The sequence below is a fragment of the Papio anubis genome, chromosome 20 (genome assembly GCF_008728515.1).
Source record: "Papio anubis isolate 15944 chromosome 20, Panubis1.0, whole genome shotgun sequence".
Classification (NCBI taxonomy): Eukaryota; Metazoa; Chordata; class Mammalia; order Primates; family Cercopithecidae; genus Papio; species Papio anubis.
The window spans coordinates 7,279,378-7,422,236 of record NC_044995.1 but is presented as its reverse complement, the minus strand read 5'-3'; the positions used below and the strand labels follow the sequence as shown (position 1 = coordinate 7,422,236).

The 142,859-nt window shown below is 45.5% G+C and overlaps 3 protein-coding genes, 1 long non-coding RNA gene and 3 pseudogenes across 15 annotated transcripts; 5 read left to right on the top strand and 2 right to left on the bottom strand.

Annotated features, from left to right (window-relative positions):
* The first annotated feature begins 5,348 nt into the window (after positions 1–5,348).
* LOC101008018 (zinc finger protein 611) lies at positions 5,349–19,849 on the top strand. Of its 2 annotated transcripts, none has more exons than XM_031660194.1 (3): positions 5,349–5,396; positions 9,852–9,978; positions 17,566–19,849. In XM_031660194.1, the coding sequence occupies exons 1-3, from the start codon at positions 5,382–5,384 to the stop codon at positions 19,494–19,496; spliced, it is 2,073 nt and encodes a 690-aa protein (XP_031516054.1). In that variant the 5' UTR covers positions 5,349–5,381; the 3' UTR covers positions 19,497–19,849. The 2 variants fall into 2 exon arrangements, with proteins under 2 accessions (XP_031516054.1, XP_021786087.2); XM_021930395.2 differs by lacking the exon at positions 5,349–5,396 and adding an exon at positions 7,217–7,252.
* Positions 19,850–47,278: 27,429 nt separating this feature from the next.
* LOC101007300 lies at positions 47,279–48,073 on the bottom strand (annotated as a pseudogene).
* A 17,142-nt stretch (positions 48,074–65,215) lies between these two features.
* Positions 65,216–67,027, bottom strand: LOC103880172. Of its 3 annotated transcripts, XR_004180442.1 has the most exons (4): positions 66,941–67,027; positions 66,536–66,663; positions 66,179–66,254; positions 65,216–65,478 (listed from the first exon to the last, which is right to left on the bottom strand). It is a non-coding gene; the product is annotated as an uncharacterized LOC103880172 (long non-coding RNA). The 3 variants fall into 3 exon arrangements; XR_004180441.1 differs by lacking the exon at positions 65,216–65,478 and having other exon boundaries at positions 66,169–66,254; XR_004180443.1 differs by lacking the exon at positions 65,216–65,478 and having other exon boundaries at positions 66,169–66,254; positions 66,536–66,610; positions 66,941–67,025.
* A 2,286-nt stretch (positions 67,028–69,313) lies between these two features.
* Positions 69,314–77,191, top strand: LOC101006961 (zinc finger protein 813-like). The gene is made up of 3 exons (XM_031660196.1): positions 69,314–70,293; positions 73,847–73,973; positions 75,147–77,191. The coding sequence occupies exons 1-3, from the start codon at positions 70,213–70,215 to the stop codon at positions 76,889–76,891; spliced, it is 1,953 nt and encodes a 650-aa protein (XP_031516056.1). The 5' UTR covers positions 69,314–70,212; the 3' UTR covers positions 76,892–77,191.
* On the top strand, positions 73,862–131,475 carry ZNF83 (zinc finger protein 83). 8 transcript variants are annotated; one of them, XR_004180429.1, is made up of 6 exons: positions 73,862–73,973; positions 81,295–81,421; positions 111,128–111,215; positions 122,764–122,890; positions 128,818–130,719; positions 131,043–131,475. XR_004180429.1 is itself a non-coding variant. In XM_031660198.1 (5 exons), exons 3-5 carry the CDS (start codon positions 111,201–111,203, stop codon positions 130,515–130,517), a joined length of 1,842 nt encoding a protein of 613 aa, XP_031516058.1. In that variant the 5' UTR covers positions 77,731–79,058; positions 81,295–81,421; positions 111,128–111,200; the 3' UTR covers positions 130,518–130,563. The 8 variants fall into 8 exon arrangements, 7 of the variants coding, with proteins under 7 accessions (XP_031516058.1, XP_009193433.3, XP_031516059.1 ...); XM_031660198.1 differs by lacking the exons at positions 73,862–73,973; positions 131,043–131,475 and adding an exon at positions 77,731–79,058 and having other exon boundaries at positions 128,818–130,563; XM_009195169.4 differs by lacking the exons at positions 73,862–73,973; positions 81,295–81,421; positions 131,043–131,475 and adding an exon at positions 107,909–107,985 and having other exon boundaries at positions 128,818–130,563.
* On the top strand, positions 93,778–94,915 carry LOC103880173 (annotated as a pseudogene).
* On the top strand, positions 112,022–114,007 carry LOC101006630 (annotated as a pseudogene). Its single transcript, XR_641074.4, has one exon. The product of XR_641074.4 is annotated as a Golgi apparatus membrane protein TVP23 homolog B pseudogene (transcript).
* Positions 131,476–142,859: the final 11,384 nt, after the last annotated feature.

Here is a 142,859-nt window from a genome sequence, read left to right as displayed (position 1 = left end):
GCTCTCTCTTCCAAATGCTTAGTGAAAAAGGTGGGAGGATCACTTGAGCCAGGGCGTTGAAGGCTGCAATGAGCCCTGTTTTTGTCACCACACTCCAGCCTGGGTGAGTGAGCTAGACCCTGTCTCAAACAAACAAGCAAATAAATGAGAGGTACAATTCCTCCTTTGAAAATAAAGAAAGAGATTTTCTTTCCTTTCGTCTCTTTTCTTAGGACATTTATTTAGAAAATTTGCAAATGCATTTTCTGTCTTCTGAGGTAGTTTCCTTTCCTTTCCTTTCCTTTCCTTTCCCTTTCCCTTTGTCTTTCCCTTTCCCTTTCCGTTTCGCTCTTGTTTCCCAGGCCGTAGTAAAATGGTGTGATCTCGGCTCACCACAGTTTCCATCTCCAGGGTACCTGCGATTCTCCTGCCTCAGCCTCCAGAGTAGCTGGGACTACGGGCACCCGTCATCATGCCTGGCTGATTTTTATAGTTTTGTAGAGACGGGGTTTCACCATGTTGGCCAGGCTGGTCTTGAACTTCTCATTTTAGATTATCCTCTAGGCTCGGCCTTCCAAAGTACTGGGATTACAGGTGTGAGCCACCGCTCTCGGCCCAGGGATGTATTTCTGAAGAATTTGGGAGCTCGTTTTGAAAGGCAAACAACGGCTGGGCACGGTGGCTCACGCCTGTAATCCCAGCACTTTGGGAGGCCAAGGTGGGCTGATAAAGAGGTCAGGAGTTTGAGATCGCCTGACCAACATGGTGAAACCCTGTCTCTACTAAAAACACAAAAAAATTAGCCAGGCGTGGTGGCACATGCCTGTAGTCCCAGCTTCTCAGGAGGATGAGACAGGAGAATTGCTTGAACCTGGGAGGCAGAGGTTGCAGTGAGCCGAGATTGCACCACTGCACTGCAGCCTGGGTGACAAAGCGAGACTCCATCTCAAAAAAAAAAAAAAAAAAAGAAACTAAATAATTCATCAAATGATTCCAATTTAAAGCTTTGGACCTTTAAATAATTCTGAGCTTTGAAAGGAATGTGGTCCTACAACCTGAGTCTAGTAAAATGCAGGTGCAACTTCTAAGAGTTTTCCTGACTGACCATCGTGGCTCAAGCCTGTAATCCCAACACTTTGGGACGCCGAGGTGGGCGGATCACTTGAGATCAGGAGTTCAAAACCAGCCTGGCCAGCTTGGTGAAACCCTGTCTCTACTAAAAATACAGAAAAATTACAGGCATCTGCCATGACGCCCTGCTAATATTGTGTTAGGGTTAGTGTCAGGGTTTCTCTCCCTCCCTCAGGATGAAGCTACTTAGCTGACAAAGATGGTCACCTCCATTACCAAGCAGAGCCAGGATGAACTATGTGTGACCAAGGGTGTTGTCAAGTCCTCTTCCCTGAGGACTGATTAGTGTTTATCTTGAAAACATGTACTTAATGGGTTGTACAGAACAGTGAAGTTTCTTTCTCTCTTTTCAACCTCTTGGCTATTTGCCTCTATTTCCCACCATTTCTCATCTAAAGCTTATTTATTAATAAAATAGTTTTAATTTCTTTCTCTATTATCGTCGTGGAGATGATTTCTCATTTGGGAGGAGATTCTTTGATTTTCAATTATATTTTCTCACATTTAAAAAGTGAAGGAAAGAATATTTCCTGGGCCAGGCACGGTGACTCACTAGTGTAATCCCAGCACTTTGGGAGGCTGAGGCAGGCAGATCACTTGAAGTCAGGAGTTCCAGACCAGCCTGGCCAACATGGTGAAACCCCGTCTCTACCAAAAATATGAAAATTAGCTGGGCATAGCCGTGTGCACTTGTAATAGCAGCTACTCCAAAGGCTGAGGCAGAATAGCTTCCACCCAGGAGGCAGAGGCTGCAGTGAACCATGATCTCGCAACTGCTCCCCAGCACGGGCCACAGAGAAATACTTTGTCTCATAAATAAAAGGAAAGAAAAAAGTAAAAAAAGAGAAAGTAATAGATTTCTTTCACAAATGTGCTGGGACAACTAACTGGATATCCACATGGAAAAGAGTAATGTTGGATCCCTATGTAACACCATCAAAAATTTTATTTAAAAAGGGTTTAAAAAAAAAAAAAAGGGCAGACACGGTGGCTCACACCTGCAATCCCAGCACTTTGGGAGGCTGAGGCGGTCGGATCACGAGGTCAGGAGTTCCAGACTATTCTGGCAAACACGGTGAAACCCCGTCTCTACTAAAAATACAAAAACTTAGCGAGGAGTCGTGACTGGCACCTGTAGTCCCAGTTACTCAAAAGGCTGAGGCAGGAGAATGGCGTGAACCCGGGAGGCGGAGCTTGCAGTGAACCAAAATCGTGCCACTGCACTCCAGCCTGGGCGACAGAGCGAGACTCAGTCTCAAAAAAAAAAAAAAAAAAAAAGAAAGAGAAAGAAAGAAAAAAGAAAGAAAAGTAAAAGAGTGTGAGAGAGAGATGAGGAAGGGAACCCTGAGAGAGGGGATGTTACTTTGTCGCCCAGGCTGGCCTGGACCCCCAGGTCCAGCGATGCTCCGCCGTTGCTTCCTGAGTAGCTGGGACCTCAGGCTTCCTCCCCCGCGCCCGCATCCCTGCTGTGTTTAAGCATCAGATGGTGACCTCAGTTCTCCTTGGCCTGAGCACTCCATCCCTCATCCCAGGCGGAGGCCCTAGGGAAGTCTCTGAAGCTGAGCACAGGGTGGACCCCTTCTCCTGAGTAAATGGAGAATAGAAAGGGAGAGGATTTCTTCTCTTTTCTTTTTTTTAGATGCAGTCTCGCTCTGTCCTCCAGGCTGGAGTGTAGTTACACGATTTTGGCTCACTGCAAGCTCCACCTCCCAGGTTCACGCCATTCTCTTTCCTCAGCCTCCCGAGTAGCTGGGACTACAGGCGTCCACCACCACGCCCGGCTAATTTTTTGTATTTTTAGTAGAGACAGGGTTTCACCGTGTTAGCCAGGATGGTCTTGATCTCCTGACCTCGTGATCCGCCCGCCTCCGCCTCCCAAAGTGCTGGGATTACAAGTGTGAGCCACCTCGTCCGGCATTGAGAGGATTTCTATTCTCTTCTGTGGGTCATCAGCATGAAATCGTATGTTCCTTCCAGGCAGGGCTTTGCATTTCATATTCTAGTTTGCATTCCCGTTCCACACAATTCCAGGGCTTTTGAATCGTGCCTCAGCCTTCCTGGCCGCTCTCGCCTCCAAAACCCCGAAAAACAGAGGCTCTGGGTGCGAGGCTGAGAGACGCACAGGTCCCGTCCCGGCCCCGCCCTCTGCCGGTTCTAAAGGGCAAGGTCTCTGGGTCCTGCTCCCCGCCCCGATCCCAGGCCCCGTTAACCAGCTTGCGGGTGGAGTCCAGGCCTGGCTTCTGTCCTGCGTGCGCAAACCCGGAAGCGGATGGCGTGACGTGAAGGTCCTACCGCGGTGCCTGAGTTTCGCTCTGTCTTATATTAAGTCTGCCCTTCCCAGGTCCCCGGCGCTTCTGTCCCTTGGACGTGGGGACCCCACAGACCTGGAAATTCTCGCCTGTCTTCTTTCACCCAGAGCAAATTGAGACGTCCCCGTAAGAGTCCGGAAGTTGCTTTTTGGGTTTGAAGTCGCCAGGAGGCTGGTCCCGTACCCGCTCTTTCTGCTATAGGGCAATGTATACACTTCCTATCGCATAGTTTTCCTGCTGAAAACTTTTTTTTGACTGTGTTGGGCTGGGGGACGGTCAGGTCTTTCCCTTCCCACGAAGCCGTATCTCAGGCTGTTTCAATGGGGAGAAACTTTGGACAATACCCAGGCTTTCTTGGGCAGAGGTCCCTGTGGCCTTCAGCAGTACATTCTGTCCCTGGGTACTTGAGATTAGAGAATGGCGGTGACTTTTACCAAACATACTGTTTGCAAACACTTTTTAACAAAGCACATCCTGCACAGCCTTAAATTCATTATCCCTTGTCAACACAGCACATGTTTCTGCAAGCACAGGGTTGGGGACAGGGTTACAGATTAACAGCATTTCAAGGCAGAAGAATTTCTCTTAGTAGAGAAAATGGGGTTTCTTTTTTTTTTTTTTTTTTTTGAGATAGAGTCTCGCTCTGTCGCCCAGGCTAGAGTGCAGTGGCTGGATCTCAGCTCACTGCAAGCTCTGCCTCCCGGGTTTAGGCCATTCTCCTGCCTCAGCCTCCCAAGTAGCTGGGACTACAGGCGCCCGCCACCACACCCGGCTAGTTTTTTGTGGTTTTTTTAATAGAGACCCGGTTTCACCGTGTTAGCCAGGATGGTCTTGATCTCCTGACCTCGTGATCCGACCGTCTCGGCCTCCCACAGTGCTGGGATTACAGGCTTGAGCCACCGCGCCCGGCAGAGATGGGGTTTCACCATGTTGGCTGGACTGGTGTCGGCCTCTTGACCCCAAGTTATCTGCCTGCCTCCGCCTCCCACAGTGCTGGGATGACGGGCCTGAGCCACTGTGCTGGGTCTTTCTTTTGAGTTTCTGATTAGCCTTTCCAAAGGAGACACTCATATAGGCATCTGTGTCAGGGAGCAGAGGGGTGACTTTGAATGGAAGGGGAGTCTGGCTCCCTAAGCAGCTCCCAGCTTGACTTTCCATTTTGCTTAGTGATTTGGGGCCCCAAGATTTATTTTCCTTACACACAGCCCAACCTTCTTCCCACCTCTGGTCCATATTGACTGTTCTGTGTGATTACTTTTGTGCCTTTGCCATCCACTGTCTGGATCCTGGTGAGAACAAGGCCCCAAGGGAAGAGCAGAGCCAGAACGTGGGGCTGTGCTGGGCTCGCCCCTCTGAGTGGAGCTCAACCCTGGCTTCACATTAGACTGCAGAGCATTTTGCAAATAGAGCTTTTGTGCTGCTTTAGCAGGGATTCTTATTCTGAAGGGCTGGAGCCCACCCTCAGTAATAGCTGCAGTAGCCCAGGTGCTTGTCATCTGTGTGCAGCATTGCGCATCGAAGCTCTGTGTCCCCCGTTTCTGAGGGCTGAGCTCAGCCTGTGATCCACAGAGAGATGAGGGACTGTCCTCTGGATGGGGTTTGGTCAGGGATGGGTCTGTATCCTGAAGGGGAGATCAGTCCAGCCCAGCTTCCCTCTGCTGCCTCATGTGTGGGGGCTTCTCCAGGAGGGGAGTGAGATCTGAAGACCGGGGTCAAACGTACACTTACAGGTCTTCCTGTGGGGCTTTCTTATCTCTGCATGGTCTCTGGTGCAGTGGGCAGTGGGGGACCATCTTTCTACAGGGTGAGGTCTCCCCTGTTCATGTGTTTTTGTCACGGGAAGGGAGTGAGTCATTTCTAACATGAAGTCTCATTTTCTTTTTTTTCACATACAGGATTGATTTCTAAAGACTCAGGTTATGTGAGGAAGCAGCTGAGAAGAGGAAAGGAAAGGAGGCAGGCATGGCCTTTCCTCAGGTGAAGTGATGTTCCTCTGGGGATTAATCTGTCTCTTTCCTTTCTGAAATGCCAGGTATTGTAGTAGCCAGTCTTTTCTGAGTCTGAAGCATTTCCTGTCACCTTCTCTGAGATTCCATCTCCTGTGACCCAGTGACATGAACTTGGGAAGAGGCTCCACTGGGCATGGTCCTGGGAAGGGCTCACACCCAGACATGGATAAACATGGGGTGTGGGACCATTGAGGTCAGTGCTGCTGGGCAGCCTGGATGGTTCAGGGGCCACATCTGGATGTCAGCTCTTTGTGGACCAGATCAGAGAAACTACATATGAAATATATATGTTAATGTGCACAGATATCTGGTAAATTCTGGACAAGGAGACGAATAAGGGGAGATATTGTGTATCTGATTTGGTAACGCATTTGAAGCTACACTGGTAGATCAAGATGTCTCTGACTCCAAACTTTTTTTTTTTTTTTTTTTTTTTTTTTTGATACGGAGTCTCGCTCTGCTGCCCAGGCTGGAGTGCAGTGGCCGGATCTCAGCTCACTGCAAGCTCCGCCTCCCGGGTTCACGCCATTCTCCTGTCTCAGCCTCCCGAGTAGTTGGGACTACAGGCGCCCGCCACCGCGCCCGGCTAGTTTTTTGTATTTTTAGTAGAGACGGGGTTTCACCGTGTTAGCCAGGATGGTCTCGATCTCCTGACCTCGTGATCCGCCCGTCTCGGCCTCCCAAAGTGCTGGGATTACAGGCTTGAGCCACCGCGCCCGGCCTTTTTTTTTTTTTTAAAGAGACAGGATGTTGGTCCAGGTGCGGTGGCTTACACCTGTAATCTCAGCACTTTGGGAAGCCAAGGCAGGTAGATCCCTTGAGGTCAGGAGTTCAAGACCAGCCTAGCCAATATGGTGAAACTGTATCTCTACTAGAAATACAAAAATTAGCTGTGTGTGGTGGTGCATACCTGTAATCTCAGCTTCTCAGGAGGCTGAGGCAGGAGAATCACTTGAACCCTGGAGGTGGAAGTTACCATATGCCGAAATTGTGCCACTGCACTCCAGCCTGGGGGACAGAGTGAGACTCTGTCTCAAAAGAAAAAAGAGAGAGAGAGAAGGTGTCATTCTGTGGCTTAGTTCTGGAGTACAATGGCACAATTCAGAGTTTACAGCAGCCTCAAATTCCTGGGCTCAAGTAATCCCTACTTTAGCCTCCCATAGAGCCTGAAGGATAGGCATGGGTCACCATATATATCTATGTATGTATGTATGTATGAATGTATGTATGTATTTATTTATTTATTTTAAGATGGAGTCACTCAGTCAACAAAGCTGGAGTGTGATGGCACAATCTCAGCTCACTGCAACCTCCGCCTCCCAGTTTCAAGCAATTCTTCTGCCTCAGCTTCCCGAGTTACTGGGACTACAGGCACGCACCTCCACACCCAGCTAATTTTTGTATTTTTAGTTGAGACGGGGTTTCATCATGTTGGTTAGGGTGGTCTTGAATTCCTGACCTTGTGATCTGCCTGTCTGGGACTCATAAAGCACTGGGATTAAAGGTGTGGGCCACTGAGTCCGGCCCTATTTTTTATATTGTATTTTTATTTCGTTGTCCAGGCTGGAGTGCAGTGGTGCAATCGTAGCTCACTATCGCCTTGATATCCTGGCCTCAACTGTTCCTCCCATCTTGGCCTCCCAAATTGCTGGCATTCCAGATGGGAGACAGCCAGCCCGGCTGGACTCTGCACTTTTTTGAGATGGAGTCTCGCTCTGTTGCCCAGGTTGGATTGCAGTGGCGGGATCTCAGATCACTGCAACCTCTGCCTTCTGGCTTCAAGCAATTCTTCTGCCTCAGCCTTCCATGCATCTGGGATTACAGGTATTCACTGCCATGGCTGGCTAATTTTTTTGTATTTTTAGTAGAGATGGGGTTTCACCATATTGGTCAGGCTGGTTGAACTGCTGACCTTGTGATTCCTCCAGCTCGGCCTCCCAAAGTGCTAGGATTACAGGCCTGAGCCACTGTGCTTGGCCAAACTGCACTTTTAATGCCTCAGAGTGGAATGGGAAGTGGAGATAGGCATCAGTGGTACAGGATGCTTTATTATATCACTGATTTTATTTTATTTTTTATTTTTATTTTTTGAATTGACCCTCACTCTGTCGCCCAGGCAGGAGTGCAGTGGTGTGATTTCGTTTCACGGTAGCCTCTGACTCCCGGATTACAGTGATTCCGTTGCCTCAGCTGCTTGAGTAGCTGGAATTAGAGGTGCATGCCACCACATGTGTAATGGCATGATGAGATGTGTGTGCATGAACACATGGATGGATAAGCCCATGGTTTATGTAGAAAACACATTTGCAATAAGTTTTATTTTTTATAATAATTGTAATGATTTTAAGTATTTTTCATTGTTGTCAACTATCACAATAATGAATTAATAGTAAGAAGGGGCAGGGAGCCATGGCTCATGTCTGTAATCCCAGCACTTTGGAAGACTGAGGCGGGTAGATCACTACGTCAGGAGTTCAAGACCAGCCTGGCTAAGATGGTGAAACCCCTTCTCTACTAAATATATAAAAATTAGATGGATGCTGTGGCAGGTGCCTCAAATCCCAGCTACTAGGGAGGCTGAGGCAAGAGACTTGCTTGAACCTGGGTGGCACAGGTTGCAGTGAGCTGAGATTGTGCCACTGCACTCCAGCCTGTGCAATAAAGTAAGATTCCATCTTAAAAAAAAAAAAAAAAAAAGTATTGTGGAGGATTATATGCACGCCTGTGTGTGTCCATTCAGTGACCTTGTAGGATGCTCCATGTTCTTACCCTTGACCTTTATCACATTCTCTCCACTAGATAAACCTGTGTCAGTTTAGTTTAAAGCTGTGTCTGTTACTTAGGTGTTTATATTCACATGTGAACCACAGACATCTGGATTCAGGTGCTTATGTTGATATTTTTAGCTGTTTGATTTGTGGCAAGTTTCCTAGAGTGTGTGTGATGTAACTGTCTCCAAGTACAGATCTTTCTTCATGTGATAGTATGTTATTTTACGGCTTAAGACATGGGAAGCACTTAGAAGAGTGTATAGCACATGAGAAGCATTCAAAAGTGTTAGTCATGGCTATTGCTGTGATCATGACAGTTTTTTGTTTTTTTGTTTTTTGGAGATGGAGTATTGCTCTGTCACGCAGGCTGAAGTGCATAGCATGATATCTTCTCGTTGCAAACTCCTCCTCCTGGTTTCAAGCAGTTCTCCGGCCTCAGCTTCCCGAGTATCGGGGATTACAGGCACCCACAACCACACCCAGCTGATTTTTGTATTTTTAGTAGAGAGGGGGTTTCAGCATGTTCTCAGGCTGGTCTCAAACTCCTGACCTCATGATCTGCCCGCCTCGGCCTCCCAAAGTGCTGGGATTACAGGCATGAGCCACTGTGCCTGACCAATCATGATAGTTTTTAGATTCGGACTTTTCTTTCAAAGCCATTGGACTTTGTCCTCTCTGAAACACCACTTGTATCTTAGCTCATCCAGAAACTTAATATCACCTGGTATGTTGAACATTATATCTGACATGTCTCTAGAGAAAAGCCTGTGTTTGCTTTTTTTTTTTTTTTTTGTGAGATGGAGTCTTGCTCTGTTACCAGGCTAAAGTGCAGTGGAGTGATCTTGGCTCACTGCAACCTCCGTCTCCCAGATTCAAGCAATCCTCCTGCCTCAGCCTCTTCAGTAGCTGGGAGTACTGGCCCGCTCCATGACACCCAGCTAGTTTTTGTATTTTTAGTAGAGATATGGTTTTGCCACATTGGCCAGGATGGTCTTGATCTCTTGACCACATTATCTGCCCGCCTTGGTCTCCCAAAGTGTTGAGATAACAGGTGAAAGCTATCACCTAGCAGTGTTTTTTTGTTTTGTTTTGTTTTGTTTTTGTTTTTTGAGATGGAGTGTCAGTCTGTTGCCCAGGATGGAGTGCAGTGGTGCGATCTGGACTCACTGCAGCCTCCGTCTCCTGGGTTCTAGTGATTCTCCTGCTTCAGCCTCCTGTGTAGCTGGGATTACAGGTTCCTGCCACCATGCCTGGCTAATTTTTATGTTTTTAGGAGATACAGGTTTTCACCATGTTGGCCAGGCTGGTCTCAAACGCTTGACCTCAAATAATCTGCCCGCCTTGGCCTCCCGATGTGTTGGGATTACAGGCGTGAATCACCATGCCTGGCTCTGTGTTTCCTTTTTATTTATATAGTTTTTGTTTTGTCCATAAAATCGAGCCTTCCATAATGACTTATGGGATCTTAAAATCTTTCAAGGAAAAGTATAATAAAATGCAACAATAGGGAAAAAATATTCAAAAATACATTAACGTGGTTTTGTCAGAGCACAGTCTTTGATCAAATAAATACTTCTTTTCTCTTTTTCTCATTTCCTGTGAAGGTGATAACTCCTCCATAATGTTTTGTGGAAATGTGTGTTTCATTTTAGGGACGCGTGACTTTCAGGGATGTGGCTATAGAATTCTCATTGGCGGAGTGGAAATGCCTGAACCCTGCGCAGAGGGCTTTATACAGGGAAGTGATGTTGGAGAACTACAGGAACCTGGAGTCAGTGGGTGAGGAAAATGTCCCTGTAGGCCTGAGGAGTCTGCTCTTGTCTGTCTTGGTTCTTCCTGGTTTTGTATTCTCTTTTGTGATTTTTGCCCCATACATTTTTTTTTTTTTTTTTTTTTTTTTGAGATGGAGTTTCGCGCTTATTGCCTAGGCTGGAGTGCAATGGTATGATCTCAGCTCACCATAACCTCCGCCCGTCAGGATGAAGTGATTCTCCTGCCTCAGCCTCCCGAGTAGCTGGAATTACAGGCATGCGCCACCATGCCCAGCTAATTTTGTATTTTTAGTAGAGACGGGGTTTCTCCATGTTGGTCAGGCTTGTCTCTAATTCCCGACCTCAGGCGGTCTGCCCACCTCGGCCTCCCAAAGTGCTGGGATTACAGGTGTGAGCCACCGTGCTCAGCTCATTCTGGTTTTTGAGGAACATCACAGAAGCGTCTCTCACTGGCACTGTGACAATGTTCATCCCGTAAACTAATGATCATCTTCTCTAAGCAGCAGTCAGTGGTGTTGAAATTCCTGCCAGCGAGGAGGTCATTTGGGCTCACAGCCTCATATGTATGAGGCTCTTGACCGAACTCTTGTTCATTTCACATTTTTCACACCAATATGTGTCATTGTTGATTTTTAACAAGAAAACCTATGTTCAGTTTGTTGTAGGATCAACCCTGTAACAGATATGGTTTTCATTAATCTTAGTGAGGGAGCTTGTGAGGTTGAATGAGGTTTACATATTTTAGTTCTACTGTCATTTCCTTAAGACACAGTGGCTTTCAACTTGTCTGTTTCTATGTTTTTTGTCTGTTTGTTTGTTTGTTTTGACTCAGTCTCACTCTGTTGCCCAGGCTTGAGTGCAGTGACGTGATCTTGGCTCACTGCAATCTCCACCTTTTGGGTTCAAGTGATTCTCCTGCCTCAGCCTCTTGAGTGGCTGGGATTACAGGCATGTGTCACCACACCTGACTAATTTTTGGTAGTTCTATTCCAGATGGCGGTTTCGCCATGTTGACCAGGCTGGTTTTGATAGCCTGACCTGACGTGATTCAGTTGCCTTGGATTCTCAAAGTGCTGGGATTACACACATGAGCCACCGCCCCTGGCCCCATCTGAGTTTGTTTTTAAGGCTGAATAATATTCCATTTTATATGTATACCACATTTGGTTCATATATTTATCTGTTGTGAACATCTGGGTTGGTTTCTTCTCTTTATTCTTTTTTTTTTTTTTTTTTTTTTTTTGAGACGGAGTCTCGCTGTGTCGCCCAGGCTGGAGTGCGGTGGCGCAATTCGGCTCACTGCAAGCTCCGCCTCCCGGGTTCACGCCATTCTCCCGCCTCAGCCTCCGAGTAGCTGGGACTACAGGCGCCCACCACCTCGCCCGGCTAGTTTTTTGTATTTTTTAGTAGAGACGGGGTTTCACCATGTTAGCCAGGATGGTCTCGATCTCCTGACCTCGTGATCCACCCGCCTCGGCCTCCCAAAGTGCTGGGATTACAGGCTTGAGCCACCGCGCCCGGCCTCTTCTCTTTATTCTTATAAATCATACTGCCAGGCTGGGTGCGGTGGCACACACCTGTAATCCCAGCACTTTGGAAGGCTGAGGTGGGTGAATCACCAGAGGTCAGAAGTTCGAGACCAGCCTGTCCAATGTGGTGAAACCACATCTCTATTAAAGGTACAGTTCCTTTTCCTTTTTTTTTCTTTTTTAAGATGGAGTATTGTTCTGTCACCCAGGCTGGAGTGCAGTGGTGCAATCTCAGCTCACTGCAAACTCCGCCTCCCGGGTTCAAGCAATCTCCTACCACAGCCTTCTCAGTAGCTGGGATTACAGACGTGCACCACCATGCCTGACTAATGTTTTGTAATTTTTTAGTAGAGACAGTGTTTCACCATGCTGGCCTGGCTGGTCTTGAACTCCTGACCTTGTGATCCACCTGCCCATCCTCCCAATGTGCTGGGATTACAGACGTGAGCCAGTGCACTCAGCCTGGTCTGTTTTCACAAGCACATCTCTACCCACTCAGCCAGGGGATCCTTGTTCTCCCCCATGGTCTCCTACGTTGCTGCACTATACTCTTCATAGCGTTTACTTGTTTTTTTGTGTGTATGCATTTCTGGAATCCACACAGAGAATTTTGTTGAGTACATGCTTGAAACTAGAAATCAGAGGTATTGAATTTAAGAGATGTAAAACTGCTTTCACCTCAGGCCACCATACTGCTGCTTTCTTGGATCTCTTTCATTCTTGTCCCTTGCCCGTGTTGTAATTTGCATAGTTAACCTTGGGTCAATATTTTACCACTTGCTAAATTAGTTCCACTTTCCTCCAAGCTGAAGATTTGGTCTATCCTAGTGGAATTCTATTCCCACAGACGTGCATGTACAAAGTTCACTCCTACAGGCCCATTACTTCCTGCCCTCCACACTTACCCTTCCTTTCCTGACGTTGTCTCACATGGTACATTGATCTGGATGCAAATACAGTTTCTTTCCAGTCTATTGATTTTGTAATGCTGAACACTCCAATTTCCCCGTGAACCCCTCGCCTCCAACACTACTCTCACTGAGTAAGTCAAGACCTTATTCATCCACTGGACAAAATTATAGGAGGCTGCCTGAATCAATGTGTGCAGGGCATGATGACTCAGCACATGGTCCATGAGAGATGACTTAGCACCACCGTCAGCAGCACAGCTCAGCCCTTGTGTCCCAGCTCAGCCCTTGTATCCCCCTCAATGTGGGGCTTTCTGTTCTCTTTGTATTTTCTGTGTGTGGTCATTTTCTGTACTGCCTGGGCTGACTATTGTACCTAAGAACATGTCATGGGATCCTTCAGACCTAGAATCAGGTCTTGTCCCTCACTTACCGTACATGCAAATTGGGGTCATGTACATGAACACTGTCAGCTTGCTGTCTTTAATTGAGAAATAATGTTAATTTAACTCCAGGGTTGGTTTTTGGTTTTTGTTTTTGTTTTTTTTTTGTTTTTTTTTTTTAAATGAAGATTTGCTCCTGTTGCCCAGGCTGAAGTACAATGGCACTATCTCAGTTCACCATAACCTCCACCTCCCAGTTTCAGGCAATTCTTCTGTCTCAGCCTACTTAGCAGCTGGGATTACAGGCATGCACACCACGTGCTAATTTTGTGTTTTTAGTAGAGACGAGGTTTCACCATGTTGGCCAGGCTGGTCTCCAACTCCTGACCTCAAGTGATCTACCTTCCTCAGCCTCCCAAAATGCTGGGATTACAGGCATGATCCAGTGTACCTGGCGGGTTTTTTTGTTTGGTTGGTTGGTTGTTTTCAGGTGGAATTTCCCTCTTGTTGGCCAGGCTGGAGCGCAGTGGTGCAATCTCAGCTCACAGCAACCTCCACTTCCTGGGTTTAAGCAATTGTCCTGTCTCAGGTTCCCAAGTAGCTGGGATTATGCCTGGCACAAGCATGGCTAATTTTTGTATTTGTAGTAGAGACGGGATTTCTCCATATTGGTCAGGCTGGTCTTGAACTCCCAACTTCAGGTGTTTCATCCACCTGCTTTTTAAAACAAGTGAATACTATCAGATGGCTTCATATATTTTTATAGTGCAGACTCTAAACTTCCTTTGTTTAATAAGATTTGTCAGCCTTCGGTGATTTTAATGATGTGATGCCCCTTTTCCTGTCTCACTCATTTTACTGTTCTGTCAGAAATAGCTTAGACTGGCCAGCCACAGTGGCTTTCGCCTCTATTTCCAGCACTTTCAAACGCTGAGGTGGGTAGATGGCTCACGGTCAGGAGTTTGAGCCCAGTCGGGCAAGCATAATGAAACCGTGAATCTATGATTGCGCCACTGCACTCCAGCCTGGGTGACAGAATTAGATTCTGTTCCCCCCCCCCCAAAAAAAATTAGCCAGGCACGGTGGCATGTGTCTGTAGTCCCTGCTACTCAAGAGGCTGAGGTGCGAGAATCTCTTTAGGTAGGAGAATCGTGCCACTACACTCCAGCCTGGGTGATCAAAACAGACAAAAAAAAAAAAAAAGAAAAAAAGAAAGAAATAGCTTAAACTGGAAAGCTTAAGACATAGAAATTTATTTCTCCTGGATCTGGAAAGTGGGAAATCTAAGAGCAAGATGTCAGCTAGATTGGTTCCTGGTGACAGCCTTCTAAGTGGTTTAGCCCAGCCATCTTCCTGCCCTGTCCTGACATGGTGTAAAGAGGAACAGGCAATCAGCTCTTTACTTTCTCATATTATAACAGCCCTAGGCCAGGCGCGGTGGCTCACACCAGTAATCCCAGCACTTTGGAGGCCGGGGCGGGTGGATCACGAGGTCAGGAGATGGACACCATCCTGGCTAACACGGTGAAACCCCGTCTCTACTAAAAATACAAAAAAAATTAGCCAAGCGTGGTGGCGGATGCCTGTAGTCCCAGCTAGTCAGAAGGCTGAGGCAGGAGAATGGCGTGAACCCAGGAGGCAGAGCTTGCAGTGAGCCGAGATTGCACCAGTGCACTCCAGCCTGGAATCCGTCTCAAAAAAAAAAAAAAAAAAAAAAGCCCTAGTCCTGGCCGGGCGTGGTAGCTCACGCCTGTAATCCCAGCACTTTGGGAGGCGGAGATGGCCAAATCACAAGAGACCAGGAGTTTGTGACCAGCCTGAGCAACATGGAGAAACCACGTCTCTACTAAAAATACAAAATTAGCCAATCTAAAAATACAAAATTAGCCAATAGTGGTGTCACTCACCGGGAGTGGTGCCTGTAATCCCAGCTACTTGGGTGGATGAAGCAGGAGACAGGAGACTCGCTAGAACCTGAGAGGCAGAGGTTGTGGTGATCCTAGATCACGCTATTGCACTCCAGCCTGGGCAACAAGAGCGAAACTCTGTCTCAAAAACAAATAAAGAGGCCGGGCGAGGTGGCTCACGCTTGTAATCCCAGCACTTTGGGAGGCTGAGGAGGGCGGATCACGAGGTAAAAGATCGAGACCATCTGGGCCAACATGATGAAACCCTGTCTTTACTAAAAATATCAAAATTATCTGGGCGTGGTCGTGGGCGCCTGTAGTCCCAGCTACTCAGGAGGCTGAGGCAGGAGAATCGCTTGAACCCGGGAGGCAAAGATTGCAGTGTGCCGCGATTGCGCCACTGAACTCCAGACTTGGCGACGGAGCAAGACTCCGTCTCAAAAAAATAAAAAATAAAAGAAAGAAGAAAGAAAAAATACAATTAAAAGCCCTAGTCCTATTCACAATTAGTCAACACCTGTGACCAAATTCTCTAAAAGGCCCCATCTGTAGTAACATCCTATTGGAGAATAAGAAATCTGATAATGGCTTTTAGTCAATACGAACATGCGGGCCAGAGAGCATATATCACATTTGTTTTGTTTTTATTGTGCAATTTGTTTTATACAACGTTTTCTCTGATCTCAGTGTATAAAATTTCCCAGTACTCGTTGTATATTTTATATTTTATGCGTAGTGAACTAGGTAACTATGGGGAATGTGTATATATAAAATTGCTGTATTGCCTGGCTGTTACAAAAGTGTAGTTGAGACATCATAATTGCGCTTTACTACGCTATTAGTCAATTCTTTATTTATTTATGTACTTATTTTGGAGACAGAGTCTTGCCCTGTCACCCAGGCTGGAGTGCAATGGCATGATCTCAGCTCACTGCAACCTCCGCCTCCTGGGTTCAAAGAATTCTTTTGCCTCAGCCTCCAGAGTAGCTGAAATTACAGGTGCCCGCCACCATGCCCAGCTGATTTTTTTGTATTCTTAGTAGAAATGGGGTTTACCCAGATGGCCAGACTGTTCTCGAACTCCTGACCTCGTGATCCACTTGCCTTGGCCTCCCAAAGTGCTTGGATTACAGGCGTGAGCCACTGTGCCTGCCGTTAGTCAATTGTTATTTCTTAAAATGCTGTGTATTTTGTTTTATTTTGTTTTGTTTTTTTGAGATGGAATCTTGCTCTGTCGCCCAGGCTGGAGAGCAGTGGTGCGATCTCAGCTCACTGCAAGCTCCACCTTCTGGGTTCAGGCCATTCTCCTGCCTCAGTCTCCAGAGTTGTTGGGACTACAGGTGCCCGCCACCACGCCCAGCTAATTTTTTTGTATTTTTTTAGTAGAGACGGGCTTTCAGCATGTTAGCCAGGATGGTCTCAATCTCTTGACCTCGTGATTCGCTACCTCGGCCTCCAAAAGTGCCAGGATTACAGGTGTGAGCCACCGCGCCCAGCCAAATGTTGTGTATTTCCTTGACCTCATACATCAGAAGGTAGTGATCTTAACATGTATTTCAGTTCTGATGTTGCGTGCTGGTGGTTAAGTAGAAGTTGTGGATTTTTTCTTAAGAGGAATTGTTTAGAATTCTGCAGCCTGTATAAATGTACTCATTTACTTGCTGGTTTTATCATGGGTTCCAATATTTTATTAATTAATTTTTATAATTTTATATATGGCTTTTTGGTATGTGGTATGCAATATAACTGACACACTCCACTCGTTAAAGTCACAAAGTACCACCGGGTGCGGTGACTCACACTGGTAATCCCAGAACTTTGGGAAGCTGAGGCGGGTGGATTACTTGAGGTCAGGAGTTTGAGACCAGCCTGGCCAACATGGTGGCCAACATGGTGAAACCCCATCTTTATTAAAAACACAAAAATTTGCCAGGCATAGTGGTGCATGCCTGTAATCCCAGGTACTCAGGAGTCTGAGGCAGGAGAATCACCTCCACCCAGGAGGCAGAGGTTGCAGTGAGCTGAGATCGCACCATGGCACTCCAAGCTGGAGTGAAAGACCCTGTCTCAAAAAAATAAATATACAAAAAATTTAAAAGCGCCTGTTTTGTGTGGATATAGGTAATTTTATGACATTTATTCAGAAAAATATTGTATTAACTATTTTTTCTTTTTTTTTTTTTTTTTTTGAGGCGGAGTCTCACTTTGTCACCCAGGCTGGAGTGCAGTGGTGTGATCTCGGCTCACTGCAACCTCTGCCTCCTGATTCAAGTGATTCTTGTGCCTCAGCCTCCCAAGTAGCTGTGACTGCAGGCGCGGACCACCATACTTGGCTAATTTTTGTAATCTTTTCTTATCTTCTCAGTGCTATAATTGTTTGATAGTACAGAATTTCCATTGCTTTTGGTTATCCTTATATGAGCTTGTTGTGGATTATTTACCAATATTGTATATTGTGTGGGGTTTTTTTTTTTTTTGTAGCATTTATTTGTATACAGTGAATATGCTTTAAATGTGAAGAATACATATTTTTCTCTTCGTTGATGTGACAGTGATATGTTTCTTGCAAATTGTGATACACTTTAGGGTCACAGTGGAAAAATACTCCTCACTTTAGGCTTACACATGTTTGTGCCCTGTCAGTGTTTTGTCATGATACAGAAAATAGACTTCCATAGAATTGATTTGAAGGACATATAATTGCCCTTTATTTATTAAAGAATCTTACTCCTTTTGTGTTCCTATACTTTGAAGATCATGTTTGGGAAGTTCAAAATAAGTCTTGTTTTTTGTGTCATATTTACACACTTCAGTATGATTTGCCATCTAGACTTAATTGGAAACCTGTTGGTGTTTATATTTTGTAGATATCTCTTCCAAATGCATGATGAAGGAGATCTTGTCAACAGGGCAAGGCAATACGGAAGTGTTCTACCCAGGGACATTGCAAAGACCTGAAAGTCATCACATTGGAGATTTTTGCTTCCAGGACATTGAAAAAGAAATTCATGACATTGAGTTTCAGTGTCAAGAAGATGAAAGAAGTGGCCATGAAGCACCCATGACAAAAATTAAAATCTTGACTGGTAGTACAGACCAATATGATCAAAGGCATGCTGGAAATAAGCCTATTAACGATCAGCTTGGATCAAGTTTTCATTCACATCTGCCTGAATTGCACATATTTCAGATCAAAGGCAAAATTGCTAGTCAACTTGAGAAGTCTACCAGTGGTGCTCCCTCGGTTTCAGCGTCCCAAAGAATTTCTTGTAGGCCCCAAACCCAGATTTCTAATAACTATAGGAATAATTTCTTGAATTCTTCATTACTCACACAAGAACAGGAAGTACACATGACAGAAACATCTTTCCAATGTAATGAGAGTGGCAAAGCCTTTAATTGTAGCTCACTCTTAAGGAAACACCAGACAATCCATTTAGGAGACAAACCATATAAATGTGATGTATGTGGCAAGCTCTTTAATCATAAGCAGTACCTTGCATGCCATCAGAGATGCCACACAGGTGAGAAACCTTACAAGTGTAATGAATGTGGCAAGTCCTTCAGTCAGGTGTCATCCCTTACATGCCATCGTAGACTTCATACTGGAGTAAAACCTTACAAGTGTAATGAGTGTGGCAAGATCTTTGGTCAAAATTCAGCCCTTGTAATTCATAAGGCAATTCATACTGGAGAGAAACCTTACAAGTGTAATGAATGTGATAAGGCTTTTAATCAACAATCAAACTTTGCACGTCATCATAGAATTCATACTGGAGAGAAACCTTACAAATGTGAAGAATGTGACAAAGTTTTCAGTCACAAATCAACCCTTGAGACACATAAGAGAATTCACACTGGAGAGAAACCATACAAATGTAAGGTTTGTGACACAGCTTTCACGTGGCATTCACAGCTGGCTCGACATACCAGAATTCACACTGGAGAGAAAACTTACAAGTGTAATGAGTGTGGCAAGACTTTCAGTCACAAGTCCTCCCTTGTATGCCATCGTAGACTTCATGCCAGAGAGAAATCTTATAAATGTAAGGTTTGTGACAAGGCTTTCATGCGGAATTCACAACTGGCAAGACATACTAGAATTCACCCTGGAGAAAAACCTTACAAGTGTCATGAATGTGGCAAGACCTTTGGTCAAAATTCAGATCTTTTAATTCATAAATCAATTCACACTGGAGCGCACCCTTACAAATGTGAAGAATGTGAAAAAGTTTTCAGTCGCCAGTCAAGCCTTGAGACACATAAGGTAGTTCATACTGGAGAGAAACCATACAAATGTAAGGTTTGTGACAAGGCTTTCGCGTGTCATTCCTATCTGGCAAAACATACTAGAATTCATAGTGGAGAGAAACCTTACAAGTGTAATGAGTGCGGCAAGACCTTCAGTCACAGGTCATACCTTGTATGCCATCGTAGAGTTCATAGTGGTGAGAAACCTTATAAGTGTAATGAGTGCGACAAGACCTTCAGTCGCAGGTCATCCCTTCATTGCCATCGTAGACTTCATAGTGGTGAGAAGCCTTACAAGTGTAATGAGTGTGGCAATACCTTCCGTCACTGGCCATCCCTTATATACCATCGTAGACTTCATACTGGAGAGAAGTCTTACAAATGTACTGTTTGTGACAAGGCTTTCGTGCGTAATTCACTCCTGGCAAGACATACTAGAATTCACACTGCAGAGAAACCTTACAAGTGTAATGAATGTGGGAAGGTTTTTAATCAACAATCACACCTTTCACGTCATCATAGAATTCATACTGGAGAGAAACCTTAGAAATGTGAAGCGTGTGACAAAGTTTTCAGTTGGAAATCACACCTTAAAAGACAGAATTCATACTGGAGAGAAGCCATACAAATGTAAGGTTTGTCACAAGACTTTTGCGAGTGATTCACTCTGGCACAACATACTGGAATTCACACTGGAGAGAAACAAGTGTAATGAGTGTGGCAAAGCCTTTAGTGGACAGTCAACACTTATTCCCCATCAGGCAGTTCATGGTATGGGGAAATTTGACTAATGTAATGATTCTCACAGTCTTCAGTAACGCTAAAACCATTGCAAATCATTTGAGAACCCATAATGAAGGGATATCTTACAAGTGTAATAAATGGGGTAAAGTTTTCAGACATCGTTTGTACATTGCAGTTCATTGGCAAACTCATACTGGAGAGAAACCTTACAAAGGTCATGACTGTGGCAAGGTCTTCAGTCAAGCTTCATCCTATGCAAAACATAGGAGAATTCATACAGGAGAGAAAGCTCACAAGTGTGGTGATTGTGGCAGAGCCTTTACTTCATGTTCACACCTCATTAGACATCAGATAATCCATACTGGACAGAAATCTTACAAACGTCATAAGTGTGGCAAGGTCTTTAGTCCAAGGTCACTCCTTACAGAACATGAGAAAATTCATTTTTGAGCTGTTCCCAATGAAATGAGTATAGCAAACCATCAGGCATTAATTGACATTAGAGTCAATTCAGCATTGACTCGAGTTTCTGTTGACTTAACATTGAGTTCAAGCCTTAATTGACATTAAAGTGTTTCTGTTAAGAGGATTGGGCCAGGTGTGGTGGCTCAGGCCTGTTGTGCCAGCACATTGGGAGGCCAAGGCAGGTAGATTACTTGAGGTCGGGAGTTTGAAACCAGCATGGCCCACACATGTTAGCCACTTGTCTCAGCCTGTTTTTTGTTTCTGATTGTCTATTATTATTATTATTATTGGAGATAGTACTTTTTAAAGAGATAGTAATTCTTTGAGATAGTACTTTTTAAAAGGAGTATCAGCTGGGTGTGGTGGCTCGCGCCTGTAATCCCAGCACTTTGGGAAGGCGGGCGGATCACGAGGTCAGTAGATCGAGACCATCCTGGCTAACACGGTGAAACCCCGTCTCTACTTAAAAAAATACAAAAGAACCAGCCGGGCGAGGAGGCGAGCACCTGCAGTCCCAGCTACTTGGGAGGCTGAGGCAAGAGAATGGCGTGAACCTGGGAGGTGGAGCTTGCAGTGAGCTGAGATCCGACCACTGCACTCCAGCCTGGGCGACAGAGCGAGACTCCGTCTCGAAAAAAAATACAAAAAATTAGCCTGGTGTGGTGGTGCACACCTGTAGTCCTAGCTACTGGGGAGTCTGAGGCAGGAGAATGGCGTGAACCCGGGAAGCGGAGCTTGTAGTGAGCTAAGATCACGCCATTGCACTGCAGCCTGGGAGACAGAGCCAGACTCCGTCTCAAAAAAAAAAAAAAGAAGAAGCAAGGGTAATACATAGGGGAGCAGCAAGCAAGTTCTTATTACTAGCAATATATCTACAATGACGGTTTTAAATCCTGCTGTAGCTGGAAACTATTTTCTAAATAAAGACCTAGGATCAAACTCGTGCTCAGGCTGTACAGACACATGTGAAAACTTTGTCATGTCCTTGACTATGTTTTTAACTACGTGTCCTTGATCATTTATTTGTAGGCAGCAATTGGTTAAGTTAAATTTTTTACAGACTCCTCCTTCAGCTGCCAGCAAGTAGTCTAAGGTCAGTCTATTCTTTTTTTTTTTTTTTTTTTTTTTTTTTTTGAGACGGAGTCTCGCGCTGTGTCACCCAGGCTGGAGTGCAGTGGCGCGATCTCGGCTCACTGCAAGCTCCGCCTCCCAGGTTCAGGCCATTCTCCTGCCTCAGCCTCGGAGTAGCTGGGACTACAGGCGCCCGCCACCACGCCCGGCTAGTTTTTTGTATTTTTAGTAGAGACGGGGTTTCACCATGTTAGCCAGGATGGTCTCGATCTCCTGAAGGTCAGTCTATTCTGATAGATAGCATTCTTCATTTGGGCTTCCTGCCAAGCTAAAACAGTCAAAGCTCTGCCAGTTTCATTAGTAATTATTTTTAAGATGGCAGGCAACTGTATGATCCGATTGAGCAAGTAGATGGGGGTTCAGTATCTTCATAAGCCGTCTTGTGCCCATGTGGCAGGCTTATAATACTGTGTGATCCTTTCAGAGGGCCACTCATTATCTTTCCAGTTTCCTATAACTATGCTTCTCTTTTCTTGGGAGGCATAGACAAGGAAGCCTAGGAGCTCACTTGTTTTTGCGGGTAATAAAAAAGGACAGCTACCGGGTGCTGTGGCTCAAGCCTGTAATCCCAGCATCTCTTTGGGAGGCCGAGATCGGCGGATCAGGTCAGGAGATTGAGACCATCCTGGCTGCTAACACGGTGAAACCCCGCCTCTACTAAAATAAAAAAAAAATTAGCCGGGCGCAGGTGGCGGCTCTGTAGTCCCAGCTACCGGGAGGCTGAGGCAGGAGAATGGCGGAACTCCGGGAGGGCGGAGCTTGCAGTGAGCTGGAGATCCCGCCACTGCACTCCAGCCCGGCGACAGAGCCGAGACCCGCCTCAAAAAAAAAAAAAAAGGGACAGCTTAAGAGTGCCACAACACAACTGCCTGCCTATTTATTAGGTGGTAACCAAATGTGGGCTCTGTGCCTACATATCCAGTAGTATAGTCCAGCAGGGCCGCTCCAGTCCTGATGAGATTCTGATGTCTGTGCAAAGCTTTTAACTTAGAAAAATTTTACTAAATGGGTTCTTTTCAGTGGTTTAGGCCCCACAAAATAATTATTGTCCTTGTTGTTGTTGTACAACTTCTGGTCCTATAATTAAGATTTCATACTGGATGATAAAAGTCTTTTTCCTCCTCTAGCTATACAGTATTGTTCAATAATTGAGGCTTTAGGACCTATAAGTTGCTAGCTTAGGCCTTCTGAACTGGAATTACATCAGGAGCTGGATCAGTGGGCACTAACCTTGGGCTCCGGCGCCATTGGTCTCTGATAGTGGTTCCTCCCACATACATAAGAAGTAACATTGGCTGGGCTGCACCAAGCCTGTAATCCCAGCACTTTGGGAGGCCGACGGCTGGATCACGGGAGGTAAGGAGATCGAGACTATCCTGGCTAACACGGTGAAACCCCGGCCTCTACTAAAAATATACAAAAACTAGCCGGGTGAGGTGGCGGGCCCCTGCAGTCCCAGCTACTGGGAGGCTGAGGCAGGAGAATGGCGGAACCCAGGAGGCTGAGCTTGCAGTGAGCTGAGATCCCGCCACTGCACCTGTAGCTCAAGGGTTGTGATGGTGACTCCGCCTCAAAAAAAAAAAAAAAAAAAAAAAAAAGAAAGTAACATTGAGGGAATGAGCTGGCTACTTTCTGCTAATTGGAGCAACAATTTTTTTGTCTTTTTCAGACGTTCTGGTTCTGGTAGATTCAGCTCATCATAACAGGTTTGAAACACTGGTTCGGGAGAGCTCTTGTGAACCTCCCTTTGGAATAAAATGACAACTTAGGGGGTTTAACCTTGTCCCATCAATTCAGGGTTACAAGTTCTCCTTTTTTCTAATGGGGACCTAGGGGATGGGTGATTATGAGTTCCAGTGGGTTACAGTGACCGGCAGCACAGGAGGGGTTGGCGGGGATCTAGGGGATGGGTGATTATTAGTTCCAGTGGGTTACAGTGACTGGCACAGGAGGGGTTGGCGGGGATCTAGGGGATGGGTGATTATGAGTTCCGGTGGGTTACAGTGACCGGCGGCACAGGAGGGGTTGGCGGGGATCTAGGGGATGAGTGATTATGAGTTCCAGTGGGTTACAGTGACTGGCAGCACAGGAGGGGTTGGCTTCCTCCTCCTGAAGGTGAAGCGGGTCCTTTTTGTTCTTTTTCTAAGTAGCCTAAATAACACATGGGTAACAGGCACAATTTTCACAAACTTCTGACTCATGACAAACATATTTATTTTCTATTCTGTAGCTTCTTTCCTAATTAAGAGAACCACATCCTGTTCCTAGCTTGTTACTATTAATGGCTGCACAAGCATCAAACCTTAAAGTTTCTTGTTTGGGGATTCCTTTTTCTTCTGTTCTAGTTATTGTTTTACTTGTATCACCGAGGAAAAGGCCAGTTCTTAATCTTATTTCAAAAACGGTGGCTGCAGGGGGCTCAGATGGATTATAACACACATCAGGTTGGTCATTCCTCAGGCTACATATCTTGTACTGAGTGGCATTATACAAACAAGTTTCTTTTAAGGTTCCTACACATTTATAATAACCATAGAACAGAAAGATTGCTTTAATTTGCTGTCCTACTTCAGTGACCTGATGAATACACTGGGAACAGTCTCCAGTTTGAGTAAGGTCAGTTGAATCCTTTACTGTATAATCTAAAATTTAAGGCCGGGCGTGGTAGCTCAAGCCTGTAATCCCAGCACTTTGGGAGGCCCAGGCGGGTGGATCACGAGGTCAGGAGATCGAGACCATCCTGGCTAACATGGTGAAACCCCATCTCTACTAAAAAATATTAAAAAACTAGCCGGGCGAGGTGGCAGCTGCCTGTAGTCCCAGCTACTCGGGAGGCTGAGGCAGGAAAATGGCATAAACCCGGGAGGCAGAGCTTATAGTGAGCCTAGATCCGGCTACTGCACTCCAGCCTGGGCGACAGAGCAAGACTCTGTCTCAAAAAAAAAAAAAAAAAATTTAAAGTGTAGAGTGTTAGATTAAGTTGCATCAGAGGAGTGGTACACTCCTTACAGTCTCCCTCTTCTTTTTGTTTAATCAATAGAGTTTTGAGTGTTCTATTAGTTCTTTCAACTATGGCCTGTCCTTGGGAATTATAGGGAATTCCTGTCGTATGTGTAATTTTCCACTGATTTAAGAATTTTTGGAATGCTTTACTTCAGTATCCTCATCCACTGTCAATTTTAATTTTTTTTTTTTTTTTTTTTTTGGAACTCCCATGACAGCAAAACAAGATGATAAATGTTTTTTAGCATGGGAAGTGCTTTCTCCTGTCTGGCAAGTTGCCCATATGAAATGTGAATAAGTATCAACTGTTACATGGACACATGATAATCTTCCAAATGAAGGCACATGCATGACATCCATTTGCCATAACGCATTATGACATACACCTCTGTGATTGACTCCTGCCTTTTGAGTGGACAGCTGTAGGACCTGACACTGGGTTCAATGTTGTACAATATTTTTTGCCTGTTTCCATGTGACATTAAATTTGTTTTTTTTTGTTTTGTTTTGTTTTGTTTGTTTTTTTGAGACGGAGTCTCGCGCTGTCACCCAGGCTGGAGTGCAGTGGCCGGATCTCAGCTCACTGCAAGCTCCGCCTCCCGGGTTCAGGCCATTCTCCTGCCTCCGCCTCCCGAGTAGCTGGGACTACAGGCGTCCGCCACCCCGGCCGGCTAGTTTTTTGTATTTTTTAGTAGAGACGGGGTTTCACCATGTTAACCAGGATGGTCTCAATCTCCTGACCTCGTGATCCGCCCGTCTCGGCCTCCCAAAGTGCTGGGATTACAGGCTTGAGCCACCGCGCCCGGCCTAAATTTGTTTTTTATTTTTATTTTTAAATTTTTTTTTTGAGACAGAGTTTCACTCTTTTTGCCCAGGCTGGAGTACAATGGCACAATCTCGGCTCACCGCAACCTCTGCCTCCCAGGTTCAAGCAATTCTCCTGCCTCAGCCTCCTGAGTAGCTGGGATTACAGGCATGCATCACCATGCTCAGCTAATTTTATATTTTTAGTAGAGACAGGGTTTCTCCATGTTGAGGCTGGTCTTGAACTCCTGACCTCAGGTGATCCACCCGCCTTGGCCTCCCAAAGTGCTGAGATTACAGGCATGAGCCACTGGGCCTGGAAAATTTGTTTTTTAATCCTGCTGCATTTACATGAGTCAAAGCATGAGGTTCTTGTGCTTTTGTGAATGCAGATGATACCAGTAAGTCAGCTTGTTCATTTGCTTTAGTTGAAGGCCCTGGTAAATTAGTGTGTGCTCCAATATGAGTAACATAAAACAGGAAATTTCTTTTTCTTACAGTTTGCTGTAATAAATTGAACAGCTGGTTTCACTGATCATCCATGCTATATTTAATTAGAGCTGTCTCAACATCCCTTGTAGTCTGTACTACATATGCAGAATCTGATACAATATTAATAGGTTGATTGAAATCTTGTAACACTGCAATGACTGCAACCAACTCTGCTTTTTGAGCCGATTGATACTGAGTTTTGATGGCTCGCTCTTTTAGGCCTCTGTAAGCCACTTTTCCATTACTGGAACCATCAGCAAACACTGTCAGAGCATTTTCTAAAAGTTTATGTCTGGTAATTTTAGGTAAAATCCAAGTAGTCAATTTTAAAAACTGGAAGATTTTTGTTTTTGGGTAATGATTATCAATAATTCCCACAAAATCAGCAAGATCAATCTGCCATACACCAGAATTGATAAAGGCTTGTCTAACCTGTTCCTTGTTTAAAGGAACAACGATCTTGTCTGGGTCATTTCCACGCAATTTTATTATTCGTAATCTTGCCTGACCAATTAATGTAGCTCTTTGATCCAAGTGCAATGTAAAAGTCTTAATTGTACTGTGAGGAAAATTTTTCAAAATCCTGCTCCGCCAGAGGAATGGTAAAAAAGCAATCTTTCCGATCAATTATATTTAAAGGCCAGTCCTTTGAGATCATGGCCGGAGAGGGCAACCCGTTTGGAGAGGCCCCATGGGTTGAATTATGGCATTTACGGCTCCTAAGTCAGTTAACATTCGCCATCTGCCGGATTTTTTCTGAATTACAAACACAGGAGAATTCCAAGGTGAGAATGAAGGCTCAATACAGAGTAGTATTGCCTCCAGCATATCACACCTCCAGCCACAGGGTGGTTTTCTCCTATCTGAGAATAGAACCAATGGGAATGGTCGGCTTTACACCAAGACATTCCATTCCCAGGACTTGCAGGAGACAGAAGCCTTCCTCTTATCTCAACTGCAAAGAGGCCTCCCTCTTTCACTCCTCCTCCTCAGCACAGACCCTTCAAGGGTGTCGGGCTGGGGGATGTAAGGTCTTTCCTTTCCCAGGAGGCCATATCTCAGGCTGTCTCAGTGGGGGGAAACCTTGGACAATACCCAGGCTTTCTTTGGCAGAGTTCCCTGTGGCTTTCCACAGTGTATTGTGTCCCTGGTTAATCGAGAATGGAGAATGCCGATGACTTTTACCAAGCACACTGCCTGCAAACATACTGTTAACAAGGCACATCCTGGCCAGGCATGGTGGCTCACGCCTGTAATCCAAGCACTTTGGGAGGCTGAGGCGTTTGGATCACAACATCAGGAGTGCCAGACCAGCCTGACCAAGATGGTGAAACCCCATCTCTACCAAAAGTGCAGAAATTAACCAGGTGTGGTGGCGAGCACCTGTAATCCCAGATACTCAGGAGACTGAGGCAGGAGAATCTCTTGAACCCTGGTGGCAGAGGTTGCAGTGAGCCGAGATCACACCACTGCACTCCAGTCTGGGCCACAAAATGAGACTCCACCTCGAAAAACCAAAACCAAAAAAAAAAAAAAAAAAAACCCGAAAAACAAGAAACAAAAAAGGGCACATCCTGCACAGCCCTAAATCCATTAAATTTTGATTCATTATAGCACATGTTTCTGTGAGCACAGGGTTGGGGCTAAAGTTACAGGTTAACAGTATCTCAAAGCAGAAATAATTTTTCTTAGTACAGATCAAAATGGAGTTTCTTATATCTTCCTTTTCTACATAGACACAGTAACAATCTGATCTGTCTTTCTTTTCCCCACAATCCAGGCACAGTACCTTTCCTTAAACTCATTCATGATACAGAATCCTTTGCTCACACGTTGTTTCCCTGCTGACCTTCTCCCCACCATCACCCTGTTACCCTGCTGCACTGCCCTCGCCAAGATAGTAAAAGTAGTGATCAACAAATACTGAGGGAACTCAGAGACCAGCGCCGGTGGGGGTCCTCGCATGCTGAGTGTGCCCGTCCCCTGGGCCCACTGTTCTTTCTCTATATTTTGTCTCTGTGTCTTATTTCTTTTCTCAGTCTCTCATCTCCACCTGATGAGAAATATCCACAGGTGTGGAGGGGCTGGCCCCCTTTATTTTTCACATATAGGATTGATTTCTAAAGACTAATGTTACATGAGGAAACAGCTCAGAAGAGGAAAGAAAAAGAGCCAGGCCTGGCTCTTCCTCCAGTGAAGTCATCTTCCTCGGTGGATTAATCTGTCTCTTTCCTTTCTGAAATGCCAGATATTGTAGTAGTCAGTCTTTTCTGAGTCTGAGGCAGTCTGCCTGACACGCTCACTCCCACTCACCCATGCCTGCCCTCAGTTCCTCTCACCGGCTCTGAGATTCCATCCCCTGTGACCCGGTGACAAGAACTTCTTAAGAGGCTGCACTGGGCACGGTCCTGGGAAGGGCTCACACCCAGACATGGATGGACACCGGGTGTGGGCCCCCTAGTGTCAGTGCTATTGAGGAGCCTGGATTGTTCAGGGGCCACATCTGGATGTCAGCAATTTGTGGACCAGATCAGAGAAACAATATGTGAAGTGCATACGTTATTGTGCACAGATATCTGGTCAATTCTGAAAAAGGAGACGAATAAGGGGAGATATTTTGTATCTGATTTGGTAATGCATTTCAAGCCACACTTTGGGGGCGGGGTCTGGTTAGACGGCGTGGGGCGGGTGGGGAGTGGGGTGGGGCAAAATGTAGGAGGCTGCCTGGAGGCTGGGCTGGACAGCGGGACGGGGTGTGGCCAGAGGCTTATTTTTGTCTTGGGGCCTGGGCTTGAAATGAGGTGTTGTTCTTCAGGGCGGGGCCTGGCGGCGATGGGTCGGGGCTCTCTCCTCAGCTAGGTCCATGATGTGAGCTGCTGTCATCCTCTTCACCTCCAGGACTGGATCCCCCGGGTTCTGATTGGTGGATTGTTGCTGGTGTGCCCTGATATTACCCCTAATATCACAGGGATACTTCCTGCCCATTTTAAGTTAGCATTTCCAACAATCAAAGGTAAAACATTTTGTAGTGGGCCACCCGTACTGAACGCTGAATCTTTTTTTCTCTGAAGTTGAAAATGGTTTTAAGGCAAAGCGCCTTTTTCGAGCAGGTAGAGTCGCGCATCCTGTAGGCGGGGCGAGTTCCCCTCAGGCTGGGGCAGGACTGGGGACAGGGGCAGGTACCTCAGTAAAGGGGTGGAGTGGGGCGCTGCTTACAACCGGGACTGACAATTACAATGACTTAGTAAACTAAGCAAAGTCCTGGGTTGTTTGAGTGGATAATGGACACTGAAAGGTGACGTGGAAAACTGCCTATTACACTATACCCACCGTTTATTTAGTCTTAGGAAGACTAAGCATCCCCAGCAGTAAGACCTCCTGGGATCCTTGTCCCTTCTTACGGAGTGATAAAGTAACCTTCTTTGAAGTGTATCAATCTGTCACCAATCAAGTTGCTGCAGCCTGTGCACTGGTCTTGAATGGAAAATGTGGTGATTCTGCTAAAGCTTCTCTGTCTTTCCCTGTTTGTGAAAACCTTAACGTCTCTACTTGGGAACGCTGATCCCATTTATTTGGAGTTGATGTTGCCATCTGGCTTTCTTCAAGTGTTGTGTTCACATTAACTCTATAATTAATCATATATTTTAAATTTTATTATTTACTGCTGACTTCAGTTTCTGTCAGATTGTAGGAGCCTCACCAGAGAGGGCACCTCTCACCATGTTGTAAAACTCACACTTGTCAAAAAGACATGGGTTAGGGTTTCTCCCTAACCCATGTCTCCCTAACCCAGCTGACACAGATGGTCACCTCCATTACCAAGTAGAGCCAGGATGAACTATGTGTGAGCAAGGGTGTTGTCAAGTCCTCTTCCCTGAGGACTGATTAGTGTTTATCTTGAAAACATGTACTTAATGGGTTGTACAGAACAGTGAAGTTTCTTTCTCTCTTTTCAACCTCTTAGCTGTTTGCCTCTATTTCCCATCACATTCTGGTCTAAAGCTTATTTATTAATAAAACTGTTTTCATTTCTTTCTCTGTTATTGTCATGGAGATGATTTCTCACTTGGGAGAAGATTTTTTGGTTTTCAATTATACTTTGTCAACATTTAAAAAGCGAAGTAAAGAATATTTCTTGGGCCAGGCATGGTGGCTCATGCCTGTAATTCCAGCACTTTGGGAGGCTGAGGCAGGCAAATAACTTGAAGTGAGGAGTTCGATACCGGCCTGGTCACCATGGTGAAACCCCGTCTCTACCAACAATACAAACGTTAGCCGGGCATAGTGGCGCGCGCCTGTAACGCCAGCTGCTCCCGAGGCTGAGGCAGAAGAATCGCTTGAACCCAGGAGGCAGAGGCTGCACTGAGTCGAGATCTCGCCACTGCACTCCAGCCTGGGTGACAGAGAAATACTCTGTCTCAAAAGAAAGAAAAAAAGGGAAAGCAAAAAGTAAATAATAATAATAAAAGAAAGTAATAGATCTCTTCCACAAATGTGCTGGGACAACTAACTGGATATCCACATGGAAAAGAATAATGATGGATCTGTACGTCACACCAACAAAAATTTTATTTAACAAAAAAAAGAAAATTTTTTTTTTTAAAGAGAAAGAGAGACGAGCAAGGGAGACATGCGGCAGTGGGTGTTACTTGTAGCTCAGGCTGGCTTGGAACCCCAGGCTCAGCGATTCTCCCTCTGCTGCTTCCTGAGTAGCTGGGACCTCAGGCTCCCTCCCCAGCGCCTCTCCTGTCTTTAAGCAGCAGGTGGTGACCTCACTCCTCCCTGGCCTGAGCACTCCGTCCGGCACCCCAGGCGGTGGCCCTAGGGAAGTCTCTGAAGCTGAGTACAGGGTGGACTCTCCCTCCAAGTGAATGGACAATAGAAAGGGAGAGGATATCTGTTCTGTTCTGTGGGCCGTCACCATGACATCGTACGTGCTGCCCAGGCAGGGCTTTGCATTTCACATTCTAGTTTGCATCCCGGTTCCAGACAATTCCAGGGCTTTTGAATCATGCTTCAGACTTTCTGGCGCTCTCGCCTCCAAAACCTGAAAACAGAGAGGCTGGGAGGGAGACTGAGAGATGCGCAGGTACCGCCCCGCCCCGCCCTCTGTCTGTTCTAAAGAACAAGGTCTCTCCGCCTCCCGCCCCGCCCCTATCTCGCCCAGGCCCCGCCCACCTCCTCCCACCTCCCACCCAAGCCTGGCTTCCGTCCTGCTTGGGGGAAGATGAACGCAAACCCGGAAGCGGATCGGGTGGAGTGAAGGTCACATCGCCGCAGTGAGTTTTGCTCTGTGTTGTGTTAAGTCTGCGCTTCCCAGGTCCCCGTCGCTTCTTTCCCCTGGACTTGGGGTCCCCACAGACCTGGAAATTCTCACCCATCTTCCTTCGCCCAGAGAAAATTGAGACATCCCCGTGAGAGCCCGGGGGTCTTTAAACTCTTTTGGGTTTAAAGTCGCCCTGAGGCTGGTCCTGTCCCCAGTCTTTCTGCTATAGGGCAATGTATACACTTTCTATTGCGTAGTTTTCCTGCTCAAAAGTTTGTTCTGACTCCTCCCTCCCCGGGCTTATTAAAGTCCTCACCCGCGAAGTGGATTCTTGCCGGAGGCGCTCCTCCCAGCCTCCCCCTCGTGGGCTCCTGGAGCGCCGCACTGCTGCTCCAGTCCCGGGGAGGCCCAGTCCTCTGCCGGGTCCTGGGATCCTGCAGACCCCATCCTGGTCCTAAGGCGCCGTCCTCCCTGACTTCCCTTCTCATGCCAGGTCCTGTTGCTTCCCAGGTCTCCCCTCCGCAGTCACGGCTTCCATTGAGTGCCGAGACCAGCTCGGTCAGGGAGACCCTAACCCAGTGGCTCTAGAGGAATTAAAGACAGACAGACAGACAGACAGACACACACACACACACACACACACACACACACACACACACAGAAATATAGAGGTGTGAAGCGGGAAATCAGGAGTCTCACAGCCTTCAGAGCTGAGAACTTGGAACAGAGATTTACGCACGTATTTATTAGCAACAAGCCAGTCATTAGTGTTGTTTCTATAGATTTTAGATTAAAAGTATCTCTTATGGGAAAGGAAGGGATGACCTGAAATAGAGGGATGGGTCTGGCTAATTATCTACAGCAGGAGCATGGCCTTAAGGCACAGAATGCTCATGCTATTGTTAGTGGCTTAAGAATGCCTTTAAGCAGTTTTCCACCCTGGGTGGGTCAGGTGTTCCTTGCCCTCATTCCGGTAAACCCACAACCTTCCAGCGTGGGTGTTATAGCCATCAAGAACATGCCACAGTGCTGCAGAGATTTTGTTTATGGCCAGTTTTCGGGCCAAATTATGGCCAGATTTTGGGGAGCCTGTTCCCAACCATTGAACCTGCACTTGGGAAGTCCCAGGGCCTGTCCTGTGACACGGGGTCTTCTCACCTGCTGAGCTCCAGCCCCTGGAAAATGCTGTCCTCTGGGATGCAGGCGTCTTACTCCAAACCCTCCTATGATTGTGTGGGCTAAAGGGAGCAGGAGACAGAGAGCAGTAGAAAACCTGAGACAGAGAAAAGAAGAATAAGAAAGGCCCATAGCAGATGGAAAAATGGAGGATTGGTGAGGGATATGCTAAGAGATGGCAAAAGTGAAAACAACAACAGCAACAACAAAAATATAAGAAAACAGGAGGAGAAAAGCAACTGGAGAAATGTAAAGAAAAGCTAGATGTACAGAGAGATGAAGGACGTCAAGGTGGGGAAGTGGCAGCAAAGAGGGAGGCTCATCAGAGTGAGGGAGGGAGGGATTTGGAGCCAGGGTAGACAGCAGAGTGGTACTTGTGTCAAGGAGAACAGAGGGAGAACCACAGCAGGGAGGACACCTGGGGATCTGGGGTGCCACAGAGTAGGGACGGGGGAGTATGTCAGGGAAGAGAAAATTTAACAGGGAGATCAGAGGAGGTGCAGAGATGAGAGAAGAGACAGAAATAGATGGAGATTGAGGATGACTGAAAGATTGGGGAGAAGGAGCAATAAGAGGTTAAATAAGTTGTGAGGATGGAGCAGAAGAGGTGGAAGAGAAGGAATAGAGGGAAGAAGGGGATAAACAGCAGAAGAGGAGAGGGGTACAAAATGAAGAGCAGAATCCCAGGGAGAAAGAAAAGAAAACAAGAGCTAGAGAGAGAAGGGGAGAATGAGAGATAGGTACAGAATTAGGGAGGGAAGCACAGTAATGAAGAAAGAGGGGCTGGGCACAGTGGCTCACACCTGTAATCTCTTCACTTTAGGAGACTGAGGCAAGGGGACTGCTTGAGGAGTTCAAGACCAGCTTGGGCAACATAGTGAGACCCCCATCTCTGCCAAAAAAAATAAGTAAATAACCGGACCTAATGGTGTGCACCTGTACTCCCAGCTGCTCTGGAGGCAGAGCTGGGAGGATGACTTGAGCCCAGGACGTCCAGGCTGCGGTGAGTTGAGATCAGGCCACTACACTGCAGCCTCATCAACACAGCAAGACCTTGTCTTTTGAGACGGAGTCTCGCTGTGTCTCCCAGGCTGGAGTGCAGGTGGCGGATCTCGCTCACTGCAAGCTCCTCCGGTTCACGCTTATTCTCCGCCTCAGCCTCCCAAGTAGCTGAGACTACAGGTGCCCCACCACGCCTCGCTAGTTTTTGTATTTTTAGTAGAGACGGGTTTCACCATGTTGGCCAGGGATAGTCTCTCATCTCCTGACCTCGGATCCACCCACTGCCTCCCAAAGTGCTGGGATTACAGGCTTGAGCCACCACACTGCCAAGACCTGTCTTAAAAGAAAATGGGCGAGACCTCGGTTTAGATGAGTGGGTGAGTTCTTTGGATATGATTAGTTGTGACATGTTGACTTCTGTGTATATAATCTAATAACCAAAAACTTGTTTAAATTATACAGATGAGATTGAGAATTTTAAAATTGGCATCTATAAGACATGAACATTCTATAAATCTTGGCATGAGAGGTTATGTTCCACTTGGAATCCCTATTCAGCCAGAGGGAAGTGACTTATTCAGTTGTGAATCACTGCCTTCCCTTTTCCTAGGATGGGGTAGGACGTGGGTTAGTGAAGGGGGAAAAAGTCACTTTCTGTTATTACATAATACTTTAAATTTAACTAATTAATTAAATCATATTTTGAGACAGGGTCTGGCTGTATCACCCAGGCTATTGTGCAGTGGTGTGATCTCCTCTAACTGCAGCCTCAACCTCTGGGGCTCAAGCGATCCTCCCACCTCAGCCTTCTGAGCAGCTGGGACCAGAGGCATGAGTCACCTAGCCCGGATAGTTTTTGTAACTTTTTTTGCAGAAACAAGTTTTTACTGTTTCCCAGGCTGGTCTCAAAATCCTGAGCTCAAAGGATCCTTCTGTTTTGGCCTCCCAAAGTACTGGGATTGCAGGGATGAGCCATTGCGCCTGTAATCCCAGCACTCGGTAGACCGAGGTGATCAGAACACCTAAAGTCAGGAGTTCAAGAGCACCCTGGCCAACATGGTGAAACCCTATCTCTCCTAAAAATACAAAAGTTAGCTGGCTGTGGTAGCATGCACCTGTAGTTCCAGCTACTTGGGAGGCTGAGGCATGAGAATCTCTTGAACCTGGGAGGTAGAGGTTGCAGTGAGCCAAAATCCTGTCACTGCACTGCAGCCTTGGTGACAGAGCGAGTCTCCATCTCAAAAAAACAAAAAATAAAATAAAATAACCAAAGTGACATCAAAAGTGCTTTTGTTGTTGTTGTGCAATAGATTTTCTTTTTTTTTTTTCTTTCCGGTTCCTCTTCTCTCTTTATTCTTTCCTTGTTTTTGCAGTTTTTGAGTTTGAGATAAATCTTAGCTTTAAAAATTTATTTCTTAATACATAATCACTTTTTTTTTTTTTTTTTTTTTTTTTTTTTGAGATGGAGTCTTTCTACTTCACCCAGGCTGGAGTGCAGTGGTGTGATCTCGGCTTACTGCAATCTCCGTCTCCCTGGTTCAAGTGATTCTCCTGCCTCAGCCTCCTGAATAGCTGGGATTACAAGCACCCTCCAACATGCCTGGCTAATTTTGTATTTAGTAGACACGGGATTTCACTGTAGGGTCCAGCCCTACGGGGCTTAGCAGGTGTTCTCCCCATGTGCAGAGGCGAGAGATTGTAAGAAATAAAGACACAAGACAAAGAGAAAAAGAGATAACATCTGGGACTGGGAAACCACTACCACCAAGACGTGGAGACCAGTAGTGGCCCCGAACAGCTGGGCGTGCTGATATTTACTGATACGAGACAAGGGGGCAGGATAAGGAGGGTGAGTTGTCCAGGTGATTGATAAGATGAAGCAAGTTACGTGATCATAGGACAGGAGGCCCTTCCCTTATCGGTAGCCAAAGCAGAGAAAGCAGACAGCATACGTCAGCATTTTCTTCTATGAACTTATAAGAAAGATCAAAGACTTTAAGACTTTCACTATTTCTTCTACCGCTGTCTACTACGAACTTCAAAGAGGAACCAGGAGTACCAGAGGAACATGAAAGTGGACAAGGAGTGTGACTATTGAAGCACAGCACCACAGGGAGGCTGCCCGATCATCAAGTGGCAGGCCTGGATAATATCCAGCCTTCCATTGCTAGCTGGTGGGAGCAGAGACTGCCTCCTGACTCCTCCACATGAAAGCACTCTCACGGTTCATAAGTAACAGGTGCCTTCCCAGACACCCGCTAAGTACTCTCACTTGGACCAAGGAACCCCAAGTGGCCTCCTTCTTTTGAGACGGAGTCTCTGCATGGCCGCTTAGGCTGGGAGGCAGGGCCGGATCTCTGGCTCACTGGTAAGCTCAGCCCCGTCTTCACCGCCATTCTCCGGCTCAGCCTCCCAGGCTGTGGGACCACAGGCTGCCACCTTGCCCGGGCTATTTTTGTATTTCTTTTTTTTTTTGAGACGGAGTCTCCGCTTCTGTCACCCAGGCTGGAGCATGCGGCCGGATCTCAGCTCACTGCAAGCTCTGCTCCACCACGCCATTCTCCTGCCTCACAGCCTGAGAGCAGCTGACCACAGGCTAGCCACCTCACCGCTAGTTTTTTTTTGTATTTTTAGTAGAGACGCCTCCTGTTAGCCAGATGGTCTCGATCTCCCGACCTCGCGGATCCGCCTCCGCCTCGGCCTCCTGCTGATTACAGGCTTGAGCCACCGCGCCCGGCCACTATTTTTTGTATTTCTTAGTAGAGACGGGGTTTCACCGTGTTAGCCAGGATGGTCTCGATCTCCTGACCTCGTGATCCGCCCATCTCGGCCTCCCAAAGTGCTGGGATTACAGGCTTGAGCCACCGCGCCCGGCCTCAAGTGGCCCTTATGCGGGCGTGACAGAGGGCTCACCTCTTGCCTTCTTGGTCACTTCTCACAATGTCCCTTCAGCACCTGACCCTATCCCCACTGGTTATTCTTTGGTAATATGAGTAATACAACAAAGAGTAATATTAAAAGCTAATGATTGATAATATTTATAATGATGATTGATAATTATCCATGATCATCTCTGTATCTCAATTGTACTGTGAATATTCTTATTGTAACTATTTCCTTTATTATACTGACACAGTTTGTGCCTTCAGTCTCTTGCTTTGGCACCTAGGTAGTCTTTCACCCACATCTCCCCCCTTTGTATTGATTAGGATTGTCGTTGCCATCATTCCTTGTCGCTGACTTTGAGCTTTTCATCAGACTTCGTGGAGACACCTGCAGACTAAAAGCAAACGACATAAACACACCAGTATTAGTAATGTCAATAATAAAAGTGAAACTCCAGTGGGTTTGACCTACTTGAAAGGGTTTAGATCAGATAGTCCCTTTGTAATTGTTTCAAATATGTCAGAACAAGGAACGGTAGTTAAGCGAGCCTGGGAAACCTCAAAAATCTGCTCCTTCTGTCTTGAAATGTCTAAGGTTAAAGTATCATCCCAGGCTTTTAGATGCCTTTGGACTTTTTCCCAACTATGTTGATCTTCTTTGTAAGCATAAGGTGTTATGCAAAAATTAGAAGTATTCCAATCGCATTGTAGTTGCATTCTAAATTCATTATTCTATCTCCCAACCAGATGACACTCTGGCGGAGATCATTAATTTGATTGGCTAGTTTTTGATCATTCTGAGCCTGAGAATTCCAAAGCCTGGTGAAATTCTTTTGCCATGTTTCCACGTAATGAGTGGTCTGACAGAGTTATGAATGGCTACTCCAGCAGTAGCCGCTGTTGTAGTAATAGCAGTTAAACCTGCAATCACGGCAATGAGAGTAAAAATGAATCTCCTAGTTCTTTTAAGGATCTCTTTAAGGACTTCATTGACTATATGAATAGAAGGAGAAGATTCCCAGGGGCGGTATAAAGAAACTGGTATCCATACCCCTGTCCTGGCCCTGACCAGGAGAACATTTGTTTTTTTATCAAATGTAGCATCAATGCACATAAACAATTTGCAACTATCACGTTCAATAGTTTGACAATCAGGGTGATAATTATGTTTCCAGCTAATAACATATAGAGTGGTTTAACACAGCTCCTAATGGGTATCACCCTTTCAGACATTAAAATGATCTTATACCTGTTTGTTTTGGTATTTGTAAGAACTTTTTGATAAGCTACATTCCATAATCTGATTCCGGACATGGCTGCAGTCAACCTCCACAATTGAGGATGCTCCGAGGTAACTATAGCATGAATCATTTTTGGTCTAGGAGGAACGATGCCCTTGTCCAAGCATTTGAATGGGTAAGGGGACACCCATTCCTTCTTTTTGGAGGACTGCCAGTCTTCTTCGTAATCTATTGAATAGTTAAACTCTGAACATTGGGTATTTTGGCCGGAGCAATCTCGCCAATATACCCTTTTGGGATCCAGTCAATGACAGTCCCTGTGACGGGACTCCATGACACTGCTGGTGTTGGGGCGTTGCAGTCACTCCATAGGATGTTTCCAATTATTAATGGTACCTTTATAGTGTCTTTCAAAGAGTCTGGCAATCCTTGTGTTTTATTATGTTTTACTGTGACAGGAATTCTCCGTTCCTCAAATGAATTTATTTTAACGGTCAGAACCTGAAAATAATTACTACTGAAAACATTGTGCACCTGATAAGAATCATTACTGGAGGCCAGTACGGTTCACATGTATTGTGACACAAAGGTCAGACATAGCTTATTTGGAGATGCCCAAAGAAGGGTGAATCCAATTAATATCTCCAAGTAATTTTTGAAAGTCATTTAAAGTTTTTAAGAAGTCTCTCGTAAGCTGAACTTTTTGTGGTTTAATCACCTTGTCTTCCAACTGCATGCCCAAATATTGAAAAGGAGAGGAAGGCTGAATTTTTTTCTGGTGTAATAGAGACTGCCAGTTGAATTTTTTTCTGGGCTTCCGAAGTGGCCTGTTGAATCACGGAAAAGCAGGAAGTCAAAACGGCATGCTTGGGGGCTGTGCAGAGGATATCATCCATAGAGTGAATGATGAGGAAACTGAAACATTGAGGAAGCTGATCCCTAACTGGTTGAAGCATGCGCACCACAAAATACTGACAAATAGTGGGACTATTAAGCATGCCCCGTGTTAGAACTTTCCCATGGAGTATGCAGCTGGAGTGACATTGTTGAGGGAAGGGACAGTAAAAGCAAATTTTTCAAAGTCCTGAGAGGCCAATGGAATGTTAAAAAAGCAATCTTTAAGATCTTTAAGACCTATGATAATTAGGGACCAATACTCAGGGAGCAGAGAAGGGGAAGGGAAGCCAGGTTGTAATGTCCCCATGGGTTGAAGTACAGCATTAACTTCCCTGAGATCAGTGACCTTTCTCCAATTTCCAGATTTCTTTTGGATAACAGACAGGTGAATTCCATGGAGAAAAAGATTCTTCAATGTGTCACAATTCTAATTGTTCCAAGACTAAATTATGGAGAGCCTCCAGCTTACTTTTTGGGAGTAGCCACTGATCCACCCAAACCAGTTTCTGAGTTTTTCAAGTTAAAGTGATGGGATCTGGAGGCTTGACAGTTGACAGTGACTGCTTCTAAAAAGACTAACCAAGCCCTTTAGAGTCAAATTTATAGGAAGGTTGAATAGACTCAGTAATACCTTAACCAATTTTCCCAGACCAGTGCCTTGAACAAATCCCATTTTTGTCATAATGTTTTTACTTTGCTCACTGTAAGTAGCATGCAGGAATGAAATTTGTGCACCCCATTGTTGTAAAGGATCTCTTCCCCAGAGATTAACTGGAATGGGTGTAATTAGAGGGAGAATAGTACCAGTCTGTCGCTCTGGGCCAGTACAATGTAAAAATAGTGAAACCCTTTTGAGAGACTGAGTCTCTCATCACCCGCTTGGAGGTAGTGGCCGGATTTCTCTGCTCACTGCAAGCTCCGGCCCGGTTTACGCCATTCCTCCTGGCTCAGCCTCCCAAGTAGCTGGGATTCAGGCGCCACCGCCTCGGGCTAGTTTTTCTTAAAATTTTTAGTAGGTACTGCCTCACCCTGAGTTGGCCAGGATGGTCTCGATCTCTGACCTTTGTGGGTCCCTGCCTCGGCCTCCCAAAGTGCTAGGATTACAGGCTTGAGCCTCGGCCAAATAGTGAAACTCATAAACCTAGGAGGCCTGACCAACTCCCCACCAACCCTGCATTTTGGGGCTATTGCTGAGGACATTGATGCTAAATAATGGAGCCACTAGCACTGGCTTAAGAATGGCTGAATTGTTTCTACATGCATGTGGGACAAACAGGTCAGGTGTCAGGAAATTCCTTCGGTAGCCCAGTAAGATGCTGCAATTTCCATTTACATTTGTACTTCCAAACCTCCAGTTCTTTTGGCGAGAAACGACCTGAGAAAGGTAGGTAGTGGCAGTTTAGCGAGGAATTTACCTGGCCGTTTCGCTGGCTGAACGCACAGAACTAACAATACTGTGTATTTCCAGAGTAATCAGAATCAATCACACGGCACCGAGCACCTTTTAAATTTGGGTTTGAGCCGCACTACAATAAACCAACAGAACCAGGTGGTAAGGGCCCAAAGACAATTTATGCGGGAACAGCGGATGGTGGCTCTCGGGTAAAAGGGTGGGGGACTGTCCCTAATAATACAGCAGAGATCTACTGCTGCAGATCCTGTGGTGGCGTGGGGACAAACATTGAACTGAGATCCTTGTTGAGGCTGTGAGATCTAGCTGTAGTAAGAATGGCTGAAGTGGAAACTGATGATTGGTCGATTGGTTGGGCCAGAAATGCACCCATCTGGCTGGCCAAGGCTGGGAGCAAGGAATGCCCCACAGGTTTGACAAGGCCTGGTGCTGGCTCCTTCCAGCTCTTCTTGGTTTTAAAGTGGTGGTAAAGGATTGCCGCCATCGTCAATTTGAGGTAGGATGGCCGTAGATGCTTAAAATTTCATGTATCTTGGGCATGGTATGGAAGGTGGGGCTCACTGTTGTATGGCCTTTTAGGTTTGGTGTTGTACAGGGCAGTGGTCTGAACACCGAGAACATTTTTTCCTGGCAAGTCCAGATTGGCTGCAGTGAAAACTATTACCAGGAAATTGTCCAGGCATTCTAAAACTAGCCATAGCCTGAGCCATGACCATAGCAATATGTAAAGTTCCACCAACACCCTCACATGCCTTAATATAGGATGTGACTAAATCACCTCCTGGTGGGATTTTACCTTTTACAGGGTGAATAGCAGCCTGACAGTCTGGGTTTACTTGTTCATAAGCCATAAGTTCCACAACCAAATGCTGGCCATTTCGATCAGGAATAGCTTTTTCTGCCATGTCCTGAAGATGGGCAATGAAGTCAGGGTATAGTTCATTTTGCAGTTCTCTAACGGCTGTAAAGGATGGACATCTGGAGCCATCATCCTGAATCTTATCCCAAGCATCCAGGCAGCATTTTCATAGTTTGCTCAATGACTTCATCATTCAATATAATTTGGTTTCTAATTGCAGCTCACTGCCCCATTCCCAGTAACTGGTCAGCTGTGACATTGACAGGAAGATTAGAGCCCTGATTAAGGCGGACTCGATCCTGGACAGCAAATGAACCCACCATGTCCTAAATTGTAAATATTGAGATTTAGATAAGACAGATTTTGCTAGAATTTCCCAGTCATAGGGCACCAAGCGTTTATCTTCTGCTAAGGACTTTAAGGTGGAACGGATGAAAGGGAAATTGGTACCATATTGTTTAGCCAACTCTTTGAAATCTTTAAGGAATTAGAAAGAAAAACTTTCCCAAGTAGCTGGTCGTAAGTGGACCTAACCAGGGTGTAAGGGATCAGGTTGCACCACAGCCTGAATGGCAGGTATGCCAGGAATTGGCTGTGCTGTGGCAGCGGGCCCTTGTTGCACCAACTGAGGAGCCTGATCATTGAGCTGCGGGTCTGGAGAAGCAGTGGGATCAGCCACCCGCTGAGCTTGGTCAGCGGGCTGTGACTGGTCTGGCACAGCCGGAGCAGGGGCAGCAGGAACTGGAGTGGCAGGTATAGGAGATTCTAGAATAACAGGAAACGGCCATGCCTCAGGATCCCCATATTCCCTTGCCTGAGAAATGGCCCTCATAAAAGATGTGTCATTCTCAGGAATGTACACAACCTGTTGCTTATGTGTAGCAACAGCACTTGTGACCGGACCAGAAGCAGAAAAGAAATTGGAGATTTGAATAGAGGAGAAGTTGAGAGCCTTCAAGCCAGGCTGAAGCGCAGTCACCTGCTCTGCAGATCTTTCAGGGGCCTGAACTCCAGGCTGGTGCATGGACTGCAGGTCAGGCTTCTGTGGATCCTGATGTATAGGAGGAAAGGCAGAATTGAGTGAAGAGATAGCATTGAGGGCCTCTTTACTGGGCTGAACAGGGATAGAGTTGAGAGCCTCATGACCGGGCTGAACAGGTGGATGGTTGAGAACCCTACAGCAGGCCTGAGAGAGTACAGGAGGTTCCAGCCACAATGGCTGCTGATAGTACATTTCAGAGGGATTTTTTTGATCTGAAAGGGGGAAGGAGATTCTTCATAAGGTCCTCATAAAGCGATGTTGGGGGTGCAGTAGGCACGGTAGGCCGTGGTGTATTTGGTGGAGCCAAAAGAATATCAGAGTGGAGGTCCATTTCTGAAATGATGGCCTCAAGTTGTGTGGTATCCTCTGGATAGAGAGTAGTGAGGATCTCCTCAACCTCTTCAGAGGAGAGGAAAGGTAGCGTACCCTCCATTCCCTCCTCCTGTGGCTGCAAGGATTCTTTTTTTTTTTTTTTTTTTTTTTTTTTGAGACGGAGTCTTGCTCTGTCACCCAGGCTGGAGTGCTGTGGCCGGATCTCAGCTCACTGCAAGCTCCGCCTCCCGGGTTCCCGCCATTCTCCTGCCTCAGCCTCCGGAGTAGCCGGGCGAGGTGGCGGGCGCCTGTAGTCCCAGCTAGTTTTTTTGTATTTTTTAGTAGAGACGGGGTTTCACCGTGTTCGCCAGGATGGTCTCGATCTCCTGACCTCGTGATCCGCCCGTCTCGGCCTCCCAAAGTGCTGGGATTACAGGCTTGAGCCACCGCGCCCGGCCTGGCTGCAAGGATTCTAAGATGGAGTGAACCTAGGACCAAACCCTCCAAATGACCAGCGGGATAACATGTCCCCCTCTGTGACAGATTTTAAGCTGTCAGCCCACCTCATCCCAATCTTTAAGTTCTAGAGTTCCCTAGGTTGGAAACCAAGGGCAAGTGAGATCGACAACCTCAAAAAGTTCAATTAGCTTGTCAGAGGAAACTGAATTTCCTCCTTCTTTAAGAAGGGTTTTTATGAAGTTTAAATAGGCCAAGTCCTTAGTACTGGCTTGTCCCATGGTGTCCCCGAGATGCTCTGAGTACCCAAGCTTACCACCAAGCTTAATGACCACAATCCTCAGGAATCTGTTGTCAAAGTCCTCCGCTGAGTCCCGTGCTCAAAGTGCAACTTTACACAGCAAGGGAGAAACCCACGTTGGAGTGCCAAATGCAGGGTCCAGCCCTACGGGGCATAGCGGGTGCTCTCCCCATGTGCGGAGATGAGAGATCGTAAGAAATAAAGACACAAGACAAAGAGATAAAGAGAAAACAGCTGGGCCCTGGAGACCACTACTATCAAGATGCGGAGACTAGTAGTGGCCTCGAATGGTTGGGTGTGCTGATACTTATTGCATAGAAGACAAGGGGGGCAGGGTAAGGAGGGTGAGTCGTCCAAGTGATTGATAAGGTCAAGCAAGTCACATGATCATGGGACAGGTGGCCCTTCCTGTCTCATGTTCACTGCAACCTCTACCTCTCAGGTTCAAGCAATTCTCCTGCCTCAGCCTCCTGAGTAGCTGGGATTACAGATACCCACCAAGCCCAGCTACTTTTTGTATTTGTAGTAAAGTTGGGGTTTCACCATGTTGGCTAGGTTGGTCTCAAACTCATGACCTCAGGTGATCTCCCTGCTGTGGCCTCCCAATGTGCTGAGATTACAGGCGTGAGCCACGGTGCGCTGCCAGAAATGCCCTTCTGCACGGATTATTTTGATTGTTTTGTGTCCCTTTGTTGAAGGATGGACAGTTCCCATCTTGGCCACAGGATGATTGCAGCACCTACTCTGGGGTTGTGGTTTAGATGCAGAGGCATCCTCAGGGAAGACCAAGGGGCTGGGGAAGTGTGAGGATGGTCCCATGTTTCTACTGGAAATTTCAACTCTAATTGATCTAAACTTGCTGTGACTATTTGTTTCAGTCAAAATAAGAAGAGAAGGGCTCACAAAGGTCAGAAAAGCCTTACAGACGAGACCTTGTGTCCTCAGGCACTGCCAAGGCATTCCCATTTCTGCCATCTGTTCCACTGCCTCACTCCAGCTCCTGGGGCTTCCCACACTCTGCACATCACCAGGGCCCAGTTTGGCAACTATGGGCAGGGACTTTGCCACCAGCAGGTGATGTGCTCAGAGTCAGGTGTCCTGGATTCCCTTCAGGAAGGGTGGGGAGATGCAGGGGGATGGACGACACACCCCTACACAACTAGTTCTGTTTGGGAGAAGGTAGAAGACACTATGACTTCAGGAAATATTTTTCCAACAATCAGAGTGCAAACAGCACAGTGAACTGCAGCCCAAGGGCCACCTCCTCCTCCAGGCCAGTGACAATGACTCTGTACTGTCTTTTCCTTGCCTGTCAAAGCATGTGAGCATACACACACACACACACACACACACACACACACACAGTCACAAGGCTGCTGGGAAGCCAAGAGTCAGGATGTTATAATGTAAATGTGTGGCTTGGTGTGGTAGCCCATGCCTGTAATCCTAGCACTTTGGTCAAGGTCAAGATGGATGGATCATGAAGTCAGAAGTTTGAGACCAGCCTGGTCAATATAGGGAAACATAGTTTCTACTAAAAATACAAAAATAAATAAATAAATAAATAAATAAATAAATAAATAAATGAAATAGATAAATAAGCCAAGCGGTGTCCACCTGTAATCCCAGCTACTTGGAAGGCTGAGGCAGGAGAATTGCATACAGCCAGAAGGAGGAGGTTTCAGTGAGCAGAGATGGCACCATTACACTCCAGCCTGGATGACAGTGCAGGACTCCATTTCAAAAAAATAAAAATAAAAAAAAAAAATGAAAAAAGATGGCTGGGCACGGTGGCTCACACCTGTGATTCCAGCACTTTGGTAGGCTGAGTGGGGCGGATCGTGAGGTCAGGAGATCAAGACCATCCTGGCTGACATGGTGAAACCCTGTCTTTATTGAAAAAATGCAAAAATTAGCTGGGCAGAGTGGCACGTGCCTGTAGGCCCAGCTGTTCAAGAGGCTGAGGCAGGAAAATTGTTTGAGCTCTGAAGCCAGAGGTTGCAATGAGCTGAGATCGTGCCACTGCACTCCCCCCTGGTGACAGAGTGAGACTGCTTCTCAACATAAATGAATGAATTAATTAATTAATTAATAAGATGTTGGAGGCCAGAGGAATAAGGGTCATAACCAACTCAGTATGCCACTGGAGGCTATGTGAGCAAACTGCAAACTGTTCTTATGAAAGCAGGATATTGGCATGCTGACACCTGTATCTGCCACCAGAAGGAATGCTGAGGGCAGTCACGTCCCAGGCACCATGTTCCTTGAAATTATCTACAGGAACATCTGGAGCCTGTTGAACAAAGAAAGCAATTATATATGCCTGTGTTAAATCAAATAGTTGACCGACAGTTACCCCATCCTTCCTGCTTCATCTACCCAGTAAATACAAAGGGCTGTAGAAGCTCAGGGCTCTTATTCTCTATAAGCGAGAAGTCCTCGACCCCTTCTTGGAAAGAGATCCTTTTGTCTTTGTCTTCATTCTCGCATTTGTCCTTCTCGGTTCAGTCTTGAAGTAACACCTATGAGTGATGCCCAAACAGGGACTTGAACAAAGAAGGTCTGCTGGAGCAGAGGAAGTGAAACTGATCAGACAAACAGGGAACCCCAGGACAAGTCTGCCAGTGCAGGATACAATGTCAGTACCCTAAGACAGTACTAGGAATGGGGAGTTTCTGAAGCAGGGTAACATGGGACAGAATTTGTCTATTGAGGAGCAACATTATGTATGTTTGCTTAGTTTTACTTAAACAATCTGGTGCTCAGGTTAGTTCTCAAACACTAAGTCTCTGCAAGAGGTTATTATGCATAACCCTTGGTTTCCATAGGCAGGCACCCTCAATGTGGAAAATTGGGACCTGGTAGGAGAAGAGTTGAAATGGGCTCCTCAAAAAGGCCTTAAAGTAGACCCTTTTGTTTTCTCTGCTTGGGGTTTAGTCTGTACTGTCCTCCTGCCATTGTCCTCTTCTTATTCTGCTGGACAGCAGGAGTGATGTTCTGAATCTCAATAATTGAAAGGATATTTTATTTCACCAAGAGTGACTATTGAAAATGATAAACAGGAGAGAGGGGATAACTGGGCTTTACTGCCTCCTACAGTAACAGAAATAGAGACCCCAGTACAAATACAAAACATTTTGAATGCTGCTGCCATAGCTGAGGAATCTTTAGGCTCTTACAGTTTTTCTATTACTGTAACGCCTGATCCAAATAATCCACAGAGGCTTATTCATATACACATGCCAATAGAATTTAAGCTAGTGAAAGAATTAAAAGCGAGTGTGGTTAACAATGGAATACAGAGCCCATTTACTTTAGGATTGCTAGAATTGGTATTTAGTGCTATGCACCTCCCACCCTTTGATGTGAAGCACATGGCTCACACTTGCTTGTCGACTAGTGCATATTTGACATGGAATTTAAATGGGCAAGAAATGCGTGCAGACCAGGCTAGGCATAATCATGCCGTTGGACATGGGAACATTGCAGAGGACATGTTATTTTGTAGTGGCCCTTATTTGAAACTTGTGCAGCAATTGACACTCACAGACATTGCTTACCAGCAGTGTCCTTGGCTGCTAAGTGTGCCTGGGCCACAATTCCTGAGGGGATGCAATCTTTTCGGCATGTCATGCAAGGATTGCAAGAATCCTATGCATAATTTATTGCACAGTTACAAGAGGCAGTGCAACATCAGATCCCTCATGCTGCTGCTGTAGAAATGCCTACTTTGACTCTAGCTTTTGAAAATGCAAGTGCAGATTGTAAATGTGCACTGGCTCCTGTGAGATCTACAAAGAGCTTGGGAAATTTTCTTAAACCCCGTCAAGATGTGGGAACTTAACTCCATCGTTCTACAATGTTGGCTCAAGTAGTGAACAAATCTAGAAAGAGCCAAGGGTTGAACCATAAAGTGGGAAAATGTTATAATTGTGGAAACATTGGACATTTCAAAAAAGAATGCTGTCAGACCTCAGGGCAGAAGGGACTTTATAATGCAGTACCCACGCCCCCCCCACAGAAAAAAACTCCAGGGCTCTGCTCTCTTTGTAATAAAGGAAATCACTGGGCTAATCAATGCCGCTCAAAATTTCATCAAAATGGCACTCCCCTGTCAGGAAACGAGAAGGGGGCCTGGACCCAGGCCCCTCAAACAATGAGGGCATTCCCTGTCCCAACCATAACCCCACTTCAGGAGTGGGTTTCCAGAGGAACATTGATTCCATCTCCCCAGGAACAGCTGGGAGTGCAGGACTAGATCTCCCAGCCAGAGAATGGGTTACATTAGTTGGAGGAGATAAACCCACCAAGGTTCTCACTGACATTTGGGGACTTTGCCAACAGGATATATGGGATTAATTTTGGGCAAAAGCCATCTTAACTTACAGGGCATTATCGTGGTCCCTGGGGTTGTCGACTCTGATTATGAGGGAGAAATCGAGGTTTTTTTGTGTTTTTTTTTAATCTTTTTTTTTTTTTTTTTTGAGAGTATTTCACTTTTGTCACCAAGGATGGAGTGCAATGGTGCAATCTTGGCTCACTGCAACCTCCACCTCCCAGGTTCAAGCAATTCTTCTGCCTCAGCCTCCCGAGTGGCTGGAATTACAGATGTCCACCACCACGCCAGCTAATCTTTTTTGTATTTTTAGTAGAGATGGGGTTTCACTGTGTTGGCCAGGCTGGTCTCAAACTCCTAACCTCAGGTAATCCGCTCACCTCGGCCTCCCAAAGTGCTGGGATTATTACAGGTGTGAGCCACTGTGCCCAGCCCAAAAAGGCATTTTAAACAAAAATTCTGACATTTAAAAGCTGAAAATATATCACGCCACTGCACTCCTGCCTAGGTGACAGAGCAAAACTCTGTCTCAAAAAAACAAAATGAAAAACAAAAAACCCTGAAAATATGAGCCCAGGAGTTCAAGGCTGCAATGAGCCAACACTGCACCCTTGTACTCCCACCTGTGTGACAGAGTGAGACCTTGTTGGTAAGAAAAAAAAAACCAAAAACCTCAAAATAGAAGAGGGCTTTTACAATGTTGATGAACTCATCTTAGAGTACATGATTGATAAATACATAAATATCCATGCATACTTTTACAGTGATAACTACTGGAAAAAATGAGAATGTTAAAAAAGCCAATCTAGACAGAGTCCTTCTCATTCCACCTGCCTCTTTATGTTAGTAATACCAGGAGTCTTAAGAGAGCTGCTGTGGTCGACGTCACATTCATCCCAGCCTCCTTTCTAATCCTGTAGCTGATGATGAAAATGTGATAAATCTTCTGGCTTAGCTTTGATGCTTTTTCATTAATTCACTTCTGGTAGTAAATTGTGGCAGGTCTTCCACTTCAATCCCATTGGCCATTTCCATCACCTTGTCTAAAAGGTCTTTATTGTAACTGCAGCCTAGGAAGAGATGGTTGACCCAGACCATGGAGAGGGACAGCAGCTGGTCCAGGCGGCCACCGCCGTCGGGCTGGTCACAGTAGTCGGGCAGGTGGTGCAAGATGAATTCCATGCGGCCTTCCATTGCTTCTCGCTCTCTGAGTAGGAGCGGAACTGCTCCGTGAAGTCGGCCGCCTGCTGCACCCACAAGACCAGCTCCTCCACTGCAGCTGCCGCTTCGCCACCGACCATGGTACCCGCCGCAGCCGAGCAGTAGTTTTAATGTCACAAGATCTTTGGGTTTTTGAACTGGGGGAACATATTACTCAACTATTGTTTATTCCCTGCAAATTACACCCTTCTCCATGAAAGGAAAAATGAGGAAATCAAGGATTTGGGAGTATAACTACACAGGAAATGTATTTATCACAACCCATAGCATCTAATTGACTCACTTGTGCAGTGCAAATTAAATGAAAGAAATTCTATGGGCTTATGGATACAGGAGCTGATGTGTCAGTAATATCCAAAAACTAGTGGCCCCCATCCTGGCCCCTGCAATGAACCTCTACATCCCTAGTGGGAGTGGGAACTGCTCAAAGTGTTCAACAGAGCCCTGAGATTTTACCCTGTCTTGGTCTGGATGGACAGCTGTGTACTTTGTAACCTTATGTCGCAAATATAGCTGTTAATTTATGGGGCCGAGATTTACTTACAGCATGGGATCTGAGACTTACAAATGATAAACTTGATAACCCAGGATATAAAATGTTGAAGGACAAGCGATATCAAAGTGGGAAAGGCTTGGGAAAGTTCCTGCAGGGAAACCCTAATCCAATATCAATAACCGGGCAAACAGAGAGAAAAGGACTAGGACATCAGGATTTCTTTTTTTTTTTTTTTTTTTTGAGACGGAGTCTCGCTCTGTCACCCAGGCTGGAGTGCAGTGGCCGGATCTCTGCTCACTGCAAGCTCCGCCTCCCGGGTTTACGCCATTCTCCTGGCTCAGCCTCCCGAGTAGCTGGGACTACAGGCGCTCGCCACCTCGCCCGGCTAGTTTTTTGTACTTTTTAGTAGAGACGGGGTTTCACCATGTTAGCCAGGATGGTCTCGATCTCCTGACCTTGTGATCCGCCCGTCTCGGCCTCCCAAAGTGCTAGGATTACAGACTTGAGCCACCGCGCCCGGCCAGGACATCAGGATTTCTAAGAGGGGTCATTGATACTTCTCCTCCATCCACAGCTTTGCCGCTAAAGTGGATAACTGATAAACCTGTGTAGGTGGATCAATGGCCCCAATCACAGGAGAAACTGACTCAACTCCATCAGCTGGAAAAAGAGCAATTGGATGCAGGACACATAGAGGAGTCAGCCCCTGGAATTCACCAGGATTTGTGGTCCTGGAAAAGGAAAATGGCAACTGCTGCATGATTAGAGAGCTATTAATGCACAGATTAAACCAATGAGTGCATTACAGCAAGGTCTACCCTCCCCAACAACCATTCCTAGAGATTGACCTCTTGTAATAATCAATCTTAAATATTGCTTTTATACTATACTCTTACATGAGAAGGATAAGCCTAAATTTGCCTTCTCTGTGTCCTCTATTAATCAGAGAGAGCCTGTCTCTCATTATCGATGGAAAGTTTTACCCCAAGGCATGCTCAACAGTCTCAACGTTATGTCAGCATTTTGTAGGAAGGGCATTAAAGGAGCCTTGGAATATGTTTCCCGCTGCCTACATCATTCATTATATGGATGGTATTCTTTTGGCCACTCCTACAATTCAAATATTACACCAATTATACAGAGAAATAAAGCAGGCCTTAACTGAATGGAATCTCAAAATAGTTCCTGAAAAGGTACAAGCAACCCCCCATACCAACAGTTGGGTACTACTGTTACTGAAAGAAGTGTTCAACCTGAGGAAATAACTCTCCATCGGGACAGGTTACCAACTCTGAACGATTTCCAACAATTATTAGGGGATATTAATTGGCTGTGCCTGATGCTAGGTATTGTCGCTTATCAACTCACACACTTTTATCAAACCCTCCAAAAAGAGTCGTCGTTAGATTCCCCTCAGCAACTTACTAAAGAGGCAGAAGCTGAGTTATAGCTTGTAGAGCAGATGCTTCAACAATGACATGCCTTCTGGCTACAACTGTGAAAGAATTTGCTTTTGTTTATTCTTCCTACCCCCCATTCTCCAGAAGGACTTTCGGGCCAATTCATAGACAAATCCATAATGGTAATAGAATGGCTCTTTTTATCCAATCAGACAGTGAAAACTTGGCAAGTTTTTCTTTAATTACACAACTTATGACAATAGGCAGGTGTAGATCAAGAATGCTTACAGAATATGATCCTGATAAAATGGTTGTTCCTTTGGAGCCCTGACAGCAGGCCGTAGCTTGGGAAATGTCAACTGCTTGGCAAATCACTCTCACAGATTTTGTGGGAATAACAGGTGACCATTATCCATCAGACAAAATCTTGCAATTTTATAAAGTTCACCCTTTCATCCTCCCTGTGATTACTCACTACAAGCCTATTCCAGGTGGACAGACCTATTTTACTGATGGTTTTTCCAAAGGTCATGCAGGTATGTATGGACCTAAACGTACTCAAACAATAAAGACTTCTGGAGTTTCAGCTCAACATTCAGAATTAATCACAGTTATTCTGGTTCTAGAGCTCACAACTTTATCTCCTATTAATATTGTTTGTGATTCAGCCTATGTGGTAAATGTAGCCAGTTGCTTTGAGACTGCCACTATTAAATGTACCCTAGAACCGGAACTGTTTACCTTGTGTCTAAGACTCCAACAAGCTATTCACTCTTGTACTGCCTCTTTTCATCTTTCTCATATCTGCTCTCACTCTCAACTCCCTGTGCCACTATCTCTAGGTAATAATAGAGCAGATAAACTGATCAGTTCTGTATTTTGACAAACCAAGCTTCTCTTGCATTACTGCATCAAAACACCTCTGCGCTTACAGCCAAGCTCAAGCTACTGTGCAAGCCTGCCCCACTTGCCAACATGTCCCTGGTGTTGCACCTGTAGAAGAATGTAACCCATGAGGTTTGCATCCAAAAGAAATCTTGCAGATGGATGTTACCCATATAGCTGCCTTTGCCAACCTCAGCTATGTTTATATGACTATAGACACTTACTCCCATATAATACGTGCCACATGCCAAACAGGGAAAACAGCTGGTCATGTCCAGTGATGTTGTCCATCATGACTAGGGGCCCCGTGGTCAATTAGATGGGTGAGATGAGAGTCAGACATCATGGCACAAACTTCGCTGGTACTGGTGGCAGACCTTCAACCTCTCTTTGCTACACTGCACAGGGATTGAATCTGCCATTCGTCAAAGGGATTGCAGCTTCCTTGGCACAGGACAGGCTTTAACCCACCTTTACCTCAGTGGTGGCATCAAGGAAAGGGGGACCCAATTCAGGGGTCGGTATGGAAAGCAGCACTCCCATTGACGAATGGCAGCTTCTGGGTTGGGACACTCTCCAGTACCGGTAATGTTGTTCAACACAGTGTTGATGTTACCTTTGTAAGGAATATCACCACTCAATTTACAGTTTGTGTTTTTCTAAGAACGATTAACTCCAGGTAAATGTCATTCCTGGATTGTGTATCCCTGTCAATCTGTCTGAACCTTGGACTATCACCCTCGCTTTACACTTTGTGAAACTCCTTCTCACTCAGCTCACTCATCGTGCTCATAGAGTCTTCGGCATGGTAATTTTTGCTATCGTTTCCTTAGTCACACTAATAACCTCTGTGGTGGTGTCCTCAGTAGCACTGCACAGCTCTATTCAAAAAGCCCGATATATGGAAAATTGGATGCACACAGCTTACCAGGCATGGATGCTTCAAAATCAAATTAATACTGAATTACAAACCAAGGTGACAGTGTTAAAGACTACTGTTTTGTGGTGAGGGTAACAAATACAGAGTTTACAGTTGCAGCAGAAATTACACTGTCATTTTAAGCATACTCGCATTTGTGTAGACAATTTGGAATATAACCAAAGTGAATATCCATAAGACCTTGTAGGCCGGGCGCGGTGGCTCACGCCTGTAATCCCAGCACTTTGGGAGGCCGAGGCGGGCGGATCACAAGGTCAGGAGATCGAGACCACAGTGAAACCCCGTCTCTACTAAAAATACAAAAAATTAGCCGGGCGCGGTGGTGGGCGCCTGTAGTCCCAGCTACTCAGGAGGCTGAGGCAGGAGAATGGCGTGAACCCGGGAGGCGGAGCTTGTAGTGAGCCGAGATCGCGCCACTGCACTCCAGCCTGGGCCACAGCGCGAGACTCCGTCTCAAAAAAAAAAAAAAAAAAAAAAAAAAAGACCTTGTAAAGGCTCATTTTCGAGGGCTTTTACATCCAATGTCACTTTTGACATCAATGAATTGCAAAGTAAAATTCTTGACTTGAGTAAGCAGACTCGAGTTTCAGCCCTCTTTAGAAGCTTGGACAGAATTCCTGCAGGATTTAGAAAGTATCAATCCTTGAACCTATGTTAAACATCAGCTTAATGTCCTTTTTATACTTATAGGAATAATGTTATGTCTCTGTTTTCTGTTTATAGTCTGTAAGATCGGGTGGGCCACCAACCGGCAATTGAAAACTGCACAGCCTGGAATTACCTTTATTCAATTAATGCAAAAACATACATGGGGAGATGTTGGAGGCTGAAGGAATGAGGGTTGAGACCAACTCAGTATACCACTGGGGGCTATATGGGGAAACAGGAAACTGTTCTCATGAAAGCAGGATGCTGGCAATTTGACAACTGCATCTGCCACCAGAAGGAATGCTGAAGGCAGTCACATCCCAGGCACTGTGTTCCTTGAAGTTATCTACAGGAACATCTGAAGCCTGTTGAACCAAGAAAGCAATTATGTAGGCCTGTGTTAAATCAAATAGTTGACCAACAGTTACCCCTTCCTCCCTGTTTACCCAATAAATTCAAAAGGCTATAGAAGCTCAGAGCCCTTGTTCTCTATAAGCAAGGAGTCCCCTGACCCTTTCTTGCAAACAGATCCTTCTGTCTTTGTCTTCGTTCCTGCATTCGTCCTCCTCCTTTCAGTCCCCATGTAACAGCAACAGTTCGAGACCAGCCTGACCAACACGGTGAAACACCATCTCAACTAAAATACAGAAATTATTTGGGTGTGGTGGCGGGCGCCTATAATCCCAGCTACTGAGGATGCTGAGGCAGGAGAATTGCTTGAACCGGGAGGCGGAGGTTGCAGTAAGCTGAGATCGTGCCACTGCACTCCAGTCTGGGGAACAGAGTGAGACTCCATCTCAACAAAGTAAAATAAATAACTACTTCTCAAATAAGCTTTGATAGAATCTTATGAGCTCGCATCATTGTTTTCCAACTATGATATTTGTTCAAAATTATTTTCTTTGACCCCACCTTTCATTAGATGTATATATATATATATATATATATATATATTTTTTTTTTTTTTTTTTTTTTTTATAGGGGTTTTCCCTTTTTCGCCCGGCCTGGAGTGCAGTGGCCGGATCTCAGCTCACTGCAAGCTCCGCCTCCCAGGTTCACGCCATTCTCCTGCCTCAGCCTCCAGAGTAGCTGGGACTACAGGCGCCCGCCACCTCGCCCGGCTAGTTTTTTGTATTTTTTTAGTAGAGACGGGGTTTCACCGGGTTAGCCAGGATGGTCTCGATCTCCTGACCTTGTGATCCGCCCGTCTTGGCCTCCCAAAGTGCTGGGATTACAGGCTTGAGCCACCGTGCCCGGCCTAGATGTATATATTTTTAACCATTTTAAAATTGTTTCTCTATGAAATTTATTGTGTTCAGTTTACATTGAGGACTGCAAGCTTTCTAGTCTGTATAATATATATTGGAAACATTTTCTAGTACCTGATAAATTATTTCAGGTTTTTTTTTTTTTTTAGATGGAGTCTCACTCTGTCACTCAGGCTGGAGTGCAGCGGTGTGATCTCAGCTGACTGCAAGCTCTGCCTCCTGGGTTCACACCATTCTCCTGCCTCAGTCTCCCAAGTAGCTGGGACTACAGGCACCTACCACCACGCCTGGCTAATTTTTTGTAATTTTTTTTAGTAGAGACGGGGTTTCACCATGTTAGCCAGGATGGTCTCGATCTCCAGACCTCGAGATCCACCCCCCTCAGCCTCCCAAAGTGCTGGGATTACAGGTGTGAGTCACCGTGCCCGATTTTAGGCTGTTTCAATGTGTACTTGATACAGATATTAAAGGCCTATTTCTTTTTTTTTTTTTTAACTCTTGTTGCCTGGGCTGGAGTGCAATGGTGCGATCAAAGCTCACTGCAACTTCCGCCTCCTTGGTTCAAGTGGCTTTCCTGCCTCAGCCTCCCCAGTAGTTGGGATTACAGGCATGCACCACCATGCCCAGCTAATTTTGTATTTTTAGTAGAGTCAGGGTTTCTCCATGTTGGTCAGGCTGGTCTCAAACTCCTGACCTCAGGTGATCCACCCACCTCGGCCTCCCAAAGTGCTGAGATTTCAGGTGTGACTTACTATGACTGGCCCTAGGACCTTTTTCCTTTATGCTAACATCAATATTTAGTTCAAGTAGCCTGTTATTCCGTTTTCTTTCCACCCACCTCGACCTCCCAAAGTGCTGGGATTACAGGCATGAGTCACTGTGCCTGGCCTCTAGTTGGAGATTCTTAAAGTGTTGAATTTGTTTCTTTTGCCTTCTGAAATTAGAAATTTTTGGCCATTATTTCTTCCAACAGGATTTTCTGCTCCTTTCTTCCTCTCACTGTCTTCTGGGACTTCTGGTAGTTTTTCTTGAGATGGAGTCTTGCTCTGTTGCCCAGGCTGGAGTTCAGTGGTGCAGTCGTGGCTCATTACAGCCTCTGCCTCCTGGGTTCAAGCAGTTCTTTCACCTCAGCCTCCCAAGTAGCTGAGATTACAGGTTCCCACCAGCACACCAGGCTAACTGTTATATTTTTAGTAGAGATGGAATTTCACCATGTTAGCGAGGCCAGACTTGAACTCCTGACCTCTGGTGATCCCCCAACCTTGGCCTCCCAAAATGCTGAGATTACAGGTGTGAGTCACCATGCCCAGCCTGGGATGTTTATAACATGTAGGATGCTGTCCTTTTAAATTAAATTTAATTTATTATTATTATTTTAATTATTATTATTATTTTTTCCAGATGAAGTCTCGCTGTTGCTCCCCAGGCTGGAGTGCAATGGTGCGATCTCAGCTCACTGCAACTTCCGCCTCTCAGGTTCAAGCGATTCTCTGGCCTCAATCTCCAGAGTAGCTAGGACTGCAAGTGCGCGCCACCATGCTATGCTAAGTTTTGTATTTTTAATAGAGATGGGGTTTCACTATGTTGTTCAGGCTGGTCTTGAACTCCTGACCTTGTGATCCGTCTGCCTCGGCCTTTCAAAGTGCTGGGATTACTGGCGTGAGACACCATGCCCAACCAGGATGTTGTCCTTGATGTTGTTCAGTCAGTTTGTTTAGACTCCCTTCATTTTTCTTTCTTTATTTATTTTTGTTGTTGTTGTTGTTGTTGTTTCTTTTCCTCTTCACTAATTTTTTTTTTTTTTTTTGAGGTGGAGTTTCACTCTTAATGCTCATGCTGGAGTGCAATGGCATGATCTCGGCTCAGTGCAACCTCAGCTTGCTGGAGTGCAATGGCGTGATCTCGGCTCACTGCAACCTCAGCCTCTGGGGTTTAAGTGATTCTCCTGCTTCAGCCTCTGGAGTAGCTAGGATTACAGGCATGCACCACCATGCCCGGCTAATTTTGTAGTTTTAGTAGAGATGGGGTTTCACCATGTTGGTCAGGCTGGTCTCAAACCCCCAACCTCAGGTAATCTGCCTGCTTAGGCTTCCCAAAGTGCTGGGATTACAGGCATGAGCCACCATGCCTAGCCTATTTTATTATTATTATTTTTTTTTTGAGACAGTCTTGCTTTGTCGCTCAGGCTGGAGTGCAGTGGAGTGATCTTGACTCACTGCAACCTCTGCCTCCCATGTTCAAGTGCTTCTCCTGTCTCGGCCTCTAGAGTAGCTGGGACTACAGGAGGCCACCTCCACACCTGGTTAATCTTTGCATTTTTAGTAGAAACAAGGTTTCACCACATTGGCCAGGCTGGTCTCCGAACTCCTGACCTCAAGTGGTCCACCCACCTTGGCCTCCCAAAGTCCTGGTGTGAGCCACCTCAGCCATCGCCTCTTCACTAATTTTTAATTTACATAATGAATTCTGATTTGGATCCCATGTATTGAATTTTTCCATTTAGTTACTGTATTTTTAGCCTGAGAGTCTCTATGTAGTTCTTCATAATTTCTCTCTGTTGGTTGACCTTCTCATTTTCTTCATGCATTGCTTTTATAGTTTCTTGAAGCTGTCTCTTATTTCAATGCATTTCCAACTTTTTGGTGGGTGGGGGTGATGGGGTCTGACTGTGTGCCCCAGACTGGAGTGCAATGGTGCAATCTTGGGTCACTTCAACCTCTGCTCTCCAGGCTCAAGCAATCCTCCCACCTCAGCCTGTGGATGTGTCCTCTCTAAGTTTTTGCTTATAATCTCCGAACTGAAGTTAATTTAAGTGTGTGTGGATGTGATTTGAAGTATGCAGGAGAGCATTAATGGAGAAGCCCAACATGGTGAAACCCTGTCTCTACTAAAAATAGAAAACAATTAGCCAGGTGTGATCATGCTGGCCTGTAATCCCAGCTACCTGTCTGACTGAGGCAGGAGAACTGCTTGAACCCAGGAGGTGGAGGTTGCAGCGAGCCGACATAGCGCCAGTACACTCCAGCCTGGGTGATAGAGCTAGACGCTGTCTGAAAAAACAACAGCAACAGCAAACAAACAATAAAAAAAGGGGGGAGTTCTTCTGTAAATAATCAGGAAGACTAAGCAGCCCCAGGGATAAGATCTTTTGGCATCATTGTCCCTTCTTATGGAGTGATAAAGTAACCTTCCTTGAAGTGTATCAATCCGGAACCAAGTTGCTGCAACCTATGCACCATTCTGCTAAAGCTTCTCTGTCTTTCCCTGTGTGTGAAATCTTAACATCTCTGCTTGGGAACGCTGATCCCATTCATTTGAAGTTGATGTTTCCAGGTGGCTATTTCCAAGCTTTGTGTTCAAATAACCTTTGCACTTAATAATGTATTCTAAATTTTATTATTTACCTCCGACATCAGTTTCTGTCGGACTGTAGGAGCCTCACCAGAGAGGGCACCTGTCACCATGTTGTAAAACTCACACTTGCCAAAAAGACATGGATTAGGGTTTTCCCCCTCCCTCAGGATGAAGCTATTTAGCTGACACGGATGGTCACCTCCATTACCAAGTAAAGCCAGAATCTGAAGACTGATTACTGTTCATCTTGAAAACGTGTACTTAATGGGTTGTATAGAACAGTGAAGTTTCTCTCTTTTCAACCTTATAGCTGTTTGCCTCTATTTCCCCCATCACATTTGAGTCTAAGGTTTCTTTATTAATAAAATGGTTTTTATTTCTTTCTCTGTTGTCGTGGAGATAATTACTCATTTGGGGGAAGATTTTTGTTGTTGTTGTTTTCTATTGTATTTTCTCAACGTTTAAATAGTAGAGTATTCCTTAGGCCAGGCAAAGTAGCCCATGCCTGTAATCCCAGCACTTTGGGAGGCCAAAGCAGGTGGATTACTTGAAGTTCGGAGTTTGAGACCAGCCTGACCAACATGGTGAAAGCCCTCCTCTATCAAAAATACAAAAATTAGATGGGCATGGTCGCGCGCACCTCTAATACCAGTAATACTGTAATACTCTGAAGACTGAGGCAGGAGAATCGCTTCAACCTGGGAGGCAGAGGTTGCAGTGAGCAGAGATCACGCCACTTCACTCCAGCCTGGGCGACAGAACGAGACGCCCTCTCAAAGAAAAAGAAAAGAAAAACGTGAGAAAGAAAAGTAATAGATTTCTTCCACAAATGTGCTGGGACAAATAACGATATCCACACGGAATAGAATAATGTTGGATCCTTATGTCACACCATCAAAAATTTTATTTAAAAAAGTTTAGAGAGAGAGAGAGAGAGACAGGGAGAGAGAGGGAGACAAGGAAGGGGGCCCTGAGGGAGGTGGTGTTACTTTGTCGCCCAGGCTGGCCTGGACCCCAGAGCTCAGCGATCCTCCTGCCGCTACTTCCTGAGTAGCTGGGACCTCAGGCTCCTGCCTTCGCGCCCGCACTCATGCTGTGTTTAACCAGCAGGTGGTGATCTCACTCCTCCCTGGCCTGAGCACTCCGTGCCGCACCCCAGACGGTGGCTCTAGGGAAGACTCTGAAGCTGAGCACAGGACCGACCCTCCCTACCGTATGAATGGAGAATAGAAAGGAAGAGGATGTCTATTCTGTTTTGTGGGCCATCAGCATGAAATCGTGCATTCCGCCCAGGCAGGGCTTTGCATTTCACATTCTAGTTTGCATCCCCGTTCCAGACAATTCCAGGGCTTTTGAATCATGCCTCAGACTTCCTGGCCGCTCTCGCCTCCAAAACCCCAAACACAGAGGCGCTGGGAGCCAGGATGTGAGACACACAGGTCCGGTCACGGCTCTGCCGTCTGCAGGTTCTAAACTGCAAAGTCTCTCTGCTTCGCGCCCCGCCCCTACCTCGCCCAGGCCCCGCCCACCACCTCGCGGGTCCCGCCCAGGCCTGGTTTCTGTCCTGCGCGCGCAGATTCTCGCAAACCTGGAAGCGGATCGCGTGGAGTGACGGTCACACCGCGGCGGTGAGTTTCGCTGTTTTGTATTAAGTCTGCGTTTCCCAGGTCCTCAGCGCTTCTGTCTCTGGGACCTAGGGTCCCCATAGATCTGGAAATTCTCGCCCATCTTCACCCAGAGCAAACTGAGACATCCCCGTGAGAGTCCGGAAGTCGCTTCCTTTTGGGTCTAAAGTCGCCCTGAGGCTGGTCCCATCCACAGTCTTTCTGCTGTAGGGCAATGTATACATTTTCTATCGGGTAGTTTTTTTTTTGTTTTGTTTTGTGTGTGTTTGTTTGTTTGTTTTGCTCAAAACCATTTTCAGACTCCTCCCGCCCCGCGCTTTTTAAAGTCCTCACCCGCGACGTGGATTCCCGCCTTGGACGCCTCCCAACCTTGCCCTTGTCGGCCCCTGAAGCACAGCGCTGCGGCCCCCGTCCGGGGAGGCTGCGTCCTCTGTCTTGTCCTGGGATCCTGCAGATCCCACCCTTGTCAGGCACCGTCGCCCCCAACCTCCCTCCTCGTGCCGGGCCCTGCTGTTCCCCAGGTCTCTCCTCCGCAGTCACCACTTCTCCTGAACCCGCGTTGGGGAGCTGCCCGGGGCCTGTCCTGTGACACGGGCTGTTCTTGCCTGCTCAGTTCCAGCTCCTGGAAAATGCGCTCCTCCAGGATGCAGGTGTCTTACTCCAAACCCTCCTGTGATTGTGTGGGCCAAAGGAATCAGGAGACAGAGAGAGGGACTGAGAGAGCAGTAGAAAACCTGAGACAGAAAAGCAGAATGAGAAAGACCCATAACAGATGGCAAAGTAGAGGATGGTGAGGGATTTGCGAAGAGACAGCAAAAGTGAAAATAAAAAAGATAAGAAAGCAGGAGGAGAAAAGCAACTGGAGAAATGTAGAGAAAAGCTAGATGTACAGAGAGATGAAGGACAGCAAGGTAGGGAGGAGGGCATCAGAGTGAGGGAGAAGAGGAGGCATTTGGAGCCAGGGCAGACAGAGCAGAGTGGTGCTGGTGGCAAAAAGAACAGGGAGAACCACAGCAGGGATCTGGGGATCTGGAGTTCTAGACAGTGGGGATGAGGGTATAACAGGGAAGAGGGAATGTAACAGGGAGAGCAGAGGAGGAGCAGAGATGGGAAAAGAGGTGGAAATATATGTGTTGCGGTAAAGTGAAGAATGGAGAGACCAACATGAGAGAAACAGAATTGTTTATTTTAGGTACACACCGGCTCAGTGGATTCATATCCAAAAAGCTAAGTATTGAACAAAGACAGAGTGGAGTTTTTACAAGTGGCCTTACAAAAGCAATGAATTATACAGTGACAGGCCATGTAATTGATAGCATAACATATCTTGTGATCTTGCATAGCCAGTGACCTTGCAGCTGCATCAAAAGAAAAACAAGAACTGGCTAAATACGTTTGCAAAACATCATAATGCTGAAGAAGCCTGGAAAAAGAGTAACAGTAAAATAATTTTTCACTCTTTTTCTTTCTTCAACCTTGCTCTGGAGTGTGGGGGTGTCTGGAGCCCATTCGTTTAGACTTGGTTATTCGGACAGTGTTATCCTGTAACCGTCCTTAACCTGAGCTTGCAGAGGAAAACTTGTTCTTTTCTTTTTCTTTTTAACCCTTGCCTTGCCATATTATGGGCCTTCGCTTTTACTTTTATTGGAGTGAATAAATGCAGTACTTATTATATTTAAATTTCTATCTCATATGGAGATACAAGATGATCAAAAGATTGGGGAAAAGAGCAACAAGACGTTAAGTTGCAAGGATGGAGCAGAAGAGGTGGAAGAGAAGGCATAGAGGGAAGAAGGCGATAAACTGCAGGAGAGGAGAGGGGTACAAAATGAAGAGCAGAATCCTGGGGAAAAATAAAACAGGAGCTAGAGAGAGAAGGGGAGAATGAGAGATATGTACAGAATTAGGGAAGAAAGCAAAGTAATGAAGAAAGAGAGGCTGGGTGCGGTGGTTCATGCCTGTAATCCCAGAACTTTAGAAGACTGAGGCAGGGGGATTGCTTGAGTCCAGGAGTTCTAGACCAGCCTGGACAACATAGTGAGACCCTTATCACTGCCAAAAAAAAAACTTAATTGGGCATGATGGTGCACACCTGTAATCCCAACTACTCTGGAGACTGAGGGAGGAGAATCACGAGCTCAGGAGGTCCAGGCTGCAGTGAGCCAAAATCATGCCACTGCACTGCAGCCTGATCAACAGAGTGAGACCCTGTCTCAAAAGAAAAGAAGTGGTGGGGGGACTTTGGGATCAGATGAGTAGGTGAGTTTATTGTATATGATTAGTTGTGACATGCTGACTTCTGTGTATATAATCTAAGAACTTAAAACTTGTTTAAATTATAAAAATGAGATTGAGAATTTTAAAACTTCTATCTGTAAGACATGTACATTCTGTAAATCTTGGCATCAGAGCTGAGCTTCCACTTGGAATCCCTATTCAGCCAGAGGGCAGCGACTTACTGAGTTGTGAGTCACTCTCTTCCCTCTTCCCAGGGTGGGGTAGGACGTGGGGCAGTGAAGTAGGACAAAAATCACTTTCTATTATTACAAAATACTTTTAATTAATTAATATTTTGAGACAGGGTCTGGCTCTATCACCCAGGCTGGAGTGCAGTGGCATGATCTCCTCTAACTACAGCCTTGGCCTCCTGGGGTCAAGCAATCCTCCTACCTCAGCCTCCTGAGTAGTTGGGACCACAGGCATTAGCCACCAAGCCCGGCTAGTTTTGTATTTAAACAAACAAACAAACAAACAAAAAATGGAATTTCACTATGTTTCCCAGGCTGGTCTCAAAATCCTGGGCTCAAAGGATCCTCCTGCTTTGGCCTCCCAAAGTACTGGGATTACAGGGTTGAGGCACCGTGCCTGGCCTACATAGTATTTTTTTTTTTTTTTTTTTTTTTTTGAGTTGGAGTTTTACTCCTGTTGCTCAGGCTGGAGGGCAATGTTGCAATCTCAGCTTACTGCAACCTCTGCTTCCTGGGTTCAAGTGATACTCCTGCCTTAGCCTCCTGAGTAACTGGGATTACAGGCATGCGCCATCACCCCGGGCCAATTTTGTATTTTTAGTAGAGACAGAGTTTCTCTATGTTAGACAGGCTGGTCTCAAACTCCTGACCTCAGGTGATCTGATCACCTCTGCCTCCCAAAGTGCTGGGATTACAGGTGTGAGCCACTGCACCCAACCCATAGTACATTCTAAAATGGACATCAAAGCCAGGTGCGGTATCTCATGCCTGTAATCCCAGCACTTTGGGAGACTGAAGTGAGGGAATCACCTAAGGTCAGGAGTTCAAGAGCAGCCTGGCCAACATGGTGAAATCCCGTGTCTATGAAAAATACAAAACTTAGCTCAGCATGGTAGCATGCACCTATAGTTCCAGCTGCTCGGGAGGATGAGGTACAGAATCGCTTGAACCTGGGAGGTAGAGGTTGTAGTGAGCTGAAATCATGCCACTGCACTGCAGCCTGGGTGGCAGAGTGAGTCTCCATCTCAGAAAAACAGACAAAAAAATAAAATAAAAAACAAAAGGGACATCAAAAGTGCTTTTGTTCTCATGGTGTAATAGATTTCCTTTTTTTTTTCTTTCTAGTTCCTCATTTTTTAAATATATATATATTTTTGCTGTTGGAGTGTGAGAAAAATCTTAGTTTTAAGAATATCTTTTTAATCCATAATCACTTCTGAAAGATGCCTTTGTGGCATCCTATAACCAACTCACATCATTCCTTTCTGTACGTGTGTATATTTCAGTTACGTTCCCATTGACCTCAGAGTTTGTTAGCTTTTTTTTAAAAAAAACAATTTAAAAATAGTTTCGGTTTGAAATTAGTTGCATCTGGTTCAGATCGAGGTCTGCATACTTTCTAGATTTTATTATTTATTGGAAACCTTTGGTACCTTATACAGAAGTTTTGATTGTTTCAGTGTGTACCCGGTAAAGACGTCGGGGACCTCTTACCTTAACATGAAAATGTAGTTTAACCAGTTAGTCTATTTTTCAGTTTTCTTTCCTTATGTCATTGTTAAAATCTTGAGTTGTAAGCTATTAAGTGCATGTTTCCCTCGAGGCCATCTAGTGCATTTGGACAAATGTTGACAGATGGGTCAGATTGGCATGGAATGCTGTTCCAGAAGCACTCCTGTATTTTTTTTTTTTTTTTGGACAGTTTCACTCTTGTTCCCCAGGCTGGAAGTGCGATGCTGCCATCTCAGCTTGCTGCAACTTTTGCCTCCGGGGTTCAAGCGATTCTCCTGCTTCAGCCTCCCGAGTAGCTGGGATTACAGTTGGCTGCCACCATGCCTGGCTCATTTTTTGTATTTTTAGTAGAAACGAGGTTTCACCATGTTTACCAGGCTGGTGTCGAAATCCTGACCTCAGGCGATCCACCCACCTCGACCTCCCAAAATGCTGGGATTACAGGCGTGAGCCACCGTGCCTGATCACCCACATATTCTTGATTAAAACAATTTGCTTATGTCTTAGTTCTACAGCTGACCTTCTTTCACTGTTTTCAAGGTCAATAGCTATATGTTCACACTTCTGCATTTTATGGATGTTACTGTGATTTTTTTAAAGGAAGAATTAAATGTCAGGAATTAATGGCATCAGAACCTTGTAAAAGAAGTTTCTTTAGCCCAGGTATGTGAAAGATGCTTCTCTAATTTTCAAGGATGGGGTGATAAAGACCAACCCTTCCCGTTAGCCCTTCCAGGCCCCATGTAAGAATTCAGGCACACCTTCTCACTCATCTCAGACCTTCTCAGGATAACTTGGTGAATATGTCCCTGCTCTGAGCCCAGTGAGCCTCCCTGCAACTTGGCGATGAGGGGCTAGACCAGAAAAGCTCAACCCGAGTGACGCTGACCCCTGAAATGATTGGCAAAATAGAGTGTGTGTCTGGGCGTGGCTTTTCATCTGGGAGAGGGGAGTGCCCAGTTGTAACTAGAATTTTAAATGGGATGCAGTACCCTAAAAATGAAGAAAAGCAGAAGAATGGAAGAAACTGGTGTAGACTCAGACACAGAGACCGTCTTCGGGGCCTTTCTCTGTATGAGGATATCACAGTGAAATCTAAAGCAGCTGATGTCTGTCCCTGGCAGGGAACCCTCCACCGGCTTCCCGTGTTCCCCAGGACAAAAGCCCAACGCCTCACTGTGGCTCCACAGCCCTGTGTTCAGGGCCCCTGCCAGTGTCCAGCCTCCTCCTGGGAGCTTGCCCTCCTCTCCCGACTCTGTCTGCCCCAGTCACATTTTTTTAATTTCCTCAAACACCAAAACCTTTTCTGTCTCAGGTCATTGTCCCTGCTCTTACCCTATGTCCCTAAATGATCACCACATTGTCCCTTTCTCCTCCTTCAGGTCTAGGCTCAGAGCTGTCTCCCATGCCCTCCCACCACCTTCTGAAGTTCCCTCTGCCCATCAGTCTCTATCACGTTACCCAGGTTTTATTATCTCTGCATGAATCATATCAGAAGTGTTTTTTTTTTTTTTTTTTAAGACAGACTCTCACTTTATTGTCCAAACTGTGAGTGCAGTCTCGTGATCTTGGCTCACTACAACCTCTGTCTCCCAGCTTCAAGCGATCCTTGTGCCTCAGCCTCCCAAGTAACTGGGATTACAGGTGTGTGCCACCACACCCGGTTAATTTTTGTATTTGTATTTGTATTTTATTATATTTTATTTTTGAGTCTTACTCTGTCACCCAGGCTGTAGTGTAGTGGTGCGATCTTGGCTCGCTACAACCTCCACCACCCGAGTTCAAGCAATTCTCCTGCCTCAGACTCCCGAGTAGCTAGGATTTCAGATGCCCACCAAGCCAGGCTACTTTTTATGTTTTTAGTAGAGACGTGGTTTCACGATGTTGGCCAGGCTGGTCTCAAACTCCTGACCTCAAGTGATCCACCAGCCTCAGCCTCCCAGAGTGCTAGGATTACAGGCATGAGCCCCTGCACCCAGCGCAATTTTTGTATTTTTAGTAGAGATGGGGTTTCGGCCGGGTGCGGTGGCTCAAGCCTGTAATCCCAGCACTTTGGGAGGCCGAGATGGGTGGATCACGAGGTCAGGAGATCAAGACCATCCTGGCTAACACGGTGAAACCCCGTCTCTACTAAAAAATACAAAAATCTAGCCAGTCCCAGCTACTCGGGAGGCTGAGGCAGGAGAATGGCGTAAACCCAGGAGGTGGAGCTTGGAGTGAGCCCAGATCGCGCCACTGCACTCCAGCCTAGGCGACAGAGCGAGACTCCATCTCAAAAAAAAAAAAAAAAAAAAAAAAAAGAGAGATGGGGTTTCACCATATTTGCCTGGATAATCTCAAACTCACGACCTCAGGTGATCCACCTGCCTTGGTCTCCCAGTGTGCTGAGATTACAGACGGGAGTCACTGTGCCCGCCCAGAAACACCCTTCTGCGTGGATTACTTTGTGTGTTGGGTCTCCCTTACTTGAAGGATACACATTTCCCATCTTGGCCACAGGACAACTGCAGCATCTACTCTAGGGTTGTGGTTTAGAGGCTGAGGCATCCTCAGGGAAGACTGAGGGGCTGGGGCAAATGTGAGGATGGTCCCACATTTCATCTGGAAATTTCCACTCTAATTGATCTGAACTTCCTGTGGCTATTTATTTCAGTCAAAATAAGAGGAGAAGGCCTCACTGAGGTCAGAAAAGCCCAACAGACCAGACCTTGTGTCCTCAGCCAATCCCGAGGCATTCCCATTTTTGCCTTCTGTGTCACCGCCTCACTCCAGCTCCCGAGTCTTCCGAGTCTTCCGTGCTCTGCGCATCACCAGGGCCCAGTTTGGCCATTATGAGCAGGGGCTTTGCCACCAGCAGGTGATGTGCTCAGAGTCAGGGTCCTGGGTTCCCTTCAGGAAGAGTGGGGAGAAGATCAGGGTCCTGAAGGGCATGAAGGACACACCCCTACACAACTTGTTCTATTCTGGAGGAGCTGGAGGCTCCATGACTTCAGGAAGGATTCTTCCAAGGATCAGAGTGCAAACAGCACAGTGAACCGCAACCTGAGGGCCACCTCCTCCTGCCAGGCCAGTGGCGATGACTCTCTACTGGTTTTTCCTTGCCTGTCACAGCACGTGAGCACACACACACACACACACACACACACACAGAGTCACACACACACACAGAGTCACACACACAGTCTCACACACACACACACACACAGTCACAAGGCAGCTGAGGAGCCGAGGGTCAAGTCAAGATGCTATAATGTAAATGTTGGACTGGGCGTGGTGGCTCACCCCTGTAATCCCAGTTACTTGGGAGGCCAAAGATTCACCCCAGTCAGCCTCCCAAATAGCTGGGACCACAGATGCACACCACCATACCTGGCTATTTTTTGTACTTTTCTTAGAGACAGGGTTTCACTGTGTTGCCCAGGTTGGTCTCAAACTCCTGGGCTCATATGATCTACCCATGTCAGCCTGCCAAAGTGCTGGGATTACAGGGGTGAGTCACCACACCCAGCCCATCCTGCAAATTCCTAGAGAAAAAAACCAATGCCAGTCTGTTAACCCTTCCAGGCCATCACGTGGGAATGAGCCACACCTCCTTCCCACTCAACTCAGAGCTTCTCAGGATAACTTGGTGAAATGTCTCCTGCTCTGAACCTCAGTGACTGCACCTGTAATATACGGGTGACAAATAAGACCAGAAAAGCTCAGTCAGAGTGACACTGGCCCCTGAAATGATTGACCAAATAGTTTGTGGCTTTTTCTATAGGACAGGGTAATGCTCAGGTGTAATATGAATTTTAAATAAATTACTGTTCTCCAAAAATGTAAAAAACACAAGTACCAGAATGGAAAAAACAGGGAATTAGACTCAAATCATCTTGAACCTCTCCTTGTCTCTGTCCACACCCACTGCCCTTCTATACCATGTCATTTCACAACTGTAACCCACCTACACAACTCCATGTCCCCTGCAGGCCTCTCCCCTGAGCTCTATAATCCTGTGTCCCGTTGTCTCCTCAGCTCTCTGCTGGGACATCAAACAGGCATCTCCACATTCACATTTCCGTAGGTGATTTCCTAAACCCCCAAACACATTCCCCTGCAGTCCTGTACGTCTCAGATGAGGGTGACTGTATACTTCCAGGGACTTAGCCAAACTTGACAGCATGTATTTTAAATATGGGAAATGAATTCCGTTATTTGTAAATGTTGTAATTTATAAAGTAAAGAGAAAGTTGCATGTATACATGAAAGGAGTGAGAAAATACATCATTTCCAAAATTATTTTGAAGTGTGGGAGAAAAATATTTCAAGACCTCATCCCTATGGATCTGTGCTCCCAGGACCCTCTGACCTCATCTTCTGCCTGCGTCCTCCTGGCTCCCTCTGCTCCAGCCACGCAGGCCTCTTTCCTTTTTCTGGGGCTGAGGTTGCTCCTGTCTCAGGGCCTTCACCTGTGCTGTCCCTCTGCCTAGGATTCTCTGTCCCATCAGCTGCAAGTGACAAGCAGCCTTTCTTCCCCAAGTCTTTGTTCTGACATCACTTTCTCTATGGAAACCTTTGTGATCTCCCACAGCCCCCCATTTGACATGGCAGCCCCACCTTCACCCCCACCTCTGGTCCATGTTGCCTGTTCTGTGTGATTCTTTTTGCTCCTTTACTGTTCACTGGATCCTGGTGGGAACAAGTCACCAAGGGGAGAGCAGAGCCAGAAGGTGGGGCTGTGCTGGGCTGGCGCCCTCTGAGTGGAGCTCAACCCTGACTTTACATTGGGGTTCTCAGGCATTCTGCAAATACATCTTTTATGCTGTTCTGTCAGATTGCTATTATCATAGGATGGGACCCATGCTCACTAATACTTACAATGGCACTGGTGATTCTCATCTGTGTCTATTGTATTGAACGTATTGAACGTCAGGGCACTGTCCTCTATGTTGAGATCTGAGATCGGCCTGTGATCCACAGGGAGGTGAGGGGGGTGCGGTGGTTCACCCCTGTAATCCCAGCTCTTCGGGAGGCTGGGGTGGGCAGATATCGAGGTCAGGAGATCGAGACTATCCTGGCCAACACAAAATTAGCTGTGTGTGGTGGCACATGGCTGGAATCCCAGCTAGTCGGGACACTGAGGCAGGAGAATCTCTTGAACTGGGGAGGCAGAGATTGCAGTGAGATGAGATCATGTCACTGAACCCCATCATGGTGACAGAGCTGGACTCCATCTCAAAAAAAAAAATTAAATATCATATTTTTTTTCTCACACAGGATTAATTTCCAAAGACTCATGTTACATGAGGAAGCCACCAAGAAGAGCAAAGAAAAGGATCCAGGATGGCTGTTCCTCAGGTGAGTGATATTCCTCGGTGGATTCTGCTGTCTCTTTCCTTTCTGAAATGCCAGGTATTGTAGTAGCCAGTCTTCTCGGAGTCTGAAGCGTCCTGCCTCACACGTTTGCTCGCACTCACCCATGCCTTTTCTCATTCCCTCTCATCTTAAATTCCATCTCCCTTTATTGCCCAGGCTGGAGTTCACTGGAGCACTCTGGGCTCACTGTAACCTCCACCTCCCAGGTTCAAGAGATTCTCAGGCCTCAGCCTCCCAAGTAGCTGGGATTACAGGCGTCCACCATCACATTGGGCTAATTTTGTATTTTTAATAGAGACAGGATTTCACCATGCTGTCCAGGCTGGCCTCAAACTCCTGACTTCACATAATCTCCTTGACAGTTTTTCACTGTTACCAAGAATAACACACTGGCTGCCTGTGGGCATGGTGACTTCATTGCAGATATCTGGAGGTTTCCTACAAGTTGGGGTATTGAAAAGCTGATTGCAGGCCAGGCGCGGTGGCTCATGCCTGTAATCCCAGCACTTTGGGAGGCTAAGGTGGGTGGATCACGAGGTCAGGAGATCGAGACCACCCTGGCTAACATGCTGAAACCCCATCTCTACTAAAAATACAAAAAAATTAGCCGGGCGGGGTGGCGGGCGCCTGTCGTCCCAGCTTCTTGGGAGGCTGAGGAAGGAGAATGGTGTGAACCTGGGAACCAGAGCTTGTAGTGAGCGGAGATTGCACCACAGCACTCCAGCCTGGGTGACAGAGCAAGACTCCGTCTCAAAAAGAAAAAAAGAAAAGAAAAACCCAGGCCGGGCGTGGTGGCTCACGCCTGTAATCCCTGCACTTTGGGAGGCCGAGGCGGGCGAATCACGAGGTCAGGAGATCAAGACCATCCTGGCCAGCACGGTGAAACCCTGTCTCTACTAAAAATACAAAAAATTAACCGCGCGTGGTGGCGGGCGCCTGTAGTCCCAGCTACTCGGGAGGCTGAGGCAGGAGAATGGTGTGAACCCGGGAGGCGGAGCTTGCAGTGAGCCGAGATCGCGCCACTGCACTCCAGCCTGGGCGACAGAGCGAGACTCTGCCTCAAAAAAAAAAAAAAGAAAAGAAAAGCCGATTGCTTCTTCTTGGAGTTGTCATTTCCTCTTTTAGATGTGGGAAGATTCCATCCCTGCCCCCAGCTGCAGAGGTGCCCTCTCTGACTAAGAACATGGGAAATTTCCCACGCATTAAGCAAAGCTTACTACTGTGGTCTTATCACTATGATTCTTACCGCCATGGTCTTACCACCGCAATTCTCCTGCCTCAGCCTCCTGAGTAGCTGGGATTACAGTCGCACACCACCACACCTGGCTAATTTTTTGTATTTTTAGTAGAGATGGGTTTCACTATGTTGGCCAGACTGATCTCAAACTCCTGACCTCATAATCTGCCCGCCTCAGCCTCCGAAAGTTGTGGGATTAGAGGCGTGAGCCACCGCCCGCCCAGCCGAGAACTATCTTGATAATATTACAGGGGCTCCCTCTTGACAGTGACAGTTAGCCCTTCTTTTGGCTGTTGTTAGGATTCTCTATCTCTGAATTTTGACAGTTTTATTATGATGTTGTCTGTTGTAGGTCTCTTAGATTTATCCTAGTTGGATATTCTTAAGGTATTGAATTTGTTTCTTTTGCCTTCTGAAATTAGAAATTTTTGGCCATTATGCCTTGCAACAAGCTTTTCTATTCCTTTGTTCCTCTCACTCACTTCTGTGACTTCTGGTACTCTTTTTTTTTTTTTTTTTTTTGAGATAGAGTCTTCCTCTGTTGAGGTATTGCTCCTCACAAGACAGCATTAGCTGCGGGGGTCTGCGTGCCGACCCTGACCTAAACCATGTATGAATAAAACATACACTGACACACAGATAATTCTGTTTGGCTAGTTCTGCTGTGTTTCCCGACCACTAGCCTTAAGCAACTGTCTTAATGCTTTTATATGCTGTTTCCAACTTTCCCCAGAACGTGGTAACCTAGAGTGGGCACCAGTGACTTACTGATTACTCACTGACTTGACCACATGGTCCTTCTTTGCCTTTGTTTTCAGGGGTCGCGTTCCTCACGCTTCCATCACAGCTTTCCTCTTGAGGGCGGTCCTCACCCTTCCTTTGCAGGTTGCCTCAGGAGGGGCTTGAACTGCTGGGGGTCTGTTTCTGCAGATCCCTGACTTTCCTCACACGGGGCACCAACTGAGGTATTGCCCCTCACAACAGGGCATTAGCTGCAGGGGTCTGCCCACAGTCCCTGGTCCAGACGGATGAGTGAAACGTACACGGACACACAGACACTCTGCTTTGCCAGTCCTGCTGGGTGCCCAGTTGCCTGCACACCAAGAGAGGTTTGTCACTGCAGCGGCCCTGAGCAGCTCACACTCCAGGCATTTATGTAGCGTTGAATTAACAACAGAAGTTTGAGTGAACACACTTGAGGATAATTAACATGGTTAAGAGAGTGGTTTTATGAATGTTTAAAGCCCAGGTACTGTGCTCTAAAGTAAATACCATTAAGGGACAATTTCCCTGGTCAACCTCCCCCTAGAGTGCCATGTGGCTCAAAGGTTAGTTACTGGAGGCAGGGTAAACAGACACAACTGGGGAAGCCTCTGTTGTCCCTAGTATTTACCCTATGACCTAATGCTGTAAGGTAAGAGCCGGCTGCCTTCAGCCTGTTCAATTACTACAAGCTATGTAACCTTTTGGCCTTCCAAAAGGTTTGTGACTATTCCCTATAACTTTCCCTAATATTTCCCTTTAATATTTCTGCCCCTATCTTGAGTAAATCCCAACACTGTTGCCCAGGCTGGAGTGCAGTGGTGTGATCTCACCTCACTCCAGCCTCTGCTTCTGGATTCAAGCAATTCTCTCACCTCAGCCTCCCAAGTAGCTGAGATTACAGGTGCACACCACCACACCTGGCTGATTGTTGTATTTTCAGTAGAGATGAAATTTCACCATGTTGGCCAGGCCGGTCTTGAACGCCTGACCTCAGGTGATTCCCACACCTGGGCCTCCCAAAATGCTGGAATTACAGGCGTGAGCCACAACCTGGCCTGGGACTTTCCTAATGTGTTAGGATGGTGTCCTTGCTGGTGTCCTGTTAGTCTGTTTAGACTCCCTTCATTTTTCTTTATTCTTTGTTGTTGTTGTTTCTTTTCCTATTCACTACTTTTTTTTTTTTTTTTGAGATGGAGTTTCACTCTGGTTGCTGAGGGTGGAGTACAAGGTCACAAACTCGGCTCATTTTAACATCCACTTTCATGGTTAAAGCAATTCTCCTGCCTTAGCCTTTTGAATAGCTGGGATTACGGGCATGTACCACCATGCCCAGCTAATTTTGTATTTTTAGTAGAGACAGGGTTTCTCTATGTTGGTCAGACTGGTCTTGAGCTACTGACCTCAGGTGATCCATCCGCCTCGGCCTCCCAAAGTGCTGGGATTACAGGCATGAGCCACCAAGCCTGGCCTTTCTTTTTTTTTTTTTTTGAGACAGAGTTTTGCTCTTATTGCCCAGGCTGGAGTGCAATGATGCAATCTCGGCTCACCGCAACCTCCACCTCCCAGGTTCAAGCGATTCTCCTGCCTTAGCCTCCCAAGTAACTGGGATTACAGGCATGCACCACCACACCCAGCTAATTTTGTATTTGTAGTAGAGATGGGGTTTCTCCATGTTGGTCAGGCTGGTCTTGAATTCCTGACCTTGGGTGATCTGCCTGCCTCGGCGTCCCAAAGTGCTAGGATTACAGGCATGAGCCACCACACCTGGCCCACGCCTGGCCTTTTTTAAAAAATTATTTTATTATTTTCTTTTGGGACAGTCTCTGTCATCCAGGCTGGAGTGCAATGGGAAGCGCACCACTACACCCTGCTAATCTTTGTATTTTTAGTGGAGACAAAGTTTTATCATATTGGCCAGGCTGGTCTCCGAACTCCTGACCTCATGTGATCCACCCTCCTCAGCCTCCCAAAGTCCTGGTGTGAGCCACCTCACCCATCCCCTCTTCACTAATTTTTAATTTACATAATGAATTCTGATTTTGAACCCATGTATTGAGTTTTTCCATTTAGTTACTGTATTTTTAGCCTGAGAGTTTCTCTGTAGTTCTTCATAATTTCTGTATGTTGGTTGACCTTCCCATTTTCTTCATGCATTGCTTTCATGATTTCTTGAAGCTGTCTCTTAATTCAATGAGCTTCAGACTTTTTGGGGGGTGGGGGTGACAGGGTCTGACTGTGTCCCCCAGGCTGGAGTGCAGTGGTGCAATCTTGGTTCGCTTCAACCTCTGCTCTCCAGGCTCAAGCAATTCTCCCACCTCAGCCTGGTGAGTAGCTATGGATGTGTCCTCTCCAGGTTTTTCCTTATAATGTCCGGACTGAAGTTAATTTAAGTGTGTGTAGATGTGATTTTAAATGTGTCCTGGAAAGCATTAATGGAGAAGTCCATGATTTTTTTGAGACAGAGTCTCGCTCTGTCGATAGGCTGGTGTGAAGTGGCACTATCTCAGCTCACTGCAACCTCAGCCTCCCGAGTTCAAGTGATTCTCCTGCCTTAGCCTCCTGAGTAGCTGGGATTACAGGTGCATGCCACCACACCAAGCTAATTTTTGTATTTTTAATAGAGTCGGGGTTTCAGCATGTTGGCTCAGATGGTCTTAATCTCTTGACCTCGTGATCCACACGCCTCAGCCTCCAGAAGTGTCAGGATTGTAGATGTGAACCACCATGCCCAGCCAAGCCCATGGTTTTTGTAGAAAACACATTATTTGCAATATATATACACATATATTTTTATTTTGAGAAAGACTCACTCTGTTGCCCTGGCTGGAGTGCAGTGCTGTGATCTCAGCTTATTGCAACGTCTGCCTCCAGAGTTCAAGCAATTCCCCTTCCCCAGCTTCCCAAATAGCTGGGATTACAGGCGTCTTCCCCCACCATGCCCAATTAATTGTTCTATTTTTAGTAGCTATAGGGTTTCATCATGTTGCCCAGGTTGGTCTCAAACTCCTGACCTTAAGTGATCCACCTACCTTGGTATCCCAAAGTGACAGGGTTACAGGTGTGAGCCCCCATGCCTGGCCATATACATATATATTTTGTTTGTTTGTTTGTTTGTTTGTTTGAGATGGAGTCTCACTCTGCAGTCTAAGCTGAAGTACAGTGGCACAATCTCAGCTCACTGCAACCTTCGCCTCTGGAGCTCAAGCGATTCTCCTGCCTCAGCTTCCCAAATAGCTGGGACTAGAGGCATGCACAACCACACCCAGTTAATTTTTTTGTATTTTTAGTAGAGACTTGGTTTCACCATGTTGCCCTGGGTGGTTCAAACTCTTGAGCTCAGTTGATCCACCCACCTTGGCCTCCCAAACTGCTGGGATTTCAGGCATGAGCCACCATGCCCCGGACGGACACACACGCACACACACACACACACACACATATATATTTTTTGAGACGGAGTTTTGCTCTGTCGCCCAGGCTGGAGTGCAGTGGCGTGATCTCGGCTCACTGCAAGCTCCGCCTCCCGGGTTCACGCCATTCTCCTGCCTCAGCCTCCCGAGTAGCTGGGACTACAGGTGCCCGCCACCACGCCCAGCTAATTTTTTGTATTTTTAGTAGAGATGGGGTTTCACTGAGTTAACCAGGATCCCGGACATATGTTTTTTATATTTTCCATAAAACTGAGACTTCCACAGTGAGTTAGATTTTAAAATCTATAATGGGAAAGTACAATAAAACACAACTGTATGGAAAAAACTGTTCAAAAATACCTTAGCGTGGATTTGTCAGAACACAGTCTTGGATCAAATCAATGCTTATTTTCTCTTTTCTCATTTTGTGTGATGATGACGACTCTGTCCTCCCTAATGTTTTGTGGAAATGTGTGTTTCATTTTAGGGACGCTTGACTTTCAGGGATGTGGCTATAGAATTCTCATTGGCGGAGTGGAAATGCCTGAACCCTGCGCAGAGGGCTTTATACAGGGAAGTGATGTTGGAGAACTACAGGAACCTGGAGTCTGTGGGTGAGGAAAATGTGTCTCCACACATGAGGAATCTGTCTTTGTCTAGGCTCTTCCTGATTTTGTATTCTCTTTTGTGATTTTGTGATACATGCTTTTGATGTACATGTCATTCTTTTCTGCAATAATGACCCTCCTATCTGTCATGGATAGCTTCTTAGAGACTCTCCTATGGAGTAGTTTTACATAAAAACAGAACACTTATTAACACTCTGACTAATACAATTGAATATCATCCTGCTCTAGGCAGAGATGTCCCTGGAAGCCCTGAGCAGAATTGTCAGCGTGGCCCAGGATACGAGATTGAAAGCATGACACTGACACTGACACTGACTGACAAGTGTTTCCAGCTGTGGTTCTGGTTTGGTTTTGTTTTGTTTTGTTTTGAGACACAGTCTCCCTCTGTTGCTCAGGCTGTAGTGTACTGTTGTGATCTCAGCTCATGACAACCTCCACTTCCTGCATTCAAGCAATTCTCATACCTCAGTCTCCCAACCTAACTGGAATTACAGATGCAAGCCACAATACCTTGCGAATTTTTGTATTTTTATTAGAGATGGGGTATCACCATGTTGACCAGGCTGGTCTCAAATTCCTGGTCTCAAGCAATCTGCCCACCTCAGCCTCCAGCCAAGTGTTGGGATTACAAACCTGAGCCACCATGCTTGGCCTTTCATTCTGGTTTTTAAGGAGCATCACAGAAGCATCTCTCACTGGTACTGTGACAGTGATCATCACATAAACTAATGATCATCTTCTCTAGGCAGCAGTCACTGCTGTAGAAGTTCCTCCTAGGGAGGACATCATTCAGGCTTACTGCCCCATACATATGAGGCTCCTGACGACTGAACTGTTTTTGTTTGACATGGAATTTTGCTCTTCTTGCCCAGGCTGGAGTGCAGTGATGTGATCTCTGCTCACTACAACCTCTGCCTCCCAGGTTTAAGAAATTCTCGTGCTTCAGCCTCCTGAGTAGCTGGGATTACAGGCACCCACCACCATACCTGGCTAATTTTTGTATTTTTAGTAGAGAGAGGGTGTTCTTAAACTTTGAAGATCATATTTGGAAAGTTTAAAATAAGTATTGCTTTTTGTGTAATATTAACACATTTCAATATTAACTATTATTTACCATATGTACTTAATTGGAAACCTATTGGTTTTTATATTTTTTAGATAGCTCTTTTAAAACTATGATGGAGTACTCATCAACAGGGCAAGGCAATACAGAAGTGTTACACACTGGGATGTTGGAAAGACATGAAAGTCATCACATTGGAGATTTTTGCTTCCCAGAAATCAAGAAAGATATTCATGACTTTGAGTTTCAGTGGCAAGAAATTAAAAGAAAGGTCCATGAAGCACCCATGACAAAAATCAAAAAGTTGACTGGGAGTACAGACCAACATAATCAAAGACATGCTGGAAACAAGCCTATTAAAGATCAGCTTGGATTAAGCTTTCATTCACATCTGCCTGAACTGCAGGTATTTCAGACTGAAGGGAAAATTGATAATCAAGTAGAGAAGTCTATCAACAACGCTTCCTTGGTTTCAGCATCCCAAAGAATTTCCAGTAGGCTCAAAACCCATATTTCTAATAGGTATGGGAAGAATTTTCTCTGTTCTTCATTATTCACACAAATACAGGAAGTACACATGAGAGAAAAACCTTTCCGATGTAATGAGTGTGGCAAAGCCTTTAATTATAGCTCACATTTAAGGAGACATCACATAACCCATTCAGGAGAGAAACAACATAAATGTGATGTATGTGGCAAAGTCTTTCATCAAAAGCAATACCTTGCATGGCACCATAGAGTCCATACTGGAGAAAAACCTTACAAGTGTAATGAGTGTTGCAAGACCTTCGGTCACAAGTCATCTCTTACACGCCATCATAGACTTCATACTGGAGAGAAACCTTACAAATGTAATGAGTGTGGTAAGACCTTCAGTCAGACATCATCCCTTGTAGGCCATCGTAGACGTCATACTGGAGAGAAACCTTACAAATGTGAAGAATGTGACAAAGTTTACAGTTGCAGATCACAACTTGAAACACATAGGCGAATTCATACAGGAGAGAAACCATATAAATGTAAGGTTTGTGACAAAGCTTTTAGGCATAATTCATGCCTTTCACGCCATAACAGAGTTCATACTGAAGAGAAACCTTACACATGCAATGAATGTGGCAAGGTTTTCCGGCGTGATTCATACCTTGCACAACATCAGAGAGTTCATACTGGAGAGAAACCTTACACATGTAATGAATGTGGTAAGGTTTTTAATCAAAAAGCACACCTTGCATGTCATTATCGACTTCATACTGGAGAGAAACCTTACAAGTGTAATGAGTGTGGCAAGACCTTCAGTCAGAAGTCATCCCTTGTAGGCCATCGTAGACTTCATACTGGAGAGAAACCTTACAACTGTCATGAGTGTGGCAAGACCTTTGCTCGAAATTCATCCCTTGTAATTCATAAGGCAATTCATACTGGAGAGAAACCTTACAAGTGTAATGAATGTGGCAAGGTTTTTAATCAACAATCAAACCTTGCACAACATCAGAGAGTTCATACTGGAGAGAAACCTTACAAGTGTAATGAGTGTGGCAAGACCTTCAGTCATATGTCATCCTTTGTATACCATCATAGGCTTCATAATGGGGAGAAACCTTACAAGTGTAATGAGTGTGGCAAGACCTTCAGTCATATGTCATCCTTTGTATGTCATCATAGACTTCATACTGGAGAAAAACCTTATAAGTGCAATGAGTGTGGCAAAGCCTTTAGTGGGCAGTCATCACTTACTCATCATCAAGCAATCCACAGTATAGGCAAACTTTACAAATGTAATGATTCTCACAAAGTCCTCAGTAATGCTACCATCATTTGCAAATCATTAGAGAATTCATAATGAAGAGAGATCTTACAAGTGTAGTAAATGTGGCAGAGTTTTCAGACATCGTTCATAGCTTGTAGTTCATTGGCGAACTCATACTGGAAAGAAACCTTACAGATGTCATGATTGTGGCAAGGTGTTCAGTCAAGCTTCATCTTATGCAAAACAAGAGAATTCATACAGGAGAGAAACCTCACAACTGTGATAATTATGGCAAAGTCTTTTTTCTTTTTTTTCTTTTTTTTCTTTTTGAGATGAGGTCTTACTCTTTCGCCCAGGCTGGGGTGCAGTGGCACAATCTCAGTTCACTGCAACCTCCGCCTGCCAGGTTCATACGATTCTCCTTCCTAGCCTCCCGAGTAGCTGGGACTGCAAGCATGTTCCACTAAGCCTGGCTAATTTTTGTTTTTAGCAGAGACAGGGTTTCACCATGTTGGCCTGGCTGCTCTCAACTCTTGACCTTGTGATCTGCCCACTTTGGCCTCCCAAAGTGCTGGGATTACAGGCATGAGCCACCGCGCCCAATGTGGCAAAGTCTTTACATTCACACCACATTAGACATCAGAGAATCTATACTGGACAGAAATCTTACAAATGTCATAGGTGAGGCAAGGTCTTTAGTCTGAGGTCTCTCCTTGCAGAACAGCAGAAAATTCATTTTTGAGATAATTGCAGTGGTGTGATCTGGCTCACTGCAAGCTCTGCCTCCCGGGTTCACGCCATTCTCCAGCCTCAGCCTCCCAGGTAGCTGGAACTAGGAGGCCCGCCACCACACCCGGCTAATTTTTTGTATTTTTAGTAGAGACAGGGTTTCACCGTGTTAGCCAGGATGGTCTCGATCTCCTGACCTCGTGATCTGCCCGCCTCGGCTTCCTAAAGTGCTGGAATTAAAGGCACGAGCCACCACGCCCAGCCATCAGTGTATTTCTTGAATGTATTTGATTGATGTCTAATGCCTCCCTAAAGAGTCTAAGAACAAGCTGTTCCCCATTACCTTGGACACATGTTCTCAGGACCTCCTGAGGGTTGTGTCACGGGCCATGGTCATTCATATTTAGCTCAGAATAAATCTCTAAAGATATTTTACAGAGTTTGACTCTTTTCCATGATAAGAATAACTCATTTTAAGTGCAGCATGAAATAACAAATGTAAGGAACACCTGGGCAGTTTATATGCACTGTTTAAATGTCAGTGCTTATTTTATTTATTTTTATTTTTTTATTACTTTTTTTCTTGTTGACATGGAGGAGGGAGCTCTGGGGTAGAGGGTCTTACTTTGTCACCCAGGTTGGCCTGGACCTCCGGGCTCCGCCATCCTCCTGCTGCTTCCTGAGTAGCTGGGACCCCAGACTCCCGCCACCCCGCCTGCATCCCTGCTGCGTTTAAGCAGCAGGTGATGACCTCACTCCTCCCTGGCCTGAGCCCTCCCCTTTGCACCCCATGGGGGTGGCCCTAGGGAAGTCTCAGAAGCTGAGCACAGGGTGGACTCTCCCACTCCAGTGAATGGAGAATTGAAAGGGAGAGGATTTCTATTCTGTCCTGTGGACCATCAGCATGAAGTTGTAGGTTTCGCTCAGGCAGGGCTTTGCATTTCGCATTCTAGTTTGCATTCCTGCCCTAGACAGCTTCGAGGCTTTGGAATTAAATTGCTAAAATTAATTTCATTAGCAAGGAACTTTCCTGTGTCCAATTACTGCTCCACGTCGACTTCTCAGGGAGGTACTATTTCCCTGACTGCTGAGCTGCTCCAGCCTCACTGCCGGGTTTCGCCTCCAAAACCCGGAAAACAGAGGCGCCGAGAGCGAGAGGGAGGGAAGCTCCCCCTCCTTCCCGCCCCCGCAGACCCCTCACAGTCCAGGACTCTTGTCCCTCGCGCCAGGTCACTTGTCCTTCGCGCCCCGCCCCGGCCTCGCTCAGGCCGAGTCCACCTCTTCGAGTCTGTTCCCGGCCTCACCGAGGCCCCGCCCACCTCCTGGGTGTCCCGCCGAGGCCTGGCTTCTGTCCTTTTCTGATTGGCTCAGACCCGGAAGCAGATAGCGTGTACTGAATGTTGCGCGGCGGTCTGTGCGCTTCCCAGTTCTCTGGTGCTGCTATGCCGGGGACATGGGGTCCCCACAGACCTGGAAATTTCAGCCCCTCTTTCTCAACCCAGAGCAAATTGAGACATCCGGCTGAGAGTCCGTGAGTAGCTTCCTTTTGAGTTTAAAGTCGCCCTGACGCCAGTCCCGTCCCCGGTCTTTCTGCAGTGGGATTGTGCAGCCACCTCATGTCGCGAAACTTTCCTTCACAAAACACTTCCCGATCCGTCCTCCCACCTCACGCTGTTTCAAGTCCTCACCCGCGAGCTGGATTCTCGCCCTGGGCGCCTAGTAGCCTCGCTGTTACGTCGGCCTCTGGAGCGCAGCGCCGCAGCCCCAGTCCCCAGGAGGCCGAGTCCTCTGCCTGATCCTGGGATCTTGCAGACCCCACCCCTGTCCGAAGGCGCCGTCGCCCCCCACCTCCCTCCTCCTGCCGGGCCCAGCTTCTCCCCAGTTCCAATCCCTGGAAAACGTGCTCTTCCTGGAGGCAGCCCTCTTCTCCATCCTCTTATTCCATCAGGAAAGCACTCCAGAGCGGGGAGTGGGTCTGAGCGAGCATCTCCAGGGCCCCGTTTACAAAGTTTTGCGGGGTTAAAGTATTTCTTTTGAGGTCCCTATGGGCTATTCCTTATCTGGATGAAGGATTTGGCCTTTGGCCAGTGAAATGCTGAGGTGAATGGGCCTGAGGCCAGAGCAGATCGGTGCCCTGTGCAGATGAAGGTATGGCCGGCGCTGGAAACCTCCACGTCCTGGGTTCAAGCAATTCTTCTGCCTCAGCCTCCTGAGTAGCTGGAATTACAGGCATGTGACACCACAACCAGCTAATTTTTGTATTTTTAGTAAAGATGGGGTTTCACCATCTTGGTCTGGCTAGTCTTGAAATCCTGACCTTGTGATCCACCCGCCTCAGCCTCCCAAAGTGCTGGGATTACAGGCGTGCACTACCATGCCCAGCCTAATTATTATTAAATATATATTGTTATATTTAAACATCACATGATATATATATTTGTTTTGTGGTAACACTCCAAGCAAAGCTGCAGCTTAGGCCCTTGGCCATAAGGCATTTCCTTTCCCTGTCACGTCCTCCACCCTCCTTCCAACCTCACTGGGGAGCCGCTACCGTCAGTTCCGTGTTAGGTGTCAGAGCAAGCCTTGTACACATGTATTTCTGCATAGTTATGAGACTTTAGGAAAAATTCTGCAGTAAATTAAAATTTTTTTTATATATATATTTTTTACTTTAGGTTTGGGGCTACCTGTGAATGAATGGGGTTTGTCATACAGATTATGTCATCATTTAGATATTAAACCCAGTACCCAATAGTTATTTTTTATTTACTTTTTTTTTGAGACAGAGTTTGGCTCTTCCTGCCCAGGCTGGAGTATAATGGCATGATCTCTGCTCACTGCAACCTCCGCCTCCTGGGTTCAAATGATTCTTCTGCCTCAGCCTTCTGAGTAGCTGGGATTACAGGTGTCCACAAGGACATGTGGCTAATTTTTTGCATTTTTAGTAGAGGCAGGGTTTCACCATGTTGGCCAGGCTGGTCTTGAAGTCCTGACCTCAGGTGATCCACCTGCCTCGGCCTCTCAAAGTGCTGGGATTAGAGCAATGTATCCCCTTACCTAGCTGAATTTTAGTTTCTGATCTTTCACTGTGGCCATTGTCATCTCTGAAAACATCACTTATGCTGTGTCTCATCTGGATACTGAATGTCACTTGGTGTGTCAATAAAATATTCTAACATTGCTTTTTTTGTTTTGTTTTGTTTTTGGAGACAGAGTCTTGCTCTGTTGCTCAGGTTGGAGTGCAGTGGCTTGAACTCGCCTCACTACAACTTTTGCCTCCCGCTGTCAAGCAATTCTCCTACCTCAGCCTTCCCAGTAGCTGGGACCACAGGCTCACGTTGTTACACCTGGCCAATTTTTTTGTATCTTAGTAGAGATGGGGTTTCACCATGTTGTCCAGGCTGGTTTTGAACTCCTGAGCTCAGGCAATCTGCTTGCCTTGGTCTCGAACTGCTAGAATTACAGGCGTGAGCCACCATGACTGGCCGCTACCATTTCCATAACGGGAACTCTGCATTGATTTTTTGTTTGTGTCTTTCTTGTATTATCCACAAACATAAAATTCATACTGAGAGGGTATCATGACCTCTTTATAAAGTATAATCAAACACAACTGGGAAGATATCATGTGGTAAAAAGTCCCTTACTCGGATGTCAGAACATTCACTACAATTAAATCCATGCTTTCCCCTCTCTCCTCTTCTCATTTTCTGTAAAGATAAGAACTCGTCCCATAACCATTTGCTTAAAATGTGTTTTCATTTCAGGGTCTATTGACATTCAGGGATGTGGCCATAGAATTCTCTCAGGAGGAGTGGAAATGTCTGGACCCTGCTCAGAGGACTCTATACAGAGATGTGATGGTGGAGAATTATAGGAACCTGGTCTCCCTGGGTGAGGATAACTTCCCTGCTGGGGATGTGCCCTTGTGTATCTTTGCATTTTCTCTTTTTGCCTCTTGGGAGCCTCATCCTTGCTTGACTAAAATGGAAGCCGTATTGATTTTGAAATGAAAAGCTTCATGATGTAGCATCTGGACTTTCACTGTCCCCTTTGTTTAGATCTTCTGCTTTCTTCATGATAGCTCAGTGGGGCTTCCAGAAGTAAAGTAGGCATAAAACCTTATGGCAGGTCAGGCATGGAGACCCACGCCTGTCATCACTCCCACTTCAAGAGGCCAAGGCTTCTGGACTACTTCAGGTCAGGAGTTCAAGAGAAGCCTGGTCAACATGGTGAAACCCCATCTGTATTAAAAATACAAACATTAGGCCGGTGTGGTGGCACACATTTGTAATACTAGCTACTAGAATGGCTAAGGAAGGTGAATCGCTTGAACCTAGAAGCAGATGGTTGCAGTGAGCCAAGACTGTGCCTCTGCACTCCAGCCCAGGGAACAGAGCAAGACTGTCTCAAAAAACAAAAACAAAAGGAAAAACAAAACCTTATGGCAGACTTTAAAGATATCCAGTTCTGGTTGGGTATGGTGGCTCACACCTGTAATCTCAGCATTTAGGGAGGCCAAGACAAGGGAATCACCTGAGGTCAGGAGTTCGAGACCAGCCTGACTAACATGGAGAAACCTCCTCTCTACTAAAAATACAAAATTAGCCAGGGGTGGCGCATGCCTGTAATCCCAGTCACTCAGGAGGCTGAGGCAGGAGAATCTCTTGAACTGGGGAGGTGGAGGTTAGATCACGCCATCGCACTCTGGCCTGGGCAACAAAGTGAAACTCCGTCTCAAAGCAAACAAACAAACAAACAAAAAAACCCAGTTTCCTGTTTGCTTCTCCTGTGCTTTTGATTCAGTAGTTCTTGGAAGAGACTTTGATGTCCACATATTACATATTACAATGCTCTGTAAGCCTTAAGAAGTAGGCAGTGAGTGGAGGAATTTGTGAAATACTTTTCTAGATTTTTCTGTAATGTCTTCTTTCCTACTGAAACGTAGGGCTGGGACTCTAGAAAAGCTCCAGCACATTATGTTCCTTTCTTTTTATAAGCAGGAGTCTCTTTCTGCCCTGTTGTCTCCATGTTGGAGCAAGGGAAAGAGCCCTGGACTGTGGAGAGTGAAGTGAAAATAGCCACAAAATCCAGCTGGGAGGGAATGTATTACAGGTGTAAAGGCAGGTAAGAGCTCAGATGGGCAGAGTGGAAGCTCCACCTTCCACTAGTGTGTGGGGAAACTCTGCAAGTGGGAGAATTCTGTGGGAAAAGGAAAGTTTAAATCCTGAGATCTCAGAATGGACATCTTTCTTTGCTCCCACTTATTTTTCTGCTATTTATTTATTTATTTGACAGAGTCTCGCCATTTTGCCCAGGCTGGAGTACAGTGGCACAATAGTTCACTGCAACCTCTGCCACCTGAGTTCAAGTGGTTCTTCTGCCTCAGCCTCCCAAGTAGCTGGGACTACAGGCATGCATCACCACCACAGCTGGCTAATTTTTATTTTTTTAGGGGTTTTGCCATTTTGGCAAGTTTGGTCTCAAACTCCTAACCTCAGGTAATTTGCCTGTCTGGGCTTCCCAAATGCTGAGATTACAGGTGTGAGCCACCTTGCCCGGCCCCTCTGCTCTTTAGATGTGTAGTACTTTGATCTTTCTGCCCTCTAGTGGTGCCACAACTCAGAGAAAAAGGCAGAGCCTTTACTTTATCCTGATGGGCAATAACACCCTGTCACCTGGCTTCTGTGACCTCTTTGGTTTCTTGACCCTGTGGCACAGGGAGGGCTGTGTCAAAGGAGTCTCTTTCCCCTGTGGTCTCTCCTTCTGTACCTGATTCCATCTGATGCTCCACTTTCTGTCCCTATAGATCAGAACTGAGGCCTCCATACACCTACCCCTTGACCTCTTCAGGTTCCATCCCATTTCCTGTACTTGGAACACCTAATCAGGAGATGAGAAAACATGGGCTGTGCCTCCTTTGCCTCTGGGACCCAGGATACTGCACAGATCCCTCTGTGCTTCTTCAGATAGTCTGCTTGTCTATTTGAAATATGAAAAAGGCCATGCGCTGTGGCTCATGCCTATAATTCAAACACTTTGAGAGGCTGAGGAGGGTGGATCACTTGAGGTCGGGAGTTTGAGACCAGCCTGGCTAACATGGTGAAACCCCATCTCTACTAAAAATATCAAAAGTAGCCGGGTGTGGTGGCAGGTGTGTGTATTCCCAGCTACTTGAAAGACTGAGGCAGGAGAATATGTTGAACGTAGGAGGCAGAGGTTGCAGTGAGCTGAGATTGCGCCCCTGCACTCCAGCTTGGGTGACAGAGCGAGACTCCGTCCTCCCACCAAAAAAAAAAAATATGAAAAAACAAATGTGCTTTTCCTACTCTCACATGCTGCTGAGCACAGAATGCCTCACTTCTGATCACCAAAATGTGTGTATTTCCCCTCAACGACATACAGATTTGGATGGACACAAACTGAATGTCTCGTAGTTGAATTCAGTTCTGACACTGTCTGCCTGGAGTTCGAGTGAGAACTCACAGGTCAAGGGTTGAACTCCAGGCCGTCAAGGCTGCCCCCGACCTCAGACACCAGTTCCAAGTAGTAGATGGTCACATGTTCTTCTGACCAACCAGCTGTAAGTTGAGTTTCGTCAACCCCTTTCTTGGGTTTGATTACTTTGCTAGGGTGGCTCACAAAACTCAGTGAAACACTTTCTTGAGTTCATGATGAAGGATGTTTCACAGGACACAGATGGACAGCCAGATGAGATTCACGGGGTGGGGCAGTAAAATGTAAATCCATAGTCACTCTCTGATATAACAGTTCCACACATGATTGATATAAAACGGAATACAAAGACTATCACACAAAATAGGAAAATGATTATTAAATAAATAAAATCCAACATCATGTATAATATGTAGAAATGAATAACAGTGTACTGAACACTAGAGGCATCTTTCCAGGGAGCTGTGCTCCGCACAAGGAGCGAGGGAAGATTCACTGGGTGTGCCGTGCCCCAGGCCCTGTGTGTGTTCAGCATTTGGAAGCTCTCATCTCCCATAGTTTAGGGATTTGCGTGGAGGCTTCATCACAAAGTCATGATTGATGGTAACTCAGTCTCCAGCCCCTCTCCCCTTCCTGGAGGATGGTGGATGGCAGTGACTGTCCATGCCCCTAGGCCTAGCCTGTTCTTGCTGGTGATCAGCTCCATCCAGGAGACCATAGAGGTTGCCTCATTAGGACAAATCATGCTCCCGCACCCAGGACGTCCCAAGGTCTTTGGAGCTCTGTGTCAGGAACTGGGCAAAAGACCAATATATGCATTTCTTCTTATTCCACAAGGTTCCTCAGCCATTCTTCAGTTGTGCTTCATCCACACTTTACTGGTGTGTGTCACAGGGGAGTAGGTGACTGTTCTGAGATGGTTACTCAGCTGAGTGGGAAAGACAGTTGACAGAAAGACCCTGTATTGGGGCCCAAGGTCCTTGTGGGGAGCATAGGTCACTGGAATGATGCCTCTGGTACGAAGTTCACTTTTATTTGGTTAAGCCACTACTTTCATCTTGGACATTTCTATATATTACACATGATCTTGGATTTTATTCATTTAATCATCAGTTTCTTGTGTGTGTGTGTGTGTGTGTGTGTGTGTGTGTGTGTATGATGAAGTCTTGTTCTCTCTGTCACCCAGGCTGGAGTAGAGTGGCACAATCTTGGCTCACTGCAGCCTCTACCTGCTGGGTTCAAGTGATTCTCCTGCCTCAGCCTCCCATATAACTGGGACTACAGGCACCCACCACCACGTCCAACTAATTTTTGTATTTTTAGTAGCTATGAGGTTTCACTATGTTGGCCAGGCTGGTCTCAAACTCCTGACCCCAGGTGATCCTCATGCCTCAGCCTCCCAAAGTGATAGAATTCCAGGCATGAGCCATGCACCCGGCCTCCCTCTACTTTTTTATTGTTCAGCACTCTTGTAGTTTTACCCATTATTGAAAGTGGAATGTTGAAATCTCCTAGCATTACAATGGAGCCATTTTTTTTTTTTTAGTTCTGTAAACATTGGCTTTATATATGGAGCTCTCATATTCATGCATATATATCTCTAGTTATTGTATATTCTTGGTGAATTGACCCTATTATCATGATGTAATATCTTTCCTTATCTCCAGGAAAACATTTTCAAGTTAAAATATGTCGGCCGGGCGCGGTGGCTCAAGCCTGTAATCCCAGCACTTTGGGAGGCCGAGACGGGCGGATCACGAGGTCAGGAGATCGAGACCATCCTGGCTAACACGGTGAAACCCCGTCTCTACTAAAAAATACAAAAAACTAGCCGGGCGAGGTGGCGGGCACCTGTGGTCCCAGCTACTCCGGAGGCTGAGGCAGGAGAATGGCGTGAACCCGGGAGGCGGAGCTTGCAGTGAGCTGAGATCCGGCCACTGCACTCCAGCCTGGGTGACAGAGCGAGACTCCGTCTCAAAAAAAAAAAAATATGTTTTAGGTCTGGGTGCGGTGGCTCACGCCTGTAATCCCAGCACTTTGGGAGTCCAAGGTGGGCAAATCATGAGGTCAGGAGTTCTAGACCAGCCTGACCAACATGGTAGAACACTGTCTCTACTAAAAATACCAAAAATAGCCAAGCATGCTAGTGTGCACTAATTCCAGCTACTTGGGAGGTGGAGGGAGAAGAATTGCTTGAACCCAGCAGGCAGAGGTTGCAGTGAGCCGAGATCACACCACTGCACTCCACCCTGGGTGACAGAGCAAGACCCCATCTCTAAAAAAAAAAAAAAAAAAAAAATTTCTATAACCACCTCTGCTCTCTTGCGATGACATTTGCTTGGAATATTATTTTTATTTTTTGTGTTATTTTCTATTTAAAAATTTTTTTAGATAGAGTGTCTCACTCTATCCCCCAGGGTGGAGTGCAATGGTGGGATTAGGGCTCACTGCAGCCTTGGATTCCTGGGCTTAGGCGATTGGCCCATCTCAGCCTCCCTTGGCAGCTGGTACAGGTGCATGTCACCATGAGGGGCTAATTTATCACTTTTATTTTTCTTAGAGACAGTGTCTTACTGTGTTGTTGAAGTTGGTCTTGATCTCCTGGGCTCAAGAGACCCTCCTCAGCCTCCTGAGTAGCTGGGGTTACAGGCACCAACCTCCATAACTAATTATTGGTTTTTATTTTTTAAATTTTAGTGTATGTGTGTCCATAGGGCTAATATGAGTCTTCTATGAACAACACGTAGTTGGTTCCTGTTGATGGAGCCAGTCTTCGCCTGCTGAGTGCAGAGTTAAATATTTGCATTTGAAGTATTCCTGATGGAAAAGACCTTACCGTTGCCTTTCTGTTACATCTTATCTGCGTGTCTTGTAGGTTGCTTTGTTCTTCATTTCTCATTTACTATTTTTTGTGTATAATTGCTTTTTTGTGTAGATGTGCTTTGACTCCCTTCTTATTTACCTTTTTTTTTTTTGTTTATGATGAAGTCTCACTCTGTTGTCCAGGCTACAGTGCAGTGGTGTGATCTTGGTTAACCACAGCCTTTGCCTGCTGGGCTCAATGGATTCTTATGCCCCAGCTTCCTGAGTAGCTGCAACTACAGGCACCCAGCACCTGCCCAGCTAATTTTTGTGTTTTTAGAAGAGATGGGGTTTCGCCATGTTGGGCAGGCTGGTCTCAAACTCCTGATCTCAAGTAATCCATGTGTCTTGGCTTCCCAAAGCACTAAAATTACAGGCATGAGCTGCCGTGCCCAGCCATTGTTATTATTTTAAATAGTTTTGTCTTTTAGTTTTTAGTAAACATATAAGTGGTTGAAGCATGATTCCAGTGAGACTATAACAACCACGTTAGTGTCAATTCCTTTCAATATGAAGAACCGAAGTGTGTTGTATAGATGTTTGGGCGAGGTTATTGTTGAAGGTATGTTAAACATTTTAAAGTGGTAGCATAATAATGAAACTTGAAATTTCCATTACCTGGCTGGGTGAAATTCTGTCTCTACTGAAAATGCAAATGTTAGCCAGGCATGGTAGTGGGCACCTGTAATCCCAGCTACTCAAGAGGCTGAGGCAGGAGAAACACTTGAATTTGAGAGGTGGAAGTTGCAGGAGCCGAGATGGTGCCATTACACTCCACCCTGGGAGACAGAGTGAGACTCCATCTCAAGGAAACAGAATGAAACAAAACAAAACAAAAATTCCATAACCTGCAAAAACTACTCTATCTCCACTAGAACTCTTTGTTATTTATGTCAGAATTAGTTCTGTGTATGTTGTATTTTCATTAACATATACATAGTGTTTTCTTCATGCTTTTTTCTTCTAAATGGAAAAGTTGAGTTATAAAGAAAAGGCACACTTATACCGGTTTCTGTATCTGTTTGTTTGTTCATTTATTTATTTATTTACAAGATGAAGTTTTGCTCCTGTTGCCCAGGCTGGAGTGCAATGGCATGATCTCAGCTCACTGCAACCTCTGCTTCCTGGGTTTAGGTAATTCTTCTGCCTCAGCCTCCTGAGTAGCTGGGATTACAGGCATGCGCCACCACGCCTGGCTAAATTTGTATTTTTAGTAGAGACAAGGTTTCTCTTTGTTGATCAGGCTGGTCTTGAACTCCCAAATTTAAGTGATCTGCCCACCTTGGCCTCCCCTCCTGAAGTGCTGGGATTACAGGCATGAATCACCTTTGGTGGGTGCACAGCAACATATTCAAGCTTATGTACAAGGCATTTGAGGTTGAGGCATGGAAAAATACTGAGGCATTGTGTGTATGTTGTTTGTGTAGGAGACTGTAACTCCTTGACCCTGAAATCAGGACAAGGAGTAGACTGTGTGATAAGAAATGCTACAAACAGTCTCCTGTGAATGTGGTCTAAGTGCTTTCACAAGGCCATTATGTGCCTCATGACCTGACTGCACAGAGCCCCGAGGTGGATGCATTTTGTTTGTCTGAAGTGTCATTTATTTTATTATTATTATTATTATTATTATTATTATTATTTTGAGATGGAGTTTCACTCTTGTTGCCCAGGCTGGAATGCAATGGCACAATCTCGGCTCATTGCAACCTCTGCCTCCTGGATTTAAGCGATTCTCCTGCCTCAGCCTCCTGAGTAGCTGGGATTACAGGCTTGCATCACCACCCCAGCTAATTTTGTATTTTTAGTAGAGACATGGTTTCTCCATGTTGGTCAGGCTGGTCTTGAACTCCTAACCTCAAGTGATCCGCCCACCTCGGCCTCCCAAATTGCTGGGATTACAAGCATGAGTCACCACACCAGGCTGAAGTGTAGTTTAAACAAGCCCTTTAAAAAAATACTTGGAGGATGGATTCTGGGGCGGCACTCTCTCAGAAGGGTTGATCTCTGCCCCCACTCAGCTGGAATTGTCTGAGTACTTCATTCTTGGAGTTCACTGCAAGCTATAAGCTGCACCATGGCGCCTGGCCTATCTGCTTTTTATTTGCCTTTAATGGAGAACTTTATATATATGTGTGTGGGTTGGAGTTACTCTTTAGCCTTCTTTAATTCCTTTTGTTAATTTTTTTTTTTAATTTTTTTATTTCAAAACGGAGGCTCAGTCAGTCACCCAGGCTAAAGTGCAGTGACGTGATCTCAGCTCGCTGCAACCTCCACCTTCCAGGTTCAAGCGCTTCTCCTAACTCTACCTTCCAAGTAGCTGGGACTACAGGTGTGTGCCACAATGCCCAGCTAATTTTTTTGTATTTTTTTTTTTTTTTAGCAGAGACAGTTTCACCGTGTTAGGCAGGATGGTCTCGATCTCCCGCCTCAGCCTCCCAAAGTGATGGGATGACAGGCGTGAGCCACCATGCGTTGCTTGCCTCAAGGTTTTTAAAACATGAGAGTGCTATTAGATGGTTTGAAGTATTGCAAGGTTTGTAGTACAGACTGTAAACTTCCTTTGTTTAAACAGATTTGTCAGCCTTCAGTGCTGATGATGAGATGCTCCTTCTCCTGTCTCCGTTATCTCGCTGTCCTGTCAGAAAGAGTTTACATTGGCTGGCCTGGGTGGGTCACACCTCTAACCCCAGCATTTTGGGAGGCTGAGGTGGGCAGATCGCTTGAGGTCAGGAGTTTGAGACCATTCTGGCCAACGTGATGAAACCTCGAATCTACTAAACAAAAAAAAAAAAAAAATGGGCCAGGCACGGTGGCTCACACCTGTCATCCCAGCACTTTGGGAGGCCAAGACAGGCAAATCACCTGAGGTCAGGAGTTTGAGACCAGCCTGGCCAACGTGGTAAAACCCCATTTCTACTAAAAATATAACAATTAGCTGGGCGTGGTGGCTTGCACCTGTTATCGCAGCTACTCGGGAGGCTAAGGTAGCAGAAATACTTGAACCAGGGAGGCAGAAGTTGCAGTGAGCCAAGATCATGCCACTGCACTCCAGCCTGGGTAACAGAGTGAGACTCCGGGCTGAGGAGGGAGAATCTCTTGAGGCAGGAAAATTGTGCCACTACACTGCAGTCTGGGTGATAGAGCATCACTTGGTCTCAAAAACAAACAATAAAGGAAATAGCTTAAACTGGGAGGCTGAAGACACAGACATTTATTTCTCATGAATTTGGAAAGTTGGAAATCCAAGAGCAAGGTGCCAGCCAAACTGGTTACTTGTGAGAGCCTTCTTCATGGTTTAGTTCAGCCATCTTCCTGCCGTATTCTCACATGCTGGAAAGAGAAACAGGCAGTGAGCTCTTTAATATCTCTTTTTATAAAAGCACGAGTCCTAGTCACTAATAGTCAACACCCATGACCAAATTCTCTCAAAGGCCCCATCTGCAGGAACACCCTATTGGAGAATAAGAACTCTGAACATGGCTTTTGGTCAATAAGAACATTCAGACCTGGGAACCTGAATCATGTTTATGTTTTTATTGTGCGATTTGTTTTCTAAAATGTTTCCTGCCGGGCGCGGTGGCTCAAGCCTGTAATCCCAGCACTTTGGGAGGCCGAGACGGGCGGATCACGAGGTCAGGAGATCGAGACCATCCTGGCTAACGTGGTGAAACCCCGTCTCTACTAAAAAATACAAAAAACTAGCCGGGCGCGGTGGCGGGCGCTTGTAGTCCCAGCTACTCGGGAAGGCTGAGGCAGGAGAATGGCGTAAACCCGGGAGGCGGAGCTTGCAGTGAGCTGAGATCCGGCCACTGCACTCCAGCCTGGGCTACAGAGCGAGACTCCGTCTCAAAAAAAAAATAAAAAAATAAAAATAAATAAATAAATAAATAAAAAATATAAAATAAAATGTTTCCTATAATCTCAGTTTATAAATTTACCCAGTACACATTCTATGTTTTGTATGTTATGCATAGTAAACTAGATAACTAAGGGCAATGCATATATATAGAATTGCTCTGAGGCTGGGCACGGTGGCTAACGCCTGTAATCCCAGCACTTTGGGAGTTCAGGGCGGGTGGATCACCTGAGGTCAGGAGTTGGAGACCAGACTGGCCAACATGGTGAAACCCCGTCTCTACTAAAAATACAAAAAATTAGCCGGACATTGTGGTGCACACCTGTAATTCCAGCTGCTCAGGCATCTGAGAAAGGAAAATCGCTTGAACCCGAAGGTTGTAGTGAGCTGAGATCACGCCATTGCACTCCAGCCTCCAGCCTGGGCAACAGGAGCAAAACTCTGTCTTAAAAAATAAAATAAAATTAAATTAAATTAAAATATAAATAACAAAAAGAATTGCTACATTGCCTAGCTGTTACATAACTGCAGTTGTCACATCATAATTACAATCTTTGACACCGTTAGTCATAACTTTTTTTAAATTTTTTTTGAGATGGAGTCTCAGCCTGTTGTCCAGGCTGGATTGCAATGGTGTGATCTCGGTTCACTGCAACGTTATAATGCTGTGTATTTTCTTGACCTCATACATCAGAAGGTAGTGATCTTAACATGTATTTCAGTTCTTATATTGTGTGCTGGTGGTAAGTAGAAGTTGTGTCTTTTTTCTTAATGGAATTGTTTAGAATTCAGCAGGCTGTATAAATATACTTATTATTTGCTTGCTGGTTTTACGAATTACAATATTTTACTAATTAAGTTTTATGATTTTACATCAGGCTTTTTGGTATGTGGTATGGAATATAACTGACACACTCCACTCATTAATGTCAAAAGTGCCACCGGGAGCCTTGGCTCCTGCCTGTAATCCCAGGAGTTTAAGAGGCTGAGGCGGGTGGGTCACTTGAAGTCAAAAGTTTGAGGCCAGCCTGGCCAACATGGTGAAACACCATCTCTACTAAAAATACAAAAATTAGCCAAGCATGGTGGTGTGTGCCTGTAATCCCAGCTACTCGGTAGGCTGAGGCAGGAGAATTACTTGAACCCAAAAGCAGAGGTTGCAGTGAGCCGACATCAGGCCATTGCACTCGAACCTGTTATGATAAAGCTAGACTTCATCTCAAAAATATAAAAATACAAAAAACTTTTTAAAAATGTCACAACATGCCTTTTCTGCATGGATATAAGTAATTTTATGACAGTTATTCAGAAAAATGCTCTGTTAATTTTTTTTTTTTTTTTTTGAGATAGAGTCTCACTTTGTCAACCAGGCTGAAGTGCAGTGATGTGATCTCGGCTCATTGCAACCTCTGCCTGTTGGGTTCAAGCCATTCTTGTGCCTCAGCCTCCCAAGTAACCAGGACTACAGGCATGGGCCACCATGCCTAGCTAATTTTTGTAATCTTTTCTTATTTTCTCAGTGCTATGATTGTTTGACAATACAGAATTTCCATTGATTTTGGTTGTCCTTACAGTAGCTTGTTGTGGATTATTTATCGATATAGTATATTGTGTGGTTCTTTAGCCTTTATTTGTACACAGTAAATGTGCTGTAAATATGAAGAATATATATTTTTTCTCTTCTTTGATGTGACAGTGATATGTTTTTTGCAAACGGTTATACACCTTAAGTTCACATTGGAAAAATACTCCTTACTTTAGGCTTATACATGTTTGCCCCCATCAGTGTTTTGTCATGATGTTGGAAATAGGCTTCCATACAAATGATTTGAAGTACATGTAATTGTCCTTATTTATTAAAGAACCTTACTCCTTTTGTGTTCCTAAACTTGGAAGATCATGTTGGGAAGTTTGTTTTTTTTTTTTTTTTTTTTGAGACAGTCTCTCGCTTAGTCGCCCAGGCTGGAGTGCAGTGGCGCGATCTCGGCTCACTGCAAGCTCCGCCTCCCGGGTTCACGCCATTCTCCTGCCTCAGCCTCCCGAGTAGCTGGGACTACAGGCGCCCGCCGCCTCGCCCGGCTAATTTTTTGCATTTTTAGTAGAGACGGGGTTTCACCGTGTTAGCCAGGATGGGCTCAATCTCCTGACCTCGTGATCCGCCCGCCTCGGCCTCCCAAAGTGCTGGGATTACAGGCGTGAGCCACCGCGCCCAGCCGGGAAGTTTAAAAATAAGTATTTTTTTGTGTGTCATATACACATTTTAGTATTATTTACCATCTGTAATTGGAAACATATTGGTGTTTATATTTTGTAGCTATCTCTTCCAAATGCAGGATGAAGAAGTTCTCTTCAACAGGGCAAGGCAATACAGAAGTGATCCACACAGGGACATTGCAAAGACAAGCAAGTCATCACATTGGAGATGTTTGCTTCCAGGAAATTGAGAAAGATATTCATGACTTTGTGTTTCAGTGTCAAGAAGATGGAAGAAATGGCCATGAAGCACCAATGACAAAAATAGAAAAGATGACTGGGAGTACAGACCGATATGAGCAAAGGCATGCTGGAAACAAGCCTATTAAAGACCAGCTTGAATCAAGCTTTCATTCACATCTGCCTGAACTGCACATATTTCAGACTGAAGAGAAAATTGATAATCAAATTGAGAAGTCTATCAACAATGCTTCCTCAGTTTCAACATCCCAAATAATTTATTGTAGGCCCAAAACACATATTTCTAATAAGTATGGGAAGAATTTCCTGCATTCTTCATTACTCACACAAAAACAGGAAGTACACATGAGAGAGAAATCTTTCCAATGTAATGAGAGTGGCAAAGCCGCTAATTGTAGCTCATTCTTTTTTTTTTTTTTTTTTTTTTTTGAGACGGAGTCTCGCTCTGTCGCCCAGGCTGGAGTGCAGTGGCCGGATCTCAGCTCACTGCAAGCTCCGCCTCCCGGGTTCACGCTATTCTCCTGCCTCAGCCTCTGGAGTAGCTGGGACTACAGGCGCCCGCCACCTCGCCTGGCTAGTTTTTTGTATTTTTTAGTAGAGACGGGGTTTCACCGTGTTAGCCAGGATGGTCTTGATCTCCTGACCTCGTGATCCGCCCGTCTCGGCCTCCCAAAGTGCTGGGATTACAGGGGTGAGCCACCGCGCCCGGCTGTAGCTCATTCTTAAGGAAACACCAAATAATGCCCTTAGAAGAGAAACAATATAAATGCGATGTATGTGGCAAGGTCTTTCATCAGAAGCGATACCTTGCATGCCATCATAAATGTCACACTGGTGAGAAACCTTACAAGTATAATGAGTGTGGCAAGACCTTCAGTCAAAATTCAGCTCTTGTAATTCATAAGGCAATTCATACTGGAGAGAAACCTTATAAGTGTAATGAATGTGGCAAGGTTTTTAATCAACAATCAAACCTTGCACGTCATCATAGACTTCATACTGGAGGGAAACCTTACAGACGTGAAGAATGTGACAAAGTTTTCAGTCCCAAATCACACCTTGAAAGACATAGGATAATTCACACTGGAGAGAAACCATACAAATGTAAGGTTTGTGACAAGGCTTTTGGGAGTATTTTACACCTGACACTACATACTAGAATTCACACTGGAGAGAAACCGTACAAGTGTAATGAGTGTGGCAAAGCTTTTGGTGGGTAGTCAACACTTATTCACCATCAAGCAATCCATGGTATAGGGAAACTTTACTAATGTAATGATTGTCACAAAGTCTTCAGTAATGCTACAACCACTGCAAATCATTGGAGAATCCATAATGAAGTGAGATGTTACAAGTGTAACAAATGTGGCAAATTTTTCAGACATCTTTCATACCTTGCAGTTCATTGGTGAACTCATACAGTAGAGAAACCTTACAAATGTGATGATTGTGGCAAGGTCTTCAGTCAAGCTTCATCTTATGCAAAACATAAGAGAATTCATACAGGAGAGAAACCTCACAAGTGTGATGATTGTGGCAAAGCCTTTACTTCACGTTCACACCTCATTAGACATCAGAGAATGCATACTGGACAGAAATCTTACAAATGTCATCAGTGTGGCAAGGTCTTCAGTCTGAGATCTGAGGTTACTCCTTGCAGAACATCAGAAAATTCATTTTTGAGATAATTGTTCCAAATGCAATGAGTATAACAAACCATCAACCATTAATTGGCAATAGAGTCATTTCAGCACTGACTTGAGTTTGAGTTGACTTAACATTGAGTTCAAGCATTAACTGACATTAAAGTGTTTATGTTAAGAGGATTGGGCCATGCAGGGTGGCTCACACCTGTAATGTCAACACTTTGGGGGGCCAAGATGGGTAAATCACTTTAGGTGAGGAGTTTGAGACCAGCCTGGCCAACAGATGTGAGTCACTTTTCCCAGTTTGCTTTTTGTTTCTTTAACAAAAACTGATAGGGATTTTCATGGGTATTGTGTTGAATCTAAATCACATTGGGTTATATAATCATTTAACAATATTAATTTTTTCCAGTCCATCAATATGGGTTGTATCTCTATTTAATCATTTTGATGAATGTTTGTAGATTTCAAAGTAGAAACTTCTCATCTTTTTACTTTTATTCCTAAGTATTTCTTACTTTAAGTAAACCACCTCCCGGGTTCAAGCAATTCTCCTGCCTCAGCCTTTCAAGTAGCTGGAACTATAGGAGCATGTTGCCATGCCCGGATAATTTTTTCATATTTTAGTAGAGATGAGGTTTCACCATGTTACCCAGACTGGTCTTGAACTCCGGAACTTGGGCAATCCGCCTGCCTCAGCCTCCCAAAGTGCTATGGTTAGGTTACAGGCATGAGCCACCGTGCCTGCCCCGGGGATGTATTTCTGAAGGACTTGGGAACTCTCTTTGAAAGGCAAACAACAAGGAAGATAATATTTGTATCTCAGTAAGAAATTAAGTAATTCAAACCTTAAATACTTCCAATTTAAAGCTATGGACCTTTAAATAATTCTGAGCCTTGAGAGGAATGTGGTCCTTCAACCTGAGTCCAGTGGTATGCAGGCGCAACTTCTAAGAGTTTTCCTGTAGGTAGTTAGGAAAACTAAGCAGTCCCAGAGAAAGACCTCCTCTGATCGTTGTCCCTTCTTCTGGAGTGATAAAGTACCTTCCTTGAAGTGTATCAATCTGTAACCAATCAGGTTGCTGCACCCTATGCACTGGTCTTGAATGGAAAATGTGGTGATTCTGCTAAAGCTTTTCTGGCTTTCCCTATGTCTGTGAAACCTTAACGTCTCTACTTGGGAATGCTGATCGCATTCATTTGGAGTTGACGTTTCGAGGTGGCTCTCTTCAAACTATGTGTTCAAATGATCTATACTTAATCATGTAGTTTAAATTTTATTATGTACTGCTGACATCAGTTTCTTTTTTTTTTTTTTTTTTTTTGAGACGGAGTCTCGCTCCCAGGCTGGAGTGCAGTGGCGTGATCTCGGCTCACTGCAAGCTCCGCCTCCCGGGTTCACGCCATTCTCCTGCCTCAGCCTCCCAAGTAGCTGAGACTACAGGCGCCTGCCACCACGCCCGGCTAGTTTTTTGTATTTTTAGTAGAGACGGGGTTTCACCATGTTAGCCAGGATAGTCTCGATCTCCTGACCTCGTGATCCACCCGCCTCGGCCTCCCAAAGTGCTGGGATTACAGGCTTGAGCCACCGCACCCGGCCTCTGACATCAGTTTCTGTCGTATTGTAGGAGCCTCACAAGAGAGGTCACCTTTCACCATGTTGTAAAACTCACACTTGCCAAAAAGACATGGGTTCAGGTTTTTCTCCCTTCTTCTGGATGAAGTTAAGTAGCTGACACAGATGGTCAACTATGTTAACAAGTAGAGCCAGGATGAACTATGTGTGACCAAGAGTGTTATCAGTTCCTCTCCCCTGAGGACTGATTAGTGTTTATGTTGAAAACATGTACTTAATGGGTTGTATAGAACAGGGAAGTTTCTTTCTCTCTTTTCAACCTCTCAGCCGTTTGCCTCTATCTCCCATTGTCAGGCCTCTGAGCCCATGCTAAGCTGTCAGATCCCCTGTGACCTGCATGTATACATCCAGATGGCCTGAAGCAACTGAAGAACCACAAAAGGTGACATTCCACCACTATGATCTGTTCCTGCCCCACCCTGACTGATCAATTGACCTTATGACATTACACCCTTCCTGTCCTTGCGATAATGAACTTTGTGATATTCTCCCGCCCTTAAGAAGGGTACTTTGTAATATTCTCCCTGCCCTTGAGAATGTACTTTGTGAGAGCCACTGCTTGCCCACAAAAAATTGCTCCTAACCCAACCGCCTATCCCAAACCTTTAAGAACTAATGATAACCCGACCACCCTTTGCTGACTCCTTTCTCGGACTCAGCCCGCCTGCACCACCCAGGTGAAATCAACAGCCTTGTTTCTCACACAAAGCCTGTTTGGTGGACTCTCTTCACATGGATGTGCATGACATTTGGTGACAAAACCCTGGACAGGGGGACTCCTTTGGGAGACCAGCTCCCTATCCTCACCCTCACCCCATGAGGAGATCCACCTACAACCTCAGGTCCTCAGACCAACCAGCCCAAGTAACATCTCACCAATGTTAAATTGGGTAAGCGGCCTCTTTTTACTCTCTTCTCCAACCTCTCTCACTATCCTTCAACCTCTTTCTCCTTTCAATTTCTGTGCCACCCTTCAATCTCTCCCCTTAATTTCAATTCCTTTCCTTTTCTGGTAGAGACAGAGGAGATGCGTTTTATCCGTGAACCCAAAACTGCAGCGCCGGTCACGGACACGGGAAGACAGTCTTCCCTTGGTGTTTAATCACTGAGGGGACACCTGCCTGATTGTTCACCCACATTTCAGAGTTGTCTGATCACCGTGGGGAAGCCTACCTTGATCCTTCACCTTGGTGGCAAGCAACACCTCCCCTGGGGGGCAACTACCTTCCACCCCCATCTCTCCATGTCTCTACCCTTTCTTTTTTCTGGGCTTGCCTCCTTCAGTTTGGGCAACCTTCCACCCTCCATTCCTCCTTCCTTTCTCCTAGCCTGTGTTCTCAAGAACTTAAAACCTTTTCAACTCACACCTGACCTAGAACCTAAAAGCCTTACTTTCTTCTGCAACACCGCTTGACCCCAATACAAACTCGACAATTGTTCTAAATAGCCAGAAAATGGCACTTTTACTTTCTCCATCCTATAAGATCTAGATAATTCTTGTCGTAAAATGGGCAGATGGTCTGAGGTGCCTGATGTCCAGGCATTCTTTTACACATCAGTCCCTTCCTAATCTCTGCTCCCAATGTGACTCATCCCAAATCTTTCTTCTTTCTCTCCTGTTCCTTCAGTCTCCACTCCAAACTCTGAGTCCTTTGAATCCTCCTGTTCTATGGACCCATCTGACCTTTCCCCCCTCCAGGCTGCTCCTCACCAGGCCAAGCCAGGTCCCAATTCTTCCTCAGCCTCCACTCCTCCACCCTATAATCCTTCTATCACCTCCCCTCCTCACACCTGGTCTGGCTTACAGTTTCATTCTGCAGCTCGCTCTCCTGAACCTGCCCAACAATTTCCTCAGAAAGGTGGTTGGAGCTGAAGGCATATTTAGGGTACCTGTGCCTTTTTCTCTATCAGACCTCTCTCAGATCAGTCAGCATTTAGGCTCTTTCTCATCAGACCCCACTAAATATATACAGGAATTCCAATATCTAACTCTGTCCTACAATTTAACCTGGAGTGACTTAAATGTCATCTTAACTTCTACCCTCTCCCCAGATGAACGGGAAAGAGTTTTTTCTCTAACCGTCTTACAGATGTAGCTGGAGCTGAAGGCATAGTCAAGGTTAATGCTCCTTTTTCTTTAGCCGACCTCTCCCAAATCAGTTAGCATTTAGGCTCTTTTTCATTAAATATAAAAACAGCCCAGTTCATGGCCCGTTTGGCAACAACACTTAGACGCTTTCCGGCCCTAGACCCAGAGAGACCAGAAGGCCGTCTTATTCTCAATATACACTTTATTACCCAATCCACTCCTGACATTAGAAAAAGCTCTGAAAATTAGATTCTGGCCTTCAAACCCCACAGCAGAACTTAATTAACCTTGCCTTCAAGGTGTATGATAATAGAGAAGAGTTGCAATTATTTGCCTCCGCTGTGGGAAAAACCCCAGCCACATCTCCAGCACACAACTTCAAAACACCTGAACTACAGCAGCCAGGTGTTCCTCTAGGACCTCCTCCCCCAGGATCTTGCTTCAAATGCCAAAAATCTGGCCACGGGGCCAAGGAACGCCCACATCCCAGGATTCCTCCTAAGCCATGTCCCATCTGTGTGGGACCCCACTGGAAATTGAACTGTCCAACTTGCCTGGCAGCCACTCCCAGAGCCCCTAGAGCTCTGGCCTAAGGCTCTCTGACTCCTTCCCAGATCTGCTCGGCTTAGTGGCTCAAGACTAATGCTGCCTGATATTGCCTTGGAGGCCTCCTGGACCATCACGGATGCTGAACTTCAGGTAACTCTCCCAGTAGAGGGTAAGTCCATCCCCTTCTTAATCAATATGGAGGCTACCCACTCCATGTTACCTTCTTTTCAAGTGCCTGTTTCCGTTGCCTCCATACCTGTTGTGGGTATTGATGGCCAGGCTTCTAAACCCGTTAAAACTCCCCAACTCTGGTGCTAACTTGGACAACATTCTTTTATGCACTCCTTTTTAGTTATGCCCACATGCCCAGTTTCCTTATTAGGTCGAGACATTTTAACCAAATTATCTGCTTCCCTGACTATTTCTCGGCTACAGCCTCACCTCATTGCCACCTTTCCCCCCAGTTCAAAGCCTCCTTCGCATCTTCCTCTCATATCCTCCCCACCTTAACCCACAGGTATGGGACACCTCTACACCCTCCCTGGGAGGGAGAAACATTACAAATGTCATGATTGTGGCAAGGTTTTCAATCAAACTTCATCTTATGCAAAACAGGAGAATTCATACAGGAGAGAAACCTCACAAGTGTGATGATTATGGCAAAGATTTTACTTCACGTTCACACCTCATTAGACATCAGAGAATTCATACTGGACAGAAATTTTAAAATGTCATCAATGTGGCAAGATCTTCAGTCTGTGGTTCCTCCTTGCAGAACATCAGAAAATTCATTTGGGAGATAATTGTTCCAATGCAATGAGTATAACAAACCATCACGCATTAATTGACATTAGAGTCAATTCAGCATTGACTTGAGTTTGAGTTGACTTAACATTGAATTCAAACATTAATTGACATATAAGTGTTTCTATTAAGAGGACTGGGCCAGGTGCGGTGGCTCATGCCTGTAATCCCAACACTTCAGGGGGCCAAGACGGGTAGATTACTTGAGGTCAGAAGTTTGAGATCAGCCTGGCTGACAAACATGAGCCACTTTTCCCAACCTGTTTTTTGTTTCTTTGACAAAAACGGATAAGGATTATTATGGGTACTGTGTTGAATCTAAATCACATTGGGTTAAATAATTATTTAACAGTATTGATTTTTCCAATCCATCAATATGTGTTGTATCTCTCTTTATATAAAGTTTTTAATCATTTTGATGAATGTTTATAGGTTTAAAGGTACAAAGTTCTCACCTTTTTACGTTTATTCCTAAGTATTTCTTACTTTAAGATCTCTAGCAAATGAAAGTGTTTTTAAATTTTATTTTATAATTATTTATTAATGTATCAAAATTCAACTAATTTTTGATGCTGATAATTTATTCTGTAAATACACCGAATGTGTTTATTAGTTACAGTAGTATTTTGGTTGACTCTTTATGATTTTTTTACACAGAAGATTACATCATCTACAAACTAATACAATTTTACTTCTTTCTGATTTGGATGAGTTTCATTCGTTTTGCTATTTAATTGTTCTGGCTAGGACAGCCAATATTTATTGAGTAGAAGGAGTGAGAGCATTTTTGCATCATGTGAAATTCTACAGGAAAAGCATTCCATTTTCCCTGCTTGGTTATTTCTGCATTGGTCATTTCATGGATGCTCTTTCTATTGTTGAGGTAAATTTCCTTCTCTATTTTGTTTTGGATTTCCATGATGACTGGATGTTGAATTTTGTGAAATGCTTTTTCTCCATCTATTGAGATGATGTGGTTTTCACCTTTCATTCTGTTCAAGTGGCATATCACATTGATTTGCTTGAGTATGTTGAACCATCCTTGCATCCCAGAAATAAGTGGCACTTGAATATCTACAATCCTTTTTATATCCTCTTGAATACAGTTGCCTGTACAAGGGGTCCTTAAGAAGTTCATTGAAAAATACATATTATGAGAAAATTGTGCATAAATTTCACACCCTTTACACCCAAATGAACCGATACAAATCTGTTTTAACATGTCTGAACAGGCTCTAGTTTGAGGCACTCAGAAGGATAAGACATGAGTTTGAAAAGAGACTATATCAAAGCAGTACAAATTCTGCTAAAATTGAAACAAGAAAAAACATCAACTTTCTGATTAGAACAGATGAAGTGGGGCAGGCCTGTAATACCAGCACTTTCAGAGACCGAGACAGGTGTGGCATGTGAGCGCAGGTATTCAAGACCAGAATGGGCAACATGGCAAAACCCCCTTCTCTACAAAAAAAATCTAAAAATTATCTGGGCGTGATGGCATATGCCTGCAGTCTCAACTACTGTGGAGTCTGTGGTGGGACGATGGCTTGGGCTTGGGAGGTCGAGGCTACAGTGAGCTGTGATCATGCCACTGCACTCCAGTGTAAGTGACAGAACAAGACACTGTCTCAAAAGAAGAATACTTACGGTAAAGTTTGGGTAGAGAAATAATTAAATCATTAATCCTTTATGAAAATGTTATGGTGATGATGCCCCCCAAAAATCACCAGTTTGTAAATGGATAACTCATTTTGAGTTGGTACAAGACAATGTTGAAAGTGATGCATGGAGTGGCAGGCAGACCATCCACATCAGTTTTACAGACAAAAATTAATCTTATTTGTGCCGTAATGAAGAGGACTGACAACTAACAGCTGAAAAAATAGGAGTTTGAGACCAGCCTGGTTAACATGGTGAAACTCCATCTCTACTACAAATACAAAAATTAGCTGGGTATGGTGGTGGGTGCCTGTAATCCCAGCTACTTGGGAGGCTGAGGCAGGAGGATTGCTAGAACCCTGTAAGTGGAGGTTGCAGTGAGCCAAGATGGCACCATTGCACTCCAGCCTGGGGAACAAGAGCAATACTCCGACTCAAAAAATAAATAAAAATAAATAAAGATGTCAAGCCCCTTCTTTTCTTTTCTTCACCATCGTAGTGTGCACTTGACTCTGCTTCTCACCATGTCCTCTCAAGAGAGTTTCAGGATTAAGAGATTCCTGGCCAAGAAACAAAAGTAAAGTCATCCGATTCCCCTAGTGGATTCAGATGAAAACTGGTAATAAAATCAGGTACGACTCTAAAAGGGTACATTGGAGAAGAACCAAGATGGGTCTATAAAGAATTGCAGATGAGATGGCACACATATTTATGCTGTCTAAGCATCACAATCACGTTACCATATCAAACTGAAAATGTCACCACTATCTGGAGAGTTGGACATTTTTTATTGCTAATATATTTTTTCTCTCTGACTCTGTTATGAATGCATACATTGGCTGGGTTCAACAATAAATATGTGAGACTTTTCATTTCAAAAAAATAAAGTAAAATGATGTAATTCCATAGAGATCCATAATTTGTGAACTGCTTTTGGATTTTTTGAGATGGAGACTCCACTGGGTTCAGTGGATCACACCTGTGGTCCTGGCACTTTGGGAGACTAAGGTAGGATGGTTGCTTGAGGCCAGGAGACTCCTGGGAATCTTCTCGTCTCTCCTAACCCACTTCATGATAGACCCTTGGACTTCACTGTTATGGAAAAATCTATATAAAGCAATATCAGTGTGTCAAAGCATTATGTCAGTCACAAGCTTGTGAAAGAAAAATAAAAATTGCTAAGCCAAAGAGAAAAGTCAAGCTGGGAACTGTGTCAGACAAACCTGCCTCCCATTTTATTCCTAGACAAGATAGCTACAAGTATTTAAAAAACAGTTACAGAGAGGCTGGGGCGGTGATCACCTGAGGTTGGGAGTTTGAGACCAGCCTGACCAACACGGAGATACCCCGTCTTTACTAAAAATACCAAATTAGCCAGGCATGGTGGTGCCTGCCTGTAATCCCAGCTACTCAAGAGGCTGAGGTAAGAGAATCACTTGAACCCAGGAGGTGAAGGTTGCGGTGAGCAGAGATTGGGCCACTGCACTCCTGCTTGGGCAAGAGTGAAACTGTCTCAAAAAACAGGAAGGAAGGAAGGAAGGAGAAAAGCTACAATACTCCCCTCACTAACTGGGAACCTCAAGATCTTCACCCTAAAATAGTTCTGTTGAATTACTCCTTGGTAAGGTAAACTGATAGCTTATCTGCCCAAGTGTGGGACAGAACCCATCCCTCTGCATGCCTGAGACAAATGCCTATCTGATTGCTTCACCTGTCCTATTTATGTAAAAATTCAGAACCACTGAACCAGACTAAGGCATAAGTGACTATCTTCTACTCCCTCTCATATATAAATTGTGTATTCAGTGGAAGGCTGATCAGTCACTCAAAGAATGTGATCATTTGTTATCTACCTGTGACCCGGAAGCCCCCAGTTCGTTTTTCCACCTTTCCAGACCGAATTAATGTACATCTTCTATGTACTGATTGATGTCTCATGTCTCTGTAAAATGAGTAAAATCAAGTTACAGCCTGAACACTTGGGCACACGTCGTCAGGACCTCCTGAGGCTATCGGGGTGCATTTTTAACATTGGCAAAATAGATTTCTAAATTGAGACCTGTTAGATACTTTTGGTTCACAAGCTCATGAACACAGAAAAAAAAGACTAGCACAAAATCAGTTCCAGAATGACCGAGATGCCGCCATTGCACTCCAGTCTGGGCAACAAGAGAGAAACTGCGTCTCAAAAAACAGTAAAAGAAAAGAACTAGGTGTAATGCAAAACACTAAATCAGTTCCAATTTCTTTTTTTTTTTTTTTTTTTTTTTTTTGAGACGGAGTCTCACTGTGTCTCCCAGGCTGGAGTGCAGTGGCGCGATCTCGGCTCACTGCAAGCTCCGCCCCCCGGGTTCACGCCATTCTCCCGCCTCAGCCTCCCAAGTAGCTGGGACTACAGGCGCCCGCTACCGCGCCCGGCTAGTTTTTTGTATTTTTAGTAGAGACGGGGTTTCACCATGTTAGCCAGGATAGTCTCGATCTCCTGACCTTGTGATCCACCCGCCTCGGCCTCCCAAAGTGCTGGGATTACAGGCTTGAGCCACCGCGCCCGGCCATCAGTTCCAATTTCTGGACGACTTCATATTTATTCAACATAGGGAAATGCTCTTCAACTTTGTGTGATGAGATTCCATTTGTGAATGATAGATTTCTAATATTTGATTAAAATAAAAACCCATGCTATGTAATTTTAGCCAATTTAAAGCTGCAGATAATAAATGATCAATTATATACATACATGAAACTTACTAATATTTCACTCAGTATTGCTATTGTTATGTTCTTGAGGCAGACGCTCAGTCAGATACATTACCAGAAATTGGTGTCGTCCATATTTGTGCTTAGGACTCTGTGGTACATGAGTATATAAATTGTTAAGCAGGAACCTAGGAGAGCTAGAGCGTGGGGGCGATACCTGGAACAAGACTGGGGCGGGGCAAGAGGGAGGAGGCTGCCTGGGGTCAGGCCATACAGCGGGAAAGGGCAGAACCAGAGGGTTATCGTCATCTTGGGGGCGGGGTCTGGAGGGGGTGTTGTTCTGAAGGGCGTGGGCCTGCAAGGGTCGGGTTTGGGCTCAGTTGGGCCCCGGATGTCGCCTACCGTCATCCTCTTGCCGGCCTGGACTAAATCCTCCGGGTTCTGATTGGTGGATTGGTTCTGATGTGCCGTGATATTACCCCTAATATCATAGACCTTTCCTGCCCGTTTCAAGTTAGTGTTTCAAACAATCGAAGGTAAAACAACATATTGTAGTGGGCCATCAGTACTGAACGCTGAATCGTTTTTCCTCTTAAGTAGAAAATGGTTTTTTTTTTGGGTTTTTTTTTTGTTTTTTTTGAGACGGAGTCTCGCTCTGTGGCCCAGGCTGGAGTGCAGTGGCCGGATCTCAGCTCACTGCAAGCTCCGCCTCCTGGGTTTACGCCATTCTCCTGCCTCAGCCTCCCGAGTAGCTGGGACTACAGGCGCCCGCCACCTCGCCCGGCTAGTTTTTTGTATTTTTTTTAGTAGAGACGGGGTTTCACCATGTTAGCCAGGATGGTCTCGATCTCCTGACCTCGTGATCCGCCCGTCTCGGCCTCCCAAAATGCTGGGAGTACAGGCTTGAGCCACCGCGCCCGGCCAGAAAATGGTTTTAATGTAAAGCGCCTTGTATGAGCAGGTAGAGTCCTGGAGGCGGGGCGGGCGAGCTCCCCTCAGACTGAGGCAGCGTAGTGGGGAGGGGCAGGGACCTCCGTAAAGGGGTGGAGTGGGGGGCTGGTTGAAGAGGGGACTGACAATTAGAATCAGGAAAACTGCTTGAACCCAGGAGGTGGAGGTTGCAGTGAGCTGAGATTACACTCCTGGGCGACAGAGCAATACTCCCTCTCAAAGAAAAAAGAGTTTTCCTGTCAATAATTAGGAAGACTAAGCAGCCCCAGAGCTAAGACCTCATGGAATCATTGTTACTTCTTATGGAGTGATAAAGTAGACTTCCTCAAATTGTATCAGTCCGTAACCAAACAAGTTGCTGCAGCCTATGCGCTGGTCTTGAATGAAAACTGTCATGATTCTGCTAAAGATTCTCTGTCTTTCCCTGTATGTGAAACCTTAACGTCTCTACTTTGGAACGCTGATCCCATTCATCTGGAGTTGATGCTTCCAGGTGGCTATCCTCAAGCTTTGTGTTCACGTAAACTCAATACTTAATCATATATTCTAAATTTTATTATTTACTGCTGACATCAGTTTCTGTTGGATTGCAGGCACCTGACCAGAGAGGGCACCTGTCGCTATGTTGTAAAACTCACACTTGTCAAAAAGGCACGGGTTGGGGTTTTCCCCCTCCCTCTGGATGAAGCTAATTAGTTGACACAGATAGTCACCTCCATTACCGGTGTGAGCCAGGATGAACTATGTGTGACCAAGGGTGTTGTTAAGTCCTCTTCCCTGAGGGCTGATTAGTGTTTATCTTGAAAACGTGTATTCAACGGGTTGTATAGAATAGCGAAGTTTCTTTGTCTCTTTTCAACCTCTCAGCTGTTTGTCTCTATTTTCCCATCATATTCTGGCTTAAGCTTATTTATTAATAAAGTGGTTTTTATTTCTCTCACTATTATCGTCGTGAAGATGACTTCTCATTTGGGAGAAGATTTTGTTTTGTTTTGTTTTCCATTATATTTTCTCAAAATTTAAAGAGTAAAATAAGGAATATTTTTGGGGCCAGGCATGGTGGCTTATGACTATAATCCCAGCACTTTGAGAGGCTGAGGCAGGCAGATCACTTGAAGTCAGAAGTTCGAGACCAACCTAGACAACATAGTGAAACCCCGTCTCTAAAAATTAGAGAGGAGGTTTTTAAAATACAAAATTAGCTGGGCATGGTTGCGCGCGCCTGTAATGTCAGCTACACCAGAGGCTGAGACAGGAGAATCGCTTCAACCCAGGAGACAGGGGTTGCAGTGAGCCCAGATCTCGCCACTGCATTCCAGCTTGGCCAACAGAGAAAACTGTGTCTCAAGAATAGAGAAAAGTAAATATAAAAAAGAAAATAAGCCAGGAGTGGTGGCTCACGCCTGTAATCCCAGCACTTTGAGAGGCCGAGGCGGGCAGATCATTTGAGGTCGGAAGTTTGAGACCAACCTGACCAACATGGAGAAATCCCGTCTCTACTAAAAATACAAAATTAGCAGGGCATGGTGGCACGTTCCTGTAATCCCAGCTACTTGGGAGTTTGAGGCTTGAGAATCGCTTGAACCCAGGAGGTTGCGGTGAGCCGAGATCGCGCCAATGCTCTCCAGCCTGGGCAAGTAGAGCAAAACTTCATCTCAAAAAAAAAAAAAAAAAAAGTAATAGATCTCTTACACAAATACGCTGGGACAACTAACTAGATATCCACGTGGAAAAGAATAATGTTGGATCCCTATGTAACAGCATCAAAAATGCTATTATAAAAAAAGCAAGAGAAAGAGAGAGACGAGGAAGGGAGCCCTGCGGGAGGGGGTGTTTGTCGAGGAGTCCAGGCCAGCCTTTGTCGCCCAGGCTGGCCTGGACTCCCAGGCTCAGCGATCCTCCCTCCGCTGCTTCCTGAATAGCTGGGACCTCAGGCTCCCACTCCCGCGCCCGCATCCCTGCTGTGTCTAAGCCGCAGGTGGTGACCTCACCTCTCCTTGGCCTGAGCACTCCATCCTGCATCTCATGCAGTGACCTGAGTCTCTGAAGCTAAGCACAGGGTGGACTCTCTCCCAAGTGAGAGAATAGAAAGGGAGAGGATTTCTTTTTTTTTTTTTTTTGAGACGGAGTCTCGCTCTGCCGCCCAGGCTGGAGTGCAGTGGCCGGATCTCAGCTCACTGCAAGCTCCACCTCCCGGGTTCACGCCATTCTCCTGCCTCAGCCTCCCGAGTAGCTGGGACTACAGGCGCCCGCCATCTCGCCCGGCTAGTTTTTTGTATTTTTTAGTAGAGACGGGGTTTCACCGTGTTCGCCAGGATGGTCTTGATCTCCTGACCTCGTGATCCACCCGTCTCGGCCTCCCAAAGTGCTGGGATTACAGGCTTGAGCCACCGCGCCCGGCCGGGAGAGGATTTCTATTTGGTTCTGTGGGCCGTCAGCATGAAATCGTACTTTTCGCCCAGGCAGGGCTTTGCATTTCCCATTCTAGTTTGCATCTTCGTTCCAGACAATTCCAGGGCTTTTGAATCATGCCTCAGCCTTCCTGGTCGGTCTGGCCTCCAAAACCCGAAAAACAGATGCGCTGAGAACAAGGCTGAGAGAGGCACAGGTCCCGCCCTGGCCCCGCCCTCTGCCGGTTCTAAAGAGGAAAGTCTCTCCGCCTTCCGCCCTGCCCCTACTCCTCAAGGCCCCGCCCACCTCCTCCCGGCCCCCGCCCAGACCTGGCTTCCGTACTGCGTGCGCAGATTCGCGCAAACCCGGAAGCGGGTTTGGTGGAGTGAAGGTCACACCGTGGCGGTGAGTTTCGCTCTTGTATTAAGTCTGGGCTTACCAGGTCCCCTGCGCTTCTATACCTGAAACGTGGGGTCCCTACAGACCTGGAAATTCTCGCCCTTCTTCCTTCACCCAGGACAAATTGAGACGTCCCCGTGAGAGTCCGGATATCGCTTCGTTTTGGGTTTAAAGTCGCCCTGAGGCTGGGCCGGCCCCGGTCTTTCTGCTATAGGGCAATGTTACACTTCCTGTCGCGTAGTTTTCCTGCTCAAAACCATTTTCTGACTCCTCCCGCCCCGCGCTTTTTAAAGTCCTCACCGGGGAGCTGAATTCCCTCCCTAGGCGCCTCCCACCCTCGCCTTGGTAGGCCACTGGAGCGTAGCGCAGGGACCTCAGTCCCACGGAGGCCGCGTCCTCTGCCTGGTCCTGGAATCCTGCAGACCCCCACCCTTGTCTTAAGACGCCCCCACCTCCCTCCTCGTGCCGGGCCCTGCAGTTCCCCAGGTCTCCCCTCTGCAGTCACCGCTTCCCCTGAGACCGCGTTGGGGAGGTTCCCGGGGCCTGTCCTGTGATATGGGGTGTTCTTGTCTGCCCAGCTCCAGCCACTGGAAAATGCGCTCCCCCGGGATGCAGGCTTCCTACTCCAAACCCTCCTGTGATTGTGTGGGTCAAGGGCTTCAGGAGACAGAGCAGTAGAAAACCTGAGACAGACAAAAGAAGAATGAGAAAGACCATAACAGATGGCAAAGTAGAGGATGGGTGAGGGATTTGCCCGGAGACAGCAAAAGTGAAAAGAAAACGATAAGAAAGCAGGAGGAGAAAAGCAACTGGAGAAATGTAGAGCAAAGCTAGATGTGCAGAGAGATGAAGGACAGCAATGTAGGGAGAAGGGCAGCAAAGAGGGAGGCTCATCAGAGTGAGGGAGGGGAGGGATTTGGAGCCAGGGCAGACAGAGCAGAGTGGTGCTGGTGGCAAGGAGAACAGAAGGAGAACCACAGCAGCGAGGATACCTGAGGAATGGGGTTCCAGAGAGTGGGGACAGGGAGATATAACAGCGAAGAGAGAATTTGACAGGGAGAGCAGAGGAGGTACAGAGATGGGAGAAGAGACGGAAATATATCAAGATTGAGGATGATCGAACGATTGGGGAGAAGGAGCAGCAAGAAGTTAGGTAAGTTGCGAGGATGGAGTAGAAGAGGTGGAAGAGAAGGAATGGAGGGAAGAAGGGGATAAACAGCAGAAGAGGAGAGGGGTACAAAATGAGCAGAATCCCAGGGAAATTAAAGAAAACAAGAGCTAGAGAGAGAAGGGGAGAGAGATAGGTACAGAATTAGAAAGGGAAGCATAGTAATGAAGAAAGAGGGGCTGGGCGCAGTGGCTAATGCCTGTAATACCAGCACTTTAGGAGACTGAGGCAAGAAGATTGCTTGAGTCCAGGAGTTCAAGTCCAGCTTGGTCCACATAGTGAGACGCCCCCATCTCCGCAAAAAAAAAAAAAAAAAAAAATTAACGGCATGAGGGTACGCACCTGTAGTCCTAGGTACTCTGAAGGCAGAGACAGAAGAATCACTTGAGCCCAGGATTTCCAGGCTGCAGTGAGGCGAGAGCATGTCACTGCACTCCAGCCTGGTCAATAGAGGAAGACCTGTCTCAAAAGAAAAAAAAGGGGTGGGGGACTTTGGGTTTAGATGAGTGGGTGCGCTCATTGGATACGATTAGTTGTGACATGTTGACTTCTTTGTATATAATCTAGTAACTTAAAACTTGCTTAAATTATACAGATGAGATTGAGAGTTTTAAGAATCCTATCTATAAGATATGTACATTCTATAAATCTTGGCCTCAGAGGTTAGCTTCCACTTGGAATCCCTATTCAGCCAGAGTGGAGCGACTTATTCACTTCTGAGTCACTCTGTTCCCTTTTCCCAGAGTGGGGTAGGGAGTGGGGCAGTGAAGTGGGAAAAAAATTCATTTCTGTTGTCACATAATTTTTAACTTAATTAATTAACTAATATTAAGAGACAGGGTCTGGCCAATTGCCTAGGCTGGAGTGCAGTGGCATGATCTCTAACTGCAGCCTGGTCCTCCTGGGCTCAAGTAATCCTACCTCAGCTTCTTGAGTAGCTGGGACCACAGTCATGAGCCACCAAAAAGCCCATCATTGTTTTTTGCTTGTTTGTTTTTTGGTAGAAACGAGGTTTCACTGTGTTCCCAGGCTGGTCTCAAAGTCCTGGGCCCAAAGTATCCTCCTGCCTTGGCTGCCCAGAGTACTGAGATTATAGGAAAGAGCCACCGAACCTGGTCTACATAGTTTTTTGATTTTTTGCTTGTTTGTTTGTTTTAGATGGAATTTACCAGCCTGGGAACGGCTGAAGTGCAGTGGCGTGATTTTGGCTCACCACAATCTCAGATTCCCAGATTCTCGGGATTCTCTTGCCTCAGCCTCCCAAGTAGCTGGGATTACAGACGCCCACCAAGCCCAGCTGCTTTTTGTATTTTTAGTTGAGACGGGGTTTCACCATGTTGGCCAGGCTGCTCTCGAACTCCTGACGTCAAGCAATCTGCCCACCTTGACCTTTCAGAGTGCCAGTATTACAGGCATGAGCCACTGCGGCCAGCCCAATTTTTGTATTTTTAGTAGACAGAGTGTTTCAACATGTTGGCATGCTGGTCTCGAACTCCTGAGCTTAAGCAGTTCTCCCACCTCAGCTTCCAAAGTAGCTGGGACCATAGACACACAGACATGCACCGTCATGCCTGACTACGTTTTTTTTTTTTTGTATTTTTGGTAAAGATGGGGTTTCACCGTGTTGCCCAGGCTGATCTCAAACCCCTGAGATTAAACGATCCACCCGCCTTGGCATCCCAGAGCGCTGGAATGACAGGCACGAGCCACTGCACCAAGCCTCTGCATGGCATTTGGTCAGGGCTGCGTCTGTGCCCTGAAGAGGTGCTCATTTCAGCCAAGCTCCCCACTGCTGCAGGGTGTGTGGACTTCTCCAGGAGGGTGCGGGAGTTTTCCTGTAGGAGTTTATTGTCTCTGGGGCAGTGGGCAGCACAGGGGACCATATTTCCTCAGTGTGGGGTCTCCTTTATATGTGTGGTTGTGTTACAGGGACGGGGTGTGTTGATTCTGAGCAATAAACAACGTATTTTTAACATTCAGGACTGACTTCTAAAGACTCTTGGTCCATGAGGAAGAAACCCAGAAGAGGAAGAGGAAAGCAGAGGAGTCAGGCATGGCTCTTCCTCAGGTGAGATGATATTTCGGTGGATTGTTCTGTCTCCTTCCTTTCAGAAACGCTGGGCCTTGGAGTTGGGAATCTTCTCTGAGTCTGAAGCGTCCTGCCTGACAGGTTTGCTCACCCTCACCCATGCCTTCCCTCAGTCCCTCTCATCTCACTTAGATTCCATCTCTCGTGACCCAGTGACATGATCTTGGGAAGAGGCGGCACCGGGCATGGTCCTGGGAAGGGCTCACACCAGACATGGATGGAGACGGGGTGAGGGTCCCGTGGCGTCAGGGCTGTTGGGCAGCAGGGATTGTTCAGGGGCCACATCTGGATGCACTGTCAGCTCTCTGTGGATCAGGATTAGAGCAGCTGCCAATGGAAGTCATCTATTAATGGGCACAAAGTATGTGGTAAATTCTAGAAAAGGAGACCAACAAGGGGAAATCTTTTCTCCCTGATTTTATACTACATTTTTAGGTAATTGAGTGAGTTACTGTGTTCCTGACTCGAAAAATCTTACTAATTAGAATGGAAAGTTCATACACAGACATGAATGATACAAGGTGTTTTATTCCATCATTATTTTAAGAATATGAAATCAACCTAAATAATAACTAGAGATTTTTTTTTTTTTTTTTTTTTTGAGGCAGAATCTCTGTTGCCCAGGCTGGAGTGCAATGGTGCGATCTTGGCTCACTGCAACTTCTGCCTCCCGGGTTCACGCCATTCTCCTGCCTCAGCCTCCCAAGTAGCTGGGACTACAGGCACCTGCCACCATGCCCGGCTAATTTTTTTTTTTTTCTGTATTTAGTAGAGACGGGGTTTCACTCTATTAGCCAGGATGGTGTCGATCTCCTGACCTTGTGATCCTCACGCCTCGGCCTCCCAAGGAGCTGGGATTACAGGCGTGAGCCACCACACCTGGCCCGCTAGAGATTCTTTAAACCATTGTTAGCACACTAAGCTCTTGGAGATTGTGGTGTTACTGTGGAGAGGCTTGTGAAACAGGTGTTTTCGGTAAAAATAGTTACAGTTGGGGCCGCCATGTTGCAGCAGGATAGTAATGATGACACTGAAGATGTTTCACTGTTTGATGCAGAAGAGGAAACGACTAATAGACCAAGAAAATCCAAAATCAGACATCCAGTAGCATCATTTTTCCACTTGTTCTTTCGAGTCAGTGCAATGGTCGTCTGTCTGCTCTGTGAGTTCCTCAGCAGCAGCTTTATTACCTGTATGGTGACAATTATCTTGTCGTGTGACTTTTGGGCAGTGAAGAATGTCGTAGGTAGACTCATGGTTGGCCTACGTTGGTGGAATCACATTGCTGAAGATGGAAAGAGCCACTGGGTATTTGAATCTAGAAAGGAGTCCTCTCAAGAGAATAAAACTGTGTCAGAGGCTGAATCGAGAATCTTTTGGTTGGGACTTATTACCTGTCCAGTGCTGTGGGTGATATTTGCCTTTAGTGCACTCTTCTCCTTCAGAGTAGAGTGGTTGGCGGTGGTTATCATGGGTGTGGTGCTACAAGGTGCCAACCTGTATGGTTACATCGGGTGTAAGGTGGGCAGCAGAAAGAATTTAACCAGCATGGCTACTTCACATTTTGGAAAGCAGTTCTTACGACAAAACACTGGAGATGATCAGACTTCCTGAATAGAGAAAACTTACGTGCTTTGTTACATTGGGGAACAACTGAAGAGATTCTTGACTCTGAACCTTTTAGAGCTTAGTCCATGTTGCAACGAGGAGTGTTGGCTCTGTTTTTCCACTTAAAAACTTGATTTATAAAAAGGAAAAGTAGTTTTCATATTAAGTTTTTATTTGTTTTCCAGCATTTGGGGCTAGAAAGTATATGTTGGCACTAGAAACATTGTCAGGATTTATTCTGTGGTGTAGGTGTGCACGTGTTCCATAGGTATGCACACAGCCGTGTAATATCAGTATATCCCAAGTTAATGAAAGTGGTCATTTACATAGGTAATGGAGACCTTTGCATTTTGATCCATAAAACATAGGAGGATGTTCTTAGTCTGTCTCAAAGTTCTATGTGTTTCCATATTATTTCTGTAGACTATTTTCAGGAGCAAATTTTGCTTCCATGGTAAGAGTGAGCACTTTGGCTTATGTATAAGTTAGAAATTATTGTTAGTTTTCAATTTGTACTTCATGGGGAAATTTCTTAGACATATGCAAGCAAGTGAAAACAATTAGGGCCAGTGGTATTAATTATTTTCTAAAATTTTATTTTTATTTGGAAGAAGTCATTTACTTAAGGCCCAGTTAATATAAATGGAATCATCATAGTTTGTTTAAGGAATACCCAGAGATTGCTGCTGTTCTATTTATTTTACAGAAAGGACAGCTAGATTGAAAGCTTTTCAGTGGACCTTGAGCTAATAGATCTTTTACCACTAGAAGAGCATTATTCTCATGTCATAATGAGAATAATCATTTACATACTTGGCATAATAAATGCCTAAAAGATATTTTATTTTCTGAATCTATTTTTTTCTTGCTATAATGGGGATATTGTAAATTATGCATTTGTATTAATGGTATTTCTTAAAGCATTCTGTGTAACTGTAAACCAATCCAGAAACTATTATAGGCATTTGTAAATTCTGTTATAGGTATTATAAACTTTGTTGAAGTCTTAATCAGCAGGTTATGTTGTGAATATATTCGTACATTGTTAAAATAGTTTTTAAGATTATTTGTTTAATTGAATAAGTGTCTTATTGGAGTGATAACTTTGAAGGTGCAAAACTTTATATTTGTATAAAATTCTACTGTTTACAAGGAAAAAAAAAGTTACAGTTTTTCTCAACAATGGGAGAAGTACTTTCATATCCTAGACGATTGAGCCATATTCTCATTCCACCTGTTATTATTATTATTATTGTTTTGAGATGGATTCTTGCTCTGTCACCCAGGCTGGGGTACAGTGGCATGATCTTGGCTTACTGCAACCTCTACCTTCCAAGTTCAAGTGATTCTCCTGCCTCAGCCTCCCGAGTACCTGAGATTACAGGCATGTGCCACCACACCTGTCTAATCTTTTTGTACTTTTAGTAGACACGGGGTTTCATCATGTTGGCCAGGCTGGTCTCGAATTCCTGACCTCAGGTGATCCTTCCGCCTCAGCCTCCTATAGTGCTGGGATTACAGGCATGAGCCACGGTGCCCAGCCCCACCAATTATTAGTAAATATATACGTTTACACTTAAACATCACATGATGTATGTATTTGTTATTTATTTATTTTGAGAGCGTTTTACTCTTGTTGCCCAGTCTGGAGTGCAATGGCGTGATCTTTGCTCACCGCAACCTCCACCTTTTGGATTGAAGTGATTCTCCTTCCTCAGCCTCCTGAGTAGCTGGTACTACAGGCATGCGTCACCATGCCCGGCTAATTTTGTATTTTTAGAAGAGATGAGGTTTCTCCATGTTGGCCAGGCTGGTCTCGAACTCCCGACCTCAGGTGATCCGCCTGCCTTAGGCCTCCCAAAGTGCTGGGATTACAGGCATGATCTACCACACCTGGCCAATGAATATATTTGTTTTGTGGTAAAACTAAGCAAAGCTGCATCTAAGTCCCTTGGCCACAAAGCATCTCCTTTCTCTGTCACATCCTCCACCCTCTTTCCAACCTCACTGGGGAGCCGCTACTGTCAATTCTGTGCCATGTGTCAGAGCAAGTCTCGTATATGTGTATTTCTGCATCGTTATAAGACTTCAGAAAAAAATCAGCAGTAAATTTTTTAAGAATTCATTTTTTAACTTTAGGTTTGGCGCTACATGTGAAGGTTTGTTACACAGGTAAACTCGTGTCATTGGGGTTTTGTTGTACAGAATATTTCATCACTTTGGCATTAAGCCCAGTACTCAATATTTTATGTAGTTTTTTGAGACTGAGTTTTGCTCTTCTTGCTCAGGCCAGAGTATACTGGCATGATCTCAGCTCATTGCAACTTCCACCTACCACCTAAGTTCAAGGGATTCTCCTGCTTCAGCCTCCTAAGTAGCTAGGATTACAGGCGTGAGCCACCATGCCCAGCCCCAAACAGTTTTTTTTTTTTTTTTTTTTTGCGCCTCTCCTTCCTCCCACCCTCCACCCTTAAGCAGACTGCAGTGTCACACTTGTCCGTGTGAAGTGACCACCAAACAGGTTTTGTGTGAGCAACAAGACTGTTTATTTCACCTGGGTGCAGGCGGACTGAGTCCGAAAAAGAAGTCAACAAAGGGAGATATAGGGGTAGGGCAGTTTTATAGGACTGGGGTAAGTAGTGGAAAGTTACAGTTAAAGGTGGTTACCTATTATCAGCAGAGAAGGGGGTCACGGTGCATGGTGGGAGATCATAAGACTCATTGTCTAGAAGAAGGTCTCGAGGTCAGTCGATCGATCAGTTGTGGCAAGGCAGGAACAAGTCATGGGATGTCGTAAGGTTGGTCAATCAGTTAAGACGGGAGCTGGCTGTTTCACGTTTGTACTTTTTGGTTGCCTCAGACCATCTGGACGTATACATGCAGTCTTGGGCTCAGAGGCCTTACATTCCTCTTATATTAATAAGAAAAATAAAACAGTGGTGAGGTGTTGGGGTGGCAAAAATTTTGGGGGGTGGTATGGAGAGATAATGGGTGATGTTTCTCAGGGTTGCTTCAAGTGGGATTAGGGGCTGCATGGGCACCTTAAGGAAAATTTTATGAGTTACAAGGAATAGAGATTTAGGCTGTGGGGAGATCTTGGTGCAGAGGATGGTACTGTGGGGTTGTTAAAAGTAGCATTTGTTGTATAAAATGATTGGTGATGGTCTGAATGTGGTTTTGAATGAATTGAGAAATGAAATGGAAGACACAAGGCCTGAATAAGACAAGGAGAAAAACAGGTACCAGGGGACTAAGAATAGGGAGCAGCCAAGACACTCTGAAAGTGTCCAGGTGGGTCCAGAGTAATTATTTGCGTGGTTGGCAAGTTTTTGGACTCTATCCTTGAGTTTTTTTATGTTGTCATATACCAGGCCAGACTGATTTAGGTGAAAACAATACTCTTCATTTAAAAATATACGGAGTCCTCCTTTTTCAGCAGTAAGTCGAGGCCTCAGCGATTTTGGAGGACAACTGCGGCTAAGAGTTGACTTGGCCTGAAGGACTGATAAGTTTGTGATATATCTGTAATGCTAGTAGAAATGTCATTTGAAAGGCTATGGAAGGTCGTGACAGAAGTTGAAACGCCTGCCATTCCAGCTCCAAGGGCAATAGTGGAAGCAGAAAGCCCTAACCCTACAAGTAGAGGGATTAGAGGAATAACTGTTTTTTTGTCTGGTTGGTGTCATGAGCAGGACAGGAAGTTGTTCAGTCCCATTTGCAAATTGAATTTTGGGAATAAGAAAAACGAGTGTACCTGTCCAATTAGCAGGTAGACACATGTAAGTGGAGGAGCCACAGGAGAAGGGGTCTTGTGCAATGCAAAATTGGAAATACAAAGTGAAAAGATGAGAAGTACTAAAAGAGGTGTCTTGTACCCAGACTCCTAGGGATGCAGCTAGGGCGGCAGCCATCAGAGGTTGTAATGGGGACTGATGGGGTAATTGTATAGAGGGGGAGGTTCGATTTTCTTGGTGTTTGAGAAAGTGTCAAGTGTCTACGAGCAACATTTCACTGTTATTTATGGGGCTGGGTATAAGTAAACAAGAGGCCCTGGGAGGAGAGTCTGAAGAGGAAGGGGAAGGTAGCCAAGGATGGAGTGAAATACAGGGTAAATGTTCTCCTAAGCAATAGTAACTGCTAATGTTTTTAAGTTTGCCAGTATTGATAGAGGGCTTATCTGTAATACAGAGCTGGAAGGCCCCAATTGTTTCAGTGATATGTGTAGTTGGGCTTTGGAGATGAAGAGTGAAGGAGCATAGAGAAGGTGAAAGGTTACCCAAGGGAATTCCAGTGGGTCTTTACCGAGAGATGCATAATGGAGCAGCCACAAGAATAGTAACTTGTGTTGTGGGGAGTCCAAATATGAGGGGAGTATCTTTGGGAGTATCTTTGCAGCAAGATACCGTCCTGCTCCTTCAACATTTATTTTCCAAAGGATATCAGGTATCCCCCTCCAAAGCTCAAATTTCTTCCCCATCCATTACCTACCTTGACATAATTCTTCATGAAAACACTCATGCTGTCCCTGCCAACTGTGTCCGGCTGATCTCTCAAATCCCAACCCAAGCTTTGCGAAGACTCAAAGGAGGGATTACAGAGTAGAAGGTCATTAATGTTTGGAATAAGGTAGGAAGCAGAGGAGTGGAAAGTAACTAAATGATGAGAAAGAGCTTGGCTGAGGTAATGAGGGCTATCCCGGAAACTTTGTGGCAGTATAGCCCAGGTAAGCTGCTGGAAGTGGTGGGTCTCAGGTTCAGTCCAGGAAAAAGCAAAGAGGGGCTGAGACAAGGTGTGCAGGGGAATAGTGAAAAAAGCATCTTTAAGATCAAGAATATGGCCAGGCGCGGTGGCTCACACCTGTAATCCCAGCACTTTGGGAGGCCGAAATGGGCAGATCACGGGGTCAGAAGATCGAGACCATCCTGGCTAACACAGTGAAACCCCATCTCTACTAAAAACAAATACAAAAAATTAGCCAGGTGTGGTGGCGGGCGCCTAGTAGTCACAGCTACTCGCGGAGGCTGAGGCAGGAGAATAGTGGGAACCTGGGAGGCAGAGCCTGCAGTGAGCCAAGATCACGCCACTGCACTCCAGACTCTGTCTCAAAAAAAAAAAAGATCAAGAATGGAATAGTGAGTTGTGGAGGAAGATATTGAGGACAAAAGGGTGTACCAGTTGGGCACCACAGGGTGGATAGGCAAAACAATTCGGTTTAAAAGGCACATATCCTGAACCAACCTGTAAGACTTGTCCATTTTTTGGACAGGTAAAAAAATGGGGTAATTGTAAGGAGAGTTTGTAGACTTTAGAAGCTCATGCTGTAGAAGGCGAGTGATAACAGGCTTTAATCCCCTTAAAGCCTGTTGTGGGATGGGATACTGGTGTTGAGCAGGGTAAGGGTGATTAGGTATGGGTGTGTGATTGGTTGCCAGGGAGGGAGTAGAGGTGTCCCATACCTGTGGGTTAATGTCAGGGGAGACAAGAGGAAGACGTGAAGGTAGCTTTGGGTTGGAAAGAAGGGCAGCAATGAGATGTGGCTGTAGTCCGGGAACAGTCAGGGAAGCAGGTAATTTGGTTAAAATGTCTGAGCCTAATAAGGGAACTGGGCAGGTGGGGATAACAAAGGAGTGCATAAAAGAATATTGTTCAAGTTGGCACCAAATTGGGAAGTTTTAAAGGGTCTAGCAGCCTGGCCTTCAATACCCACAACAGTTATGGAGGCAAGGGAAACAGGCCCTTGAAAAGAAGGTAATGTGTAGTGAGTAGCCCCTGTATCAATTAAACAGGGGATGGACTTATGCTCCACTGTGACAGTTACCCAAAGCTTGGCATCCCTGATGGTCCAGGGGTCTTCCGAGGTGATGGGGCAGTGTCAGTCTTCAGCTGCTAAGCTGAGCAGATCTGGGAAGGAGTCAAAGAGCACGGGGCCAGAGCTTTAGGGGCTTTAGGAGTGGCTGCTGGGTGAGCTGGGCAGTCTGATTTCCAGTGGGTCCCTGAACAGATGGGACATGGCTTGTGAGGAATCCCTGGCTGCAGGCATTCCTTGGCCCAGTGGCCAGATTTCTGGCACCTGAAACAGGATCCTGAGGGAGGAGGTCCTGTAGGAATGCCTGACCACTGCACCTTAGGCATTTTGAAGTTCTTGTGTGCTGGAGGTGCAGCTTAGTTTTGTCTCACAGCAGAGGCAAGTAATTGTAACTCAGAAATGCATTGCCACTTGGCTGCCTCCTATTATTTCACACCTTAAAGACGAGATTGATTAATTCCTGTTGTGGGGTTTGAGGAATGGATTCCAATTTTTGGAGCTTTTTTCTAATGTCAGGAGCTGACTGGTTGATAAAATGCATATTGAGAATGAGATGGCTTTCTGACCCTTCAGGGTCTAGGGCTGTGAAGTGTCTCAGTGTTGCTGCCAGATGAACCATGAACTAGGCTGGGTTTTCATCTTTACCTTGGATAGTTTAAGTTTGTCATAATTAACAGCTTTGAAATCTGTCTTTTTAAGCACTTCAACTAGGCAGGAAATCATATAATCTCACCTACCTACACCTGGCGAGCCTGTCTGGTATTCCCACTTGGGATCTTCTTGGGCAACTATACTGATGCCTTCTTGAAGGTCTTCCTCATGACGACAGTGGGTGTCAGTGTGGGACTGGGCTAGGGTATAAACTCTATCTCGCTCATCTGGGGAAAGGGTAGAAGTTAGGATGACATTTAAGTCACTCTAGGTTGTAGTACTCGGTTAAATACTGGATTTCCTGTATATCTTTAATGGGGTCTCATGAGAAGGGGCCTAAGCACTGATTAATTTGGGAAAGGTCTGCTAGAGAAAATGGTACATGCACTCTGACGATGCCCTCAGCTCCAGCCACCTCTTGAAGAGGAAATTGTTGGGCAGGTGGGGGAGTATTTGCTGCAGAACGAAATTGTAAGCCAAACTGGGTGTGGGGAGGGGAGGTGACAGCAGGGCTATAAGGTGGGAGAGCAGAGGCTGAGGAAGAATCAGGACTTGATTCAGCCTGCTGAGGAGTGGCCTGGGAAGGGGGAGAGAGGAAAGAGGGGTCTACAGAAAAGGAGGATTCAGAAGACTCAGCAGCACTTGGGTTTGGGACTGAAGGGACAGGCGGGAGGGAAAGAAGGATTTGGGACTAGTCACATTGGGAGCAGAGGCTAGGGAGGGAGCAAAGTGTAAAAAATGCCTGGACATAAGGCACCTCAGACCATTTGCCCATCTGATGACAAAAATTACTTAGGTCTTGTAGGATGGAGAAATAAAAAGTGCCATTCTCTGGCCATTTAGAGCCATTATCAAGTTTGTATTGGGGCCAAGCAGTGTTGCAGGAGAAAATAAGATGCTTAGGTTTTAGATCAGGTGGGAGTTGAAGAGGTTTCAAGTTTTTAAGAACACAGGCTTAAGGGGGAAGGAGGAGGAATGGAGGGTGGATGGTTGCCCATAGTAAAAAGATAAGTTTAGAGAAAAGAAGGGTAGAGACACAAGTAGGGGGTGGTACTTGCTGCCCAGAGGCAGTGGTACTTGCCACCAAGGTGGAGGATCAAGGCAGGTGTCCCTGCGGTGATCAAACAAATCTGAAATGTGAGTGAATAATCAGGCAGGCATCCCTGCAGTGATTAAACACCAAAGGAAGACTGTCTTCCCAAGTCCGTGACCAGCGCCGGAGTTTTGGTTTCATGGATAAAACAAGTATCCTCTGTCTCTACCAGAAAAGGAAAGGAACTGAAATTAAGGGAAGGGAGAGACTGAAAGGCAGTGCTGAAATTGAAAGAAGAAAAAGGTTGAGGGATAGTGAGAAAAGTTGGAGAAGAGAGTAAAAAGACCACTTACCCAATTTGAATCCTTGGGCTGGTTTGTCTGAGGACCCGAGGTCGTAGGTGGATCTCCTCATGGAATGGGGGCCAGGACAGGAGGTCAGTCTCCCGAAGGAGTCCTCCTGTCCTGGGTCTCACCAAATGTCATGCACGTCCGTGTGAAGAGACCACCAAACAGGTTTTGTGTGAGCATCAAGGCTGCTTATTTTACCTGGGTGCAGGCAAGCTGAGTCCGAAAAAGGAGTCAGCAAAGGGAGATAAATGAGAGGCAGTTTTATAGGACTGGGGTAAGCAGTGGAAAGTTACAGTTCAAGGTGGTTATCTATTGTCAGCAGAGGAGAGAGTCACAAAGTGCATGGTGGGGAGATCATAAGACTCATTGTCCAGAAGAAGAATGTCATAAGGTTGGTCAATCAGTTAAGACAGGAGCTGACTGTTTCACTTCCTTTGTACTTTTCGGTTGCCTCAGGCCATCTGGATGTATACATGCAGGCTTGAGCTCAGAGGCCTGACACCCAGTGTCTGTTGTTCTTTGTGTTTTAGTAAATATTTTACTCTGATATTTGATCCTGCTGGTTGTGAAAATTTACACGTTCTCATGTTAGTAAACATGGCTACCTTCCTCTTTGACACCTGCATGGAAATTGGCTGAATGACATGTGGGTCCTTTGTGACTTTTCTCTGTATAAAGAGTGTCATAGTCACTGCCTCTGTGCTCGCCTGCATTACTACCAATATCTGAGGATTCCTCCAGGGAAGGCTGTTAAAAGAGTGATTGCTTCTAGGATGGGTAATCTGCTGTTTTCTTAGATCTGAACAGATTCCCCCCTGCCTCCAACTGCCAAAATATCCTTTTCCAACAAGATGAGTTAAACAAAACTTGCTACTTTTTATATTTTTAAAACCTTTATATATATACACACACACACGTACATATTTTGAAAATCTGGGGAAAATGACAACCCTTTGCATTCAACTCTAGTTTTTTGTGAGTCTGTGTATATTTTATTATTTTGTGGATATATATATCTACAAAATGTTTGTACTTTGAGTAATTTTGTTTTCATGTATTTTATTTTATTTTGAGATGGGGCCTCACTTTGTTGCCCAGGCTGAAGCTCAGTGGTGCGATCATAGCTCACTGCAACCTCTACCCTCAGGGTAAAGACATCCTCCCACCTCAGCCTTCCAAGCAGCTGGAACCATAGGTGCCTGCCACCATGCCCAGCTAAATTTTTTAATTTTTTATTTATTGATTTATTTTTTGAGATGGAATTTCTGTTGAACAGGCTGGAGTGCAGTGGTTGTGATCTTGGATTACTGCAACCTCTGCCTCCCAGGATCAAGGAAGTCTCCTGCCTCAGCCTCCTGTGTAGCTGGGATTACAGGCATGAGCCATTGAGCCCGGCTGACATTTCACTGTGAATATTGTCATCTTTGAAGGCATTACTCATGCTCTATCTCATCTAGATACTGAGTGTCACTTGGTGTGTCAATAAAAATTTCTAACATTTCTTTCTTATTTTCTTTTTGAGACAGTCTGTGTTGCCCAGGTTGGAGTGCAACTGTGCGATCTCGGCTCACTGCAACCTCCACCTCCCGGGTTCAAGCAATTCTCCTGCCTTAGCCCCCTGAGTAGCTGGGACTACAGGCATCTACCACTATGTCCAACTAATGCTTGTATTTTCAGTAGAGACAGAGTTTCACCAGATTGTCCAGGCTAGTCTCAAACTTCTGACCTTGTGATCCACCTGCCTCAGCCTCCCAAAGTGTTGGGATTACAAGTGTGAGCCACCGCACCTGGCCAAAAGTTTTTAACTTTTCTATAATGGGAACCAGGCATTTATTATTTGAGCGTCTCTTGTATTCTTCACAAACATAAGAAATTTATACCGAGAGGGTATTATGACCTGTTCAAAAAGTATAATAAAACACCACTGGGAAGACATCATGTTGTGAAAAATCCCATACTCAGATTTGTCAGAACATTCACTACAATTAAATCCTTGTTGTCACCACTCTCCTCTTCTCACTTCTGTAAAGATAAGAACTCCTCCCATAAGCATTTGGTTAAAATGTGTTTTCATTTCAGGGTCTACTGACATTCAGGGATGTGGCCATAGAATTCTCTCAGGAGGAGTGGAAATGCCTGGACCCTGCTCAGAGGACTCTATACAGAGACGTGATGTTGGAGAATTATAGGAACCTCGTCTCCCTGGGTGAGGATAACTTCCCTCCAGAGGTGGGGGTGTGCCCTTGCATATCTTTGTATTTTCTCCAGTTGCCTCCTGGGAGCCCCATCCTTGCTTGACTGAAATGGAAGCTGTATTGATTTCAAAATGAAAAGCGTCATGATGTAGCATCTGGACTTTAACTGTGCCCTTTGTTTAGATGTTCTGCATTCTTCGTGATAGTTCAGTGGGGTTTCCAGAAGTAAAGTAGGCTTAAAACCTTATGGCTGGCAAGGCATGGTGACTCATGCCTGTAATCCGAGCACTTTGGGAGGCCAATGCTTGTGGATCACTTCAGGTTAGGAGTTCGATACCAGCCTCACCAACATGGTGAAATGTCGTGTGGTGGCACACGCCTGTAATCCCAGCTACTAGAAAGGCTGAGGCAAGATTATCACTTGAACCTGGGAGGCAATGGTTGCAGTGAGCTGAGAACACGCCACTGCACTCCAACCCTGGCAACAGAGCGAGACTCTGGCTCAAAAAACAAAAACAAAACCTTATGGCAGACTTTAAAGATATCCAGATTTCTGTTTGCTACTCCTGTGCTTTCGATTTTGTAGTTCTTGGAAGAGAGCTTGATGTCCACACATTACAATGCTCTTTAAGGATTCAGAATAAGGCAGGCAATGGAGGAATTTGAGATATTTTCCTAGGTCCATCTGTAATGTCTTCTTTCCTACAGAAACGTAGGGCTGGAGCTCTAGAAAAGCTCCAACATGTCATGTTTCCTACTTTTTATAAGCAGGAGTCTCTTTCTGACCTGTTGGAGCAAGGCAAAGAGCCCTGGACTATGTAACATAAAGTGAAAATAGCAAAAAAATTCAGATGGGTGGGGATTATTTATTTATTATTATTATTTTTTTGAGCCAGAGTCTCACTCTGTCTCCCAGGCTGGAGTGCAGTGACACGATCTCAGTTCACTGCAACCTCCACCTCTTGGGTTCAAGCAGTTCTCCTGTCTCAGCCTCCTGAGTAGTTGGGACTGCAGGCACATGCCACCACGCCCAGCTAATTCTTGTATTTTTAGTAGAGACGGGATTTCACCAGTTTGGCCAAGATGGTCTCCTTGTGATCCACCTGCGTCGGCCTCCCAAAGTACTGGGGTTACTTACAGGCATGAACCACTGTGTCCGGCTGGGAATGTTTTACAGATGTAAACACAGGTAAGAGGTCAGATGGGCAGAGTGGAAGCTCCATCTTCAAATAGTGTGTGGGGAAACTCTTTGCAAGTGAGAGAATTCTGTGGGAAAAGCATCATTTAAATCCTGAGATCTCTGAATGGACATATTTCTTTGCCTCACTTATCCCTCTGCTCGCTCTTTTTCTCTTCTTTTCTTTTTACAGGTATGCACCACCACCACACCTGGCTAATTTTTGTATTTTTAATAGCGACAAGGTTTTGCCATGTTGGCCAGATTGGTCTCGAACTACCAACCTCAGGTGATTTGCCTGCCTCAGCCTCCCAAAGTGCTGGGATTACAGGGGTGAGCCACCACGCCTGTGCCCTGTGCTCTTGAGATGTGTGTTAGTTTGACCTTTTGCCCTCTAGTGGTGCTGCTGCAGCTCAGAGACAAAGGCAGGGTGTTTATCCTGATGAGCAGCACCCTGTCATCTGGCTTCTGTCACCTCTTTGTTTTCTTGACTCTGCGGCACAGGGCGGGCTGTGTCAAAGGGGTAGGTCTCTTTCCCCTGTGGTCTCTCCTTCTGTACTTGATTCCATCTGATGCTCCATTCTCTGTCCCTATAGATCAGAACTGCCCCGTCCCTCTAGATACACCTGCCCCTTGACCTATTCAGGTTCCATCCCATTTCCTGTACTTGGAACACCTAATTAGGAGATAGAAAAATCTGGGCTGCTTCTCCTTTGCATCTGGGGCGCAGGATACTGCGCAGAGCCCTCTGTACTTGTTCAAATAGTCTGGTTGTCTATTTGAAATAGGAAAAATGGCCACATACAGTGGCTGCCTGTAATCCCATCACTTTGAGAGGCAAGCGGAACACTTGAGGTCGGGGGTTTGAGACCAGCCTGGCCAACATGATAAAACCCTGTTTTTACTAAAAATACAAAAAGTAGTCGGGCGTGGTGGCGGGTGCCTGTAGTCAGGAGACTGAGGCAAGAGAATCTCTTCAACATGGGAGAAAGAGGTGAGCTGAAATCATGCTGAATCTATACGTTGGATTTGTTGAATATGTGCCTATAAATAGAATTCATAGGTCAGTTTGACAAATTTCATAGGATACATTATAAGAGATGGAAACCTGCTTCCTTCCCACCTTATCATACTTTTAAAAATTTCTTCCATTTTTGCTGCACAGTTGCAATTTTTCCCAGAGTTGAAGATAGGGTTCTTTTTTTTTGAGACCGAGTCTTGCTCTTTCATCAGACTGGAGAGCAATGGCACGATCTTGGCTCACTGCAACCTCTGCCTCCCAGGTTCAATTGATTCTCCTACCTCAGTCTCCTGAGTAGTTGTGACTACAAGCATGCACCACCATGCCGGGCTAATTTTTTCATTTTTAGTGGAGACAGGGTTTCATCATGTTGGCCAGAATATTCTCGATCTCTTGACTTCGCGATCTGCCTGCCTCTGCCTCCCAAAGTGCTGGGATTACAGGTGTGAGCCACCATGCCCAGGCAAGGATGCAATATTATTAATGTTCTTTATTAAATCAGTTCTTTTCCACTAAAGTCAAAATTTTAACTGATGAACTATATTTTTTCACATGGAGTCTTGCTCTGTTGCTCAGGCTGGAGTACAGTGGCATGATCTCTGCTCACTGCTATCTCCTCCTCCTAGGTTCAAGTCATTCGACTGCCTCAGCCTTTCCAATAGCTGGGATTACAGGCGCCAAACTCCACCTCCAGCTAATTTTTGTATTTTTAGTAGACAGGGTTTCATCATGTTGACCAAGCTGGGTTTGTACTCCTGACTTCAGGTGATCCACCTGCCTGAGCCTCCCAAAGTGTTGGGATTACAGGCGTGAGCCACTGCTCCCGGCCTACTGTCACTTATTAACATATTGTATTTCTGACCACCTCAATATCCACAGTACTCTCTCAGACCCCACACTACTCTCATTATGTAAGGAAAGACACATGCTTATCTATTGGACAGTCTTCTCAGGATACAGCCTAAACCAATGTCTGCTCTGTATGATGGTTGACATGCCACTGTCTAAATTTTACTTTAAGTTCTGGGGTACATGTGCAGAATGTGCAGGTTTGTTACGTAGGTATACATGTGCCATGGTGATTTGCTGCACCCATCAACCCGTCATCTAGGTTTTAAGCCCTGCATGCATTAGGTGTTTTTCCCAATGTTCTCCCTCCTCTTGCCCCCCACCCCGATAGGCCCTGCTGTATGTTGTTTCTGTCCCTGTGTCCATGTGTTCTAATTGTTCAACTCACTTATGAGTCAGAACATGCAGTGTTTGGTTTTCTGTTCCTGTGTTAGTTTGCTGAGCATGATGGCTTTCAGCTTCATCCATGTCCCTACAAAGGACATGATCTCATTCTTTTTTTTTTTCTTTTCCTTCTTTTTTTTTTGAAATGGAGTTTCGCTCTTGTTGCCCAGGCTGGAGTGCAATGGCATGATCTCGGCTCACCACAACCTCCGCCTCCCGGGTTCAAGCGATTCTCCCACCTCAGCCTCCAAAGTAGCTGGAATTACAGGTATGCACCACCTTGTCTGGCTAATTTTGTATTTTTAGTAGAGACGGGGTTTCACCATGTTGGTCAGGCTGGTCTCCAACTCTTGACTTCAGGTGATCTGCCCACCTTAGCCTTCCAAAGTGCTGGGATTACAGGTGTGAGCCACTGTGTCCTGCCAGTCTCATTCTTTTTTATGACTGCATAGCATTCCATGGAATACATGTGCCACATTTTCTTTAACCAGTCTATCCTTGATGGGCATTTGGTTTGGTTCTAAGTCTTTGTTATTGTAACTATTGCTGCAAGAAATATACATGTGCGTGTGTCTTTATAGTAAAATGATTTATAATCCTTTGGATATATACCCAGTAATGGGATTGCCAGGTCAATACGACATCCACTTTTAAGAACATGTCTGGGTCTGCAGCCCAAGATCAAATACCATTGACCTCACTTACTTTCAGTGTAAATTGGTGGACCTACTCTATTTATTTGAAAAGCAATAATTTACTCCAAATTTCTTTTGGCAAGTTAGTGTTTGTTGGTAGATGGCTGGGAATACTGCAGAGTTTTTGTGAAGATGGAAAAGTTACTTTAGTTAAGAAAAAAGATTTATCAGTCTGTCAGGTTTATTAGATGGAGCTTTTCATGTCTTAACCACCTCAACCTACCATAAGAAATACTGTAGATTGAGATGCTTAACACCTTAAACTGCAGGAAATAATTTCTCATAAATCTGTAAGCAGTGAAGTCCAAGATGCATAAAAACACTTCCTGGGTGGTGCCTTCTTTCTATTTTACCCTAGTCTGCTTTTTTTTTTTTAATGGAGTTTTGCTAATTTTTGTATTTTTAGTAGAGATGGGGTTTAATAATGTTGGACAGGCTGGTCTCAAACTCCTGACCTCAGATGATTCACCCACCCTGGGCTCACAAATTGCTGAGATTACAGGCCTGAGCCACTGCACCTTGCCCCAGCCAGCTTCTTGCTGTGTCTCATATGTCAGAGTGAAAGGAAGCAAGCACTCTAGTGGTTTTCCTTATACAGGCACTAATCCTGTTCATTAGAGCTTCCTCCTCATGGCCTAATTGTTGCCCAATGTCCCCACTTCCAATAACATAATATTGGGGAATAGGATCTTAGTAGACTAATTTTGGTCAGTGCAAACATTTAGACCATGGGTGCCTTCGTTGTGTTGTATACCTTTTATTTTTCAGTTTGCTCCAAAGAATGTTTTCTCTGACCTTAGTCAATAAATTTCCCAATTCCAAAATTCTTTTCAATTACTAGACAGCCATGTTTCCCTTCTATTGCAGTATGCCCAGGCTTCATGTTGGAAAAATTCTCCTTTTTGGGGAGCTAACCTAACTAATTTTTGCAATGTAAGTGGTTGGTCGTAGCTTTCTTTATACTACTGTTCTGCAGTTAGTTTGAATTATGTGCAGTCACTCTTTCTCTATTAGAAAATATCTGTTCCAGGCCAGGCGCGGTGGCTCAAGCCTGTAATCCCAGCACTTTGGGAGGCCGAGACGGGCGGATCACAAGGTCAGGAGATCCAGACCATCCTGGCTAACCCGGTGAAACCCCGTCTCTACTAAAAAATACAAAAAACTAGCCGGGCGAGGTGGCGGGCGCCTGTAGTCCCAGCTACTCTGGAGGCTGAGGCAGGAGAATGGCGTGAACCCAGGAGGCGGAGCTTGCAGTGAGCTGAGATCCGGCCACTGCACTCCAGCCTGGGCGACAGAGCGAGACTCCGTCTCAAAAAAAAAAAAAAAAAAAAAAAAGAAAATATCTGTTCCTGGCCGGGTGCGGTGGCTCACATCTGTAATCCCAGCACTTTGGGAAGCCGAGGTGGGCAGATCATGAGGTCAGGAGATCGAGACCATCCTGGCTAACATGGTGAAACCTCGTCTCTACTAGAAATATAAAAAATTAGCCAGGCGTAGTGGCGGGCGCCTGTAGTCCCAGCTACTTGGGAGGCTGAGGCAGGAGAATGGCGTGAACCCGGGAGGTGGACCTTGCAGTGAGCTGAGACTGCGCCACTGCACTCCAGCCTGGGCAACAGAGCAAGACTCCATCTTAAAAAGAAAAGAAAATATCTGTTCCTTTTGTTCTCCAAAAAATTAAAAATCATGATTGGGAGTTTTATAATTTCCTTTAACACAAGTATTACTCTTAGTGTAATATTACATATTTCAATAGGAGATATTTATTGACTATCTGTAATTAATTGGAAACTGTGGGTTCCTTATGTCTTATAGGTTTTTTTTCTAAATATGAGATCAAGGAATTACCAACAAAAAAGGAGAGTAACACAGGAGAAATATTCCAGACAGTAATGTTGGAAAGACATGAAAGCCATGACATAGAAGATTTTTGCTTCAGTGAAACCCAGAAAAATGTACATGACTCTCAATGTCGGTGGAGACATGATGAAAGACATTACAAACGAGTGTGTGTGACCTATAAGGAAAGTCTCATTGGTAGAAGAGACATGCATGGTAGAAAGGATGATGTACAAAACAAGCCTATTAAAAATCAACTTGGATTAAACTTACAGTCACACCTACCAGAACTGCAGCTATTTCAAGCTGAAAGGAAAATATACAAATATGATCACACGGAAAAATCTGTCGATAGTAGTTCCTTAGTTTCCCCACCCCAGGGTATTTCTTCTACTGTCAAAACCCACGTTTCTCATACACATGAATATAATTTTGTGGATTCGTTATTCACACAAAAAGAGAAAGCAAACATTGGGACAGAACACTACAAATGTAATGAGTGTGGCAAGTCCTTTCACCAAGGCTTACATTTTACTATACATCAAATAATCCATACTGAGGAGAAGCAGCTTAAATGTGATATATGTGGCAAGAGCTTCAGTAAAAAATCAAACCTTGCAAGTCATCGAAGAATTCATACTGGAGAGAAGCCATATAAATGTAACGAATGTGGCAAGGTTTTCAATAATATTTCACACCTTGCACAGCATCGCAGGATTCATACTGGAGAGAAACCATATAAATGTAATGAATGTGGCAAGGTCTTTAATCAAATTTCACACCTTGCACAACATCAAAGAATTCATACTGGAGAGAAACCTTATAAATGTAATGAATGTGGAAAGGTATTCCATCAAATTTCTCACCTTGCACAACATCGGACAATTCATACTGGAGAAAAACCTTACAAATGTAACAAATGTGGCAAGGTGTTTAGTCGCAATTCCTACCTTATACAACATCTGATCATTCATACTGGAGAGAAACCCTACAAATGTAATGAATGTGGAAAGGTCTTCAATCATATTTCACACCTTGCACAACATCGGAGAATTCACACTGGAGAGAAACCCTACAAATGTGATGAATGTGGCAAGGTCTTCAGTCACAAGTCATCCCTAGCAAATCACTGGAGAATCCATACTGGAGAGAAACCTTACAAATGTAATGAATGTGGCAAGGTCTTCAGTCGCAATTCATACCTTGCCCAACATCTGCTAATTCATACTGGTGAGAAACCTTATAAGTGTGATGAGTGTGACAAAGCATTCAGTCAAAATTCACATCTTGTACAACATCGCAGAATTCATACTGGAGAGAAACCTTACAAATGTAATGAATGTGGCAGAGTCTTCAGTCAAAATTCATACCTTGCATATCATCGGAGAATTCATACTGGAGAAAAACCTTATAAATGTAATGAATGTGGGAAGGTCTTCAGTCTAAACTCATCCCTAGCACATCATCGGAAAATTCACGTTGGAGAGAAACCTTACAAATGTAATGAATGTGGCAAAGCTTTCAGTGTGCGTTCAAGCCTTACTAATCATCATGTGACCCATACTGGAGAGAAACCTTTCAAATGTAATGAATGTGGCAAACTCTTCCGCGACAGTTCATATCTTGTTGGTCATCAGAGATTTCATGCCGGAGAGAAATCTAACAAATGTAATTAATGTGGCAGAGGGTTCAGTCAGCATTAAAGCCTTGCAACACATACAATAATTTATACTGGAGAAAAACTTTGCAAGTATAATGAATGTAGCAGAGCCTTTAGTTTTGTTCAAGGCTTAATAACCATTAGCTAGTCCATAGGGGAGAGAAACTTTACTAATGTATTGAAAGTGGCAAGGCCTTAAGGTAAAAGTCTGAGATCAGGCCGGGCGCGGTGGCTCAAGCCTGTAATCCCAGCACTTTGGGAGGCCGAGACGGGCGGATCACGAGGTCAGGAGATCGAGACCATCCTGGCTAACCCGGTGAAACCCCGTCTCTATTAAAAAATACAAAAAACTAGCCGGGCGAGGTGGCGGGCGCCTGTAGTCCCAGCTGCTCGGGAGGCTGAGGCAGGAGAATGGCGTGAACCCGGGAGGCGGAGCTTGCAGTGAGCTGAGATCCGGCCACTGCACTCCAGCCTGGGCGACAGAGCGAGACTCCGTCTCAAAAAAAAAAAAAAAAAAAAAAAAAAAAAAGTCTGAGATCAGGATTTTTCAAAGAATTCTTGCTGGTGAGAAACCTAACAAATGTAATGAAAGTGGCAAGGTCTTCCGGCACAACTCTCACATTGTACAATATAGCAAAATGTCCTCCTTGAGAAACAAAAACACTGAGTGGGAAACCATTATGACTTCAAACATTCATCAATATCAGAGAATCCATACTAAAGAGCCTTTATATAATTATATGTGATAGAGATTTTCTGCAGGCCATAGTCTTACTAGGCATCAAAAACTTTGATGAAACCATACAAAGGGAATGTGCATGCTTAGGCTTTTACCCAAGCATCAAAACTGGAACATCACAGGGTTTATACTGGAGAGTAACTACACAAAGATAATGAATGTAATAAGCCTTTCAGTGTAATATTCATTATTTTGTCATGAGAGATCTACTCAGTAAAAACCAAGTAAATGTAGTAAATCTGGAAAGGTCACTAGTCTAAGATGCATTCTCATGGTTCATTAAAAATTCATAGTGGAGGCCGGGCGCGGTGGCTCACGCCTGTAATCTCAGCACTTTGGGAGGCCGAGGCAGGCGGATCACAAGGTCAGGAGTTCGAGACCATCCTGGCTAACACAGTGAAACCCCGTCTCTACTAAAAATACAAAAAATTAGCCGAGTGTGGTGGTGGGCGCCTGTAGTCCCAGCTACTCAGAAGGCTGAGACAGGAGAATGGCATGAACCCGGGAGGCGGAGCTTGCAGTGAGCCGAGATTGCGCCACTGCACTCCAGCCTGGGCGATAGAGCAAGACTCTGTCTTTTAAAAATATATATATATATATATTCATACTGGAGGGCTGGATGCAGTGGCTCATTCCTGTAATCTCAGCACTTTGGGAGGCCGAGGCCGAGGCGGGTGGATCATTAGATCAAGAGATTGAGACCATCCTGCCAACCAACATGGTGAAACCCTGTCTCTACTAAAAATACAAAAAATAGCTGGGGGTAGCAGTGCACGCCTGTAGTCCCAGCTGCTCGGGAGGCTGAGACAGGAGAGTTGCTTGAATCTGGCAGCCAGAGGTTGCAGTGAGCCAAGATCGTGCCACTGCACTCCAGCCTGGTCGAGAGAGTGAGACTCTGTCTCAAAAAATAATTCATAGTGGATTCCAGGTGTGGTGGCTCACGCCTGTAATCCCAGCACACTGGGAGGCCGAGTTGGGTGGATCATGAGGTCAGGAGTTTGAGACCGGCTTGACCAACATAGTGAAACCCCATCTCTACTAAAAATACAAAAATTAGCCAGGTGTGGTAGTGGGTGCCTGTAATCCCAGCTATTTGAGAGGCTGAGGCAGGAGAATCACTTGAACCTGGGAGGCGGAGCTTGCAGTGAGCTGAGATCTCACCACTGCACTTCAGCCTGGGCAAGAGTGAGACTCCATCTCAAAAAAAAAAAAAAAAATTATAGTGGAACAAACACAAATGTAGTGATATGGTAAATTAACCAATTCACAGACTATAATCCATCTGAGAGCTCATAGGAAGTCTAATTCTCTGCCATTAATCTTTTATATTATATTCTGCAGAATAATTACAATTCAAAATATGTTAAAAGTCATGACATACATCAAAGACTCAAAGACATTTGGAAATGGCCAGTTACCTTCAGGTCATAAAATAATTGATTACATTATTGAAGGAGAAAGACTTCTTTACCAATGTTAACTTTCAAGCTGACATTAGAAATGTTTTTATGATGTCTTTCTTAGTCATTTCATGATCTATAGGCAAGAATAGGAAAAAATGGCCTACTTCATTAGGTGAGATCATTTCTCTCCATATTCCTGTGAAACAGGGACACTATCTTTTGAAATTAAATATTGGCTGAATATTGGCTAATCCCAGCACTTTGGGAGGCGGACATGGGTGGATCACTTGAGGTCAGGAGTTTGAGAACAGCCTGGCCAGCATGGTGAAACCCCATCTTTACTAAAAATAACAAAAATTAGCCAGACATTGTGGCTGGCACCTGTAATCCCAGCCACTCGGGAGACTGAGGCAGAATTGCTTGAATCTAGGAGGCGGAGCTTGCAGTGGGCCGAGATTGCGCCACTGCACTTCAGCCTGGGTGACAGGTGAGACTCCATCTAAAAAAAAAAAAAACACACACAAAGAAAAGGAAACAGAACCAGACGGAGATTGTTGCCTACGTATGTGCTTCTGTGATGCTCCTCAAAAACAACAATGGGCCAGGCATTGTTGCTTACTCCTGTAATTCCAACACTTTGGGAGGCCGAGGCAGGTATATCACCTGAGATCAGGAGTTCGAGACCAGCTTGGGCAAGAAAGTGAAACCGCATCTCTACTAAAAATACAAAAACACGCCAGGCATAGTGACACACGCTTGTAATCCCAGCTATGAGAGGCTAAGGCAGGAGAATCACTTAAACCCGTGAGGCGGAGGTTGCAGTGAGCCTAGATTGTGCCACTTCATTCCAGCCTGGATGACAGAGTATTTCAAAGAAAAAAAAAAAAAAGGAAAAAAACGGCTGAATTAAGATTTGTAAGGGGCTGAGAATAATGTAAAGCTGTGATATCAGTCATATTATTGCATACAGGGCATTCTTCACAGAGGGCCAGTGTGGATTATAGGAAAGAAATGCTCTAACCAACCAATCATGAAACAGAGCAATCCAAGACCTCAAGAGACTGCAGTTTTTACTGGAGGAGATTAATACGTTAATAGGAAGTGATTACATGTAAGGTAGAGGTAATGCAGGGGAAATGTTAGCCACATCTCCATTGAATGGCAGTAGCTGTCATGTAGCAAGATTGAGGAAAAATTGATCTTAATCTTGAAATTGAAAAGAATAGTTATCACAGAGAAGAGGATTTTTTAGCATTTTTTTCTTTTTTTCTATTTGTAGAGACGAGGTTTCGCTACGTGTCCCAGAGTGGTTTTGAACTCCTGAGCTCAAGTGATACTTCTGCTTGGCCTCCTAAAAGTGTTGGGATTATAGATGTGAGCCACTGTATCTGGTCCAAAGAGGAGAGTTTAATTATTTAAAAAAAAAAAAAAACCACAATAGCATGTTCTTGATTAGGAATCCCATTAAACTGCCAGCATTACATTTTCTATTGTTTGTTTTTTGAGACAGTGTCTCACTCTGTCACCCAGGCTGGATTGCAATGGAGCGATCATGGCTCACTGCAACCTCCGCCTCCCAGGTTCAAGCAATTCTCCTGCCTCGGCCTCCCTAGTAGATGGGACTACATGCGCACCACCACCATGCCCAGTTAATTTTTGTATTTTTTGGTAGAGATGTGGTTTCACTGTTGACCAGGCTACATTTTCTATTGTTTTATTTAGAATGTATCATAAATTTCATGTGTCAATAAAATTTATTTTTTTATAACTCTGAGTTAATTATGTCCCATCTACGTGCATAGCTTTATCTCACCTCTATAGGATCCTTCATGTCTAAACACAAACAATGCACCATCAGGTTGCTAAGGCTGAAGGATCTACAGTAGTTTTATTTTATGATGGAATTAAACATCATACAATTTGAGAACATACAATCACGCCTTCCACTTCAGTTATCCTCTCTGCAGTCGGCCTTAGGTTACTTATGTGAACATGATGAGAATCCCATAGCAGTGCAGTTTCACACTCTGACAAACCTGCATCCCTATTGATAAGTGTAACTTGTATTCTTCTAAATGTCTTTCTCTTATGTCCCAAATGAACACATGGCATGCATTTTAATTTACATAAAATAAAAATACACATATAGTAAGGATATAAAAAATACTGTGAAATAAAAGTAAATGTGGGGAATATGAACAAAAGTAACACCAAAATTGAGCTGGGCGTGGTGGTGTACGATTGTAATCTCAGCTACTCGGGAGACTGAGTAAGGAGAATCTCTTGAACCCAGGAGGTGGAGGTTGCAGTGAGCAGAGATCACACTGCTGCACTCTAGCCTAGGTGACAGAGAGAGACTCTGTCTCAGCAAAAGAAAAAAAAAATCTCCAGTTGCCTCTATGTTTTTGCAAATGACAGGATACCATACTTTTTGATGGCTGAACATTGGTCCGTTGTGTGTAAGCACCACTTTTTTTTTGTCCATTTATCTGTTGCTGGACACAGGTTGCTTCCAAATCTTGGCTATTGTGAACAGGAGTGCACACACATGGTAGTGCAGAGATCTTTTTCATATACTGATTTATTTTGCATGTATACCCAGGACTAGGCTTGCTGGATGATATGGTAACTCAATGTTTAAGTTTTAAAATAGCTTATTTGCCTTATCTCTTTGCTTTCCCCCTGTTCCCACTAGCCAGACTCCTTTTCCCTAATTAGGACTCCACAATAAATTCAAATATATTCTGAAGACTCTCTATGTTATAGGTTTTCTAACCATACCTGACAGAAAGAGAAAACAAAGAAAAGGTATAAAATAACTTATAGGGCCGGGCGCGGTGGCTCATGCCTGTAATCCCAGCACTTTGGGGGGCTGAGGCGGGCGGATCACCAGGTCAGGAGTTAAAGACTAGACTGGCCAATATGGTGAAACCCCATCTCTACTAAAAATACAAAAAAAAAGTTAGCTGGGAGTAATGGTGCATGCCTGTAATCCCAGCTACTTGGTAGGCTGAGGCGGGAGAACTGCTTGAACCCAGGAGACGGAGGTTGCAGTGAGGCAAGATAGTGCCACTGCACTCCAACCTGAATGACAGACTGAAGACTCCGTCTCAAAAAAAAATAAATAATTTTAAAATACCTTATAATTGGCTAGGCATGGTGGCTCATGCCTGTAATCCCAGCACTTTGGGAGGCCGAGGCAGGCAGATCACTTGAGGACCGGAGTTCGAGACCAGCCTGGCCAACATAGCGAAATGGCATTTCTACTAAAAATACAAAAATTAGCCAGGCGTGGTGGCGCACACCTGTAATCCCAGCTACTCAGGAGTTTGGGGTAGGAAAATTGCTTGAACCTGGGAGGCGGAGGTTGCAGTGAGTCAGGATCACACCACTGCACTCCAGCCTGGGTGACACAGTGAGACTGTCTCAAAACAAACAAACAAAACCCTTACAATTTGCCAATAAAAAGTATCTTTTCTAGTTACTTTCAGAATGCACGTAAAGTGAATTGAAAATTCTGCCGTGGTGAAAGTTCATCCTATCAGTTGGGTCACCCTTGCCATATCCAACTGATACAGGAGGTAGAAAGAAATTATTTAGGCAGATAGTGAGGGCAAAAACTCCTCTGCAGAGCTTCCCTTCTAACAAAAAGCTGCCCAAAATATCATTTTGTTCTAATGAAGAGCAGCCTGAAAAATTGATCTGAAAACAGGTAAGCAAGCTGGAAGCTTGCATGGAGGAAAGTCAGCAGCTGCACCAATAGGAAAGGGGCAACCTTGGGGCTAGGCATGCCCACAATGGAAGCTCCGTCTTTCCTTTTTTGTTAGCACGTGTACAGTAAGAAAGAAATGGGCAAGATGGCACACATCTCAGGCACAGAACCCACCTGCATAATAAAAGATTGGGGAGGGGGCTACCAGAAATTCATGCTGTATGCAAATGACACATCTGGTCCTAACGAGTTTTTCACGCCCTATGTAGATAAGACACTGCCTCCCCACCAGCTCATCAATAAAACCCCTACATTTTACCACGAATCCTCAAACCATTTTTCCAGGACCCCTCTCTGTAGCAGAGAGCTATTGACTTTCTTTCGCCTATTGAACTTCCACTCTAACGTCACTCTTGGGTGTCCATGTACTTGATTTCCGTGGCCATGAGACAGCGAACCTCAGGTATTACCCCAGAAAATGAGGCTGCTTCATAACTAAACCAAAGTCAAGAGGACAGATGAAAAATAAACTCAGGACACAAACATTGCTTGAAGAACGTGGTTCTCCGAAGTATGGCTGCTGAAACTTCCTGTTGTAAACAGAAGCCAGCTTTTTCTTTTTTTTTTTTTTTGGACAGAGTCTTGCTTTGTCACCAGGCTAGAGACAAGTGGCACAATCTCGGCTCACTGCAAGCCACGACCCCCTGGATCAAGCAATTCTCCAGCCTCAGCCTCCGGAGTAGCTGGGATTAGAGGCACGTGCCAACACGCCTGCTAATTTTTGTATTTTTACTAGAGAGAGGGTTTCACCATCTTTGCCAGGGTGGTCTTGAACTCCTGACCTTGTGATCTGCCTGCCTTGGCCTCCCAAGGTGCTGGGATTACAGGCATGAGCCACTGTACCAGCCCAGATTTTTCTTATAGCTGCTAAAATAAATCACCTGGGACTTTAAAAATAGTTTGTGAACCAAGTATCTGAGACGTCTCAATCAGTTTAGAAAGTTTATCTTGCCAAGGTTAAGAGTATGCGCATGACGCAGGCTCAGGAGGTCCTAATGGCATGTGCCCAATATGGTCTAGGTAGACCTTACATTTTAGGGAGACAAGTCATATCAATCAGTAAGTGTCAGATGTACATTGGTTCAGTCGGGAAAGGTAGAACAACTCAAAGCCGGGGAGGGGGGTTCCAGGACATAGGTAGATAAGAGACAAATGGTTGCTTTCTTTTCAGTCTCTGATTAGCCTTTCGTACTTTGAGTGATTTTTGTTCTCATATATTTTATTTTAATTTAAGATGAGGTCTTGCTCTTTTGCCAGATACTCGGGAGGTTGAGGCAGGAGAATTGTTTCAACCTGGAAACGGAGGTTGTGGTGAGCCGAGATCACGCCATTGCACTCCAAGATGTGGTTGGGGAGAAATCCACAAATTTTGGTGATCAGAACGGAGGCATTCTGTACTCAGTGCCATGAGAGTAGGAAAAAATACTTTTTTTGGGGGGGTGCGGGGGAAGGGAGTCTCGCTTTGTCGCCAAGGCAAAGTGTAGTGTCCGAATCTCAGCTCACTGCAAAGTCCACCTCCTGGTTTCAAGAGATTCTTCTGCCTCAGTCTCCCGAGTAGCTGGGATTATAGACACTCATCACCACGCCCGGTTACTTTTGGTATTTTTAGTAGAAACGGGGTTTCACCATGTTGGCCAGGCTGGTCTCAAACTCCCGACTTCAAGTGATCTGCCCTCCTCAGCCTCTCAAAATGATGGGATTACAGGTATAAGCCACAGCACATGGCCTTTTTTCCTATTTCAAATAGGCAAGCCAACTATTTGAACAACCAGAGAGGGCTCTGTGCAGTATCCCGGGCCCCAGATGCAGAGGAGCAGCCCAGGTTTTCTGATCTCCTGATTATGTGTTCCAAGTACAGGAAATGGGATGGAACCTGAATAGGTCAAGGGGTAGGTGTATGGAGGCCTCAGTTCTGATCTACAGGAACAGAGAACAGAGCATCAGATGGAATCAAGTACAGAAGGAGAGACCACAGGGGAAAGAGATCCCTTTGACACAGCCCTCCCTGTGCCGCAGAGTCAAAAAACCAAAGAGGCCACAAAAGCCAGATGACAAGGTGTTGCCCATCAGGATAAAGACTCTGCCTTTGTCTCTGAGCTGCAGCATCACTAGAGGACAAAATAAATCAAACTATCACACATCTAAAGAGCAGAAGGGCCTGGAGCGGTGGCTCACACTTGTAATTTCAGCACCAGGCAAATCACCTGAGGTCAGGAGTTCGAGAACAGCCTGGCCAACATGGTGCAACACCATCTCTACTAAAAATAAAGAAATCAGCCTGGTGTGGTGGTGATGCATGACTGTGTTTCCAGCTACTTGAGAGGCTGAGACAGGACAGTCACTTGAACCCAGGCGGCAGAGGTCGTAGTGAGCTATTGTGCCACTGCACTTCAGTCTGGGCAAGAGAGGGAGACGCTGTCTCAAAAAATTAAATAAATAAGTAAATAGCAGAGAGATAAGAGGGGGCAAATAAAGATGTTCACTCAGAGATCTCAGGATTTAAACTTTTCTTTTCCCACAGAATTCTCCCACTTGCAGAGTTTCCCCACACACTATTGGAAGGTGGAGCTTCCACTCTGCCCATCTGAGCTCTTACCTGCCTTTACACCTGTAATACATTCCCACCCAGCTGGATATTTTTGCTATTTTCACTTCACTCTCCACGGTCCAGGGCTCTTTCCCTTGCTCCAACATGGATACAGCAGGTCAGAAAGAGACTCCTGCTTATAAAAAAAAGAAAGGTGACATGCTGGAGCTTTTCTAGAGTCCCAGCCCTAGGTTTCAGTAGGAAAGAAGACATTGCAGATGATCTAGGAAAACATTTCACTAATTGTTCCGCTGACTGCCTCCCTCTGAATGCTTGGGGAGCATTGTAATATGTAATATATGGACATCGAGCTCTTCCAAGAACTACTGAATCAAAAGCACAGAAGCAAACAGGCAAATGGATATCTGTTTGTTTGTTTTTAGGCAGAGTTTCGCTCTTGTTGCCCAAGGTGGAGCGCAATGGTGCTATCTCAACTCACTGCAACCTCTGCCTCCCGGGTTCAAGCGACCTCTCTCGCCTCAGCCTCAGTAGCTGGGATTACAATCACGCGCCACCACCCTGCCTAATTTTGTATTTTTAGTAGAAACAAGATTTCTCCATGTTGGTCAGGCTGTTCTCAAACTCCCTACCTCTGGTGATCTGCCCGCATCAGCCTCCAAAAGTGCTGGGATTCCAGGCGTGAGTCATCGCGCACGGCCAGAACTGGATATTTTTAAAGTTAGCCAGAAGGTTTTGTTTTGCTTTTTGAAACAGAGTCTCGCTCTGTCACCTGGGCTAGAGTGCAGTGGCAGGATCTTGGCTCACTGTAACTTTTCCCTCCCAGGCTCAAGAGATTCTCCGATTCTCTTTCCTCAGCCTTTCTAGTATCTGGGATTTCAGGCGAGTACCATCATGCCCTGCTAATTTTTGTATTTTTAGTAGAGACAGAGTTTCATCATGTTGGCCAGACTGGTCTCGAATCCCTGACCTGAAGTGATCCACTAGCCTTAGCCTCCCAAAGTGCTGAGATTAGCCTTAGCCTCCCAAAGTGCTGGATTAATTAATATTTGGGACAGGCTCTGGCTTTATCGCCCAGGCTCACGCCTGTCCCAAATATTAATCAATTAAATTAAAAGTATTATGTAATAACACCAATTTTTCTTTCCCCACTTCACTGTTCCACGTTATACCCAACTCTGAGAAAAGGCAAGAGAGTGACTCACAACTGAATAAGTCACTGCCCTCGGGCTGAATAGGGATTCCAAGTGGAAGCTGACCTCAGATGCCAAGATTTACAGAATGTAAACGTCTCATAGATAGGAGTTTAAAAATTCTCAACCTCATCTGTATAATTTAAACAAATTTTTAAAGTTACTAGATTACATACAAAGAAGTCAACAGGTCACGACTAGTAGTATGAACTCACCTACTCATCTGAACCCAAAGTCCCCCGCTCCTTTTTTTCTTCTGAGACAGGGTCTCTGTTGACCAGGCTGGGGTGCAGTGGCATGATCTCGGCTCACTGCAGCCTGGACCTCCTGGGCTCAAGTGATCCTCCTACATCGGCCTCCAGAGTAGCTAGGATTACAGGTGTCCACCATCATGGCCCGTTAACTTTTTTTTTTTCTTTTTTCGGTCAGAGACGTGGGTCTTATTATGCTGCTCAGGCTGGTGTCGGGCTCCTGGACTCAAGCAATCCCCTTGTCTTAGTCTCCTACAGTGCTGGGATTACAGGCATGAGCCACTGCGCCCAGCCTCTCTGTCTTCATTACTGTGCTTCCCTCCCTAATTCTGTACATATCTCTCATTCTCCTCTTCTCTCTCTAGCTCTTGTTTTCTTGTCTTTTTCCCTGGGATTCTGCGTCTCATATTTGCCCCTCTCCTCTCCTGCTGTTTATCCCCTTCTTCCCTTTATTCCTTCTCTTCCACCTCTTCTGCTCCATCCTCACAACTTATTTAACCTCTTATTGCTCCTTCTTCATAGATCTTTCAATCTTTCGATTGTCCTCAGTCTCCATAGATTTCTCCCTCTTCTCCCATCTCTGCGCCTCCTCTGCTCTCCCTGTTAAATTCTCTCTTCCCTGTTATATCCCCCGTCCCCACTCTATGGCACTCTAGACCCACAATAATCCTCCCTGCTGTGCTTCTCCCTCTGTTCTCCTTGCCATGTCTCTGTACATCTAGCTTTTCTCTACATTTCTGCAGTTACTTTTCTCCTCCTGTTTTCTTTTCTTATCTCAGGTTTTCTACTGCTCTCTGTCTCCTGATCCCTTTGGCCCACACGATTACAGGGGGGTTTGGAGTAAGAGGCCTGCATCCCGGGGGAGCACATTTTCCAGGGGCTGGAGCTGGGCAGGCAAGAACAGCCCGTGTCACAGGACAGGCCCCGGGCACCTCCCCAGCGCGCGCTCAGGAGAAGCGGTGACTGCGGAGGGGAGACCTGGGGAGCAGCAGGACCCGGCACGAGGAGGGAGGTGGGGGGCGACGGCGCCTTAAGACAGTGGTGGGGTCTGCAGGATCTCAGAACCAGGCAGAGGACGCGGCCTCTGAGGGACTGGGGCCAGGGCGCTACACTCGGCAAGTCAACGAAGGCGAGGGTGGGAGGCGCCCAGGGCGGGAATCCACCTCACCTGTGAGGACTTTAAAAAGCGCGGGGCGGGAGGAGTTAGAAAAAGGTTTTAAGCAGGAAAACTACGCAATAGAAAGTGTATACATTGCCCTACAGCAGAAAAACCAGACCGCACCAGCCTCAAGGCGACTTTAAACCCAAAAGGAAGCGAACCCGACTCTCAATTTGCTCTGCATGAAGCAAGACGGGCGAGAATTTCCAGGTCTGTAGGAAAGGAAGTGAACCCCAGACTCTCAAAGGGACGTCTCAATTTGCTCTGCATGAAGGAAGAAGGGCGAGAATTTCCAGGTCTGTAGGGACCCCACGTCCCAGGTACAGAAGCGCCGGGGAACTGGGAAACACAGACTTAATACAAGACAGAGAGAAACTCACGGGCTGCAGTGAGACCTTCACTCCACGCTATCCGCTTTCAAGTTTGCGTGAATCTGCGTGCGCAGGACAGAAATAAGGCCTGGGCGGGGTCCACGAGGAGGTGGGCGGGGCCTGGGCAGGGCGCAGCGCGGGCGCCACGGGGAGAGACTTTGCCCTTTAGAACCGGCAGAGGGCGGGGCCGGGGCGGCACCTGTGAGTCTCAGTCTTGAGCCCAGCGCCTCTGTTTTTCCGATTTTGGAGCCAAGACCGGCCAGGAAGGCTGAGGCTTGATTCAAAAGCCCTGGAATTGTCTGGAATGGGGATGCAAACTAGAATGTGAAATGCAAAGCCTTGCCTGGGCGGAATGTACGATTTCATGCTGCCGGCCCACAGAATAGAAATCTTCTCCCTTTCTATTCGCCATTCACTCTGGGGGGTGGGAGTCGGGGTGGGGGAAGGGTCTACCCTGTGCTTAGCTTCAGAGACTTCCCTAGGGCCACACCTGGGATGCGGGACGGAGTGCTCAGGCCAGGGAAGAGTGAGGTCACCACCTGCTGCTTAAACACAGCAGGGATGCGGGCGCTGGGGAGGGAGCCTGAGGTCGCAGCTACTCAGGAAGCAGCAGCGGGAGGTTCGCTGAGCCTGGGGTTCCAGACGAGCATGGGCGACAAAGTAATAGTCCCTCCCGCAGTGCTCCCTTCCTCATTCTCTAAATTTTTAAAATAAAATTTTGATTCTGTAGGGATCCAACATTATTCTTTTCCATGTGAATATCCAGTTAGTCATCCCAGCACATTTGTGGAGGAGATCTAATACTTTCTTTTTTTAAATTTCCTTTTTTTTTTTTTTTTTAAGACAGTATTTCTCTGTCTCCCAGGCTGGAGTGCAGTGGCAAGGTCTCAGCTCAGTGCAGCCTGTACACCCTGTGTTGAAGTGA

Bases quoted from the DNA above. Each gene is read 5' to 3' on its own strand.
- LOC101006961 (XM_031660196.1), top strand. From the start codon at position 70,213: ATGAGTGAAACGTACACGGACACACAGACACTCTGCTTTGCCAGTCCT. The intron at 70,294-73,846 runs GTTTGTCACTGC...GTTTCATTTTAG, and splicing joins TTGCCTGCACACCAAGAGAG to GGACGCTTGACTTTCAGGGA. The intron at 73,974-75,146 runs GTGAGGAAAATG...TATATTTTTTAG, and splicing joins CAGGAACCTGGAGTCTGTGG to ATAGCTCTTTTAAAACTATG.
- ZNF83 (XM_031660198.1), top strand. The intron at 122,891-128,817 runs GTGAGGATAACT...TATGTCTTATAG, and splicing joins TAGGAACCTCGTCTCCCTGG to GTTTTTTTTCTAAATATGAG.
- LOC101008018 (XM_021930395.2), top strand. The intron at 9,979-17,565 runs GTGAGGAAAATG...TATATTTTGTAG, and splicing joins CAGGAACCTGGAGTCAGTGG to ATATCTCTTCCAAATGCATG.